Below are 144,179 nucleotides of genomic sequence, written 5' to 3'. Positions count from 1 at the left end.
CCTTTATGGAAATGTCAGTGAAAATGCCACTGGTGCAAAATATCAGCTGTGACCCCGAAGGAACAGCACCCATTCTGCAAGCCATGGTTCCAGCAAGGAACCCCCCCTGGGCCATCTGCAGAGACCCACACACTGCTTTCCTGAGAAATTCAAAGGCTGAAGATAGAGTTAGTCCCTGAGAAGCAGAAAACTGTCTTGCCAAGTTTAGGATAACAGGTTTTCTTGTCTAAAGAAAAACACCTCTGCTTGGTCCTGAGCCCCTCATTCCCTCTGGGATCTGCTTGACCTCCAGTTGTCTCTTTGTGCCTGTCTGGGTGACGGCTCTCCCCGTCCCTGCACAGGGATGCAGCTCTCAGAAACTTCTTGATGCTTGTGCGTCTCTGAGCACCTTGACCCAGGCCCTGGTACCTTCCCTGTCTGGACAATACTGTCAGGAGGGGATTTATCCAAGCAGAAAAAGAATAGGAGATGACACTGAATAAAGTAAACCATCACAAGCTCAGATGCTTCAGTGACGCCTGGGAAAGCCGTCTGGCTTCCCCCAGAGCAGAGGCTGCACTGCTCGTATTTCTGAGCAGAGCACAGGGACGAGTCGGGTTGTTTTCTCTGCGGAGCCATGCTAATCCCTGCCCCTGAGGAGCTCAGCTGCAAGGCAGGCTGCTCCAGGAGGATTTTCCCTCTAGCGAAGGACCACAGGAAGGGATCCCCGTGCTGGTAGGAGATAACTCATCCCTCCAGGCCTGAGTTTGGCAACGTGTTGATGTGATGCTTGTAAAGCCTGTCCCATGCAAGTGCAGCCTCTAGGACCAAAACCTTCCTCTGCATGTGGAAGGCAGGAGACCTCCATCTGCCAAAATGTTCCCAGGCACACGGAGATACACTCTGTGAGCTTCTGCTTAGTGCTACAGCCACAGGGCAAAGCTGCCTCCATCATCAGCACCTGCAGAGGTAAAACCTTTTAGCGGTGACCCTTTGCCTCTCCTAAGTCAGTCAGCAAAGCAGCCTCACAATGCAACAGGAAGGTTTGCAGCCTGGATGCGTGTTCCAAAGGAATCTGGTGAAGCCACATTGTGTCCGGTCTGTTGACTTGGATTGGTAGCTGGGACCAAATTACTGGAAGTATGTCAGGGCTTTGCTGGTAAAAGGCCATGTACTAAAAGGATCAGCAGCCTGTAGCATGTTCCCTGAGCTGTCAAGGTTGGGGAGCCAGGGTTTCATCCTTGGTCTTTGGAAGCAGGAAAAAGCGAACAAGCTTTATTTCACGGAAAGTGCGTCCAAGCAGAAACACCCAGTAATTGTTTAAAAAAGAAAAAAAAAAAAGAAGAAAAATTTTAAAAAAGAAAAAAAAAGAAAAAAGAAAGAAGAATAGAATACAAAATAATAAAAAAAGAACATTAAAAAACCCAAGGAAACAACAACCCATTCTTGGGATGACAAATCCGACCACTACCAAGTAATTCTCCCCCGTTTTTCCAAGGATATGGATTTCATAGAAGCATAAAATAATTTCCATTGAAAGAGATTTCTGGAGGTCCTCTGGACGTCCGGTCTCACCCCTTCTGAAGGCAGGATGAGTAATCAGGTTTGGCATATTGATCATCAAGTGCTATTAGTCACCTTGCTTATGGATGTGGGACAAGGTCCCACTACGGCCAGTGCCCACCCAGCCCTTGCACCGCCTGTCACAGAGTCGTTGGGAAAAGTCCTGCAAGGAGCTTGAATTTCTGGATAGTGATTACGAGACTGAGTCAGAACTCCTCTGGGCTGAGTGATCATAGAGCCAGGGCCCATCTGGTTGCGATTTTAGAAATGGTAGACACTGAAATGACCTCTCACAGGGAAAGGCTGGGAGGCTTCTGACAGGCGAAGGGGTGACAATGCTGTAGCCTGTGAGGCAGATTGACTTCAGTGGTGGGAACCGCTGGTACAGAGAAAAGGTCCCCCTCCTGCCTACCTCCCCTCCCTCCATGCATGGGTGAGCAGTCACCGTAGCTGGCTCTGACATGACCATGATGCCAGCAGAAACACCGGTCTTGAGGTGCCACGCTGAGGTCTATGTTACCTGGTGGCTTTTCTCCCTTTGGGGAAAAATCACCAGTGCTGGAACCACCTTAGAGAGACCAGCATTCCCAGCAGCCAGTGGTTAGCAGCTCCTAGAGCTAGAAGTTCTGATCTGGTAAATGCTGCAATCCTTGGGTTACACAAGCGTATTGTTTTTGGCTGGTGCTGCGCCTCAGAGCATGAGTTTCAGGACAGAGGTTGAACCCAAGTACTGGCAAAAAAAAAAACATTGTAGCAAAGGAAGAGGACAGGGATGAATCAGATGTAGGGGATACCACATCTTATTCCCACATCTGATGGTGGGAGGAGGGGGGAGAGAGGCTGTACCATGACCTGCAAAAGAGTTTGCAGCTTGGTGAGGCTGCTGCTGGGAACAAGCCTTGGAGACTCACCATCTCTCATATCCTCGAATGGAATACAATGACGGAAATGCTATCATCCCCCAGATATCACTCAGCTTTGAACTTTCCCAGGGAGCCATTTTCATGCACTAGCTGCTCACCAATGGACACTTGATTCACTGACTCAGAGGTTATGAATACACAGAGGGAAAGAGAGGTGATGAATGTAATTTAGGATGACACCGAGTGTCCAGGCCCTGGGTCAGAATGACACGGGACCTCTTTGACAGCAAAATGTGGGACTGACATGCAGAAGGTCATTTTCTTCTACAGCCTTAGAGGTCACATCTAATTATGCAAGATTTAACTGACATATCTTTTTTTTTATTGCCTCTTTCCTTTTTCTTTTCTTTTTTTTTTTTTTATGTTTTATCCATGCAGATCATTCAAAGCAGATGCTTTGACCCAGTAAAGCTCCAGGGAAAGTCTACTTGGGATGCTCTGAATGCGTTACCATCCTGATGATCCAAGAGTGCTTGAGTCGGCAATGCTGTCTGGATCAGAGCAGGCTGAGCTATGTTGTATGGAGAACATTTCCTCCTAGAGATGCCCACTGCCAGCCAGACCAGACTGACTTGGACCAGTTTCACTCTTCCCCAGTGCTTGCCAAAGAGCTGGGACAAATCATATTTCAGAGGATCTCTCCAAAGGGCTTCCCCTGGCTGCCCAGCCTGCAATGTGAACCTGTTTTCTCCCTCCTATGTCCTTGCTTCAGCGAGAAGGAATAGCGTTGGTGCTGGTGAGACCTCTGGTGAGGGCTGTTCCACCAGGACCCAGGGCTCTACAAACCTCCCTGGTTGCCGGTTGCTCCCTCATCAAATGCACACAGCAGCCAGAGCATCTCCAGTGATATTTTTCTTATACAGCCTTATTAAGCTGCAAAAAGGGACCCACACTATTAGGATTTACATTAGTGAGGCTTTTCATAGCAACGTGAGCTCTTTACAGCCGCTGTGATTTTTTCTCTCCACCACCAGAAGGGAAGATAGAGTCTTAGATTTCAGTCCAGTCTCCCTGAACCCTCTGCCTTACAGGGGCTGTGAGCATTGTTTTCTCTGTCTGCACAAAATGCCCAAACTACTGTCCATCTATCTACGTATTCTGCTGTCATCTTCCCTGTTACCAAAATCCGTAATGAAACCATCACTCTCTCAACCAGGTTTGTAGTTTAGAAAGACGACATTACTTTATTTACGGCGCTGGGTGCATGGGGGATCTCTCCTCCTATCATGCACACCCATCAGATCTCTCCACATCATATTTATACACATTTTACGACATCATTATAATATTAGTACCTGCTACCTATATTTGATTGGTTAATAATTTACATACAATTACACCATCAAGTTATAGCTACCACGCACGCTCAAGGGAAGGGTCTTCACCTGGGCAAGGGTCTTCTTGACCTATGGGTGTGATTTTTAGTATTATAATGAGGGTCGCTCAGCTTAGGACACTAAGAATTTTCACTTTCCTGACGAGTTGGCTAAAATTCTCAAAACATGTAGATTAGTACCATCCTCAAGGTCCTAATGCTCCACGTGCTTCCCCGAGAATGATACAATACTTGCCTCCCTTGATTAGGAGTTCTTTTCATTAGCTCATGCTTCATAAATTCAATGTGGGAATACATATAAGGCCTTTCAACACTAGTTACTAGTAACATTTCAGGGATATGCTTTTGTAACATCCCTACACAAAAATACCATCATTTAACTAGCATATCCCACACCCTCCAACCAGTACCAGAGTCTCCTGTGTAACTCACTCCGTCTCTCTGAATTTATGTATGTATGTGTATATTTCTGCATACAAAAATGTTACATTTGACCTGTTGATCAAGGATTCTCGGAGACAGACTGATCAATTTGACCAGTTACTATTAAATGCCTTTGATAAGGATCGAGATGAAAGGGGAAGAAACCCCAATAATGAAATTCAAGAGTGGGACAAGGATGTGGATAGAAAAAAAAATAAAGAAAATGCTCTGGAGAGCTCAGTAGCATGGTCAGGAAATGAATACACAAAATCTTCCACTTGGAAAATGAAAGTTAAGACTGCTGGAGAAAGATGATCTGAAACAGCTATTCAGCTCATAAAAGTAACCTGGCAGGCATGCATTTTGAAACTAATGGAGCAGGGTCAGCTAGGATCAAGTTGGGCAGGCAGAGTGCCTTGTCATCCCCCTGAAATCCTGTTTCTCAGGGGTGCACGTGCTGTTCTGAACGGGGAGTGACAGCTAGGACAGGCAGAAAACATTCCCTTGAAGTTGTTTTTCATCGGAAAATTGGATTTCTAACACATGAAAACATTTAGCAAAACAATATTTGCTTTCCCTGACAACCTGGCTGTATTTTTGCCTTTTTTTTTAATAGATGTATAGATTAAAAGGTGAAAAGTGTTGCTTTTAACCTTTTAATGTTATTTCTTGATTCTGATTATAGCTGAAGAATTTAATCTGTTTATTCTGTATTGTGGTCTGTGATTTGTGTTTGGATACAGCCTGCTGCAGGCAGGTATCCTAAAGACTCTCAGATAGGGAGAAACCTCTGGGGTTTGGGTTAATTGTTTTCAAGTCATATTTTATGATGAGTTGAAAGACTCTGCAGACACTTTTGGTGTACCCTTCTACAGAAGGGCAGAGGAGCTGTAAGAAAGAATTTAATAACCTATGCTTCCTGACTTGTACTAATCATTAACAGAGGTATTGGTCACTGCCAAAGACCAGAGACACCAAGATCGCTAGGCCATGAAAGTGTCTCCTTGGAGATGCTTATTTTAACAATGTGGTAAAAGATTCAGAGAGTAATTCAATCCCGCCCCTCTCTAATCTTCCCGCTTTCCTTCCTCCCGTCGTAATACCGGCTTAGATGAGCTAAGCCTATCACTCTTCCCATGACACAGCTAATACCACACTCCCCTTGCCACAGCTACCACAGAAAAACAGCATTTAAGCCTCCTCCGTACCTATCTATTGTTGTGGTTGAGCAGCGTGTCTCCAGTGGGACCAGCCGGCTTCATACAGTGCCATTGGAAAATCAACACTTCATCACGGAAGTGAAGCATTTTATTGCTGCAGCTCAGGGTCAGGAGATACAAACTGAGAGAATGAGAGATGGAAAGAAAAAAAGGAGGGAGGGAATGAGGGAGGGAGGAAAGAAAGAAGCAAAACATATCAGTTATCCAAATGCCACCTTCAAAGAGATCCCATAACTCAGGAATTGCCGTCGATCTGTCTGTCATTTGAAGGCATTACACCAGATTCTCCTCTGGCTCTTCCTGACTTTACCCCTTTTCAGATGGATCCATTACGACCCATTACAAAGGAAAGATTTTTATTTATTTCAGCGCATCACGGCTGTGGACCCAGTTACCCACATTGCAAGCAAATATCACCTGCTCAGCTCCCCACAGTGACAGGCTGCAGTTGCCATACAGGCTACTCTAGAGGACAGAAGATGATTCGTATCAGGACCCAAAGGCCTGAGCTGTGGCAATGCACAGGAGGGTGCAGGCGATGCAGGGAGAGAGCCCCGTGTGCAGCAGCAGTGTGCGGTAGGCAGCCGGGGCACACCGCATTTGGGGGGACAGGGGGCTCCCTTCTGAGCAGAGGGTCATCCTCGACACTCAGTTTCTATCTGGCTAGAGATGGAAGAGCTGACACCACCGCTGCAAAACTGTCCTGGCCTCAGTCACAGCTGAGTTACAAAAAAGTGACAATCCTAGCAGAAAGGGGGACCGTCCCCCTACTCACTGCTTATTTTGCAACTCACAACAAGTTTTTTAAGAGGGGATCGAGGTGTAGAGCATTGGCTTTCAATCTCTTTTTTTGGGACTGAATTTGTGTGTTCTGGAGGGGGGGCAGAGGGGTTCTTCTTAACCAAAAAGATAAACAACAAAACAGCCCAGCCATTCATAGGAAATGCTGAAAAAAGGGCAAGTGTTGACCTGTGTGCTGTTGGAATAATTGACTTTTTTGTTCGAACACCCTCATCTCAGTCTCGCTTCAATTCTTCAAGTCCCAAACCATCTGTTGTCCAAAACCTTAAGGTTAATAAGCATTAAGAGCTCCTCCCCTAAGATTAATAAGAATGAAGAGCTCTCCTTTTCAGGGCTTTTCTCCACCTACAGCACGGTCCTCCGAAGAAAGCCAACGTGTGCAAATTCATCTTCTCCACGCACGTCTCCAAACCCACCGCTCCAAATCCATGCATGCAGAAGGAAAGTAAATAAAATAACATCTCCAGTGGCTGCCAAAAAATTCCACAGTTTCTGAGCAGTTGCAACTGTATTCGTCAGTGAAAAAAAATTTCCTGGAAACCTCACTCAGATGGTGATGGCGGGAGTGGGGGGGCTGGGAGGCGAGGGGAGGAGAGAGTGCGGTCAAGGCCAGGGCAGAAGTTCATGCAGTTGGTGGTTTGCGAAAATGTGTTTTGTTTGTTCTGGATTAGGCTGTGGATTCTTAAAAGAAAACATGTTTTAGTAAGCTAATTTCAAATCAGGAGGGGAAGGAGCAGGGTCAGGGGGAGAACAAATTAGCATCTGGATGTCAGCAGAGTGAAAGGAGGATTCAGACGTGGAGGAAAGTGGGTTATTGAGACTGAGGGCAGCCAAATCTCCTTGGTTATACACCCCCTTAAAAAAATAAATAAAAAATTGCAGTCTCAAACAAGCACACACAGCAACATCACCCCGATGCACACGCAACCCAGGCGGCGGCTCCTGGGGTGGTCAGTGGCTCGTTGGACGGCAGGGGGGATTCTGCCAGGCTGTCGCTGGGACGGTGATCGGTTCACACTCAGCCTGCGTTCAGACACTCCTTGGGATACATGAGCAGCTTCTGCATCTGGCACTTCGGAGATGGCCTCCTGAGAGGCTGTTTCCAGGATCAGATCAGAGCCTAATGGAGGCAGGGTGGAATTGTCCTATAAAACCCTTCTCAGTACGATCACGTCTGTTGCTGTGGGTGAGGAGGGAGGAGGAAATAACTTCCTTCTATTAAATGCATGAAAATACACGTATGGCCCCAAACAACCTTTGTGGCTTCATCCCCCTGTCTGCTTTCTGGCTAGCCCCTAGCTAGCGGTGAGTGGCAGACGTCTGCAGTTTCAGGCACGTGCACAAAGCCATCACTCCTGCTCGGGGAAGAAGAAAGGCGAAGGGGGGATACCTGCAAGCAAATAGAGCTGCTGTGACCAAGAACGTCCAGGGAGGCCTCAATAGCTTACCTGCGGACGAAAGCAGAAAGATCAGCCTGCTTGTGATCTCACAGAGCAGAGGAATCACCTTGAGTTTATCACAATCTGGGCACTATAGCCAGAGACTGGACTTGTCCTGGGAGGACTCTTCCCTTGACGCTGGTGCTTTCCCAGAGCTCTCCCTCGTCCTGTGCAGAAAGGCAGGTAATACTGAGGTTGAACATGTGACTGGGCTGTTCCCCAGCATCACCATCCAGCTGTGGTTGATTCACGCCATGCTCAGGTCCTTCTCCACGGCAAAGAGCAGGCAGATCTGAGCAGAGGACATTGCACGTGATTTGTACAATGGTAGAGCACTGCCCTGAGAACTGAACTCTTCTTTTACCTATTTTATTAATGTTTGTAAATGTTATGGGTTGGCTTTTTTTTTCTTTTTTTTCTTTTTTTTTTCTTTTTTTTTTCTTTTTTTTTTCTTTTTTTTTTTTGACTACTACAAGAAAGACTCTGACTTCTGCAGATGAATATACCTTGTAACAAAAGGAGCAACATAAAGGAGTAGGAGTATTTTTGTTTGTTGATTTTTGGTTTGGCTGTAAAGATCAGTGAGTGAGACTTCTGTGACAGTCAGAGGAGTCTAAATTTAGCGTTCAGTCTGGTCCTGTTGTTTCAGCTATAAATTTACAGTTCTGTTATGAGCACTGAGAAACAGGAGAATTGCACAAGTGCATCAAGTCAGAAGTGGAGCCTTTCACCCCATCTGTGACAGTGAGCAGCACTAGATGTGCAGAGAAAATGTAAGAAACTCACTTTTATGGAGTAATGTCTCTGTAAGGAAAATAATTTTATGCTACTCCTTTTAGAAATCAGCTTTCAGCAGTAAGTTTTGTGTTGCATCCCAAAGGTTACACTGTTTTTGAAACCTTAACTCTGCATAGCCCTGGAAATATCTGTCTGAGTGCTCCATAGCATGGTCAAATCATGATGAAAGCAGAGACTGTCATTAGACACAGATCATAGCTTTTTACCCTTTTTTTGCATATGTTAACATCCGTCATCTTCATTTTCATCTCCTCTGACTGACACCTTCCCAGTGCCCCATTCCTATTCTCCTCCCTTTCATCCAGCTCTCCAGCCTTTTCTCAACACTCTCATCTCTTTTGTTCCTTTCCTGTCAGGGCAAACATGCTTTGATTTCTCCCAAACCTGAACTCTAACCTGACTCTCCCCTTCTGTTCTCCTACACATCTTGTGCAATCCAACATCCAGCTACTGCCCTGCACTGAAACTGTTCCCATTACACTCTTCATCAACCTCTTCCCAGCCAAGCTTCCGGCCCACGCTGGATACATGAATGGCTTGGACCTGCCAGCCCCATCCATGTGGTCACTGGACATTCTCTTCTTTATGCGAACTTGTTACTCTTGATTTCTATTACTCTTGCCCCTTTTTGTTCTACTCCCACCTTTCTAGTCACCTACTTGGTGCCATTCGCAGGATTCTCCGGCTCTCCCCGCTCACTGCCTGTGGGACTGTTACAGGGCTTTGCACATGGTTTCTTTTTCCTCTCTCCATCTTTCTGGGAACCTCATCCACAAACACGCCATCTGTGCGGATGACTCACAAATCCACCTCTGTCTTCCAATACGTCTGTCTTTCTGTCCGGACTGAAATCTTGACCTGTCCTTCTGGCTTTTCCTCATAAACATCTTGCCAGCAGTTCAAATCTAGTCTAGACTGGGCTTTTTTTTTTACAGTTTGTGGGGAAACAAAAAGGAACTTTCAGGCACGATTCACCTCATTCTGATGTAGATACCTCCAATTAGTTGGATTAATCACAGCCTGTGAGTGCCTGTTTCTGACACGTAAGTCTAGATGACAGGTAGGGAAATCCACGCTGTCGACACCTAGGTTTGGATGAAATGAATTCCAGCTGGTGTGATCCAGGTTACAAATCAACCCCTGCAAGGTTGCTCAGATGAATGTGTGACTTTGGGCTTTATGTTGAGGGGCTGGTAGAAACCTGAGGCTGAAAAGTTTGGTAGCGTGCATGGCCACCAAAGACCCTCACAGGGCAGCTACTCCAAGGTCAAATGGGAAAGGACAGAGACCAAGGACTTCACATTCCTCAGGAAGGGATGACTTACTTGTGTGCTGATATTGACTAGCATTAAGAAGTCTCAAGATTTAAGATACCTTTAGTATTGTTTGCAAGGATGCTAACAGATTTTGCAGCCTGTTTTACTCCCAGTACAGTCTCAACAGTGCCAAAGGTGCTGCTCAGGGATTGCACATGGTGTAAGTACCCATGTAAAGTGGATGAGTCCTGCAACCTTATGCATTGTGCTACCTGAGTGCTAGCACTGTCACTGCTGGGGAGATTTTCAGACAATGGCACCTACAGGATCTGTCATTTGCCTTTGGGTAGCATGAATGAGACTTTTCTTGGTTTTCTGTTGTGACTTTGTTGGTTGTCCATTACAATCTCAGTTTGACCTGTGTTTGGGTAGATCAAAGTACTTTTATTCACCTCATAAGCTGGCCTGGGTAAAAGCATGATTTCCAGGTAAGTGTGACTCATGCAAAGATTTCTGTTCCCCTCAGAAGTGACAGTATCCTGTGTGAGAAAGCTCAACTAACATTTAAGTAGCCTGCCAGGGCAGGACAAGATGAGGAGTCATCTAGTCAAGGGATTCAATGCATATTCCCCTGCCAAGCAAAGGCAGAGGTGACCTGTGGCACTTTCTTGCTATATTGTCTGCATTTGCATCTACCTTCCCTCTGGTTCCCTCTTCCCTGTCCAACCCATCTTTCCTCCTCCTTTTCCAAGGTCTTTCCTGGCCAGTGTCCCTGTAGCTTGTGGTGAAACTTCTCACCAACCTCTCAAACCTTTAGCACATGCTGCTACCCGCTTCCAGAAAGACTGCTCCTCAGCATCCTGGTTATGTCCCATCTAAAACTCTTTTGGTGCAGGCCAGCAACAACACGGCTGCTGGGCTGCTAAGAAAACATTTGTTGTGCTGTCATGCTGGCTAAGAGTGAGCAGTTTTTCCTTGGACTTCCAGCTTGTGATCATAAGTAACATGCATGACATTGATGACAAGTGCTGTGGGGAAAAGATAATCTCCTCCTCTGCTCGCACACCACTAAGACCAGAGCTGTCAGGCAGCAGAGGAGAAAGAAGAGGAGGAGGCATATGCCAAAGTGACTGGACCAATGAACAAGTGTCCCTTTCTGCAGGGATATGTGGTGGTAAAACATGTAGAGAAGACAGCAGTCAAATTGCTGGTCCCTCAAGCTAGTTCTCCTGTCACCTAGGTTTCCCAGTCTTGGGGCTGTGGCTCATCATGGGCTTTTTCAGCTTCTTCCATCCAGCCCTGTTGTCCTTGCAGGGCTGGGCTCTGCAGGGTGAAGTGCTTCAGAATAGAAGTAGAAAAAAATTCAGGTGAGAGCTACAGCCCATCCAAATGCAGATCCCTTACAGTCCCTCCCATGTTCACATTCCTTTGGTTTCTCCCCATATCCCACCATTGCCTCCTGGTCTATTACAAGTTAAACACACACAAACCAGCTCAGAGCTCAGTGAAACACTCAGAGCAACAGAATAAGAAAAAGTCTCCATTCAGTCAAGTTTACAGACCAAGGATCAAAGCCTGCCAGTGCAGGCATGGCAGCATCTACACTTTGGGTCTATTTTAGGTTAGAATTTATTCTTGGGCCGAAACCTTCTCGACCAGGGACCTGTTGCACCTTCTACTGGGCAGCTGTTGCAGGAGAGATGTTAACACCACTGGAGAGAATAAAGGGGTTGGGAGTCTCTGGGGGAGAGACATCAGGGAAAGCTGTAGGACTCACACCTTTGTGAAAGGACAGGTTGTGCTATCTGCTGTGTCTTGGTGGTCTTTCCAGCTCAAGTTGCCCCTACTTTGCCCTGGTTTCAGAGCTAGACCTGCAGTCTAAAAGGAGAACTTAATGAAGGATAGGGGTTTGACCTTTTCAAGGTAAAACGGGGCTTCCAGTCTAAAACTGGATACCTCTGAGAGTTAGGCAAGGAGTGCATAGTGCTGCAAATAATATAAGTTGTTAAACTAGCCATGAACGCGGTGACTCTAGTTCTGGATCATTACCCTGCCCTCTGGCAGCAGCAAGGTCTTCGGCTTCTGTAGGAATTTCCACCCTGAAACTGGTGAGAACAGAGCAGCAGTAGCCAAGTCTCTATGCATGAGAGCATGAATTAGGACCTGCTAACTGCCCTGGCCATCGTCATGATGGGAAGGAAATTCCAGCAGCCACCTAGCCCATTTTATGGGTATGCTGAGGAGGTGTTGGGGGAGGCAGGGGAAGGAGGCGGTGGAATTAGAAGCAATCGTTGATAAGATGCTGAAAGGGGAAGAAATGGAGCAAGGAGATGGAGGTTCCACCAGAGTTTTCTTTTTTTTCCCCCCTGGAGGACAAAAAAGCTGGTAGGGGGAGGGGATTTAGAGGAAAAATAAACAAAACCTGGCCTGCATTCAGCTCTTCTGACGGGTGCTAACAGCAAGGAGCTGAATCTGCCACAGATGCATTTAAGCCCTTCCAGCCCATGAATTCTTTTTCCAGAAGTTTCCCAGAGCAAGTAGAACTAGTCCAAGACCCAGAGAGCTCTGACATTTGTCTATAAATCTACGTGTCAGCAGCTTGGGAGTGAAAAGGGGAAAAAAGAAGGGGAAAAAAAAGGAAAAACAAACCATGTAATGAAAGAGGGATGAGCTCAGCGCTTGGAGGAGTGAGACTTGGAGCTGGAGCACGATGTCGCGAGGGGCAGCCGGGGGAGAGGGAGGGACAGGCAGGGCCAGGGGAGGTGGCAGTAGTGCAGTGTGGCTGATGCGCGGATGGGACCGTGCTCCTCTGGCAGGAGAGCCGGCGGGATGATTGATAGGCGTCGAGCACTAATGGTATCGTCTGGAAGGAACAGGATGATTAGTGTAATCTGAGTCCCACTGGGGGAGCAGCCTGTAGGTCACCCCAAGCTGGCCATGTGCCATGGGCGTCTTATATGCCTGAACGTGTCTTCCAAGTGAACTTTCAGAACTTCAGGTTTTGGTATGGCTTTTCTTTTCCTTTTTTCCTTTTTTTTTTTTTTAAATACAACAGAATCTCTGTTTGTGCACGGGTGGAATAATGGATGAGGACTTGAGCAGCTGCTATGGATGCTGTTTAGATTCAGGGGGTGTTTTCTTGAGGGGATGATTGATGGCTTCTTTCAAGACAACCAGGAACATAAGCCTCCCCTCCCCCGGATCCAGAGATGGGCTGCACACATCTAGTGGCTGCTTCATCAGGCAGGATCGAGGTTAAATCCACCCAGATGCAGGCTGTGAAGGCAGATAACCAGTCTAAGAACCTTGTAACCCTCAGTCACACTGTCCCTTGGAGATTAAGGCCTTTCAAGTTGAAGCAGCCAATATGTTTTCGATCAGTCCAGACAGATTTTACAGGAACTGCTTTTGTTCTTGCTTTAAGCCCTCAGATGCTTGTGTTAAGCTTCTTCCAGCTACGCGAGGTCAGGCTGGATTTCCAGGGAAGGAGTTCAAGGAACAGATAGAGAAAGATGGGATCTGCATTGCACGCCAAGAGGAGCACTCTTATCTAGCACTCTTATCTAGTGTTGCAGCAAGACTGGCCAAAGGAGACATCTGATCTGAGGTGCCCTGACTCCAGGGCCCCATCTCTGGAGACATTTAAGGCCAGGCTTGATGAGGCTCTGAGAAATCTGATCTAGTTAAAGATGTCCCTGCTTACTATAGGGGGGTTGGATTAGATGACATTTAAAGATCCCCTCCAACCCAACACATTCTATGATTCTATGACTACAGGCCACTGGTCTTCCAAAGTGCTTTTTCCTAGAGCTGTTATGTGTTCCACTGTCCTCCTGAAAGCTCCCAATAAGTTTGTGGGGAGGTCGCAATTATATTCAAGTTGCTACTGAGGAGTTTTGCAAAGAGCTGCTAAAGCAGCCGCTGTTCTCCATCCCAGACACTTCTCCACGGAGGTGTAAACAGCTCTGGTTCCTCCCAGTCAAAGAGTGCTTTGGCTGGTCAGGGTACACTGCAGCCCAAATGGCCTTCTTGGTAAATGCCTTCCCATGAACCTTCCTTGCCTTCTCAATGTATTTAGGCTGCAACGTCCAGTGTGACAAGGCATGAAAAATATTTTTTTTTGGTGGCTCAAATGGGTCTCTGAGGCATTAACATAGTTTCATGGAAAATATCAATTTGAATAAACCACATCCCCCTTTCTGGCCACATTGGTTTTATTCTCATCTTAGAACCTTAAAGGAGATCCCTGCAACTTGGCTGAAGCATATTGTAGTTCTTATATTTTCCATGTTGTCTAATCACACAGATGATGGGACAGACTACACCCTAACAAGGTTGTAGATTACACCAAACTGGGGGGAACTTGTTTTTAACTGGGACTTGGAACAGATCCTACCAGAGGTCCCTTCCAATTTCATTTATTCTGTGATTTTATGATGGCCCCTTTAAATCTAAAAATACAGCACATCCCTGGACCAGCAGGTGAGAGCTGGGATAAATCATGACCAGTCCATTGAACCCAGCTATGAAATGACGGGAGAGGAGAAGCCAGCTTTATACCATCCTGGGAAGTCTTGCCACCGTGCAGAGGATACAATTTAAAACTATCTCTATTCCAGCACTCTTCTAAATAATCTCTCATGCCTTCTCTCACTCCCTCCACCCCCAGCCCCCACCCCACCCCCCCAGCCCCCTTTTAGACTAAAAAAACCTTTTGCCCTAAGAAAGTCTTGCTTTTCATTTAATGAGAAAGAGGTGTACACTTTGGGACGTGCTGCAGCAGAGCGCCAAAACATCAGTGTACAGGTGGCTTCTGCCATGCATGTTTCCATGGGCATTTACAGACACTCCAGAAAAACGTTAATTCACCTTATTCTTTAAATCTATATGAATCAATTCATACACCACAGGTATATGAAACTACTGGAAGGCTGGAAACAACTTCAAATAGCCGTCAGTCAATTCTTGTGTCTCAGACGTGCCAAGGTTTACCTAAAGCATCTTTGGAAGAAGGTGAGAAGAGAGCAGAGCAAATCAGCAGTATAACGTGCCCCGGTTCCGGCGGGGACAGGGTTAATTTTCCCGGGTATCCCCTGCCACGTGAGCCGTGCCCGCCCGGAGCTGCCGCGGGAGGGGGCGGGAAGTCGCCGCTTGGGGCGGGCTGGGGCGTCCCGGCTGCGGGCGGCGAGCGGCGGGTCCGTAACCGCGTTTGTCTGTTCCTCTGTCCGCGTTGTTGTTGTTGTTTTCTTGTTCCCGTTGCTGCCCTGTTAAACGGCCTTTGTCCCAACCCAAGAGTTTTGCCTTTTTTTTCTTTTTCTTCCGATCCTTCCGTGGAGGCCGGCGCGAGCGGCACGTGGCTCTGTGCTGCCGTCTGAGGCCCAACCACGACAAACGACAGGACGCGGGCAACGGCCAGGCCAGCAGGTGGTTAATGAACATGCCAACACAGCCAAAAAAAACCCGCTCTGGTGCAATCAGGCAGAGCGGTGGCACTGAGGGCAGATCCAGAAGACTTCGCTGGTCCCTGACACCTGGACCAGGACCCATTGACATCCGACGGGGAATTCGCTGCCCCATTCGTACACAGGCACGCCGCACCAGCTCAAAACAGCACAGGTGACCCGGAGCCTGGCAGGGTGAACAAATACACTCATCTTCTAGCCCGGGACAGGGGATTCTTCACGCTGCGGAGTTTGCATCTGTGTTTCTCTCGGGCTTGTTCTCTCGCTGGGACCTGGCTCAAGGCGAGTTGAAGTTCAGATGCTGCAGGGAAGGAAGATAATCGTTACATTTTTAACATAGTAACAATTCCTCGTTTTGCAAACTCAGACACAGCAGCAGCCTCCACGTATCAGGCAGCGTTTATTTAGTAGCAGGAAGCCTGAAATTTGATGCTGTCTCCACAAAAATCCTCAAGTACATTTAACAATAGCCCTTGTTTATGGGCATCAAGCCGTTTGTTTTCCTCCCTATTCCTACAGTGATGCAACCGCCACTGCTGAAGAATTTGCTTTCTAAGCCAGGCGCTGCTTTTCCGTGTGTTTCAGTCCACAGAGTTTTTGGGTTTATTTCCAGACTTACAGGGAGCAGATTCTGGCTTCATTGGCTAAATTTCTTCTACACTATTGGAGGGAGGCTGGCCTCTCCAGGGGGTGATTCATCTTTTCTGGAGTTGGTGTTCAAAGGGGTGCATAAATGTAACCCAAGAACAAGGTTGGGAAGTGAGAACATGGATTTTAGGTCACGTTCCCTGCTACAGATTTCCTGTATGGCCCTTGGCTCTTCACTTAGTCTTATTGAAAGTAACTCAGTGTCTACCCACCATGGGAAATGATGAATCTCTTGAGGGTTCTATTTGCATCTTCAACATGGATGTCATGGTGGTGTGCCCAACCAAGAGGGGGTATCCTTACCTGAGCGCAGGTCATGTTCAGAAGAAGCAGTGAAAGGAGCAGTGTGAGCACATCTGAGAGATTGCCAAAGGGGTGTTTTGGTGGTGGAGTCCTCATTCAGGAAGTGTGGTCCAATGGGCACAGACCTGCTGGACTAGGACTCCAAAGACCTGCTGCTCTAGGCCTGTCCCCTGTCTTGGTGGATAAGAATAGACAAGATGCCCTGTGAGGTTAAAACTGTGATTCAGCTAGCCCATATTCTGGGTGGAGTCAGTGGCTATTTTGGGCCATATTCTGTCATCATCTACCCCTGATCCCCCAGCAACCACAATTGCTGCTCTGGGGATGTGACAGTGTCCATCCCTGCCTAGTCCCTTTAGAATTTACTTGTTCCTTTGTCCATCAATTTGTCTGATCCCATGCTGATCCCATCTGCCTCCTGTGGCAGCCACTTCCAGACATTCACTGCCCTCAGTGCAGAAGTACATTCTTTCGTCTATTTTAAGTATCCACTAGTTTTGTTGACTGCCTTCTAGCTCTTGTATTACAGTATTTGTTGGACAGTTTGGGTTTTGCATTCAGCTGACTGATTTACTTTTTCCGAAGTTTAATTATACCCACTGCAGCATCCTCTTCTCCAAATTGAAGAGTACCAACCTTTTCAGTCTCTCCTTATAGGGCAATTCAAATACCTTTGGGCTGAAGAAAAGGACTTGGGGGTGTTGGTAGACGAGAGGCTCAACATGAGCTGTCAGTGTCCACTAGCAACCCAGAAAGCCAATCGTATCCTGGGCTGCATCTGAAGAAGCGTGGCCAGCGGGTCGAGGGAGGTGATTCTCCCCCTCTACTCCACTCTCACAATACCCCACCTGGAGTACTGTGTCCAATTCTGGAGCCCCTACTACAAGAGAGATACGGACGTGCTGGAACGTGTCCAGAGAAGGGCCACCAGGATGATCGGAGGGATGGAGCACCTCTCCTATAAGGACAGACTGAGAGAGTTGGGGTTGTTCATTCTGAAGAAAAGAAGGCTCCGAGGAGACCTTATAGTGGACTACCAGTATCTTAAGGGGGCCTACAAGAAAGCTGGTGAGGGACTTTATAGGATGTCAGGTAATGGTAGGACTAGAGGGAATGGATTAAAACTAGAGATGGGATGATTCAGACTGGACATTAGGAAGAAGTTCTTCACCATGAGGGTGGTGAGACACTGGAACAGGTTGCCCAGAGAGGTGGTGGAAGCCCCATTCCTGGAAGTTTTTAAGGCCAGGCCGGACAGGGCTCTGAGCAACCTGATCTAGTAGGAGATGTCCCTGCCCAAGGCAGGGGGGTTGGAACTAGATGATCTTTAAGGCCCCTTCCAACCCTAACAATTCTATGATCCTATGAATCTATGAAGTTACGGCAAGCGTTCTGTGCTAAAGTTTTCAGCCTTGGCATCTAGGATTTAATTCTTGCTAGCATCCTTTGGCTGCTGCTTTCAGTAAGATCCCTGCTCTCCAAGAAACTCCAGCGCATTCATGAGCAAATGAAATGAAACAGAATAGCAGCAAACTCCTGTTGGTAGTGCAGGGCCTAGGACACAGAGCTGTGCAGATCTGAATCCACCTCTTGAGAGACAATGGACTCTTACCCTGTCCACCTAAAAATGATATCCTCTGGTTTTTTTCCCAGAAGAGCTGGGACTCCAGTAGCACTTCTGAAGGCTCTCCTGGCTTATTCTTCCAGAGCCAAAACTATCCCCATCATACAACCCTGGTACAGCACTGCCTTATGTTTAAAAGAAAAAAATTGTATCTTTGCAAAGAGCAGGTGTCTTGTGCAGTGTGTGCAATGCAAAATGATGGGAAGAAGACATGAAAGGAGAATTTCACCACTCACTAGGTAAATACGACCTCCCTGTAAAGGACTTCCCTGTACTGTTTTGGCCTCCTTGGTTTGCAACAAAGTGGGCAGCATGGGTAAAACATCACGTAGCTCCAGATTTTGTGAAGTATCTGTATCTGCTCTGTGAGCAATGTGGATCCTGATGCCTCTAGAAGCTGAATGACAGACCTCTCTGACCATGCTTGGAGCCAGGGTCTCTAATCAACAACTTTCTTAGGAGGATTTTCAGTCTTTCTTCGGACTCCGTCATTTGCAGCTGTTCCTAGGAGCTTGATAACAGCCATGGACTGAGGTGATGGTTTGTTACATTAATCAAACTGTCCTTCACTCAGTGTGACATCTTCTGCCTCTCCTACAGGTCCACAGGGCACTTTGAGGAGGAATGTGGTTATAAAATAAATTAAAACTTGCCATCTGTCAACATCAGACAGGAGAAAGAGGAAAGAAAGTATGTGCTATGTATACAGTTCTGTTGTATGAAAAGCTGGATTGGGACACGGAAAAGTGGCTTTTTGAATCTGTCACCTTCATAGCATCACGCTTCCTTTCCATGGCTTTATTTCTGAGCCTTCTATTTCTCTTTAGATGGCAATTCTTCACGGTGTGGATTATTTCTTGCAAACAAACTTGGTGGTATGCTCTATCACAAAACAACAAATAGTGGTAAGCACATATCCTGTATGTTCACAATAATGTGGAATTGTACTCTTGCTCATAAGCCCATCAACTCTACAGATGCCTGATAATATGCCTAAATGAGGCCTTGATCATACCCAGATTGCAGTTAGAGTCAGCACATGAGTCCCTGCACCTGACTGTGCAGATGAAATCACAGGTAGTTGTGATCAGGACCCAGAATGCGCTATATCTTCGCAAAAAAGTTTTGAGGCCCCATGTGGTGCCAGTGCTGTGAATAAATAAAACTTGCCTCTCACTATCCATCCATCCAGCACCTCTCAGCAGCCCAAAATCCCCTTTAAATAGACAGGCAGGAAGGAACGATCCTTTATCTTGCAATGCAGTGAAAGGCAGCATTGTTGGTCCGGATGGTTTCATTACCCCCTTGTGTGCGATTCTGTACACCAGAGCCTATGTTCCGAAAAGTGAAAAATGACCTGTTATATGTGTGCATGCATGCACACACAGCTTCTCTCCACGTCTCTGCAGCAAGGCACCCAAGCAGGCTTGGTTAGTCACATACCTTGTCAAAGGGACAAAGCCCCACTCTGCGGTGCTGCATTTTTTGGATTGGCTCTGTATTCCCTTGTCTCCACCAGACAATTAGGAACAGGCCTCCAGGAGTGCACTGTGCTCTGAGAAACCCAGAAAAGCCTCCGCCAATCCCCCAGTGACCCCGCGACCCGGAGGTAACATCCATACTAAGCTGTTTTTAAGACAAACAGAAGGAAATACTTAGGTGTAAAATTACTTGGCAGAAGCTGACCCGTTTCCTTTTTTGACAGGGGCAAAATAAATAGAATAATCATCCATGATCCTGAAAAACCCAACCACCCACTAAGAGAAAAGGGGGGCTGCACTCTCCTTTTGGATGATACTCTGTGCCCCCCTTGAACAGGAGAGGCAGGACTGCCCTTAACTCTCTTCTACCGTGCAGTCAAATGCCTGAAAGAAGCGATGAGTGGGAGCCAGCCTCTTGCTTCCCCATCACTCTCTTATCAAGACCCTCCTCTCCTCCCTCAAGGGCTCTTCTGCAGGCAGCAGGGCTAAAATTCCAAGGAGAAGGGCTGGGATAGTTTCCAGCTCCCCCAGCATCCTTTGAGGGTTTTTTTAAAGGATTCTGGGCAATTTCAAGTAGCTCTTCCCCCTCCTCTCTTCCCAAATGCCAGTCATGTGGAAGCAGCAGAGACCTGTTGGGGAGGCAATCCAATGAGAAATTTGCCAACATGGCAGCCCCCACCTTGGTTGTCTCAAGGGGGCCCTCCAGCCCATCCATGAACCTACAGCAATGTGAACACAACACAGGTCACAGGGAACGACACAGAGAGAAGCCCTTGGCACCACTCTTTGGTATTTAAGTTCTCGCTCTCTGAGCAATGTAGGAGACTAAGGCCAACACCACCCCCCTCTAAGTTTGTTCTCTAACCAAAGCTCACCTTCTAGACAAGCCTCGTGAGTCAACAGAGGGGGAGAGACATCTCCAGAGGGTTCCTTGCCCATTCTAAGGTTGGTACCTAGGAGAAGCAAGGCAAATTCCCTCCTTAGCCTTCAAAACACCTAAACTTGCAGCAAACTCACTCATGGAGACAGAGAGAATACAAGAAGGTGAGAATAACTGAGGAGCCCAGCAGACTTCACTTGTCTGGGAATTGTTGCCACCAGTTCGTATTTGCTTATGGATTTTGGTTTGTTCTAGATGGAAAACAATCAGCGCTTTATAGCATACAATAATATTACACTAGATATGTTCTGTAATGCAGCTAACATCAGGGCCCACAGGCAGCAGTGGATGCTAAGGCACTGCTGAGCCATACAGTAAGGAAATTTGTGGAAGTCACAGAGGCAGAACCCTTTTGCATCTGCTGAGATGTGGTAAGGGAAGGGCAGCAAAGCACAGAGGTGCACTGCTCGTGGCAAGGAGCACAAAGCCACAAACAGAAAGGAGCATCCCACGCATCTTTTCCAATGTTACTGTTTTGGTTGGGGATGTGTTTTTATAGGCAGATTACCAGTAGAACTGGTAAATCCAGCAACAAGAGAACCCAGTTAAACTTCAGTTACGATAAGGATTGGCTCAAGCAGGGGAAAATCATATCCTAAACTGAAATGATTTCACTGGCCCATAGCCCCATGCAGAGCAAGGCGCAGGCTATCTACACAAACGATGTAACTCTTAATTTACTTGTATTTTTTCCTAACCAATTCTTTTTTTCTTTTTTCCCCCTTACTTTCCCAATACTTGGAGAAAAAGCAATGACAGAAAAAGAAAGAAAAAAAAAACTCACTCACCTTCCCTGCCTAATGCAAATAGGAGAAAATAGATTGTACTGCTGTTTAAGGAAATAATGTATTTTATTATGCAGCAAGAATTCTAACAAAGCCAGTTTTAATAGGTCAGTTAAATCCCAGAGGCTGAAAGTTTAGATGTAATTTAAAAGTATTTGATAAATTAAAAGAAAAGAACAAGTTGATAATTTTCATTTTAATTATTTCTTTAATGAAGCCCTTTTGAGTTTTCTCAGGTGTTGGCACATAACGCTAACAAAAAGAAAAAAGGTATTGAACTGCTCTTATTTCCATCAGTGTGATCGGCTGCTTAGCGCCAAAGAACTCCATCTTCAGCGGTTCACTGTATGAATTGCCTTACTTCTACATCCCATCTTCCCTTTTCATGGTTTTCCATCTGGTGTAAATATGTAGCTTGATGTTTCATCTCTTCTCCCCTCCTCACAAAGGCAAAGGAATAAATATTTGAAAGTCAAATAGAATAATTTTTAACAGAAAGTATCAGGTACATTTTTAACCATGGGTATTGATACTCCCACCATCTAATGGTTCTCCAACCTAGTTTTGAATAAAGACTACAATTGGGAATAGTTTCAGAAAGCTGAGGCGTTGCAGTGTGGATGTCCACAACTGCGTAAGTTACTTTAAACTCCTTTTCAGATTAATGGAGAGACATCTATACCTTTACCAATTGAGAGAACTCAGCCCCAGCAGATTTGCAAGCAGATAACATGAATCGATCTAGGACATAGTACTTTTTGGCTATAAAGGAATCTTAGGCAAACCACTCTAATGTAAATGTTATCATTCAAACAATCTGATATTCAATGCAATTTATCATATATTACCATTTCTCTAAAATGTGATCTTGCTTAGTGAGTTGAGACAGATTCAGATGGAATGTCTCTCTGGTTTGTGTCACAGTGGAGAGTAATCTTAAAATTTAGGACACCTTTTTGCACGCTCTGACAACCCCCAGCCCCTCTGCTGAGCAAGGTTACGGTCCTTTTTTTTTGTCTAACCACCTTAATCTCCAGAAAGCTAGACAGGCGTCAGTCTGGAACAAGTTCACTAGCACACATTTGAGGGTGCACAATGTTGACAGGGATCACACAAAATTTGAGAGACTCATGCCTTTCTAGAGGCAACTGGGACGGCTCTACGGCATTGCAAAGGCAGCTAGCAACTTGCACATAGACAACAAAATTAATCCTTCATATTAAGATGAGGTCTGAAAAACCAACATTTTTAAGACGTTTTGAAGAACGAGGTTGTTGATTCTACAGGGGAAAACCAACAAAAAACATCTGAAGGGCGTAGAAAAAGTTTACTAACATATGAATGTCACTGCAGGGACTGAACTCCAAGTCCCAGTGGTTTTTAAAAATAGATTATCCAAACACCTGTGAGGCCTCTTACACACAGATGATGCTGCCTCCAGAAAGGAGACTATGCCAAGTGACCTCTCAGAGACCTTAACAGACATATTTTTGTGATTCCTACAGCAGGTCTGTGCTCCAACCCTGATGAGATATAAGAATGCCAATGTGATGTCACAGGACAGAGTCTTTGTATTTCTTGGAGTTACTTTGTTAAACTGGAGAAGCACTGACATCAGAAATGAAACAAAAGCTATGCTATAAGGAGACTGGCAAGATTGCAGAGTCGATCACCCAAACAACAGGAATTGCCAAAATTCAGACTGCCTTTCTCTTTCCTGGACTAAATTACCCCTTCTTCTCCTTGGTCATCGGGGACTATGTTTTATTTGCTAAATTGCTTTTCTTTCGTTTCTTTTTCCACCTCTTTTTGAAAGGACGCTGACCCCTCAAGATGCAATATGTCAGCTAATGCATCTTCCACTACCAGAGTGGAAAAGTTGCTTAAGTGCCTTATAGAGTATTAGTTTGTTTATACACCCCAGGACAGTACAACAGCAGAACATTGCTGACTCATATTCACAATGTGACTCATTGTAAACCCCAGATCCTTCTCCTCATGCTGTCCCTAACCAGCCTCCATCCGTCCTTTTTAGGCTGGTTAGCCTCACTTAAGCATGGGCATTTGTGTTTGTGCCCATGGACTCGCAACCTATTTTTCCAGGTTATTTCTCCAGTTTGTGGAGTTTGCTTTGGACTCTCTTCCAGTCTGCTGGCAGGCCCTTTTTTCCCCAACCCTGGCCAATGCCACCTGCACATCTGATACATAAACTCTGTATTTCTTTATGCAGGTCACCAATAGAGATATCAAATTGCCCTGGCTAACACAGCTCTACAGAGTCTTCTGCTTTGGCAGCAAATAAACCCGTGAATGTCTTCTGTGCATGTTTCTGTTACTTCATCCAATGGAGCTGCTGACACTAGTGGATGTCCTCTTCTCTTTGGACCAGCAAGAGAAGGGGATGGGATACTTCGCCAAGGGACGTTTGAATAGTTAGTGAAGCCAGGAAAGGATAACACTGAGTGGCTTTTGCAAGGGAAGTTGTTCCAAGTTAAAACACTCCCTTGTGACCATGATAGCATCCATCACAAGACAACAACAAACCTGTTTCACAGCACTATCAAGCTGTATCTTCAGAAGGCTTCCTAGTCAACTAAGGTGAGCTGTTTTTCTGTGCGTATAGTGAACAGTACATTTTAAGACAAAGACCAACACAGCTTACTGCCTAAATTTCAAGACAAAGCAGTGTTCAGCTTAAAAAACCAACCAACCAACCAAACAAACAAAAACCAAAAAAAAAACCTCACTACACACAGGATCTTGAATTCAAAGCAAATATTCTCCTCCTGTTTTTTTCCTCACAAGTAACTAAACTGTTCGAGCTAAAAAATTTAAAGGAGAACAAAAGCATAGGAAAACCACCACCACCTTCACGCGCTCTCCCAGAAGGGGGAAAATGGGGAGGAAAAAAAAGGACCCAAAATGAAGTAACACCAGTAGGCTAGCATATAGTTAGATTCCCTCATTACTAGTTATACCTAATCTTCTAAAGGCAGAAAACAGAACCTATCCTGAACAAACTGAATAATACATGAGAGAACTAATTCCACCTGGAGAACTGGGTGACTGGGTGCCTACAGCCTGTCCAAGCATAAGTAAGTGGGCTACAGTAATAAATGCACTGAGCTTCCTAGCCAAATCAAATCAGTTTTTCTCCAGGTGGTATACAGGTAATACTCTAAGTAATAACCACTGGGGACAAATTGCCTCATGGTACAAATCAGGCAGTGGTGTAAATGGTGTACACCTAATGATGTAAATGTCTGTGAGCTGCAACTAAGTAAGGGCAGGCTCAGTTCATTCCCTGCCCCCATGTGCATCCTGAGCAGTGTTTGCTCTAATATGAAGCCCATTGAACCAACCAAAATTTTCAGTGGTTTAAGCTGGGGCTTGGGCATAGCTTATGCAGTGGGCACAGCTCTTTGGGATGAGCTAACAAGAGTTAAGCTTAAATTAAGTGCCAGGATGTCCAACCACCCTGGCACATTCTCCCCACTTTATTCATGTTTTCTGCTGCTTTTGCCTGCATTCTAGAAAGGAGAGAAAAAATTTATGTCAGCCTTTTCCCTGTTGCGGATTCTTCCCCAGTGTATCATATGGTTTGTGATGATTTAAGGTCATGGAGTTACCTGCATGCTACTTCCTTTTTCTGCCAGCCGCTGCCTTCCTTCCCCTGCATTCATGTGGGAGGTTGTAGTACTTTTCCCATGATTTTCCATCTTATTTCATTTGTGACCCAACTTTTTTTTTTCAAACCACAGTTTCTTATTGCATAGAGATCTTGCTAGAGTGTTGTACCACAGCTGCCAACTTTCTTTCATGATCTTGTAATTTTGAAAATCAACCAATAGGCAAACCACTTCCAGTAAAGCTCTAAACCATAGAGTATGTTTGTTTCTTGCCAAGAACTGTCTCAATTTTAAGACCCTCAAAGTTTGAGGAGCTATGGTGGTGTCAATGAGAGAGATCACTTTAAATGCCCAACAGTTATCTTAAGTATTGTTGAGGTTCTGCGTGTCTATATTCAAGAGACCAATTCAGACTATGTGCTTTTCATGGCCATGAGACTTGGGAACCATAGAAAGACATATGGGAAATATCCAGAAATATCTACAGGACTTTCATGTCCGGTGTCTCACACCATTGTCATCTGGACAACCTGCTTAACTAGACCTGCTCAACTAGACCTGCTCTGAGCAGCAGGTCGAAGTAGATGGTTTCTGTAGCTTTCTCCCAACCTATGTGGTTCTGTATCTCCTCTATCAGTATGTTATATTTATATGGAGAGGTAGTGTCATCAGTAATTAGGAGAAGTCTATTCTTTCAAACCTTTCAGCATCTGTTCTTTCAAACCTTTCTTCCTTATCTTGAAATCCATCTCCACGATGGCAAGTCCTGCAAATTTCTTTCAACCAAAAATGATAGTGCAGCAGAACATGAGATCTTGGCCAATAACTAGCAGATGCCACCAGCTGCAGAATCTCAGAATTCCCAAATGGGGAAAACTGTTATATAGCCCTGTCTGGGGCTTAGCAAAGAAGGCTGACATCTCCGAGAGTTTCTATGATAAGTGCTGGAAAAGAGCCTGACTTACAAAGTGCAGATCTCATTACAGTTTTACTATGGTTTTGCCATTAGGGGCAGAATAGGTAGGAACGTCTAAACTTGTGGTTGCCTGAAACTTTTCAGTGTAAAGCCCTGTTTTCATCTGCTTACAGCACTGTCAAAAATGAAGTAAAGCACCATGAAATGCAGGGTGTATGCCATAGGCTGGATTTCCCTGGATACTTCAGCCAAAATACTTCAGCCAAAACAGTTTCTGAGAACAAGGCTGGGGGCAGGGGGAGAGGAAGGAATATATTGTTTTACCTATGGTAAGCGATTCTGGAAACCTCCTCCCTTTGGAAAGCTGCAGTGTGCCTTTGACTTTGAACAGGCCCTCAAAATTTAGCAGGGAGCACCCTGCTAAATATCCTTGTTGCAGATGTGTCTTTTGGCACTGATGAAAGAATTTCCCCAGATTTGGTTGAGTTAAAATTGCAGAGCGTGTGTGCACTCAACAAAGCCTTGTAATAGACGTGCAGTTAAATTCTCTGCCCCACCCAGGCTCCCACCATACAGAGCCCGCTCCAATTTAGGCTCTCGAGAGGCTGAACCCTGCCAGAGGTGTGGGTTAGGTGAGTCTAATGTCTCTTTCAACTTAGTCCATTAGAGAGGAGAAAAGCCTCTGACTACCTTTTGACTGATGCTGGGCACAGCCTTCTGCCCCCTCCTGGGACAACTCAGGACAGGAGTCTTTCTTTTTGGCCTCATTTCTCTGGGCAGAGAAGGTAGACCATTTCCTTGCCTTCAGCTGCATTGCTGAGGTGACTACAAAGGTCACTAAGAGCATGTCAAGTGTAAAAGGCTCTTCTATAGCTTTTTCCCTCTTCTTAAGGTAAAGTTCTATGCGGTAGGGCAAGGTTTTTTTGCTTGTATTATGCTTATGTCACTTAGTGTTGACGTTACAGAAGGCTGGCATCTGCAGCAGAGGATGAGGATGTTTGGAATGGTCCTTAATGGACTTTCCTCTGCAGTCTCAGACCTACACAGCTTCTGGTAACAGACAAGTGCATCTGAGACAGCTCCAGTTTTTGTCCCAGGGCTTTAGACAGTCATTGATTTTTGTTGGGTCAGTTTCTGGGACACTTTGAGGATAAAGATTGAAATCTTTAAATTAATGGAGGATTCTCTGAGACGGTGTGGAGGTGAACAGAGTACAAGTGTTACAAGTGTTGCTGTCTGACAGTAACAGATGTTGCCAGGGACGCAAAATGCAAAGGTTTTGCACCAGTTGGCTTGTGTTGCTGTGGGATTTCATTCTGGCTAAGATGTCTCTGGCTACATGGCTCCAGCCATCTGGATGAAGGATCCTCTGGTAACTAACCTGCATTAGTGTGCTGGGTTCATACAGCCTTTGGTAAGAGGTCAGGGAAATGGTAAGCTCGCACAGGGTACACTGGCTTTTGGGTGTACCCTTACATACCTCAACCTATATTTTTTTATACTCAAGAAAAGGAATGAGGGCACGTGTGAGTAACAGTGATTTTTTATTGAAAAAAAATTTCTTTTGTACTAAATGAATTTTTTTCTAACTGGAAAATTTGGAGTGTAGTATGAAGATATCGAAGTGTCTCAGTCTAATCTGGTTTGATGTCCATAGGAACAGCCAAAAATAAATAGCTAATCCATTCATTTCTTTTCATCAACATGTCTCCTAGAAGCAGAGAAGCAGAACCATACCATATTCCTCTTTGAGAATACTGGTACGGGGGGAAAGAATAACAGAACTGGTCATTAGCAAAAAAATGAGTTCACCTATTTCTTGGAAATTATTCCCAAAGAAATACTTAACTCTTACACAATCACACATACACGCATGCATGTGCACACATCTATGGATTTAGCATGACATCTGAGAGCAAGGACTTGCCTTCATTATGTGAAAGAGGGAGAGCGAAATCAAGAATTAAGATCTGGAGAAAGAAATTCAATATGTTCACAGTGAACATGTTCATCTCTGCAGCTGCTGCTTAGTTGCATGCAGGGCTCCAGTTCTGTCTCCACCACTGATCTGGTGGATATCCCATACTACACACGGTTTGCTTAAACTAAACTAAACTAAAACTATGGCTAGGGAGTTATATGCCCTAAGAAATCCCTCAAGGCAGATATGAAGGTGCCTATACTCCTTCCCTTGGATGTGAGACACAGCCAGGAAGTTGGGAACTGCTTGGAATTAGGCACCAGACTCAGGTGAGCTGCACTGACATTTCTTTCAGTTGTAGACTCCCTGCCAGTGATTCCAGCTCCTTTTCCTGTCCATTTTTCCTCCAAGCAGGAGAGTTTCACAATGCACAGTGTCTTGGACGAGTATGCCTATGGTTCAAGTTGACATCAAAGCCTGGAAGAAGGCCAGAATGTCACAGACTTCCCCTTTTTGGACATTTTCCTTTGAATATTGTAGGTGACCCTGCATCTTGTTCCCTCTGTCCACCACCCACCCTCTGAGTCCCATTTCAGCTTTCCCTGGTGATCACTGCTCAGGGAACATGGGACACAGCTTGCATTTGGGAAGTTCAGTTCCAGAGCTCGGCCCCTTATATCTAAACAGCGCTTGGTGTGACTGTCTGGTCCTCTCTGGTTTGGTTCCTCTGTCTGTTAAGGGTACTTGTAGGCAGAAGCATAGAAGTGTCAATTGTAGGTATGGAATAAATGATGAAACTCTACCTTAATGTTGCCATGATGTACCAAAATGGAGCATTTCACCTCTGCAACTGAGAGCAATGGCACGTTGCCTGCAATGGGGGAGGAAAGAATGAGGGTGAGCTCTCTCTCCCCAGCTCTAGTATTTCAGGCTTGGATTTAAAGAGCAGCCAGAGGAAATTTGGCCTTGAGTTCCTGCTGAATTTAGCCATTTTACTGATTTAGGCGCCTCTGACTAAAAAACTAAGAAGGGAAACCCTTGTTTTTGCTGCTTCCAAAAAATATTTGCTGGAGCCCTCTGTTCCATCAGAGACAAGCATGCTGAGATGTCACCAGGAGTTTCCCAGCTTCAGCCAGCGGGCAATGCTCTTTGCTGCTGTGTTTTTCTCTTCACCATGACTCCACCCTGCTGACCTTTAAGCGAAGTAATAGGCTGACAAGAACACTTCCAAAGCAGAGCACTTTTCCGGCTGCCTTACAACTCTTCTCTTTCCCTCTGTCTATCAGACCCAATAAGTATAAGCCTCAAACACCAGCCTCACCGGCATCTGCCAGGATAGATTTCCAAGTTTTTTTATGGGCTTCATAAAGTTGGGATCAGGGGGATTTTTCCACAGGACTTGAGTAGAAAGAAAGACTTTCTCCACCTCTTTTTTTTAACTTCATCATTCATTCTTTCATTTGGGAAACGAGCTCATTCTGAGAATAAAAATAACCCTTGATTTGTGTACTTCTTCCTTAAAACAGAGCGAGACTTGTTGGTGGATCTAATAAAGTTTTTTTTCTCTCTTTCTTTCTCTCATGCACTGTTAGGCTGTAATTTTATCCAGATGCCTTTGCTACTAATAGCCTTTCACTTTGTGTTTTCGTATTTCACACACACACATCTGCCAGGCTATCTTTTCTTGATGTATCTCACATCTTTTCACCTTCTCATGAAGATCCACTCTGAAGATCATTGGACTCTGTCAGCCTCTTCCTTCAGTCTGTACCTTCTCACTTTCATGGCTTATCATTTAATCTTTATTATTCTAACATCTTCCTCTTCTATTTATTTAACATATTTCTGAGCAACTAGTGGCCAGCACCTCAACACTTTACAGGGAGACCAAAGCAAAGAGTTAACGGAAGAGCCAGCCAGCCCAAATAGATGGTCAAGCCAAACCAAGAGAGCTGGTAATGAGGCTATTCCACTACCCTCTCCCAGCCCCAGCTGAAGGAAAAGAGATGCATTGACAATTAAAGCAGAGAAAAAGGCGGTAACAAATTAAGGGAATGAAAAGGATGGAAGTGCCAAAACATGTTGTCACCCAAGGGCCTGTCATGAGGGAGCTAGTTACCCATCAACAGCAGGGGTTGTTAGAGAAGCTGGCCACCAGCTGAGAAAGTCTTGTTCACAACCTGTTCCCAAGTGCCAGGTCTCCGGGACCAGGTCCATCCTTTCTGTTTGTGTTTATACAGCATTGTTGACCTCTGTGGGGTCCTAAGTCCCATGACGGGACTTCTTTGCCATGCTGGTAACACAAATAATCTGGAAACTTAGAGCAGCTCCACTCTGGTCAAGTCCCTCTGTCTGCCGAGCAGGATAAGGAGCTGGTCAGCAGGCCTGGAAGATACCAGTATGGGATTTAGGAACGGCATGTTCATTTTCCCTTTCTGCTTGTGTTGTGTGGGAGAAGTCAACACATTCCTCTGGATCTGGTTCATCATCTGTAAAACAAGGATGCCATTATTTCCTTCATTTGCTTTATTTGGGCCATAGACATTCGTGATATCACAGAGAAGCTAAGGAAAATCCTTGCCCTTCTGGAAAGACAGGGGAAGGCCAGTGGGAAATGGCAGCAGATGTGTTTGCTTGGGCAACTGAATTTCACCTTAAAAGATTGCTTCTCCAGAGGGCAAAGTAGGCTTTGCCGCCAGGTCCTGCTTGATCGGAATTCCTGCAGAGGAGTCAGTGAAGAGGGGAGAACCAGCCCAGCAAGGTCCATCCCAGGGCAATATGTCCTTTTCACAGAAACTGCATCTGACTGGGGCAAGACTGTTCCTTGTTCACCACTCCTTTAGCTGTACATAATCAGAGACTGACGCTAAAGCTTTCGAAATCTAGAATAAAGCCCACTGAAACTAAACACAGCCGAGGCTACAGAAGCCCACTGCAATATAAAAATAATCTTTCTGTGCACACACCTTGCCATACAGCAAGAAATAAGAACTGTGAAAGAACATTTCTATTTGCTCTGGCAAGGATAGATATGTTGGCTACCCAGCACTGTGTGACCCCAACTTCTATGTAATCTCATCCAAGCACTTGCACAATAATTGACCCATGTTGTGATCATTCCATGTACAAATTTGTCCTCTCTGCAGTGCTTTTCAGAGAAACCTGACTTAGGAGCAAACACCTCCAGAGAGTCTGACTGATATTTATGTGTGGGTTTAGTTATTGTTATTGCTCCCTGGTTGAGGGCCCCAACTTTTTCTCCCTTAAGCACAGGCTTCTCAGCCATTTTCTTCTCCAACTGGCTAATCTGCCACCATTTGTTCCTTGACAGTGTGTTTGGACTTTTCTGGGAGGGTGTCATGACGAGATCATAACACTAGTGGAGCACTGGGATCAAAGCTTAAGCAAAGCAGAAGCTGTGAAGGTTCAGGGAAATGTTTGCCCTGGACACAGCAGACTGCCTGCACAGTGAGGGTCTTGGGTGCTCTATCTTTACCTTAGCCATCTTTATAACCCAGCTGTTTTTATTCACCCCTTCAGGGTCAAGGGAAACCTTTCAGTTACCCTGGCTTGTTGGCTTTTCTTTTTTTCAAGACTTAATGAGCAACTTTGTCCCTTAAATTAAATCCCTTTCCTGTTTCAGTTTCCTTACTCTTATGAGCTCAGGCTTCCAGAACATGCTTTAAGCTTCGGTGTTTAATTTGGCCCAGGTCATATTTATTTGAGTGCCAATTAGGGACTAGCTCTGCAGAGCCCTGGGTGGCCTGAATGGCAGAGGAAGGCACCACAGGGTGGTAATATGAGGCCATGCCCACCATGCACTTGGCTGCTTACACCTCCCCTGGAGGTGGTGAAGAGCATGGAAAGAAGGTGAACCAGGTAGGATCAGGAGGAAGAGGGTGTGAGTGCCAACAGCATCTCACTCCAAGTCCTGGATTGCGACAAGAGGCTGTATCTTGAGAAGTATCTGGCAGCTTGTGCCTTTCACTACATTAGCTTGTGTGCCAAAGGGGGAAACCAAAGAAAAATAACTCATACACTGCTTCTGTACCTGAGTTATGCTGGATTTCTCTCTGCCATGGTACACTATAGACAACCTCTGCCTCCTGTTATGTAGAATCACAGAATAATAATATGGTTTAGGTTGGAAGGGACCTTTAAAGGTCATCTTGTTGAACCCTCCTGCAATGAGCAGGGACATCTTCAACTAGATCAGGTTGCTCAGAGCCCCGTCCGAGCTGACCTTGAATGTTTCTGGGGATGGGGCATCTACCACCTCTCTGGGCAACCTGTTCCAGTGTTTCGCCACCCTCACCGTAAAAAATTTCTTCCTTATACCTAGTTTGTGAGGTGACCAGTCTTCAGAAATAAACAGGTTTCCAAAACAATGTCAAACAATGCATGCTGATACAGTGATAAATTAGAGCTAATCTGTAATAACCCACCTCTAAACAAAATGGATGGATCCACCTGTTATCTACCTCGGCTGCAGTGGCCATATCTTGTCCCCTTTTCACCCTAATGTGAGCCACAAAACTGTTCTTGTCCAGTCTTGCCCTATGCTGAGAGAGGACACAGGAGGTACAATCCACGGGGCTTTCACAAAGAACCGTCACAAGATGGAACACAAAAGAGAGGGGGTGAAACTCTTTGCCCTGCTGCAAGAGTTGAAATGGAAATGGAAACGTGACCACTTGTCTCCTCTGCACTCGCAAAATATCTTTCCCGGTGGGGGATCCCTGATGGATCAATGAGCCCTTCCCTCTGTCCTCCCCTCTTTGTTGTGGGTAAGAACCCAGTTCCCCACTTTACTAAGGGGTATGTGCCCACTGAAATTGTCCATCCAGGTCTCAGCAGCACTGCATCCCCCATGTTTAGGAAAAGTGACATTCATTCCCTCCCGCTTCCATCTCCCTCTCAAACCTGCTTTCTCTGCTGACATTAAAAAGCACACACCTGCAAAGTCAAGCCACCTGAGAGCTGGGACAGGAGAACTCCAAGTAAATGCACTGTGGTGTCTCAGTCCATCTCTCTGCAGCTGTCTAGGACAACCAGGAGCTCTTATCAAGTTAAATGATAGAAGCAGGAGCAGAGTGCATCCAAACTCTGGTGGTATGAAGGAGGGGGATGATAAGAAAAAATATAATGCGCCTCATCCCTCCTGCCTTGGGGAGAGAGCAGGAGCAGGCTCCCCCGCCGAGGCTGAGAAGAGGCCGTGCATCGAGAGCGAAGGAAACGCCAGTGGCTAAGCTCCCCGTGCAGGGCTGAGGTGTTAACTACATGGCCTGCCATTTATGAAGGCAGGACAGTACTTACTAGCTTACACTGCAGCCTTGCAGGGGAACGGCTATTCCCAGTCAGAGAGAGACTGGAGCTTAAATTTAGCAACATATTCAGTCTCTGCTAAATCGATGCATTCCTTAAAAGAGCTGGGCCATTCATGCAGCATATTTTCGGTTTACCACATGGCTTCTTGAAGTGATAGCCAATGAGTAATCTGAAAAGGTTCCCACTTCAATCATTTTTAATATTGCACTTTGGTCACTTTGACTTAAACGTGAGCCGTCCCAACCCCATTAAATCTGCCCGTCAACCCCTCTTGCTAAGTAAATGTCAACAACAACATAAAGCGCCTGGGATTCATTTTGCCATTGAATCATGCATGATTGGTGGCAGGTTTTCAATCGGAAAAGCACTGGCTTCCTTTCCCTCCCTCGCTACCCCCCTCCCTGCCTGACTCACTGTTCCAGTCCCTCGTGACCTTTTCTACGCTGGCCTTGTGAAACTGTCAAAGTGCCACCAAAAAACAAACAGGGTTCCAACCCAAGGGGGATCCGGGATGAACCAGAGGGGTGTTGCTGCTAACAGAAATGGGCAAATCATCCTTAAGAGAGAAAGATGAACAACAACCCAAAAAAAGAATATTGATTCAAATTTAATAGTTCTGTTCCCAAAAAAAAAAAAAAAAAAGAAAATTAGACCTAACTCCACAGGCACAGTGGAAAAGCTGGGAAGGATTTTTTTTTTCCCCTGATTTATTCCTTATGTTTCTATTCCCTTGTTCCTTTTTGACCGATATAAAAAAAAAGGAGGGGGGGGGAGTAGGGGGTGGAATAAAAAGGTCGTTCTGAGGACGGCAACTGTCAGTGATAGTGAAGTAAAGGGCCCTACTGAGATGATCCACACGGGTGTCTCCTGTTTCCAGCAACAGATTCTTGATCTTGTAAATCATTCATGCTGCTGCTTCTTCCCTCTCATCCCTTCAAAATCTATCATGGAAAAACAGCATCTGCACCATTCCTGGGGACTGCTTGGGATAAAGCTGGATATTTCTATTTAATGTCATGTCTTTGATGAAAATTGCCTCCAAAATGGAGTTAAACAAGCCAACTGGAGATCTGTATAAGTGCGTGTGAGAGGAGCCATGTGAAGGCGTACACTGAGGCGAGGTGGAAAACGATGCTCTTGCCGTAGGAGATAAGACATGGAAAGGAACAACGTGCCAGATGTTGAGAGCACCAGGAGTGAAGGATGCTTGCAAGGAGGCTCTGGGAAAGGGAGGACCAGTGCATTCTTAGCAAGCAATAACAGCAGGAGAAGGCTGAGGAAGAACAGCCAGAAGAATGAGCAGGAGACTCCTCGGAGAGTGGAAATAGGGCCGCAGGAACCTCTGCTAGCTCCCGGACACCTCTGAGAGGGAGTCCTTGCTGATGGCACAGAGTGTTTGAATGACCTTTGCCTGATAGTTTTATGGTCATGCCAAGAATTTGCAGTGGTCATCAGAAACCTATTGAGCAAGTCAAGGATTGAACCAATGCCTAAGAGATCACACCAACCCCCTATGTAAAAAGTTCTTTTTTTAAATCAGTTTAGCTTAAAAGTCTGAGTTTTGCCTATCCTCCAAGCAAAGTTTGAAGATAACACTTATTTGCACCCCATTCTTTACATCATTCCCTGAGCACCTAGCCATGGCAATGCGTTTTTTTGCTAACGTGATGTGACTATCCACACAAATTAAGGGACTCTTTTTTCCCCAGACCAAGGGAACGTGGGGTACACAGTGTTGTCTGCATATGGCTCTTTCTTGCAGCTACCCAATATTCCCCACAGCGGCTTTCCTGCTCACCAGCAGTAGCTGCTGTGGTTACGCACACTGCGTTGCATGAATTACTATGAGCAAAAGCACTGAGACAGACTTCGAACAATATCCACTGTGGATTAAGTTTGGAATCCTAAAAATAAGGAGATTGTGCCCTCATATGGTCAGATGAGCGATGTTTTCTTTCTGAAATAGATGGAGGTTTCCAGGTCAAGAGTGTTGTTTACACTCATCAGTTGATTGCCCTTAGCAGTGGCTGTTAAACTTTCCCCAAGTTTATTTTACTTCCTTCATCCCAGGACTTAACCCTCCTTTGGTTGGTTTAAAAAGCTTCAAGGAGGCAATTGAAGATAAATAAATAACGCAACTAGTATGAAGTGAAGAGGGTGGGAAGGTTGCATGTAGTTAGCCCCCAAGTAGGACAAGCTATTTTCTGTGCCCACCAAATGGGTTCTGGCCAGGTCATTGCTAGAATGGGAGACCACAGAGGAAAACACTCCTGAGGGCCTTTGGTGGCTTACTGATTTAAAGGCTGACTTAATACCGTAGCTCACCTCCTTCCTTCTTCCATCAGCCTTAATACAATTTTAGAGGAGGCAAAGTTGCTTCTCTCAGCAGAGATGGACAGTGAACCAGGGAGGTCTACTGAGCTATGGTTATTGAATGCCTTTCTATAAAATAGAGAGGTTTAATTGCTTGTGCCCAATCAATCCAATCTGCCCTTTTAATATCTGTCCTTAACTAGTGCATATTTCCCTGTGGCCATAAAACAGCTGTTGGCTTTGTCCCCAGGGGTGGCTGTTTTTTATTGCTAGACAAAATTATTTGTTTCATAAAATCTGTGAATGGGACTTGTGGGGAAGAGAACACATTAAAAAAAAAAAGCCAAGAAAAAACCCTCAAGAGAAGTTATTATAATTGGGGAATGAAGTGAGGGTCCCTACGATATACTTGGGAACCAGCAATATATCTCTCCTGTCTCTGTCCAACTGCAGGAGCCCTTTGATTGCCAAAGGGAAGTAGGTCTGGAGGGAGAAATGTACATCTTCTCACTGCCCTTCCAGCTCTCCAGTCCTTTTGTTGTCGTGACCCAAGAACGGGACCATATTTTTCACACTTTTTACCTGGTGTATGGGAGAGGGGCTCAATGAATAAAGTGGTTGATCCATCCAATCACCCCTCCAAACAGCTGTCTTTACTGTTTCTTCTCCAACATTTGTAGTCCTGTTTTATTCCAGTGTGGCATAGGATCCTCTGTATAAATTTCAGTGTACTGAAAGGATGTTTAGGTATGTCTTTTATATCCCATAAAAGTTGCTGATGGACCCCTGGGAGTACATGGGCCACAAGCTAAAAGTTATGGATTTAACATACTTATTCACAGAAGTTTCCAAAACTGCAGCAGCATTAAAAAAGTTTCATGGAACTTGGTGGAAGAAAGCTAATTTATACTAGCCAAAACTGCTTTCCAAGGTCCTTTCCGTCTGGAGAAATTTGTCAGTCTCTATCATATTTCCTTATCACATGATTGACATTAAGAAGCCTTCCTTGTGAGTCAAGGAGTATGTGGGGGAGAAGAAATTGATTTGGATCAACAAAATTTACAGATGAATTTAAATGAAAACACACTGATCCGTCTGTGACAAATGTCTTTAATAAATGCAATGCAAGCTCCCAATGTTCTAAAGAGCTTTCTTGGCAAGGTGAGGTTGCCATTAAAGCTGGAAGAGAAGGATTTTGTGAATGGGAATTGTACCGCTGCCCTGATCCCCTTTGGCACAAGCCTCCTGGAGGCAAAAGGGAGAGAGACAGAGAGGGAGAGACCTTCAGGAATGATCCGCAGATGGGATAATATTAACAATTGCACCATGAGAGCTGCGTCAGTAGAGATGTCGGATTCCTCTCCAGTGTGTTTAGCAGACCAAAGTTCAAGTGGATGGCAAACAGTTTCTGGGAAATAGGGGGCTGAGAAAGATGGGCCCCTGTCATCTGGGGTGGGCTTAAGGCTGCACTGTAGGCTGGTGGAAGTGCAGGAATTCTGCTGCAGAAAACATGATATTATATCATCGGAATGTGGGGCTGGAAGGGATCTCAATGGGCCACCTCATTCATTTCCCTGCTTTGATGCAAGTTCAGGTATAGCTCAGGCATTCCTGACAGATGTCTCTCTAGCATATGCATGAAAATCCCCAGTAAATTCTCTTTAGGCAATTTAACTCACTGCTTCACAGTCGTTATCCCTAAATGGTTCTGTTTTCTTTTTCACTGTCAAACTTAAACCTGCTTTTCTGTGATTTAAAACCATGACTTCTTAATCTGTCCCCAGTCAACAGGGAAAATAGATTGTTTCTTTCTTTGCAGCTGACTTTTTTGTTTGAATACCATTATCATGTCTTTCCTCAGTCCTCCAAGCTCTACACTAAACACCTGGAGTCTGTAACCTTAGTCCCAATTGTGTTTCCTCCTACATCATATTGTATGTAATCATACTATATAAATAGAATAGAATAGAATAGAATAGAATAGAATAGAATAGAATAGAATAGAATAGAATAGAATAGAATAGAATAGAATAGGGTAGGGTAGGGTAGGGTAGGGTAGGGTAGGGTAGGGTAGGGTAGGGTAGGGTAAGAGTAGAATATTTCGGTTGGAATGGACCTACAACGATCATCTAGTCCAACTGCTTGACAAATTCAGGGCTGACCAAGTTAAAGCATGTTATTAAGGGCATTGTCCAAACGCCTGTTATTCATACATAATTAATCACAGAACTTTCTTTATTGTCATGGCACAACATGGCTCTCAAAATCCCTACCAATGCAATAGGATACTGTTTCAGACTTGGAGATCTTGGTCACTATGGCATTAATAGTAACTAGTAACAAAAAAAATTGTTTAAAAGTAATCCTCAAAACTATACTACTGCAAACCCAATAACTATTCTTCTAATGATTTATACTATTAGACCTCCTTTTGTTTATTGGTTGCTTTTCTATGCAGTTAAAAGGTCGTGTCCTCTGCCTGGCCCTTCAGTCTGAAACTCCAGTTTGGAGATAGCAAGATGACACAAGATGTCAGTTGTGGCAAATAATTTTGGAGTTTTCTGTGCCCATTCTAAAAAGGCACTTATGATATGCTTTTCCTTGCTGTCTTCAGCCATCCAAACGTTGGGGGTCTAATTTACAATACTGTTCCAGGTTCTTTCTCTGGTGGTGACTCCGGAAAATGCTTAATCCACGTGATTTTACACACCAGTTTTAGAGTATAACAAATCACCGTTTGAAAATGCTGATCTCTCTGAATAACTGAAAAGGAAATCTAAATGGATGGTTTGCACTAGCTGCCCAACTTTTAGAAAGGAAACTCAAGCTTCAGGTGTTTCTGAAATGAGGGCTCAAAGTATGATACATAGTTTAATTGGATAGAAGGATGAACAAAGAGACAAGGAAGGAAGAAAATGAAAGAGGGTGGAAAAGACAAAGGGTGGATGAAAGGGAGAGTGAAGGGAAGAGAAGTATATTCTCTCACAAATTTCACAAGAATCTCCTTTGCAAAATGTCTCATTACCAAGGTCATTGATAATGTCCTCTCCTTGCAGAGAGAGCTAGGACAAAAAGCTGTAGACAAGACTGAAAGAAATGGCCGGGGCGGAGGGGAGGGAAGGCAGGACAACACACACAACTAAATTTCACTATTTCACTTTAAGCCTTCTGTGACAATGGCATTCACAAGTGCTTCAAAAGCAGGCTCTGGAGCTGTGAGAATTTCCTATCCAGATATAGAAGACCAAATTAGCTACAAGAGTTGGCCTATAAAAAAGGAGAGACAAAACTCCAGATTCAGCACTATCGGGATCATGGAGTCCGGGGGTGTCTGAAATGCTTTGCCTCCATCTACAGTAGAGGAGCAGTCAGTGTAGGGCCTTAAGTGAGAAAAGACAAATAGGGCCTCAAGTGAGAAAAGACAAAGCTTCTTCAAGTCCCCAGAAAAGCTGATGCATTGATTTAGTATAATTTAGAGAGGCCCAGTGGGGCAAGCAGGCTGAAACACAGATGTTCTTCCAAAGCTGCCTTGAATTGTAGTCAGCATCTGGGGAAAGGGTAAAATGACAGAAATCAGTGGGATGCTGCACTATCCAGATCAAAACCACATGAAAGCAGGAGACTATTTTTCAAAGAGGGAAATTCCAGAAGGGAAACGGAGTATCTGTAGCTGACATCACTCCCCATCAGGCTAAATTGATGGGTGGGAGAAGATATCAGCACCGACTTTAGCATCCCTGCTGCCTGATACACAACCAACCAAATCAGCAGTCCATAGCCCTCAAAGAGGAACCAGTTGTCTGATCCCATTGCATGGAGGAGATCGATGATAGGATATAACAGAGCTTGGGGAAGCACAGTAGCTCTGCCAGCTGAGCACAGCCTAAGGGAGCCATCTACCAACGCTTACAGCTCCTCCGGAATCCTCCCACAGACTTCTGCTACCACAAAATCTGGGAAGACTTGAGTTCATTTTCTTTTTAATATTTTTTTTTTCCCCAACATTCATAATTTTCCAGGGCACAACTTGGTCACATATTTTTCCTGCATCTGTTTCTCAGAGTGCTCTGAGAGTGAGGCAGAGGTCCTTTCTGACCCACACCACACTTCCTCAGGCACAGAGGGACAGCTTGCCTCCTGGAAGTTTCTATTTGCAGGGACTTGGGGAAGAGACAAGGAGGCCGGAGAAGGTTTGTTATATTGCAGACAGAAAGACTTGGAGAGTATGGGAGCAGGCTAAATGGCATTTCTCTCTCCTCTTTTTGGCTTCCTATTGCATCACTGGACTGATAATGCAGATAATATAATCATTTGCAGAGACATGGCAAGTCAAGGCAGAGACATGGTGGGTCAGATGCAGCCTTCAACTTAGGTCCAGATCATCTGTCTTGACATCTAACAGGAACATAGATAACATAAAAGTTCAAGACAACAATTCAGATTGCTTTGCTACATGGGTCACCTGATTATGAAGGCATGCACTTAGTTAACTGATGCAGTAATTTAGGACTGAAAAATTCTGTAGGCACTAATGTACAAGATTTGCACAGCTAGGACCCCGGTCACAGTCAGACACAGTGAGTTGTAGGTCCTTTTGCTTGCTGATTGGAGGCAACATCAGCTCTCTAGGGGACCTAAGAAAAGCTCTGAATCTGTCTCAATCTTAGTATTTTGAGGTCTCAATAGACAGATTAGGAGCTCATAGAAGATCACTTGCATTTGGCCTTCTGTCACTCTCTTCCTTGTTATAATGTGGAGACCTTCACACTTCTTTGCTTCGCTCTAGGCCTGTCTAGACTGCGAGTGCTTTGGACAGGGATTATCTCATATGTACAGCACCTGGCACAGCAGAGCCCTGGAGCTCGCAGCTTCCAGGCTATTCAGAAATAGCTCCATGCTGGGTTCCCTTGCAAAACCAATCTTGGACCAGGCTGATCGGCATTAGGTTCATGCAAGACTCAGAGCCAGCTCTGATTCTGTGGTGAAAGGCACTCAGTCTGCCATGATTCTTAACCCAAACCGAGCATATCTTTGGCAATTGTGGGTCTGAATGTTTGCACTGTTCAACCCTGACTCATCCCATGGAACAAGAGGAGCAGCAGGAGGAGAACCCACAAGCCCCGATGATGGAATAAAGTTTCAAGTTAAAAGGAATAAAGGCTTGTGGAAATCCCTAAGAACCAAACCACACTATCTTCAGCCTCCTACTTTTTAATTGTGTCAAGTCTGGATGGAAGAGAGAGACACCATTGTTGTCACCCAAAGAGATGTTAGGTTTTATTTAGACTGATTTTAATATACTCCTCATCCAAGTGCTTTATATTTCACTTATAAGGAATATAAATCTCCTGTTTGTCTCTTTGTGGTGTGGTGAAACAAACCATTTTAAGGGTTATGGGACAAATCAGAATGACCACTTCGAGAGCTTTACTACTCCTGGTAAAGGACATATCTACATTTGTATGAGGGGAAAAAACGGCCAAGTAGAGATAGATAACTTGTGTGAGTCATAAAGCTCCATAACAGAAAGAGGAGTTTGCATTGAAGTTGAACTATTAACCCCAGCAAAAACCTCCAAAACACTGTTGTGTTGAGGGGGAGAGAGGAGGGGTGTGGGGGCATTTAAAGCAATGTTTTGTCAATACTTTTCTATACTCTGAAGCATCCACAAGCATGGTCTACTGGGAGCTCCTACTTAACAGTGTCCAATATCAATCAAATCTTGGATACTCTCAGGAAATCCCAAATTTAAAAAGAAAAAAAACAAAAACAAAAATGAAAAACAAATTGAACAAACAATTAATAAAATCCTGGTTAGTAGAGGTGGTAGAATATGCACAGGAATAGGGTGTGATGCCAGAGACACACACAGCTAGCACCTCCTGACTTGTGTCTGCACAACATGTTGCCCATGGCCACAGGTTATGGAATTGGGTCTTATGTCATATATCAGTTTCTCTGTCTTCTCGGTGTTCACATTCAGGGTAAAGTTGGGACTCATATTGTGTAGCAGTCTAGAAGTCAAGCAGGATTATGCCATACTTCTATGCATCAAGGCTCCTTCAACACCAGATTTGCAGAAGGAAATCTCCAGAGAGTCTTTATGGATTAAAGAAGAATATATTTGGGAAGAATATTTTTACTAAAAAAAGGAGAAAGATATATATTGCCAGTTAACAGATAATTGCACAAAACAGTACTGGAAGGAACATGAAGATTTGCAACATCTCTCTTCTGCAAAGATTCTACGTATCTAAGCCATCTCTGATAAATGATCAATAAAATTAATCTTAAAAACTTTCACTTTGGGAGATTCCATAGCTTCCTTCAGACATTGGAAACTCCAATATAGCCAATGTTTTATGTCTTAGTGCCTTATCTAGATCTTCCTTTCTGTCATGTAACCCTGACTACTTGCCCTGGTCATCATGGATAGGGAAAAGAGGAAGAAGTGATGACCCTGTTGCAATGGAAGAGTTAGCTTTTCCATCAGAAACTGGCCTGGCAGAATTTTCTGCTGTGGAATTGTGCCAATTTACAATCTGAAGAGAAAGTCTTAGAAAACTTTATTCCACCAAGAAATTCTAGAGTTGAATTTAGCCCATATATAACCGGTCTTCAGCTCTAGCTGAACTTGTGGTAGGCTCTTCTGTCTCTGGAGCCCTTTAGCCGGCATTCTTTTGTGTTTGTTTAATTGACTCATCCTCAGGGAACAAAAGTTCAAACTACAAGTACAAAGGGTTTTGTGAGCAGGAACCGGCTCTGAAAAGCCCACAGAATTAAAATGTGACTTGCTTGCAAAATGTCAGACTCTATGAGGTTCACCCACTTCTAACAGAGTTGTATTCTTCTTGCTATGCCCCTGCACAGGCATTGAGTGAAGTTCCTGGAAGCAGAGCATATCTCCTGGGTAGTACAGTTTTCTCAGTGTTGGATGGATGTCTGCCTGGGTTTTTGAATTTTCCCTGTTTGCTGGTATTCAGGGGCATATCAGCCTCTGGCTCATCTTTGGTTATAGTCCTGATTTTATGTCCCTCAGCTTTCCTCATTTTTTTTTAAATTCCTTCCCATATTTACAGGAAAAGGGATTAAAACCTATTGTGCAGTAATTCCAAACTTCCAAGGGAAAATGCTACTTGATTGAGCATCGAGTTATAACACTACAGGCCTGCAGATGGTGTGTCTCCAGAAAGGATGGAAAATGGGACAGAATTATGGACCACTTGGGTAGGCAACCAATGTCTTTGCTCTAATGGGATTAAAACAGAAGTTTTCAGTACATGCACACCTACCAATCAAGTCAACTGTCTGTGCTGCTAAGAACCATTAAAGTCTTTCATGAGTCTTAGTAACAGCTGCAGGGAAGCTGTTCATTCGCAGGGCATCACACATTTAGGAGGATGATGGGAGTGTTCTTGCACTTGCTCTTGTTTTCGCTCTTGCTCTTGTTGGGGTCTCACAGATTGTGCAAACCCCAAGAACCAAAAGCTTTTGCTTGCCCAGTCACTGCTGCAGTTATCAGCTTCATCAAAGAGGCAAGGTAGTGAATGGACTAACTGAATTGTCTGGCTATGACTGTGTTGCCTTTGGTGCATGCTCCAAGGAGCAAGGAAACCAAGCATCAAGGAGCAATCTGAAACAATGCTGCTCAGAACAAACCTCTTCTAGAGCTGACTTGATGCACCCACCCTGTGCCACACTAAAACCAGACCCTTACTCAGAACACATCCATACTGTTGGCACAGAGTGAGACCCTGGGATGAGTTTTAGCCCTTGGATAGTGCCTGTATTTCTTCTCAGAAGGACCTGAAGAAGGGTGTGAATGGATGTGAATGCACTGCTGACGCTGGGGACATGGAACCTCTGCACACCACCTGAGATGGGCTAGGCTGACAGAGTAGATATTTCCTTTCTTTCCTAGACCAAATGTGAATACCCTTGGAGATAGGAATTTGAGAGAAGAGAGAAATTTGCATCACTGCAATCTGTACTGTCTGTGCACTAGAAGGCAGTCAGACATTTCCACATCTAACCATCTAAGACAACAAAGTCAATTATTAATTCTAATAATTAAATAAATAAATATTAACATAATTAACATTAACGTTAATGTTAACATTAACAATAATAATAATAGTAGTAGTAATAATAATAATAATAATAATAATAATAATAATAATAATGCAATAAATGGAGGCACCTCAGTCCAAATGCAAAAGAGAATATCGCGGTGTACTATCTCACTGGTTGGTACTATCAGTGAATGATTTAACTTGACAGGTCACCCTCTAATAACCTGCTCTCCCATGGCTCTCCAAAAACCATATGTTAAGCAGGAACAACTTCTGGGCCAGTGCTCCTTTAGCTTAAGAAATCTCTGTCGCTTGATTCCTTGCCATGAAACAGAGTTAAATTGGGACCCATGCTGGGGAGCTGCCTAATCAGATCTCTAATAAGGAAGAACTGACCTTGAACCATGTTCCCATTGTGCTGGAACTGCTGTGGCATTGAGAGAAGTAAAATACCCTTTCGCTACCTCCACACCTGTCTCTGAGACCTCATGGTAGGAGGTCTTGTGGTTTCAGGGGGTTCCTGGAATGATCACAAATGCTGTCAGAGATGCACATTGTGAAGCCACCCTTGAGTAACGTGCTAAGAACCCCTGAAGGGACACTTGCTCCTTGGTGACTCTCTTTGACATCAGTTAAGAAGGAGGAAATGATAGATTATTAACTGTGGAATTCCACAAACCAGAGGTCAGTTGTGGTTCAGGCCTTGACGGGCTCTGTATAACATAGGACCAGCTTTCTCGCTTGCTTGCTCACTTCTGATGTACATGTTTACTATTGAAACAAATTATGATGGTTGAACCTTGACCCTTCATTATCCAATGTCTGAATCAGGATCTTGAGGAAAAAACATTAGGACAGTGAAGTCCCTGAAGTCTCCTACCATCCTTAGCTGAAATTATCAAAAAGGGAGAAATTTAAAGGAGGTTAAATTTGTGATATGGCGATTAACCATGTTAAATACAAAGATCTAAAACCTCTTCAGAGAGTCCCTGAGCTACAGAGAATATTCAGGAAAAGCATTGTTGAATGCTTGCCCTGCTTTTATATTCTTTCTTAGGCATCTGCTATGGGCCACCAGTACAGAGAAGATTGAGATGGACCATCAGTCTGACTGGTCCAGTGTTGTTCTTATGACCACTGAAGAATGGAATGAGATTTCCAAATCAGCTTTCAAACAACTGTTGGGAACCATATTCCATTTGCTTCCAGTAGCTGTTGTTTCTTTGTACTGGATGTGCTCCTCTGGTCAGAACAAATGCTGGCTGGTTGTCACTCCGAAAATCCTCTGTAGACCTTCTGATCCCGGGGCTGATGTGTGAAGTGATATGATTAGCAAACATGTAGATTAGATCATGCTCTGATCTCTTTTACACATACAGAAAAAAACCCCACATCTCTTACAATGAGAAAAAAAGGGATAAAGATCAAGGGAAAATAAGGCATGAAAAGGCATTTCATGCAAAAGTCCAATAACGGGAATGTTCCCGACAGCTCACTTGCAGGGCTTTGGTCACACTGATTCTGTATTTCTCTCTTCGGACTGCTCCGTAGCCTTAGAGAATTTATTGGAAAGTATTGTTTCCTGAAATTCCTTTCCTGGTATTCACCCTAAATTAGTTCTTTTCTTAATTGTCTCCCATTATTTTTTCCCTTTCTCTCAGTCCTGATCCACTTCTTCGCTGCTGCCAACTCTTGCAATAGTACCGTAAGTCTTGCAATATTTAGTGTTTTACTGTAATCCCCAGCATCTGGAAGCAAGTGGTTGTGCAAGGATTCCAGCTTTCATTAAAGAAGCCTTTAGCCCTTGGAGTTGCTTAGAGGAGCTTGAAAATATGACCCGAGTGTACTGAAAAGACAAAAAAAAAAAAAAGAAAATAATAATAAGAAATAAATCATCAAAAAAGCCAGACTACAAGGAACTGTATATACAGGAGTGAAAATAAAGATGACATTAATTTCAGGGCAAAGAGTAATTGAAAATTTGAATATTTGAGATTGATGATATTGGTGTTTGAAATCAAGCCTGTAGGGTATGTATATATTCCATTACACAACAGCTGAGTACACAACAAGGAGAAACCAGACTGTTTTCCACATTCACTGAGGACAGAACGAAATGGCACCAAACTAAACTGCATTAGACAGATGAGATATAAGGAAAAACATCTCGTAAGGATAAGAAAGGTTAAGAAATTGGGACACTGGCCTGAGAGAGGGTGGACTTCCCTTCTCAGGAGATTCTTAAGAGTTGGTAGATACACAGCTATCAGAAATGGATTTGGGAGAAGCTTGGATGGAGCAAGATAGGAGCAGAGGAAAGATGGGAGAAGAATGGCTGCATGAGTTCTGAAGGCCACCACCAGCTCTCTGCACTAGGATTTTTTTGGTCTCCCCTCATCTAGCTTCTTCATGTAGTTCTCTAACTTTTCCCTCACCATGATGAACTGCTAGAGACGGGGACATGAGGCAATGTGGTAGGAGTGATATACTTAACTTCCAGGCTCCTTGTAAGGACAAAGTCACATAGCTTGAAGCCTTTATTGCTCACTACTAACAAAGGCAATGAAACCTGACAACAGAAAACAGATTCAATAGGGAAAGCAGTAGCTTCATCCAGGTTCAGGGCAGGGTCTGAAGTCAACATGTAGGTTTATAAAGGCCTGAAAGATTGAACAGGGTCCTGTCTTATTCTGAGAGCATCCAGAAGAAGGTTTTCAGTAGGGAAGTAGGTAGGTACCTGCAGTCTATGTACAGAAACGTTACTGTTGATGTTTACCTTTTTCTGGTGTAACTAAGAATTAGGAGATGGGATAGGGCGGGTCTGTCTATCCCTTCTTTTTTGCAGGACCCTACATCATACAAGTCATTTATAAGTAACACAGGTTGCTTGCCCTTCACTCTGCCCCAACACAGAGGCTTTCCAGGATCTTCCATCACTAGCACTTTAACCATCTGATTTCCAGTCTGACTTCTATCTGTGGCCAGTTTCCCACCCCTTTGTTCCTGTGCCAACACTGGCCTTTAGCTTTAATAGCTGCCTCCCCACTTTGGTGTATTACTCCCAGATGTATTTCTAGTCACCAGTTACATCCCTTCTTAGCCTTTATCTGCTAAGCTAAGCAGGCTGAGCAACTCTATATCCCTCTCATCACACCAGCTCCCTACTCCCTGATTGCCATAGCAGCCTTTTTCTGCACCAGCTTCAGTAACTGTCTCATCAGCATTAGTTATCTTGCTGCAGACCTCAGGAATGAAACCATGATCTTGACTTTCTTCTTTGAATTGGGCTATGTCTTTCCTCTGACCACAGTGGGAGCAGCTGGGTATTCTTCACATCTCAAAAAGGATATTGTAGAAGTCCTAAACAAAAACAAAGTACATCATAAATCAAACACGGGGCTGAAAAGCCTATCATCTTGACAGCGACTTTCATTTGAACAGGGCCCTCAAATGCCACAATCTTAAGAGATGAGTCATGTGATAATAGAGACTTGGATATTGTAATTAATTAGGAGCCTTTTAAGGGATGATACAACTTACCTGGCAGTATCCATCCAAAAATTAAACTACTCTAAACTAGTCATCTGCTGCCCTGAAAAGCCACTGGAAAGAGGCTGGCACGTCCAGAGATTGGGCCAACACTCTGGTTTTCCATAGTATGTTAGGACAGGAGGAATCAAACCCCAAAGAGACAGTCCTCTCTCACTGGCTTTCACAGGAGCCCGGATGATGAGGTGCAACTAGATACCTAATTCTCCAGGGAGCTACCAAGCCTTGAAAAAAACTCTGGCTCAAATCAGAATGGAGAGTTGGAGCCCCAAACTGGCACTGAACGTGAATGACTGCTGTTTAGTAAACCTCTACCGAAACCTGGCACAAAAAAAGCCAGCTGCAGTTGTTACAGTGGTTCATATTGACTCTGGATGGGAGTAGCATCTTGGAAGTTCACAAAACTTTTCATTTGTTTCTGAGTCTGTTTTGTAAGATCAAAACGAGATGGAGTAAAGTAAGCAATAAGTACAAGATTTCACCAGTATGTACTACAGGCACTGACTTAACTAAACTTAAGTTTGTATTCAATTCAATAAAACTGTGTCCTGATCTACGTCTAAGACTCCTTAGGGATATTGTAGTTAAAAAAAATGAATGAAGATGTGTCAAAAATATGGACAAAGTTCTCCTGTATCTTGTAATCTCTAGCTTCTGATTGACATAGGAGGCATTTTGTTATTAATTCATATACTCTGTGTTCCCATAAAAGACAATGGCCACAGAGAAAACTCAACAACAATGATGACAACCCCATAAAATTTGGAGAAAAGATAGGATTGTGCTGTTCTGCTCGCAGGGATTAGAGGGTAAGGGAATTCTCTGGCATTGACTTCATGCCAAGTAGTTCAGGACCTTTTTATCCACCTCATTGGATTATCCACAGGAAGTCTTCTGACTCATTAACTCCATTGAGAAGGTCAAATAGGATTTTCAGCAACCTTAACCTCTCCTCAGCAAGTGGTTACAGGCTGTAGAGATCGCCTTGATTTCTGTCACAGTGCAACAATCTCTGAAAAGACATTATGGAAAACTTTCTATTTTTATTTTATGAGTGATTATCACAAAATGGTCACTGAATATGAGGACACACAGGCCTGTGGATTTTCATGCTGATTTTTCAGGGATATTTTAGGACTGTGATGGCTTTCTCACTTCAAGATCTGATATGAATTTTTCTAGCACAGGGAGTGTCAGGAGCATAGGAAACATGATTAAGATACAGTCATAAGTTTGTAAAGAAAAGCGGGAGAGGTCAGGTTAAGAGAAGCACCTCAAAGAGTAAGAGATTCCCTTAGATCTGAGTAGGTCTAATTCATTTCCTTCATTTAATGAAAATTACTTATCTTGAAGGTGTAAGCTTCTGATTTACACCTAGAGGAAACATGACTGTACTCTTGTTGACTGCTGTGGAGATAGGATCATAACCTACAAAAAAAATGGAGATAGGCACTCAGGCTAAGCTTGAGAATTGGGCTACAGCTGAGAAAGCAGTCTGATGAGACGGGCATGTCTTTGAGTGGTTGAGATTTGTAGAATCTCAGGGCTCTGAGGAGACAGGAGCAGCAGGGTCTACACAAGGAGAAGAAGAGGGCATTAGGAAGGGAGCTCTTATCCATTTGAGCACTGCTGAACTGTCGAACAATGAGGAAATGTCATTAAGCCAACTGCTGCACATGCAGCTTGGCTGCCACGCTGACCGGTCATGGCGGCTTTCTTCTAGGTCACTTGGTACTTCTGAACCACCTGTCAAGGGTGGGTTCAGACCTGGGTCTGGGTCTTTGGACAGGCTTCCTATAGAATACGGTTGTGTGTGAAGGGGTTTTATGGGAGGTCTGACTCTGTGACTGTGGATAGTCCCTGCCCTGTGCTGTGCTATGAGATATGACCAAGCATTGACTGGGAGATGCTGGCCCAAACCCAGACAGCAGCAGACAAAAACTGCGCAGTATGGCCCACTGCTGGCCATTACCTCAGCCAGCACCCAAGCCCTATTTTCTTTATGAGTGTGGCTGTAGCCCATATGTGGGGGGCAGAAAGACACGCGTCCACTCCCCGACACATTTCTATGCAGCTAAACAAACCGAGCGTGAGCATTTTGACTCAGTAACATCTTAAGCAGCTGTGGTTTGTAACTTATTTCTGCGCTGTCTGTTTTGCGTTCGCACCTTGGGAATTAGTGCCTATTTGCTGGTTCAGATCAGACTGGAGAGCTTGAGGTCTGCTATCACTTAATCATATGTTTTGGTATCAGATTCCTGCTAACCTTAAAAAAAACCCATGGAAATTGGGTATGCATTTTATGGTACTTCTGTGCTGTGGAAATCACCTTCTTAGTGCTGTGCTGCAACATAAGGGACGATTCACAGAATGTCCTTTGAACACAGATGACCCTAAAAGATTTTCATTTAAGGGAGCTTGGGAATTGCTTCAGCTCTGCATTCAGCTGGGTCTTTTATGAACTGTGTTTAGTAGTGGCTTATACATAAAGCGAAGTTCATGTAGTGAGTCTCTGCTTACCAAAGGCAAAAAAAGTTTCCTAAGGCCTCTGGGATATAAGCACAGAAGCAGCAAAGAACAAAATAGTGCTTTACCTTAGGAAAGAGCAATGATCACCCTGGTATAGAAACACTGATCCAGTTGTGGTGATGTTTTAGAAGAGAAGTGAGAAAGTGAGTGAGCATGCTAAAAACACTATTAAGGCAATTCAGCTGCAAAAAACCCCCGACCTTCAAAGTCAGAGACGTGTTTGGCATATCAAAAGGAAGGTGGGAAAGGATGTTGCACAAGGAACATCATCATATGAGGTTACATATTCTGTAACCTAGAAGAAAAAGGTAGGAGGAGAAGCAAAACAGGGCAGCTGAGATGGGAAAACTCAGGTGAGAAGTGAGAGCGGTTTGCTGTGGGAGCACTTTTCTGCAGGACAGGGATGGAGTCTCTCTTAGTAACAGCTCATTGAATCTGGATGTCTTTTTGCAGGAGATAGCCGTGCACTAGTTATAAAGATTTATGCAGGGGTATTGGGGTGAAACTGAGAGCTTCTGAAAACAAAGGTCCAAACTAAGTGATCATATTGATCTTTTTTTAACTTATTTCTAAGACTTTTAGTTATACATAGTGCTGGGAGGGTAGCAAATGCTGCATTGCAGAGGTGCTTGAACTTCATGCAAAAGTTAACCAGAGACCAAAGGAGTCAGGCATGTGCTTGTCTCTGGGGGAAGAGATATTTGAAGCAGGAAAAGGTGTATTTAACTGTACTTATTGACAGCCTAATGATCACCGCCCCTCTTCTATTGAGAGATTTATTTATCGCTCCCTAGAGGACTAGGCTGATTGTTCTGACTGACCTTGTATACCTCCAAAATGCAAAGCTGGAGAATTCGGACAATGCAGAGGTTGCAGGAAAACCATGGAGGGAAACATGTCCCAGCGTGCAGCTTCACAAAAGAGGCTGAAGATGCAAGAGCAGCCTTGCCGTGTGAGAGGAGCCATCCCTCTAGCCCAGTCCCCTGTCTCTGGCCAAGAACCTGGGTGCAGGATGGGTTCTTGCAAACGCCTGGACATGCCTCGGGAACTTTGCAGGGGGCTGCCGCAACATCAGGGTGGTTTGCTCAGAAGAAAGACCCATCTTCACAGGAGGTCTCTGCGGTAGCTGTCACACTGTAAATCTGCACTAACTCAGTATTACCCTATGCACAGAACTGAAAAAACAACTAGGTCAAAATGTGCTCAGTGAAGGCCTGTATCCAGCAGCATTTATCAGGACCCCACTTTTACAGAAAAAAACCCAGCAATAAAAGCCTCTGTTGGTTTTTGCATAACAAACCGACAAAATCTATGGCTTGAGCTGGAAGAAAAGGACAAAACCTGCTGCAGATAGAGAGCTGATGTCAGCTGTCATCCTCCTTTAGAAAAGCCCAGGACAATGGCGCTGAATTAGGACAGGCCTGAAAGACATCCCAGTACTGGGAGCTTGGGTGTCCTGCCTGAAAGGGCCAGAGGGCCAGTCATTATCTGCAAAGTGAGGTCTCCTTTGTTAACCCTGTCACCACTCCTCCACCCACACCACTTGGCCCCGTATTCCTGGTGGCCAAGAAAACAAAAACCCCTCCCGCCGCATTGGGAGGAGACCAAGGCAAGAAAAGAAAGCAGAGGGAGGGCTGGGAGAGAGGGGGAGTGAGAGAAACTCATCTTGAATACGCTATCAGATAAGGACTGTTGAAATAAGCCTTTTTTTCCTTTTTTTTTTTTTTTCTTTCCATAGCTCCCTCTGCAAGGAGTAGCAATGGAAGGAAATAGATAATTAAAGGGCCTTTTAAAATGGCCCCACTGTTGTCCCAGGGCTGAGAAGGTGCGCTGGCAGAACAAGTGAAATACCCAGCGAAGCAGACCTTTATCTCTTCCTAATGACTCGAAATGAAAAGGGTCTTTTTCCCCAGGCCCTGGGCTCAGCCTCCTACCCTGGGAAGATTTAATTCTCAAGGCCAGGAGAATAAGTCCTCTTGTCCACTTGCAGGCTGCGGATAAATGGACAGCACTGTTGTGTCTGGGTTTTGTGCCTCCGCCGCCCCAGATGTCCGGGGCTAATGAAAGGGGAGAAGCTGGAGGGACTGATCTCAGACATAAACGTTTCCTCCTTTTACCTGTCCCTCCCTCCCCACCCTATCCTCTGAAGGTTTCTCTCTTTTTTCCTTCTTGCAGGATACAAAGGCGGCCCAAGCTTTCACCCTTTCTGCCCTCGCTCCCTCCTGAAGGATCTTGCTGCGGGCTGACCCCAGGTGCTCCCAAATCCCAAGCGACCTTGGCGTAGCTGAAGCAGGGTAAACCGTGCACTGGACTTTGGTTGGTAGGCTCGAGCTGAACATCAATATAGGTTTGCATCTCATTGCTTAGCTCAGGTCATCAGAAGCATTTCTCTCCATGCCACCAGTTCCCTCCTGCACTCTGGGCAAGTCCTTCTCCTCCTCGACACCCTGTGCCTCAGTTTCCCCTTTCATAGAAGGGATGATGGCCTCTTTCCTGACCATCAAGGAGTGCTTTGATCCACTGAGACAGAGGCAAGGAGTAAAATCTTCCCTTTCAGCCTGCTGAGAGCAGAGACCCGGGAAGAGGATGAGCCATTCCCACCAACAGGGGCAACCAGCTGCTAGACAGCCAGTAGCTCTGTCCCCAGCCATACCTGATGAAGGAGATGTCACCAGTGCTACAGCATGGTGCACAGTGCTGGCTCCACAGTGCAAGGCTCCACACACCTAGAAGCGGATGTGTTTTGTCTGCAAAAGTCTAAGTTTACAGTCTAAATGAAACAACAGAGAGTCCAGAATCACCCAGCTATTTATGAAAGCGTGAATATTTTTTTGTCTCCCTATTCACAGGGGCAGAGTTTTTTACTCCTCTTTTTTAAGATTATTTGCTTATTTTATTGAATACCTGTGTAATTTTTGAAGAAGGACTAGCAGCCAGATTGTCCTGCATTGCACTGCTACCCAATGGCCACGGGAAGACAAGATGGTAGATAAAGAAAGTTCTTCACTTGCTGGCCCAGAACATTTTATAGTGTTATAAATTTTTTGCTGCTGCTCTTCTACTTACTAGCAGTTTACTTCAGCCCAGGCACTGGTCAGGAGCCGATCCCTGAAAGTGTTGGCCAGCTTTAAGGAAATGTGAAAGTGAGTTGTTTGCAATCTTTACTGATGGCTGTTCTCTGGTGCTCTGCGTCAGGTCCTGCAATGGCCTGACAGACACAGCTTAACCGACACTGCGCTGGACTTTGCTTACTAGGCTCGAGCTGAACATCATCCTGAAGTCCATACCATCTGCAAGCACTGACACCTCGTTCCAAGAGACATGCCAGGCAGATGACGGGCTTCATTCTCACTCGGACCCCTTTTCCCTGCTGTATTTTTGAAACTTCCCCCAGTGTTTGTGCCTCATATATGAAGCACACAAACCCATGTTACCCTGTTCTTCCAGCCTCTAATGCACTTTCTTTCCCAGAAAATCATGTTAGAGGAATTATTAGGGACTCTGTTTCTGTTCCTCATCCCATCTCTGTAAGTCTCTGCGTAACTTTCCCTTTCTCTTTGCCTCCAGTTTCTGCTCTGGCATGGGGCAAAATGACAGTCCTACCTGAACCAATTGGGTGTTAGTCTCACAGAAACTCAACCTTTGCCTGGTGCTGCCTTTGACGCTCTTGCAAAGTGCCAGCAGATCCCAGTGGCAGTGTGCAGCACCTCTCCTTGCTCCAAGGTCAATGATGCGAGCGAGGCCAGCACGGCACAGAAGCGCACCCGTGCCTTGCTAATCGAGGGGAAGCTCCTTCCCTGCATGTGAAGAGACTGGGGCAGACAGCGGGAAGGAGAACAGGCAGAGGGTGGGAAAAAAAACTCCTGAATCTTGCCAAACATTTGAGGCAGAGGAAGGAAAGGATGAAGAGAATAAAAGGGCGGTGTTGTCTGAGACTCTAATTAATGTAAAAACACAGTTCGCTTGGGTTCAGACAGATCTTTTTACTGAATGGAGACAGTTTTTATCTGCCCTTTGCAGCTCTGGCTATTCTTCCCCTTGGCGTCTGGTTACCTATTTAGCACACTGGTGTGCACGCACTCACACCTCCCTGGACAGCACACGGAGAGTCCAGCCTGCTGGAGGTAGTGCGGGTTTATTGAAGTGTTGATTCCCCTGATCACAATGTCCAACAATTTCCTGGGTGCCTTCAGAAATCCCCTGCACAGCAGTGTTTAGTTTGTTAACGCATCGTCTGAAAACAGGAAGGGAGAGAGACATAGTAGTTTTGATTTTGCACTCTTGATTTTGTACTCGGTACCCTGAACGCCAGGAGGGCATAAGAGAGTTTAGAATCAGCTTCTAAATGAAGGAAGAGACAATTTTCAGGTTCATTTTTTTTGTAATGGTGGGATTTGTTTGTCCAAGCAGAGCGGTAACACCAGAAGGGTACAGATCTGCACATCACGCATGTTGGTCCCATGCAAATCTGGCAGATAACCCAGAGCATTGAAAACTAGACACCTTCAGGCTTCTGTGTTCAAGGACATGTCTGTAGGAGATGATGAATCACCCCCTCAAATTCCCTTTATTGTACCTCAAAACCAAAGGGATTACAAAGACACTCAGAAGACTCCTCTGATCTCCCCCGGGTTACTTTAACCACACGCCAGGGGTTATTTTCAGCATTGTGTGTGTCCTGTTTGATGGCCAGAATAACATCAAACAGCTTATGTGTATCTAAAACACATGTCCCACTATAGTCTTGGAGCTAGGTCTTTCTGGAGGTTGGTTCAGTATGGCTCCTCCTCTATTACTAGTGAGTCCCTTGTGCCTCCTGGATCGTGAGTGAAGGCCTTGTGTTGCACTCCATACTGCAATTTTACAACTTTTTCCAGGTCCAGGTATTAAATTAAAACTCCTTCAAAATCTGATAGTCCATATCTATTTATCATGGAGCACAGCTGCAAAACACCGTCTGGAAATATCTGTTTTACAGATTATCATTTTTCGCTTGTAAACCCCCACATTCAGCTCAAATTAAGTTACTTGTGTCTCTCTTCTCCTTGCATGACAATTCTTTTGCCATGCCTCCCTTTACTAATGCACCTTCTGGCAAGGACCAGCCATCTTCTCTCTTTGTACCATTTCTACTTATACTCAGAACAGTTGTTCTCAGCTTGCATTTGTCTTTGAAGTTTACTGCTCCTGTTTCACACTAGAAAGAGGGTGCACCTCAGGATGCACCTGCAAACTCCTCAACATCCGTCCAGTTGTTCCAGCTGCTCTAGGCTGAGGGATTTGGGTCTCTTCAGTCTGGAAAAAAGACAGCTGAGGGAGGACCTTATCAACACTTATAATAAAGGGTGGGTGTCAGGAGGATGGAGCCAGGCTCTTTTCAGTGGTGCCCAGCGACAGGACAAGAGGTAATGGGCACAAACTTGAGCATAGGAAGTTCCACCTAAACATGAGGAGGAACTTCTTTACTTTGAGGGTGGCAGAGCACTGGAACAGGCTGCCCAGAGAGGTGGTGGAGTCTCCATCTCTGGAGACATTCAAAACCTGCCTGGAGGCGTTCCTGTGCAACCTGCTGTAGGTGACCCTGCTCTGGCAGGGGGGTTGGACTAAATGATCTCCAGAGGTCCCTTCCAACCCTGCCATTCTGTGATTCTGTGATTACTATTACCATTAAAACAGGTGGTAGCTGATACGCTTTATACTTACTGTGCATAATGAGCAGGAAAGAAAAACAGTGCGTGGGGAATCTTCATGTTGCATGAAAAACTGAACCAGACACCCAAAATCTGCAGGTTCACTACGTGCCTCTCTGTACTTGTTTGGAGCTCAGCAAACATAATAGCCACAACAGCAAATAAGTTGTCTTCTGCAAGGCTAGACAAGGTCAGGAACATTTTAGTGTTATTTTTACTGCAATCAAAATGACTAACAATAAATGGGATGACATCCACACCATTTTTACTTAGATGTAAATAATTGAAACACATGTATAAAAGTTCTGTGTTTTATTTTCTTTCATGCAGAATTTACTCTGCCTTCCAAACACAAAAAAATTATATGTGTGCGCGCGCGCATGTGCATGTGTCTGAATATGCAACAGTCATATTTATATTCTGTGTTTTAGTTATTAAAAACAAACTTTCAGTCGAAACAAAACATGTGCTGGACCAGCCAGTAATTGTTATTTATTTAGCCAGATGTCACCTCTTGGCGAATAGCTATGCACTTTGGGTTTTAGTCATAAAAAAATAATACATTAAAACTGTGGAATGTTCCCCAAAGTGGAAACTCAGGATAGATGGACATTGCTGAGGAAGGGAGGCCAGTCCCTCCCAGTCCACGCTGCTTCACTCGCGCCTTGCTTGCTGGCTCTGTTTCAGACCACCCCAATTTGTTCCCTCAGAGACATGGTTGTGGGGATAACTCAATCCCGTGACCCCACCCCACAGCCTGGAAGGGTGAGACTGCACCCAGCTGGGCTCTGGTCACCCCACACACTGCTCCAAACCTAGCCTAGAAGGCTTTGCATCTTCAAAGAGGCTTGCAACACATACGCTCATGCTATAAACACGTTGTCTTGAGGTATTGCAGCAGAGGAGACATTATTTCCGACACTTTGGAAAAAACACAGAAGATATGATATTCTGCTGGGGGGACTAAGAGGAGAGTAAGGTCCAGTTGCTACTTGATGGAGATGTGTCCAATCTTCTTTTAGAGAGGACCAGAGCTGAGCAGCACAGAGGTCAGTCTGCCTGTGCCCCTTGGTCCGTGGTCGTCTCTTATTTTGCTCTGCACTCATACCTTGAATTCCTGCCCAGCTCTGTTTGTGGATACACAATCCATTTGAACTTCTACATCAAAAGATAAAAAATTCACTTGGCTAATGGAAGGAAGGAAGGAAGGAAGGAAGGAAGGAAGGAAGGAAGGAAGGAAGGAAGGAAGGAAGGAAGGAAGGAAGGAAGGAAGGAAGGAAGGAAGGAAGGAAGGAAGGAAGGAAGGAAGGAAGGAAGGAAGGAAGGAAAGTTGCTTCTCCCTTCTCTGTCCATCCCAAGATACACTCAGTCATCTTTGGGACAAGCCAGAGGGAGCTGGATCTGTCATTTTGGGGTTTTGGGGCCGCATGCATCAGCAGCTGAATACAACTTATTGACTTGACAGTCTGCAGCAAAGAAAAGCTTTGTAAATTATTTTGTTGATGGTGACAACTGGCTTTGAGTTCAATGACACAAGGAGGAGGGAGGAGCGACTTATCAGGAAATATGGGACAAAGCTGTAAGCTTAGCTGCTCTTCCTCCTGCTGCAGGCTGGAAGGGGGGGAAGCCAGGTGTAATTGCACTGGAGTTCAAGCGAGGTTGGCCCTGGGCTTCAGTCAGCACCTGCTTTTCATGGGAATGACAGCCCCTCTGTTCCCGGCACAGAGGGAGCTCAATGAGAGCCTGTAGAGCCAGGCAGCCTGGCACAGACCCAGGCTCCCGTGATATGATAAACACTCTGTCTCTCTACTGCTCGACAGACATCCAAAAGAGAGGGAGGGAAAGAGAGATGCAAACAGGCTGGGAGTAACATGCCATGTGGAGAGGAAGCTTTTCCCCAGGGACTGCGAGATTGCTTCTGTACCAAATGGTATAGAAGCCTGGCCATCAAAAGCCACCTCGCAGAATGTGTTAGCAGTCACAGTCATCCATGCAAGAAAGAATATGTGGATTTGCTACTGAGATGCACCTTTGAATAAGGCGGTAAAAAAAGAAAAGAAGCCTGTCATGGGCAGTTGTGCATTACACCTGACCCTGGGCACCTTGCATCCAGGAGCCTGAAGACATCTATGGAGTTGAAGGCAGCAGAACTATGGGCACAGAAGGAGTATGTGTGTGTGCTCTGTTTGGGGGTGGCTATTGTTTTATGGGAGGACAGAGGGGGTTAAACAGTATGAACTGAATTCACCATGGCACACAGCTAGGAGACCAAAAAGGTTTTGCAGAATCCAGTCTATGTACCGAATCATAGAATCAGAGAACCATATAGGTTGGAAAAGACTTTTAAGACCATCAAGTCAACTATAAACCTAACACTGCCAAGTCCACCACTAAACCATGTCCCTAAGCACCACATCAACACATCTTTTAAATACCTGGGCAGCCTGTTCCAATGCTTGATAAGCCCCCTGGTGAAGAAATTTTTCCTAATATCCAATCTAAACATCCCCTGGTGCAACTTGAGGCCATTTCCTCTTGTCCTATCACTTGTTACTTGGGAAAAGATGCCAACACCCATCTCGCTACAACCTTCTTTCAGATATTTATAGAGAGCAATACGGTCTCCCTATAAAACATGCTGTTGTCAGTCAGGGGTTGCACATCCACTCTGGGTGGAGAATGGCTATGATGTGCAGGTACCTCTTAAATCTGAGAGTTCCTTACAGCTGAGAAAGATGAAAACAGCACAGGGATGTTCAGGACTAGAGTCGAGCTGTCTACAAAGGTCTGATGGGACTGGACCTTTTCCATCCCAACTGTTTTTCAACTCAGAACTGATGATTTGTTTAAACAAAATCTTTATACAAAGTCCCTGCTTTATTTAGCAAATCGGTATCTCAGTGGAAAAAAAAAAATCAATCACAGTGCTAAAAGAACATTGTTTTAGCTAAAACTTCTGTAAAACTGAGGAAAGCTTGATTTGGGGTAGAAATTTTGATGATCTCTTGAGAGTCTGAAATCATGCACAGATCTTATTTGACCCAAAGAAAAAATAATCTCAGAAACTTGCATGTTGAAATTGCCCTTCACATGTGCTATATTGCTCACTCTAGTGTTCTTTCATCAAGTTAAAGAAAAAGCCACATTTAAAAAGCTTGGTGAGTAAGACTTCAACATAGTGATAGGCAAGGTCTTTTCTTCCCATTCTCATTTGTAATGCTACCTTCAAGGACACCTCTTCCAGTCCATTACCTTCATGGCCTGAAGGTCATTGTCTGAAAGTCGTGCTCTGCCTAAATCTGAAATTACAGAAAACTCTTCAACTTTCAGGCCCTGCCTGTTGTTAGATGCACCTAAAGCCTCACTAAGGACCTGCGTTTCTGTTGGACAAAACACCCTAAAACACCCGCATCCTTGTAAAGCTCCTAAAATTCTAACTCCCAAGAAAGCCTTGGTGGGATTCCCAGATTAGGGTCTCAGCAGAATTTCAGATGAGGCTTCAGAGGAAAGATAAGGTGCTCTAACAGTCAAAAAAATTGCAGTTCTTCCTGGTCCCATCCGCACTCTTATGGGAGCTCTGATGCTTACTAAACTCTCAAAAAACTAGTGACCTTTCTTTTCTGGTTTACTTCTCTGCCAATTAAATGAGCCAAAACAGAGGTTCAAAGAGTTCCAGAGTCGATGCAAGGGAAGGAGCAGGACCGTGTGGCAATGAGCCGTTCAGAAGCTGTCAGCTGCTGGATCAGCTCAGCCATCTTATAAAACCACCCCCCCACAACATGTCGCAGGCACACCTACATGGGCTTTCACACGTGTCCTAACCACAAAAATCCTCCCACTCTCTGTATACCTTCAAAGCCTGTAGTTAAGAGCAAAAATGGCTGTGACTCGCCACCACCAGAATAACCCAACCATTGACCTTTAAGATATCCTGGACGGGACTTTCACCACAACAGCTCCTGTTGAAGCTATTTCGCTTTGAATAAAGTATTTCAGTATTCATTGCTGGAAAGATGGGGACTCAGGCACACAAAACGCCGTCGCAGTGAATAGGAGACCAAGTTCTGAGCTAGGCATCGGGGCTCCCTGTTCGGCAGACAGGGAGAGCAGGCATCTGTTCTGCTGCAAATTATGTTAGTCTGCTACTGTGGCATTAAAAAAAGCATCTAAGGGGAGGAGGGAGACAACGTCTGCGAAAGCAGAGCTGGAGGTTATACATGAACTTGGACAGGTCCCAAGGAATTTCACCAGCCTATTAAGGAAGCATTTACATCAACCACAAGTTGCTTAATGTTTACTATGTTAAATAATCCAAATTCCATGGAACTCTTTGTTCTTATGTGTTCAGGGAGAAAAAGTGATACCTATAAGCAGCACTCTCCAAGCTTTAATAGCTTTGGCCCTGTCTGCTCACTGTGTTCTGGTGGCTTTTGTGCAGTTACCCAGCAGAGCATTACTCTTTGCAAAGCGTGCATTCCCAGGGAGACAGGTTGTGCTTATGGGTTGCCAGACCACCGTGCCAGGACCCTCGCGGACCCGCTGAGGTGAGAGTTAAGCCTCTTTGCCTGAGAAGTGATATTATCAGCTCTTTTCTCAGAGAAACCCCATTATGCATGAATAGAGCTGGAGCAGGGAGGGATATAGGCAGAGAGACAATAATGATTCCTTTTCTGAAGCAACATAAAAGAGAGTGAGGACTTCGGCAAGAAACCTGAGGAGTTAAGAGGCAGCACTGAGGTCTCGATGGGGATGGGGTATTCTTCTTCCCCTTGCCGGGCTCTGGAGGTATGTTGGAGTGGTCAGAGCCAGAGAGGAGTTAGTAGCTGCCTGCCTCATAAAGGGATCATTGACTGTGGAAGGTGAGCATGGGGAGGAGGGTTTTCACATTAGATTTGGGCCAGGGCCAGTGGACTTAATCATCTTGGCTCCCAGGCTGGCTCCTGGTAGCTCCAATCCTGCCCTTGTTCACTCAGCCACGTTGGTGTTGGGAAAACACAAGTGAGGTCAGCAGAAACCCTCGTGAATGGAGGGTTTTTTTGCTGCAGGCTGAAGAGAGAGGGGGATTCAGACCCACAGATCTCAGCTGCAGTGGCTGAGTTGGAGGGAAAGCAAAGCTTTTCCTGCTGGCCCAGCATGATGGGATTCAACCCATGAGGCCCTTCATGCTCCTCTCTACTAGGCAGAATGCCCTGCAACAGCCCTCCCATGGATAAATGGGGCTTGGGTACGTTGCAGGATCAGCTGGCTCCAACAGCACTGATGGCGTCTCTCTTCTCCTCCACAGCATCCCACATCCAGTCCCTTGGGTGGTCCCACTGGTTGGAGTTACACAATACCCATATAGACTTACCCTAGTGCTTCTCCAGCACTTGCACCATCATATCTACTGGAGATCTGTTACAGTGCCCAGACATGAGGCTCTGTGTGTCTGTGCTGTCTGCTAGCTGTCCCGTATTTCAGGCTGAGTTCTCAGTGTTACAGAGCCATGCCATGGCCGCAGAGAGCCTTGCATGTTTGCAAAGCGATGGCAAAAAAACCTCTTCAAGTCCTTGGGCTTTTGGATCTGACAAGGTTTTTCCTCTGTTTTTGTGGCAGAGCACATGACAGCCCTTGTGTTGTGGGACTCAAGATAAAATTTACAGCTGTGGTATAAGTGGTTTCAGATTAGTACCCAGTGACTCCACCAAGAAATCTTCACAAGCCAGAGAATAACTGCAGAAACAGCTGCAGAACATGGTGCAGATGGAGGGAAAGTCCCCAAAAGAAATTAAGAAAGACCTGCATTGAGAGAGGAAAGAAAAGAAAGGCTCAGGGAGAAGACAGGTGGCTGAGGAAAGGACAGCAATCCTGCCCCTTGTATGATTTTCACAACTGGATAGCACCTCACAAGCCCCTTCTGTGTTCTTGATTTGGGCTTGCAGGGAGCGGGGAGCTGTAGTTGCACGACCCAAGGGCAGAAGCAAGGATGGTTCAGGGGGTTTGGCGTTAATGCCAGAGCCATGAACATGTAGTAGTGGTGGTGGAGGTTTGGGGAACCTGTCTGCTGCTACAAATACTGAAGTATGCATCAGATCCAAAGATGATGCTGAAATTATAGGAGGTGGAAATTCTGATGGTTCCTCTTTGTGAAAGAGATGGCTGGACACAGAAGCTGAAACTACTGGAGGAAGCAGAAGAAACTGAAGTGTTGGGAACTGGAACTACGGAAGTTGGGCTGCAGGGGCTGGAGTCAAACCTCAGGGAGCTGTGTAGCCTCAGAGTTTGTACCAGAAGAGGGAATGATTCCTGCTGTCAAGGGCAATGATGTGGCTAACAGGAGAAGGGAGGGGGACAATGCGTAGTGGGTAAAGGAGGACGATATCAAGGGAAGGCTTTTCCATGCTGCAAGGCATGTCTTGACCATAGAAAATAAGTCTGGAAAGGATCTTGGACCAGATCCCAAGCCAGAAGCAAATCTAAATTGTCTTTCAGTGGTGTTTGTCTGCTTAGTGACTTCCAGAGATGGAAGTACCATGACTTTTTGTACTGGGAAGTTTTCCTCCCTGCCTACCTTGAAACTCTCTCACTGAAAATTAAGTGTAACACTCTTTCTTATGTACCACAGTCGTGGAGAAGACTTTTATTGATGGAAGCCTAAAAAACAGCACAGTGAGAACAGTGAAAAGTAAATAAACTGCTATGCAGAATCTGCCCCATGCTTAACCTGTGGATCCAGAACAGGTTGCCTGCTTCTGTCATGGAAGAAGAAAACTGAAATCAAGCCCATGTATGCCTACCTCCACTCCAGCACTTTATTTCTGGACATCCCCAAATACAAACAAGCATCAGCATTTGGATTTCACAGTGGGGGAAATGCGCTATAGGAAGGGAAACCATCAGGCCATACATGAAGCCAGGAACAGAATGCAGATTCCATGGCTTTCCTTCCTTAAGAAGCTACAGATGGATTTCTCCACTTCCTAATCAAGATTTTCAAGAATTGCTTATCATAGCCCAAAGAAGTCACTCACTAATACCTGCTTCCAGCCCACAGCTTCTATTCAGCAGCGTTCAAAGTCTCTTTTCACCTGGTAGTCTCGCAACACAAGGCCACCAAGAGTACTTAGGAATAACTGCATTTCTAAATAGTCACCTGTTCTGTATTGTTTTCCCAGAGGGTTAAGTGCTAATAAAAAGTTAATGGCACTTATAAAGAGTTTTCTGTGCAAGAGTATACTTATGAATGGACCCCTGCGTCATACCAGCAGCAAATCTGGGCAACCCAGCGTCCCTGGGAGCAGTCCTCAGCCAGCCTTTCGAGTAGCTCAATGAGTGAGGAGTTGTCCACCTACCTAAAGCTGCACCAGAAATGAAATTCTCAGCCCTTCCCAAACAGCCAGAAGGATGCACCAGGAAGAGGACTGCCTGAAACAGATGGGAAGGGAACCAGAGCCTCAGCCTTGCAGCAGGACTGCCTTGGCTGGGGATCCAGCCCACTGCAGAACCGACCTCCCAGTGCCGCACATGGTGCCCCCTTCGCTTCCCTTCCTTGGTGGTCGCTCTGAGTGCCAGAGGGAACTTTTCCAGCCAGGGAAGCAAGAAACAGGATTGTTTCAAACCTAAAATGTCCTGTGTGGGTGGTGAAAGCTGCATTGTTGTGATACGAAGGTCAGAGAAGGTACCAGGACTTGATGCAAGATCCAAATCAGTCCAATCTACCCTGCACTTTAACAAGTTGCCTCTAAGCTGCTTTCAAGGCCACATGCATTAATCATCAACAGTTTTTTATCTGATGGAGGACGCTTAAAGTTGGCTTTGAGGTGAGGTCCCAGGTGGACCTCTTATACACCTTCCTCAGTGTGTTCTTCCCTGGAATGTCCTGATTTGTGGTGTGATGCAGAACAGAGATGATAACTCCAGGCTCTTTCCAGATATAAACCCCATGTGACAAAATTCTGCTGTCATCTGAAGTATCTATAATGGTGACGTGATGAAATATAAGTTGGGAAACCTCAGATACAGGTGTGGAACAAGTCTACTGGGTGGGAGAGGGACTGGGGTATATATATTTGGAAATCCAGAAAAAGAGCAAAAGGCAGACTTGTTATAGTGCTTATTTACAGACACATGTCCTTGGTCAAAAATAAATAATAATCAAGAAAAGCAATGGAGGAAACATATGATGAAGCATCAGAAAGACAGAACAATGATCTGTGTCAAGAGTTTCCAGGAGATGTCGGCACTTCTTCTAAAACTGTGGGCAGAGCACGCAAGGCCTGCCTGAGTTTCTCTTCCAGCCCATTTGGAGCAGCTTCTCTTGGGCCGGATGCTTCCCAGGCTCCCACGACAAGATCATACACGATGCTTCACTTCCCATCTCATGCCATTGGAATGAAAAGATGAAGCAACGGGCATGCGCTTTGTCACTAAGGTTCGTGAGCGCTGGCCCTCCAGAATGTATTTTGCACATGTGGCAAGGAAAATCTGCACTAATTCCTGTCTTCCTTTTTCTTTTTTTTTTTAAACAACAGCAACAACAAAGGGTCTGTTTATCATTAATTAAGCAGCTATGAGAACTATTTCCTTAGGACAGATTATTGTGTTTCAGTCAGACATCAGGTTACAATTGTCAACTGAAATTAACATTAATTGCCTACATGTTCTTGTTTAATGAGCTATCGGCTTCATTCTGTGCTGTGGTCATCATGGGGTGATTATTGTGAGCCTTGAATTCACGTTATGTTTGAGATAGATACCCACTTCTGCTCTCTGTCTGACAAACTGACAAGTACAGAGACATTAACTCAAATTTGGCTGGGCGTAAACCAGAGTAAATTTTTCTGCTCACAGGAACAGTTTTCTGGTTGAGATTTTCTAAAACTTCTGTCCTCCTCTTCTTCCCTGGTTGTCCAAAGTCAGCAATGCCTCCTTTGCAAAATAGCTAGCAGGATTTTGCCATTTCTGGCAAAAGCATGACCAAGGCAGGGAGATAGAATCAGCTACTCCCCATGAGCATATCTCCTTTGGCACTGCCTAGGATCCTGCACCACAATGGGTGCAAGGGCAAGGCAAGGATCCTTATGAGGATCACCAATCCAGCACCAATTGGCCCACATCTCTGAGACAAGGTGAAATAATGACAAAGATCTAAGATCACCTAGGGTCTAGTGTTTGGTGATGCCTGAATCTTGACCCTTTACTCTCCTCACAGTCCTACAGCTCAGAAATAAGACTGGCTTGCTTGCTTAAGTGGGATTAAACCTTCACTTTCCTCTTTTTGAGGCAGAACCATGACATGGAGAGTAGCAAACCATGCCTGCATCTAGTCTGCCTTTGCTAGATCTGTCTTACTAAGTAAAATAAGTGAGGGCTCATTCCCTGGCCTCAAAGGCAAAGGCAGTGCACAGATCATGTACTAGCTTTGGGATACTCAGTGCCCCTCGCCCTTCCTTGAGAGAGTTACAGAAAGGCACTTTGAGGTGAAACTCTCATAGGATTAAAAAGAAAGGAAGCTCAACTCACCAGAGTTTGCTTTTTTGGTTCTGTCTGACAAGCAGTGTGACAGATATATGATGCAGTCTCTCCTTTTTCATATCATGTCCGGCTTAGATTGCTTCAAGGAGAGTGCACAAGCAGTCCACGGTGTGGAAAGGCGGCATAAATCATGCCCATAAATCAGGAGCCCAGGCTGCCTGTACTGGCAGAGAGAGGGGAGATTGCAGCAGGTGCGTAGATTAGATCCCATATTTTACTGCTCCTATCACCACACCCTCTTCTAACTTAGCAAACAGTTCATGGAGGGAAGAGTAATTTTCTCCCTTGCCCACAACATGCAGTGGAGTTTTCCACAGAATGGCAGGTCCACCCAACAGACCTTCATGTCTGGGAACCAGCTTTTAAATGAAAGGAAAGTGCTACTTGTTCTTCTAACAAGTAAAGAGCTGCAGGCTGAGGGGAAGGTCAACAGGGATCATGGGATCACCCGGTTAGGTGGTTAGGAATGCCTGCCTAACATTTTGTGAAGTCACCCCATTTCTCCTGGCTTCAGGCCCACTAAGTAGGCTGTTGACTAAAATATGACATCCATTCAAGTTTGCTTTTCTCCAGAATTAGGGAATTCAGCACTCCCCTTTGGAGTTTGGTCCAAACATCTTCACTCTCTCTGAGAAAATAATTGTCTTGAATTTCTCTTCTGCAATTTTTTTGTTTGGCTTCTGCAGTTCCTTGACATGCTAATTGCTGCTGGTCAGGATGGTCTGTCATCACCCAAGCTCTGTAGAAACATAACACCTATGTCACAATGCCATCCAAAAACCTTTCTTCTGATCTTGCAATGTTTAGTGGCTAACCCACCTCGGACAGGATTCATCTCACATTAGCTTTAGACATCAGGAGTTAGAAAAGGTGAATCCCAACTTCACTAAAAGACATTTTCCCCAGTTTTCCAACTAATACTCTGTTTCTGGCTCTGCATCTAAAGTTTGTTGGTCTTTTAAATGCACCAAATCCCAGAGTCTGTCTCCCCAGGACTGTGGTCTCTGCTCTGAGCCATTGCTTCATGGCTGGTGCTTTTAAGGATCCCATTAATCTTTGCTGTGAATCAGTTGCAATAGGAGCTCATATTGAGCTGCCAGTCCTTTCTGACCCTTAAATCCTTTAAACAGTTGCTGTTCTCTTGGTCTGTCATTCTCTGGTTGTGGCCTTCCTGCCTGTCTTAAGCTTATAGATGCGCGACTTTGCATCAGCATAGCAGGAAAATGCATTTTATTACCTCAGGCTCCGTGTGATTGCCCAGCTTTCATCATTGCTTGAATTTATCTTTTTATTGCAACTTTAGCTGTTTATTGAAACTTTATCTGTAACTTTTTCAGGGTTACATATATATTTGTAGGTCAACATTAAAAATGTTGAACATCATCGGGCCTATATCTCTGCAAACTTTCTTTCAAAACTCCTTCAGCTCAAAATGATTTTCCAGTTACATACGTTTCCTGAGACCTGTCAGTCATTCTGTCCTTGATACCATAAGTATGGCATTATTGATGTCATTAGTTTAATAAGAACAAAAGTGCAACACTGAGTCAAGCACCTTCAGCCATCAAAGAACATGATGTCTGTAAAGGTACCTCTATCAGCCAAACTTATTTGTTCATCAAAAAACAAAACGGGGGGTTTGTTTACCGAAGTGGTGTCTCAACAAAAAACCTCCAAAAAAAAACCAAACCAAAAAAAACCCTCTAATGGTGGGCAGCTTTTACTTCTACAATGACTGAATCACATATCTGCTTTTCTGTTATTATCTGTATAAACTGTATTGGATTAATGATGTTACAGGTACCCAGCTTATTCCAATTTCTGTCTTGAATGGCCCAAAAGTCACATCCGCCCTGTCGAGACCGCTTGATTCTGTGAGAACATCAGACACATCCTGCATTTTGATATGGACTATGTGCTTTGTCCCCTGTCCTCACCCCCGAATCTCCTCCCTGACTGAGCCTGGAGACAGATCAAGGCCGACAAACGTTAGACTTTGCCTTGGGTTGGACTCTGGAACATGGCTGTCTGAGAGTACAGCTGCATCCTAATTTCCTTCATTCAGGGATATGGCCAAATCCTGTCTGTAGCAGTTTCAGCTCCAGTTGGGAAGTGAAGCACTGGAGGTAAAGCTTGGTCAGAACCTAGAGATGAGTCTCAATGGATCCTTAAAGGATTTTTTTCCTTCATTAAAATTTGGGCGGCTTTATTTTGCAATGGGAATCACTTGTTAGTCTTTTTTCCCATTCCTTCTTTTCTACACAATTCTGATATGCAAGAAGGTCACAGTGCTGTAAAGGGAAAATTAACAAAATCCATAAAATGTTGAAGGATAAAGCAAATTTAGAATACTGAATGCTGAAGTAGTAGTGACATTTCATATGCCTTTTCCGACTGACTGCAATAAAGGAAGGGCAGCTTTCATTCATTCCTGCAGCTGTCAAATAGCCTTTGGATGAGTTTCCCCATCCCAGAGTTCATGGACTTCTCTGAGACATGGCTCTCTCGAAAAGGTTTGGTGTACAAACCAGTTGGGAACAGCTAAGTGGAGACCTCTGAGCATTACACTGCAGTTACCCAGAGTGTCAGAGAAGTTTATCTTGTGTAGATGGAAAAATTTCAGGGTGTTGGCTGTAAAGGCTAAACTAGAGCCGGGATACTCTAACAGAGAGTATTGTCATGACCTGGATTAAAAATCTGAGAGACACAGATCCTAAAAAATACCTTTGTTATGTGTTACACAAGTGCATTTATAAAAGGCAATTTAAAAATAACTATTTCATCTAAACTGACCTTTTCCAAGAAGTTGTATTTTGTCAGGATCAGTTTCTTATGTAAGTCCTAGAGACTAGGATCAAGAATTATACAGGGAAAGAAATACTCTGGCTCAAGCACACATTTCATGTTATCGTGCAAGATTTTGAGGGGGAAGGACACCCAGAGGACTCTTGCTTGTTGTAGGTGATGCAAAGGGATGATCTGCTGTATAGCAGGAGTCCCTTGCCCCACCAGGACAGGTGACAGATAAGCTTCTCTCTATGGGGGTGCGGCCTGGAAATTTTCCAGGTATTCACATAACAGTCAAGGTGAGAGTCATGCTAATGGATCAAGTCACCCCTCTGACTACCTGGGTAGTATTTATATTTAATGGAAACATGCGAGCAGGTCTATTGTCAGATTTAGTTCTCCTGTTTGAAATAGAAGGTTAATTTTCTGGATAGCAGCACATTTCTAAAGGTCCTTACTCTTAATTTCTGGCTGGTATTGTGGACTGCCTACATGGTCTTCATCAAGTAATGTAGAACTTACTGCCCAAAAATATCTGGAATCTGAAATTAGAGCCTTTGTCTTTGAAGATGTGGATCCCAGTGCCTCAATTTTCTCTCAACTGGACATGAAGAGCCTTATCCAATTATTTTTCAAACTGAACACTTCAAAACTTGACAGGGACTGCCTGGGTCATGAAGTCCAGTCACTGCCTACTTCACAAAGCCAACCACATAAAATGCTTCATAAACGGACAGGTGTCCTTCTATTGTTCCTGCATTTCCTGATGAGAGGCTATTCCAGAGTTTCACTGCTGTGGTGATTTGTTCATGGCCAGTCTACCCCAAATGTCCTTTTCTCTTTTAACCTAATAGCCATTCTCTTCCTGAGATTGCTTTCAGCAGTCATGTATAGATTACCTACCTTCTTAGTCCTTGCTTGAAAATTTAAACAAAGCTACTTTTTTCCCTTCTTTTGTGGCCAGATCTCCACTTCTCAGCCTTCCTCCTTACCTGCTCAGCCTTGGTTTTGAACACCGGTCATTAATGCTTTACACATTTTCTAAAGATACCACCAGTGCTTTTTTTCAATAGCACTAAATCCTTCTCTCCAGCAGAAACACTTCTTCTGATGCAAAATTTTCCCCTTGTGTCTCAGATGTTTTAAAATCTTTCCAATAAAGAAGCAGTTCAGTACAGCAAGAGACAAATACAAATTAGACAAGCCATTTTCCCATTGAAGCAAGTGGTAAAACACCTTTTGCCATCACTGAGTTAAAGGTAAATCTAAGAAAATCTGGAAGCTTCTCCCTGCCTGTATTTGAGAACTTGGAGTTGGAGGCCCAACCCGTCATTGTATTGATTAGGATGAGCCAAAACTAATGTTTGTTTTGTGGATCCCCAAACTCCTGCTTTTTCCAAGAAAATGTGGGAAGGAAAAAGAAGAATCTCTTTAAAGTTAGCACGGTAGGAACTGCTGCAAGGGTTGGTTTTTTTCCTTTTTTTTCCTTAGGTGAATTTCAATAAGGTGACCGCCAGTCTTGCAGAAGATGCAGCTGCTGTAAATCCAAGCTCAAAATGTCAGAGTCGTAAACTATTTTGATGAAATGCCATCAAAGAAATCATATTTATTGGGATGATTTGTTGATACTGAATATCCAAACAGTTTGGAGTGCAGTAAAGTTCAGGGGGATGCAGGAATTTATGGCTCTCTGTTGCTGGGGTTGTTAATAACATTTCAGGAGACTAAACAAGAATGTTCCAGGGACGCGGATGGCTCAGGCAGTGGAGGGACAAAGTTTCTTAGTTCTGAAAAAAGCAAAGAGGTCGCTGGTGTGTTTACAGAAACAGATTATAGTCCCATTACATTAGGAAGCTGCCTGGACCTGAGAAGAGAAGTTACTCATCATGGCCTTCATTTTTGGCTTTTTTCAGTTCTTCTAGAAATCTGGTGCCTTGAGGTGGGCCACGATGTTGGGAAATGCAATCCAGCACTCATGTTCTCCAAGCAGATGGAGGGCAGGGACTTGTTACCTGTCCTCCATCTTACTGAGTAACATTTGATTTCATTTCTGAAGGAGTTTGGCCCTTACAGAGCACTGGTTTTCTTGTTGCTCATGTGAACACCCTCCCCATCTTGCTCTCAAGTCTCTTAACTGCTCACAGTCCCAGGGACAAACATTCACTCTGAGTTGCGCAGACCAATTATATTACGTTATATTGAATGCAAGTCATTTTCTTCCCTTAATCCCTTTTATTGACTGACTCTTTGCCCCCTTGCTACAAGAGAATATTTTCTAGATACCTTCCTCCACATCGCTCATTATTTCGTATTCTGCATCCTATTCCCTATCCACTTGGATCAGTGATGTCATTCTGCAGTACTGGCTGCATGTCCATCACGAAGGCCCACTACAGTCTTGGACAGACAATGAGTCATGTCTCAGCAGGGCCTGACGTGGCCTGGAACATGGAGAAAGGAAGCAGGTTTGTCCCAGGGAGGGTTTTCAAGGATGCTCTCTGGAATAAATGCAATTTACTGCCCAACTACTTGAGCCTTTAGTCACAAATTGGCAGCAGTGGGGCATGAAGGTGATGGGAAATCTGAGTCTTACCCCAGTATAAATGGTGTGCACTTCCAAATCTTGGTTTCGTCGCAGTGAGGGACATCTTGAAAGCTTTTGTAGAAGGGAAGACATTTTCCACTCAGCTAGACTATAATTAAGAAGCACCAGCTACCCTTTTTTCTCCTCCTGTCTCCAAGTGCTGGTCACCGATAAACAATAGTTTGGAGAGTAGCTGTTTCCACAGCAGGATCCTAGATTATATTTGATCACAGGTTCTCAGCAAGGGGTGGATTGACCCATTCAACATAATTAACATGTTTGGGAAGAATGTTAAGCTAGTCAAATTTCCCATTAGATATGTTAATCGGTTAAAAAAATGGGTTGTCTAATTAAATTGGATGGTTTGTGAGCTGTGTTGTCTCTCTTCATGGGAAAAACAGAATAATTGTTGTCAGAAAAACAAAAGCTTTCCTCTCAATTTTTGACAGGTTTTTAAGAACAAAAAGCTAAGATTGTACAAGGACAAAGAAAAGACCCAAACATTTTCCAGCCAGCTGTAGTCTTCTTTAGTGGTAGATGAGAACAGGATTTCATAACGCTGATGGGAAAAGATTCCCAAAAGTTTTAATTTTATTTCTTTCCTTCTTTTTTGTTTTCTTTTATTATTTCTTTTTTTATTTTACAGCATGACCTTCTGGGGTGGAAACAGTTGAAAGTCACTCGGTTAGATAAATTCTGAGAAACATCTGCCCTGGAATACTGGTTGCTCTTGTAAAAGGAAAATATTGATTGTGGTTTTGGGGGATTATTTTTTTTTTAATAAATCCAAATAACTGGATATTAAAGGATACTGTAATTATGCAAGTCCAGGCGAGTGAACAGATTATTATTCCAAGAATTTCTAACCAATGCTGCAATCCAGAATCTTATAATTAACGGAAAATTATGTAGCTACTGCAAACTTTGAGAGTACTTATGTGAGTAGGCTTAGTACATTTAAAGTAGGACTTATATACATCAGTCACAATCTGGGAGCGAGAGCCTGAAATTCTTCAGAGCTCAGGAACACCTTTGCTCAGATCTGCGATGGTAGGAGCAAAAGCTGGAGAGGCGTGTAAAGCAGAAATTACAAGCCCGAGGTCACACAGTAGCTTGGAAGAAAATGGAACAAAACACAACTCTGGAGTTTGGATCCGGTATAAACCATCCCTGTTTGGGCTGGATATACATTGCAGCCTATACAGATTGCTTTTGCCATAAAAAAACCAGATGCAGCCAATACTGCCTGGGCTACGGTGTCTTGTTGGTGGGCCTGGTGTTTCTGTCATTCTTCAGGTGGTTCACCTGTGGCTTTCATGGTGGGGTGGCCAGAGCAGGGCTGTGCACACACAAAGGTTGCCTGCATTCTTCACTGGAGGAAACAGCAAGCCCTGGGACCACTGAGGCTATCCCTGTGGGGCTAACCCAGACCCAGTGCTGTCCCAGCACTGCACTGGGACTGCCAGGATCTGTCACCTTCATCTGCCTATGAGCTGCCCCAGGGCCCTCCCACCACCAAGTCACCAGGGTCCCTGTGCGTCCTGGTGCCATCTGAGGATGTTGGTTTCTGGTTCTTAATAATATCAGGACATTTCATCAAGGATTTCAGGGAAAAACATGGTTAAAGATGGGAAAATGCAGTTTGCATGGACAGATAATGGAAATGGTATGCTTGTATGTGGTAAGGGAGAAGGGAAAAGTGAGGTATGTAAGAAGATACTGGTTTCTTCACATTGATACAAAGACATCGACCCAGGAGGAACACTAACAAACGCTCAATGCAGTAGGAATACCAGGACAGAAAAATTGTATAAAATGGAGGGAAAGAAAGGCTGGATGTATTAGAACCTGTTGAACCTGGTTTAGGATGGCAGATCTAGGCTGAAATGTTTATAACAGGATTTTATGGGCCCAAATGTCTTTAGCTCAGTCTTGCAGGGATGCAGAGCTTATATGAACATGCTGTCATGTATGCATGACCGGCTCCGTTATTGTGCTCCAGATCATGTGTTACAAGCCTCCTCCAACCCGGATGCACAAAGCTGTATTAGTGGCAATGATGATGGGACCTGGATGACCTCTGGCTACTGAGAAACTCCCTCCCTGCCTGAAAGTCACCTGGGGAGGACAGCTGTGGATAGCCACAATGCCATTTTTACAAGTTCCCTATTCAGGATCTAACAGCACTTTAATGGAAAATGTCCCTTAGTGATCTATAAATCACTGTTTATCACTCCAGAGGCTCCCACAGCCCCTGAGATAATGCACCAGAGTTATAATATTGATCGATGGATACCTCCTCCCCGCCCTCAACCCTATCAAACAGGCTGCTCTCTTGTGTGTCAGGAATTAAACACTGTGGCATGGAAGACAGAATTTGGAAACTGTCCATTCACAAGATCTCAGCAAGTTGTCCGGTTTTAACCTGATTTTCAGGAGGTAATTTTCTGAGGCGCAATGCTTTTTTTCGCTGCCAGGTCCTAATTGCACACAAACAATAAATAAAGGGCTTTGTTTGGGGCTTTTAACATTTTTATTTTATGAGGTTTTATATGACTTCAGAACTGCTTCAGATGAGACTGTAATCCTTGCTAACAGAGCCAGGAGTGGAATAGCTGTCTTCTGTGAGCATAGACATGGCCCTCAGCTCCAGAATATCAAAGTCTTTCACATATTTATTCTGTGAGGTAGACAAGTACCCACACTCAAAAGGAAACAGCAGCAAAAGAGGATAAGGAACTTCACCAATTTCCCAGAGACTTGTGATGAAAATCATCTCTCATCTAACACTGTGTCTTCAACCACCCACTCCTGAGGATTTGAAAGCCCTTTGCAAACTGGGATGAATTCATCAGTCCCTGGAAGTGGTTTGTTATTTCTGCCCTATTTTAACAGATGGTGGGTGAGTTGAAACGTGGGAAAATGAACTGCCATGGTCAACAGCGCTACAGTAAAGGAGCTGCTGTGTTGCACGGAGCAGGACTATCCAAAACCCGAGTAAACTGTGAGCTCTCCAACCCTCCCACATGGGCATAAACAAGAAAACCAATTTCCTTGGCCTTCCACAGCATGTCTCAACCAAGACCTTGCCCAAGACTCCACATGGTCTGGTGGCTAGTGCGTCTTATATTATGTCATTTTACTACGGGTGGCAAATGAATCTTACATGGTTATATTGTCCATAAGCCTTACTATAGCTTGGAAAGACACTAGTTCCTCTGAGTGTAAACCCTGGTCTGTACCAATCTCTGCATTAAAGCCTGACCTCCACCTTGGTGAAGAGGCTTCCAAGCTTTCTTTTCCAAGATCTCTGATTTTTGCTTTATAGACCATTTCATGTCTAGGTCTCCAGAGGTTGAAAACAAGGGGAAACAAGGATAGAAGAGGGATGGGTTGGAGTGGGGAAAATGCGGATTGGCTCTCAGGTAAATTTCAACCCTCTTAAGCTGTGCTAATGTCTCCTGAGATACATGCCCCTGTATCAAACTGGAGGACACAAAGCTCTCAAAATGTGTCATTGCAGAGTCCTGAGTCAACCAAAGTGGTAGGACAGGGTAGAGTTCCTGATACTGCAATCATCTACTGTTTGGCTAAGGAGATGTCTAAAAAAGCCATGACTTCAGAGCCTCAGATTTTTGAAGATATTGTGGTGGCCTAAAGAGCTAAAAAGTGTGTTGAAATGTTTTACAAATGTGGCAGGCAGGAACTTAGCAAGCACTGCGTTCAATAGGGAGAAAAGGCTTTGCTAGATCTTTCTAATTCCCCTGGGAACACCTGCTGTTGATTTTCCCTGCAGAGTTTCAATTTCTGCATGTGCTCTATGGAATCTCATTGTGGACTTTAACACGGCCCTGCTAGAGACAACCTTTCCCTGATGGATAACCAAATCCCCACCACTGCTCCACCTCAGCAGCCTCCCAGAGTCCATGATACCCTGAAGAAACCTCAGATTTTGCTCCCCTCCTCTCCATTATCACCCTATCCTGCATCCAGCAGTACAGATGACAGGAAGAGGAGCGACTCTGGGCTCTTGAAAAGGGACCAGTTTTATCTGGAAACTGTTCTCTGACATGGGAAAGTGAACCATATCGAATGGGTCACACAGCCATTTGACAAAACAACCCACAGCCAATGAGCGGAAGCAGCTGGCTTGCCAGTGATATATCTCCAAATTGAACTGAGATGCTGTAGCTGTCTTCTAGCCAAAGGTATGTGACCCTTGCTAGATTTGACCCATACCCTTTTCTTCTGATGCAGTTTTTAAGTCCCTGCTAGTCCCTGACTCGTAAATCTCCTTCAAAGGACCCAACATAGACCCCTTGAGGATCTGGATGCCTGATGAGGTCCCACTTCAGCACTGGTCTCGTAGCTGCTTTGCTCACTGGCACGTGGTATTTGGGTTTCTAATCTGCTGTGTGGTTTCTTCCAGTGAAAAAATCACCAAAGCTGGTGGGCATCATTTTGGGAGATCCAGATGGAGCCATTCAGGAGCAACAGCAACCAAACTCCCTCCTGGGAAATGGTCTGGCCATACTGGTGTTGGGCACGTGTGTTTTCCAGGATACCAAGCTTGCAGGGCTGTCAGTCAGCTCCATTTTTAAAGTACTAAATTCACACATAAAATGCTTGGTGTGTTTTGAAGAGAAACCTAATCTGTGCAATTTCTTTGAAAAATTATGGACACTGACATTTTACACCTGTAATTATGATAAAAGCTCTCAGCGCAAGCCTCTGACTGTTTCCAGCAAATAAATCATCTTAACCCCTTGCTTTTAGGAATTTAGGGATCAGCCCTCAGCTATAAATTAGTAGCAAGTGATAATAGCTCTGCTCACAGCTGCCGTCTCATACTTTGGAGATGAAACACACCACGGAGGAAGACGGAGTGGTCACAGAGCGTCCTCCCCCTACTCCATCCATATAGTTCACTAAGAGGAACATAGTTATTCATAAACTATGTCCATGCCTGCAGGCAGTGGGCATCCCCAGTTACTTGTTCCGAGTATTTGATCCACATAGGTACTGTGTGCATTTGCAGACCAGTAAAACACTAATGCCCAGGTCATATTCAGCAGATTGCCTTTGCAGCTGAAATGGAAAAAAACACCTCCGTGCCTTCTGCCTTTTTTCTCTCAGGAAACTTATGAGGGTACTTGGAGTAAATGACACTATGTGTTTTGAGTGCAGACAGATTCCATGTTTAGAGATTCCCAACATTTATTATTAACATTATTATTATTGTTGTTGTTATTATTATTGTTGTTGTTATTATTATTACTACTACTACCACCAACCACAGCAACAGACATTTTTCAAGATCTCTGTGCACCCTTGGACCATTTAAGGTGACTTCTATGGGGCCATCTGGTGAGCCCCACTTATTGTAGTATGTCACTGGGCTCATGTCGGGTGGCTCTGCCAAGGGAAGGTTTCAATCAGAGGAGCAGGACAAATACAGTGAAATGACGGTGCATTTCACATCAGCAGGATGGTGCGGAAACAGGGCAACCACCAAGTGAGGAAGTCCTGGACTCCCTGATGAAGTGTGAGCAGGAGCATGGGAGGTTGAAGTGGACATTGCAAGAAGATGGGATTTTAGTGTTGGGAACTGAGATGCTTTTCATTAGTTCGTGCTGAGCCATTGTCCCTGGAAGCTGAACGGGAGCAGGATGCAATCTCCCTGACTTCACTTGGCCAGACCACAGACACCTCCAGGAGATTCCTTTGTCCTCAGTGATGGAGCAGGCAATGATCTATCCCTTGGATAACACAGAAAACAAATCCTGCATGGTGCTTACCTCTGAGAGAGACGTCTATGCTGTAGGTGTCCACATGTAGTCAGACAAACTCTCCATTGATTAGGCTTCGAGTCCAAGCTGGAGTCCTGTGAAGGAGCCTAGAAAACCAGCTTGAGTGAGCAACCTAATTTTCTAGGATTAAAGCTAGGAAGTTCAATCCCACCTGATGAATAGAGGTCAGGTCTTGACGCTATGGCTTTTGGGGCTGGAAATCCAGAGGTGCCACCCTGTTAAACCCACAGCTCCCAGACCCACAGCACAGTGCTTGTAAGAGACCTTCTGGTCACCTTGGGCGCCAAGCAGAAGGAAGGTGTGGATGTCCTTCCCGGTTTTGGAAGGCGATTGATTTCGTCAATGTCCTCCTCAAATTTGGTAGGTGGGATCCAGTCCCATTTCCCCTTTGGCAATTTTTGCATTTTGCTTTGGGGAGACAGGGTAGTGCGAACTTGAAGCTCCGTATCCCCGCTGAAATGGCGATGCTCGAGCACGCTGGAATAGTAGTGGGGAGAGGAATTCCCTCCTGTGAGTATCTTGAATCAAGAGCCAGGAGAATGAGAACAGATCACATTAAATTGGATGAAAATAGAGCCACGCTAATGATTGAACAGCTTCCTACCCCATGACAATCCTGCATCTTTGCATGACATAAATCTGGTCAAATCATAAGAAAATCCAGTGTTCACAAGGCTGATAACATAAGGGAGAGGAGAAGGAGCTAGAAGACATGTGGGGAGGGGGTGGTAAATGCAGGAGAGGGAGGGAGGATAGCCACACATTTTCCCTGGACCAGGAGAAAGCCCAGTGCACCAGAGTGATGGGGCTCCCATGGAATGTGCTCCTGCCAGGATAATGTGTTTATGCACAATATTCCGAGACATCTGACACCACCAAGCGCTTAATAGTGGGTTAACATAATCCTAGACTCTTTGCGGTCACAGGAGGTGGTGGGAGGAGATGGGGGTACAGCATCACGAGTTACTTTAATCACAGGGAAGTAATCTTTTCCCTGCAAAATAAATGACCCAGGAGGAATATATACTTGATTCATCTCAGAGAGACTTTTTTATTTCATTGTCTTCATGTTATCTTCAGTAAGTGAAGCAACTTTATGTTAAACTTCAGCAAGGCATTGCAGGTAAAAGGCAGATAATCCCACAGAGCTGAAGGAAGAGCGTGAGGTTTAGGGATCAGAGCAAGAGATTCCTCAGCTGGAAGAAGTGAACAGTGCCTCATCGTTAGAGCAGAATACTTGTGTCTAGTTTTTTGATTGTCCCATTGATTTACTGAGTCACTTGAACAAAAATCTCATCCTTTCTTAATCTTACCTGAAATGGCAATGGTTAGACTTTACTCATAATCTCCATGGGAACTGAGCTCATGGCGAAGCAGTATTTCACTTGCTTCCCAAATATGGAATTTTTAATTATTACAGAGTTTCTCATTTCCTTTGGAAAAAAAAAGTAGAATCAAAACAGACAGCAAATTTGTTTTCTTAACAATGTGAAGCACACCTAAAATGTTGATTTTTCATGTTTCTGTTGTCCATGGCTTTGGAACTGTTGTCTGTTAGTGGCAGCTGAACAAGACAGAAGATAGTGGGGAAATAACGCATGGGTTTGTTGTTGGGTTTTTTTCAAAAAAACAATTTCATTAATTTTTTTTACATTTCTCTAAAACCCACCAGATTTGAGGTTTTTTACCTTTTCAAGAGAAAGGGAGTTTTCATCAGAAACCAGTTCCACTCTGGTTTTCATGCTGAATTCCACAGCTGTAGTGATATCATCCCAGTTCATCTCTCTTTCTTGTCCCCAGGAACAGCACCTGAAGGGGGGTGGTCCAGGCACTGGAATACATCACCAGCACCAGGAGGTGCTCCTTGAGGTTATTTTGGCCTGACTTCATATAGTTTTAGTTTGCGTCCTTCTCAGTTTCCATAGCAAGCAAATAATGGAAAAAAACGTTCCAGAGAACAGTTTGGAGCATAACATGGTCCGTGCCACATGTATTTGTGGTCATGGGTCTGCCAGCACCCCAAGGGCACAGCCCAAGGCTTACCCCCACCTTGTGCAGAGGTAGCAACCAAAGACCTGCCACCCCACAGACCTGCATTAGCACCCAACAGCCTTGCAGAACAGGACAGGAATTCAAAAATAAACCAGACCAATCTGGCCTTCAAAGAATGAGGGCAGTGAGTGGAAAAGCTGGAGGACAGCGGTTAGATTGACAGACAGACAGATAGGTCCCCCTTCTCCTATTCTAGCTCTGGCTGAAGGTTTACAGCAGAGGAGGTGTGCTATTATTTTAACATGGCCTATTTGCCAAATTCTAATTACAATCTTCTCTATTGACTCAAGCTAACAAGTTAATTGACTGCTTTTTGTGGCTTTGGTACACCGCAAGCCTAACTGTCCTCTTAGGTAATGCAAGTGTGGGTGTGATAAAGCAGTACAGCCAGCGCTGGGAAAGTTGTTCCAGGGAATATTTGGCTTGAGAGATTTTCACCACCTTTCCTGCCCCTGGATTGGCTGCCAAGTAAGTGTCAATAGCTGTCAAGTCTGGTTGGGAAAGAGAAAACTCCACCAAAATTTAAATAATAAGAATAATAGAAAAAGCCATATTCCCTGCAAGGACGAGCTAGGCAGAACTGGACCCTGTTTGCTGTAATATTTTATAATATTACTTTTTCCCTGAATTCTAAGCTGGCTGCAGATTTCCCTGCCCAAATCTCAGCACTCTGTAAATTGTCCAGTCATCTCAATCACAGTGGCACATACAAGCTGCTGCTGAGGTCAGAGCGCCTTCATGTTGCAGATCAGCTGCTGAAAGGCAGTTTCAGCCTCTGAGAATCTGTGATATAATCTGAAAAAGTAAAGAAGGCTTGATAACAGCATGACCATTTGAGATGCTTTACATATATATATATCTATATGTGGCTCAAAACATGTTTTGAAGGAGGTCACTGTCATCAGGTGGGAAGTGGCAGGGAAGTGGTTTCCCCAGGGGCTCACAGCAAACCAAGGAAACAAGAACGGCCACACTGGGACAAACTAAGGGGTTTGCATAGCTGGGTAGATCTTCTCAGCCTCTGGAATAGTGTAGCCTATTGGAGAAGCATTGTTTACATCAATATGAGTGCACTAAATACCCCAGGACTCATGTCACACACATAAATTCATGTCCCCACCAACAGGGTGGCTGTGATAATTCCTAGTGGGAGCAGACTGTGGTTTTGGATGTCTCCTGACCTCTGCCTGGTATTCTTTTGACGGTGCTTGTTTGCTTGAGCCAAAAACATGCCAGGAAGTATGCTGACAGTTGACGTGTGTGAATAATTGTGGGACAGTGCTCAGAGCAGGACCTGGCCCTCTACAAACACCATCACTGGTCCTTTTGGCCCACCATAAATCCAGCAGACGGCAGTTGTGGGTGGCAGAGGGAGGAATGGGCTGGGGATAAAACTCCTACCTATCATATGCTAATACACTGGTTTATTAATTCAACCACACTGGGGCAGCTGACTTCAAATTCTTAGTTTTGGTTTGCTCGATTTGTACTGAATCAAGCATCCACTTGACTCACTCCTCTGCACACCCGCGACCCCCCAGCGACTCCCCTCCACCACAGGGATTGCCAAGCGCTGGAGCTGTACTGCGGGACTCCCACTTCAGCTCTGCAGATTGAGGAGCTGCAGAGCAACCAGAGAGCCGTTTCACACCCAGAAATGCTCGCCTACAGCAGAGAGGGAGAAAAGCATCCCCTCAGAGGAGGTCCCCCACCTTCCTGCAGCTTCCAGAAACACCCAGGCACGCACACTGAGCACACGCGGCCCCCCATCCCGCTGCCCTTTGGCACGAGGCATCAGGGCTGGAGTCCACAGAGGCATTGCAGACAGAGAGCAGGCTGTTTACAGGGAAACAATTCAGCCTTGTCTTCAGTCACGTTTGACTTCAGCGCACAGGTCTCCGCGCAATGCCTGGAGAAGGTCACGGGGGAGGGCGGGAGACAGAAATATTTTGTGCTCTTCCAGCCAGGCTGGAGCAATTCAGGGATGGTGACCCCTCAAATCTCATTTTTAGCTTTACGAGAAACAGGTCATCAGGAGAGGCAGATTAGCCCCATGGAAGGATGCAGAAGAGAGCTTTAGTCCCAAACAACTCTCTCCACCACTGACTACCTCAGTTTACCCTGTGCAAAGCAACCTTCAAAGCACACGGCAGGAAGAGATGGTAGTTTTGTGAGCCTAAATGCATTCGCTTCTCTCACATGAAAGGGGCCAGAACCTGGGGACTGGTATTAGCTCTGCTAGCTGCTGTTGGCTCTGATTTTCCTCTTGATGTTGTGGAAGCCTAAAAAGTGCTAAGCCCTTCCTTACAGCCAGGTCCCAGGCAGCAGCCTCAGAAATATTTGTTCCCATGGCAGCTGTGAGTCCCTGGGCCTGATCAGGGCTGCAGATGTTTGCACGCCTGGACTGCCGGTTAGAAGAACAGCAGACAGCTGGGAGCAAGGGGTGAGGAGCTCCTGTCCATGCTTTGCAAGTTCCAGCCGAAATTCCCGCAGAAAGCATATTGCATTTGTGGTGGCCACAGAATGTTCACACATGTAGACACCCGTACTCCCAGAGTGCTTTACATACTACATGTGTTAGATGCCTCTTGGGCTAGGTGCACCGAAATTATGGGCATCTGTCAAACACGGCAGCATCCTATTTCTTAGTGTACAGTAGCCAGTTTAACACGCATAGAGGAATTGGAGCGGAAGACTCAATTGTTGAAACTAACAGTTTGCATTTGGCCAGAACTCATGCTAAAGCCACTCCTGTGGTTGAAGCGTGTGACAGGAGATCTCTGATAGCACTGATGTGAACTGCAGTGGTGGATAATGAAAGACCGCAGCCCTCACCTGCAGGCAGGGGGGTCAGGATGGCCTAAAAAAGTAGATATGCCTGTGCCTGGTGCACAGAGGCACAAGAACTGAAAAAGCATCTTACCTAAGTTAATATCAGGGCACAGTATAGAAATCAGGCATGTTTTTTATCCCTGTGAAGCTTAACCTTGCATGAGAGCATCCTTGTGCAGCAGGACCATGGCATGTTTGACACTTTGCCTCTGCTGCTGCCTGGGGTGCAGCACAAGCCAGAAGCTTGCAGTTCCTTCTGCCGTAAACCCAGCTTGAACAAGTGTCCTGCGGAACAGGGGTGTGCACACACCGTGCTGCTCTGTTGCTGGATCCCACTGCACCTACACACACCCCCTGGGGCAGTGTGCCCTCGGGGAGGGCCACCAGCCCTTCAGCAAGCAGGGCAATTAAACGGAAACCACCACTTTTCCTATTCATTGCCTGACTTGACACCAGGGCTGGCAGGAGACAAGATTTCATCCACCCCTTCCTGCCCTTCCCTTTCCCAAGGACCTTTCCAAGCCCTCGTCCAGCTCCTCCTGTGAGATCCCATGGGGTCATTGTGCATTTGCCTGTTCCCCCTTAAAATCCAAAATCCTTTTTTCATCAGGGACTTATGGCTGGAATTACTTAAGTTAATAGAGCAGTTAAATAAGACAGCGCTGGCTGCACTATCCACAGGAAGGGTATGTTTTACTACCCTGGAGACAGAGAATACAGTAGTGGCTTTCAGACCCTCAGACTCTTTCCTTGTATGTGGCTAAGAAAATCAGAGCAAGCCTAGCATGGCCCTATTTCTCTGTCGCAACGCCTTGGCCAGGGGTAGATGCTGCCATTTAGGGACTTCGGTCTCCCTGGCCAGCAGTGACAAAGGCGCATGACAGCTACAATGGCCAGGCAGGAATGTTAGAAATTAGTATGAGCAGACCCCACTGCAAAAACACGTGATCTCTGGAAAGTCACGTTACCCTGTGTCTCTGTTGGTCCCGCATGGAAAGTTGGGGAAAGCGAGAACTCTGCTAAGACAAAACAGATGCTGCTTCTGAGCAGGCTGCTCCTGGGGGGAGAGCCATGGTGTAGAGGCTGTTATACCATGACATTGGAGTGTTTTCAAAAAGAAAAACAAGTATACAGGGTAGTTAGGTGTCAGGGTAGCGGGAAGGCTTCTGCTGGACTGAAGGAATTGTCCAGCAAAATACCTGCTATTTCCCTGCCCGCCTTCCCTTCCCACCTGTCTGCAGACAGGCCTCTTGGGTGCATTTCTCTCCCGGCGAAAGGACAGCAATGATGGCTGGGGCAGGAGGGAGGTATGATGGGCACACTGGGAAGAGAGGAGGCTGGAGCAGGCGACTGGGTATCCATGAAGACACTAGAAAGATCCCTTTGAGCCTACCCCTAACATCACTCCAGGTGCTCTTATCCTTCCCCTCCCCCACAGCCCCATCAGCATCACAGCCAGCCCTTCACCTGTAACAGGACCACTCAGAGAACTGCAGGAATCTGGTGGTTTTTTAGGATCCCCGTGCAAGCCCACGTTCCCAGCCCGTGGCTCTCCATCCCCTTCTAGTGGCCAGTCCACACATCGAGATGCCAGCTCCTCTTCCAGCTCCTTGCCCTGGGTCCTTGGCACAGCCCTGAAGACTGAGCAACCCTCTGTCCTCCCCAGGCCACTCACAGCTCCTCCAGGTGCATTGTGCATCTAAAAAGAGGGGTTTGCTTTTGGCTATAATACTGATATGAGCACAGATACATACGGGTGTGTGCATTTGACCAACCACCCTGGCACTGGGGTTCCCTTCACAAGCAGTGGGACTTGCACAGTGGCTCTTCTCAATCCTCCCTGGGGTCCCTGAAGAAAAGAGGGCTTACAAGGAAATTCGTTTGGTCTTTTCCTAAGCCCTCCCATCTCCATATGTGTAATTTCCTCTTTCTTTCCTTACTTCTGAACATAATCAGAAGTAGTATCGGAGAGTCTACATTTTTTGCCTTTTCGCTTGATTTTCATTTTCACTCAGATTTGTGCCTTAGCAGAGAGAAGCAGAGCTGTCTTCTTGGACAGCAGAGAGCTGGTGCCTCTGCCCAGCAGCTGCTTTGATGATGACACAGATGCCAGGAGACACCAGTTTCTGGGCTGGAGGTTGTGTTGTCATCAGTCCAGCAGGGACTGCTGAGTTCAGGGACCCCGAGTTCAGCCTTTTCCCTGAATTTAACAGGACCCATAATGGTTTCTCCTCTCCCTTTTGTTCACACCTGTGAGGTATAAAAGAATTTTTGAAAAGAACCTTTTTCCCCTTTGACTTTCCATCCAGTAATAAAACCCTATCTCTAGATTCAAATCCTTTGGAAAACAGTGTCACAAAGTGCTGTGGACTCCTCCATTCACATCACATCTGCTTTCTCTAAGGAGTCTGTTTAGATGCTCATCATCCTTGGCCCATGGGAGCCTCTCCTTCAACCCACATCCCTCAGTGGCTCTCAGTGGCCACCTTCAGATATGGTCCAGACTGTCTGTGAGCAGTTAGAGCCAGCTTGGACTTTCATTGTGAGCAGTAGCAGACTGTGGTGGACCAGCTATGGTGACTAAGACAGTGGTTATCAGGGGCTATTAGATGGACCTGACTGGTCAAAGCCCAGAAGAAAGATGCCTGAGAAGCGGCAAGGAAGAGATCTATCAAATCTTGTAAGTCATATAGAAAAGACATAGGAGTTGGGAATTTGCTTTCCCTTTCAATAGGAGAACTGTATCAAATGAAATAAGCAGTTTTCGGGTTCGAGGCATGGAGAAAGAAGCAGTGCTTCTCAAAGTGTGTGGTTAACCTGTGGAAACCTCATGGAAAGACACTGTGCAGGTTAAGCATCTGCATGGATTTAAAACCCAGCTGCAGAAGTTCACAGGAGAAAAGTCCTTCAAGGTCTACTAAATGTAAAGTCCCCTCGCTCAGGAAACACACATCCCAAAAGGCTGGGAAGTATTCTGAGGAGAGCCTCTGTGTACATGCCTTGTTAAGGACAGTATTATCCTTTCAGCAACATCCTGACACACCTCTACCTGCTCATCTGGTTTTTGTCTCAGTCCTGAGTGCAGAGAGGGAGCAGTGCAGGGTCCCAGGGATGCAGGACACCCTGCAACAGCCCAGCCAGGAAGCAATGGGAAGTCTAGCACAAAGCAATCCTGACCACAGACAAAGCCTCTGCGTAATACCGCAGTACAAATTCACTGTTAAATCCCAGGAGCCTATTAGAGAGTACCTTAAATTAGGCAATTCCTTTTCTTCTCTTTTCTTCTATGCTCTTCATCTCAGCTATGATGATAGCACTAAATGGAGCCTCGCACCACATTCGAGTCCCATGATGCAGGGTCTTTGCCAGGGTCTGCCAGGTCTTTGATCAAACCCTTTGCGCTAGATTTAAGTATCTGGCCTGAAACAGGTGGACATCCACTGGAGCACTAGACAGCAGCAGGTCCGCTGAACTTTCAAGACCGTGGGCATTCAAACCTGTGTGGTCAAGGCACAAAAAATAAACTCAAAAAAAGGATGAGGAAAAAAAGAAAGGATCAATACCTTAATAAATACGTATGCTTCCAGTCCTTAGTGTATATAGTACAATGCAGCCCAATTTGCTTTTATATTTATAAGGTGTTGAAGAGCTCCTGATTCCCATCATACTGATAATTCTTAAAATACACAGAAACTACAAGGGAATAATGCAGCATGTCCATATTCCTGCAGGCCAGATGGTTTCAGAGAAATAGAAAGGTCTGTGTGAAGACAAGAAGTTTTGTTCTGGATGGGGTTGGAGTGTCTGAGTTGTGGTTTGGACACTAATAGGGGAAGAAAAATAGAAAATTTTATAAATGCTTGCAAAGAATAAAAGAAAAAAAAAAGCATTGGTTTGATTCAAGTGTTTCAAATGGTTACGATTTCTGTCGCTTTGTAGATTGTGTATTTTAGATGAGGATCTAGGTATCTAATGCCACAAAAGTAAAACATCTTTAAACTAAAATCTAAAATTAAAAAATCATATTTTACAGTTAGCAAATGAAATATTTTGTTCAGAAAACATCAGCAAGGGATGTTTCAGCATGGCCTGATCTTTTCTCAAGATTTTCTTCCAAAATGAAGTGACTGTGAAACATGTCTCTCTGTGCAAAGCACTCCAGTTTCAGCAAACTGCATCCTGATGGAGTCTGCTTCTCTTGCAGTCTCTCCAACACTTTTTTACAAAAAGTGCTTCTACTTTGCCATATCACTCCAACCATGGCATGATGGCTTGTACTACTCCCACTCCAGGCTAAACAAAAGGCTTCATGATATCCCAATTCACTTGAGAAACTAAATCTCAGCTTTCTAGCATAAGGTCTTGGAAGAGACATCAAGTGGATGAAGATGCTTCATCCAGTGACTGGTCCAGGAAAGATGGGGAGGAACTCTTTATCAGGGGGTGTAATGAAAGAACAAGGGGTAATGGTTTTAAAGTGAAAGAGGGGAGAGTTAGATTACATATTAGGAAGAAATTCTCTACTGTGAGAGTGGTGAGGCACTGGAACAGGCTGCCCAGAGAAGTTGTGGATGCCCCATCCCTGGAAGTGTTCAAGGCCAGGCTGGATGGGGCTTTGAGCAACCTGGTCTAGTGGGAGGTGTCCCTGCCCATGACAGGGGGGTTGGAACAAGATGGTCTTTAAGGTCCCTTCCAACCCGAACCATTCTATGATTCTATGATTCTATGATCCTGGCTGACCCAGGGCAAAGCCAAGGCATGAGAGTACACAAGAAGTTTGGCATAAAGTCACACAGACAGACAGCACTTTCTTATACCACACTAGATCAGTCTTTGGGGTTAGAAGAGGTAAAATACAATCCTGGAGGCCATAATCTCCAGAGGCCAAGACCCCAGTGCAATCCCCAGCTGACTGCTGAATGCTGGGAGGTTGTAACCACAGGAGGGATCACTCATGTTTGTCTCAGTCACATACCTTCTTTAAGCATCCGTTGTCAGCCACCACCCAAGACAGGGCATTATTAGATGGGCTGTTGGTCTGGTGGCCATTTGAAGCTGAGCTGAGGCTTTCTTCATTCTCTTCTTTTCCATTTTTTTCTATTTTTTTTTCTCTTTTCTTTAATATTTTCTTTTTTTTTTATTTCCTTCTGTATGTCCGTCCTTCCTTCCTTCCTTCCTTCCTTCCTTCCTTCCTTCCTTCCTTCCTTCCTTCCTTCCTTCCTTCCTTCCTTCCTTCCTTCCTTCCTTCCTTCCTTCCTTCCTTCCTTCCTTCCTTCCTTCCTTCCTTCCTTCCTTCCTTCCTTCCTTCCTTCCTTCCTTCCTTCCTCCTCTCCTCTCCTCTCCTCTCCTCTCTCCTCTCCTCTCCTCTCCAGCATTCCTCACTGCCAGGCCTGTGCTGTTCTCCACACGGGAAATTATGACCACCCTCCCACTGTCTCAGGATCTGGAACAAAATCACTCCCACCATGGAAAAAAACTTGGCCATGCAAAGAAAAGTCCATTTGCACATTACTAATCAGCTTTGACATTGATGTTTATCCTCATGCTTCTCAGAGCAGTCAGGGAAACTGCTTTGCTGAGCCACGTGCAGCAATGCAGTGGTTTTGCTTTTGTGGGAGGTTGCAGCTGTTTCATACTGTCTTATGTTATTACCTAATGTAGGATCTGGCTGCATTGCTTTTGACAGGGCAGAACTCCCAAGATACCTATGGCCCTGATTCAGAAAAGCAGTTAAGCACATATCTAACTACAACATGAGTCAGGGAAGGACATGCATGTGTCCCATTGACGTATGTGGGAATGAAGCATGTGTTTAAGTGCTTTTCTGGCACATGAGAAGGTTATGGATGAGATGATATGACATGGTTTGCTGCACAAGCCAAGATGCTCCTTTCAACCCTATATTCCTGACACATTTCAGACAGGAATTTCCAAATATGGCCTACTACACATAGTTCCCCAAATTACCATGTTTAACCTTTAAATAAATGTGATATGGTTGTTTAAGGATGCTGAGTATGGGAAGATCCTTTTCACTTCAATGTGGCAATGACTGATGGGGCACGTCATCTCTGAAGATTAGGCCGTGTCTGTCCCAGACTGGAATATGGTTATACAAGATCCTTGCTTTTCTCCCACATTGTAAATCAAAGTTTGACTTTGCCTACTGCTCTGAAATTCCCTGGAAGACCCAGGAAACACTGTGCTGCGAAAGAGAATGGAAGGTATCCGAGTTCTTTGCTTTTATTCTTATCAGTTAGAGTTTTATCATTTATCTTTAGTGACAAAGTACTGGAATATGCTGTGCGTTTCAGTTATGTTCTCAGCAGAACAGAAGACGACAGATGCTCATTTATACATAACACCTATAAGACAAGTAGACTGGACTGAGCCAGTGAACTGACAGGGGATTTCCATTGGAGCCCATAAGAAAACATATATTTTAATCTCATGGTCTAGGCTCCTGTTTTGCACATCCTTGTTCAGATCACTTCTCCTGCTCAGGAAACAGTGCTAGATGCTTTGCACCTGGAGAACCGGACCTGTAGGAAGAGAGCCAGAATACAGCCACAAAATCACAGTGTGGGAACAAATATTCAAGGCTGTGGCTGCCTCTCGCTGTATGTGGAACCTTCACAAGGTGGTACTGCTTGGCGTGAGAGGCAGAAACCCATTTTCTTAGATAAGGCTGACATTTGTTCCTTAAAACAATTTAATTCTGTCTGTCTCCAGATTAAAAGAAAAATTTCTCTCCTGGCTAATCCTGGATTGTATTTCTTCCTCCTCTATGGTGGCATAGTGAGCCATGGTAAGAGATCTGCCACTCACAGGCAGTCATTCAGCTTTAGTTGCCAGCGCGTTCAGAACGATGAGCAGTTTTAAAGTAACTAGAGAAAGATGAAGACTTGACAGGAATTGAAGTAGTAGAAATGCATGCTGACATGAAAATGTGAAGGGATAGATGCACTGGCATCAGACAAATTAGCTCAGATAGGTAAATTGCGTATGTGCAAAGTATTTGGACAGAGGAACCTCAAGGTAAGAGAAGAGCAAAGAGTGGCTGCATTGAGCTGGAGCACCTAACCCAGTACCCCATGTCCAACAATGGCCAAGAGCAGGTGATTGAACGGCCCACTAAGTGTCATGTTGTGTCATTTATTATGGGGGTGACATTCTCCCTGGAAGCCCCATTGGGGGCTGGAGGGCACTACATTCACTGCATTTTTCTGCTCTCTGTGCCCAGATGTTCTGCAGAACCCTCGCGGTAATGCTAGCCAGCTTCCACTTTTTACCTTCCCAGTGAATTATGACCCTACGATTTTTTGAAACCTCAGAGTTCACAGGGAGTTTAGTGTCTCCATACGGTGAAATGCCGTGGCAAATGGATTTGGCTCCAGCTGCACTTATCACACAAGGCAGACTCAGTGCTGAGCTGAATCAAGCTACCTTATCAGGACAGGCAGAGAGCAATTTCTTCTGCAAAGAAGAAAGCAGAGCAACACCTAACACCAGTGCCACACTTGGCTTTTTTCTTTTGGAATGATCATAAACCTCTGGCAGATCCCTCAGCTCCTTGCAGCACAATCAGAGCTAACCAGAAAAAAACAGCTCAGTCAATAGGGAAATGTTCCTCAAAGATTTACAAGGCTTCCTGTGGTTTTCGAATGCAGCAATTACATTTTATTCCATCCAGTTTGCACTTTGCTCTCGAGGTGGAAAAGCCACAGGTTTGGGATATCTGTGCGTGCATGTGTGCATGTGCTTGGGAAAGGAAAATGCAGGATGGGTCAGGCATGGGATGGTCTCACACAATCTTCCCAAGAGACTTTGGGGGTCAAATATTTCTGAGATCTGCTTAATCTCAGTGACTCTTCTTTTTAGCGCTTTTGGTTTCAAAGAGATCCCAACTGGTTGACATGTAGTCTCAGATCTCGAGGGTGGTCAGGTACCTGAATCTCTAGTTATTCCGATGGACAGTCCAGAAAATAAATATCTTTGAGCCCCTGGGAATAACTGCTGGCAGAATAAGGGTGTTACTTCCCAGTAGGACAGATGCTTACCCCAGGATGCACTCCTCGGTAATTTGGGCTAGGATGTCATGTCTTGGATATGTTTGATGGGTAGTGTGAGAGTCGGAAATAAAACCACCAAGGTTGGCTTGAGGCATGGACAATGAGGCTGTCAAATGACACTGTTTCTGTATAGTCTTCCTATAGAAGAGCACTGAAAAATTGCTATTTGTCTTCCTGATGAGTTCTTGAACCCCATCTGAGAGGAAAGCCAGGCACAAACTGAGCAGACAACAGAGCTGCACAAAAGCCACTCAAGCTAGAAGCTACCACTACTTGAAGGAAAACTATTCCAGAGAATTAAAAATATCTTCTGCAAATTAAATATAAGATTTTTATTTTTTTTTATTTTTTTTGGTGAGCACACATACATGCGTGTGTCAGTATGAATCAGTATTATTTTACTGTAGTTGATTCAGACCCACAGTTCTGGGTTTGGGACACAGGCAGAGCAAAAAGAAATCCCCTGACCAAGAGTTGCATTTCCCTGTCCACCTTCCTGCCCTGCCTTGTGCATTAGCCTAATCTAAGGAACAAGTTCTGAGTTTTTTTATGTGACAGAGAAGGTCAAAGACAGCAAATGCCTGGCGTGCATTGCTGGAAAGGCATTCCTCAAAAGCTTGGGGTTCAAAATTTCATTAGCACAAATTATTTTAAGTATTTGGAAAGAAAAGCAGATATTGTTTTGTCCAAAAATTAAACCTGAGATTTTTGCATTATCGCATCACTCTAGCAATTGTGATTGTAAAACCCCCATCCCCAAAAGGAAATGTTGTGAGACTATGCAAAAACTGACTTTGCATTGAATTCACTCAGCTCTTCCACTGGCATGTCAGACCTTGCTTTCGTTTTACTTGACATCTTAATTGAAATTTCACTCACCAATGGACAGCACACAGTTGAACTGAAAATGGAGTCACCAAAAAAGTGTAGTGAACCCTTCTCTCTCATAACAGTGGAAATCAACACTGACTTAAGTTGAGTAACAGACAATGATGCTGAATGGTAAAGAATTAAATATTACAGTTGATTTACCCCTCTAGAGACAGACTGGTCCAAAGTCAGGGAGACACGGCCTTCAGATGTACTTGCTTCAGTCATACCTTATACCTGACATTCAGGAGCTGGGACAGGCAGAGATATTGCCCCCAAGGATAGGCTTGTGACTGAGTCAGAGGTTGTTTTAGCAAAATTTAGGTATATAATAGGTACATAATAGCCTGTTTCCAGTTTCAGTCATCCCCACTCCCTCTGCCGTGAGCAGAGACAGGAACACTTGCAGAAAGCCTATGATTCACTGAAGTAGGAGAAACAACTCATCACCAAGGACGCAATGTCTCCTCATTGACCATTGAGGAGCCCAGACAGTGCCTGTAGATTGCACTTGAAGAGCCAAAGGGAGGTGAGATGACCCCCTCCATAGCTGCTCTTCTGACACAAACTCTCAAGCCAAGTCCTTGTTCAACTGCCATCATAGCAGTGGGTAAATGGCTCATTTCTCCAGGCACCCATCTGTCTAAAAGAAGTCATTACGGGTGGCCCATATCCTTCTGTGCCTCAGTTCCCCTTCCTTTCCAGGCGTAGGCTTACTCACACTGTTTCCCCTTAAACAGTACAAGAAGACAAGAGACCAAGCTTTGGCAAAGCACACTGGCGTGGGCTTAACTTACAACGTTCCCCCAAATCTCTTTGAAGTCCGCATGAATTAAGTAACCATCGAGGAACTTCACTGAACCAGCAACTCATTCATTCATTCATGCTAAAAAAGACCTCTGAGAACTGTGGCTGATGTATGCCCTTAAAGCCTGGGGTACTGTTATCCCTAATGCATGTAAGGTGATCGATGGTGGCTCTGGTTACAAACGGTTCAATCAGCCAGCACTGGCCATGAGGTCATGGACCAGAAGCTGGGCAATGGGCTCCTCTGGATCTACCAATAACTGCACCTTCCTCTGGAACTGCAGCGTGCCAGTGGTCTGCAGAGGGCAGGGTAGGGATGTTATCCAAAGGAGGTGAAGCTAATTAATTTCCATTCCCTCAGAAGACACTGCTGCTGGTGTTTCCAAACTCTCCCTGTTCTTTACTTACCCTTTTGGATCTCAAGGGATGCCCCATGACAAATTGGAGTTCTCTGGTGAACCGATTGCTTTTTTTTCCCCCTGCTTTTTTTCGGTGCTAAAGATGAAAGATTTAAAATGCAATAATGTTTTGTCTAAATTCTTGTGGAAATAGCTTATGACCTTTCATAGAGAAATGTGGTTTCAGCTTTCCGGTAAGAGAGCTCCCAGCTAATGATTTAGCTCTATTTTCTAATAAATAGTTGGCAAGAGACGACCACTCTTATACCCTTTGTCATTAGGGACCTATTATTTATGACTCAGAAATGAATCATTAGGCTTGGCAAACAGCAATTTCTTTGTGGCCAATGTATTTTTCCACTCGGTAGCAGAGTATGCTTGTAAATTCTTCCTAAAAATTACCATTAAAGTATCTCCAAACAGACTCTCCCCCACACTGCCATAAATTCTCTCCACTTTGGTGACTATTGGTGGTCTTCCCACCTCAGGAAAAAGGCTTTCTGTTTTGTTCTTAACGCCTTTCACATTTCCTTCCAGCTAATTACACTTTTATTTAATAAGGTAAATGCGTTTTGTTTTCCTTATGGTCTCCCCTTTACAGGATGAAATATTTCCTTCTGACAGAGCCTTCCTGTCTTCCGTGTCCTGGCTAACTCAAGGCCTCTGAGCAATTAGAGTTGGAGAAGACCTTTGCACTTACACTTACTTGGTGGTGTCTGGATGCCAAGGGCTTCAAAAAGTCACTTTCATGGGAAGGTGTGATGACACATGCTCGACACGAATCATCTGAGAAGCAAATTTCCCCAAATTCTGAAAATGTGTAGGAAAAATAGCAAGCCAGTAACTCATTTTCTCTCTCCCTCTCATTCTAAAATCATTATTCACCTAGCTGAGCGACTTCTTCAATCTGTTCCTTTCTTGTACTGCAAGCGTGTCTCAAGGGACGTACAATTGTCCAGCTAATCAGGACAAGGGAATTAAAAACAACGTTGAGGACTATGGTTCAGGCTTTGTTCCAGATGCAAATTTTGCTCACTCATGTCCAAATCTAGGAGACGGTTTCGTACTGAAGACTCAGACTGACTGTAAGTATTTGATCCCAATACCAACTTTTCTGACATTTGGGAAAGTCCAGATCACTGGCGGGGCACGAGGATATGTGAGATTCCTGAGCAGAAAGCAGAAGTCAAGAAATTTTGAGAAAATTCAGGGGGAAAAAGTGCAACTGGAGGCTTGTGAGAGTTGCAACCCTATGCTGACTATCCAAAAAGATGGAATAAACCTTGCATGTTTAGATTCACAGATTTTAACACTGAAGGAACCACTCGACCACTTAATCTGGCCTCCTCCAGAGCAATTTACTCCGTTGTTTGGGATCCCCTTAGTGTCTCTTGCTTATTTGTAACATCAAGCAAAGACTGCTCTTCCTTGGCTATCAAGTAAAATTAAGTTTTGGGGCAAGGGGCAAATGAATATTAATACTTGCTAGTGCAAAATATTAAATAATCACTGGCAATAGTTTTGCTGGCAAACAGCAACAGACCAGCCTAGTTCTAGCCCAAATGGAGAGAGAATAATATTCTTTTCCCAATGAAAACAGCAATTCTTACTTGAAATTGAGAGTTTGGTCAAAAGTTCTCTTCTTATTCATTTTCTTCCATGGAAAGCCTACAGGTAAAACATACACAAGGTACTAGAAAAAATACATTTTAACTGAAGTTTGCTTCTTCGGTTGTTGGGTTGGGTGGTTGTTTTTTTTCCTTTTGGAAATATAACAGCATTTCATTTTCAAGAAGGTGTCTATAAGTCAGTTAGCAGGTCAAGTGAGAAAAGAGAGAATTAAGGAGCAGAGCACTGAAACCTTTGGGGAACAGAAGAAGGAGAAAAAGGCATGGGTGAGCCAAACAAACTTAGGGTGTCTCAGAGAAAAACATAAATTGCAGTATCAGGAAAACTTTTACATGGTATGAAAAATTTAAAAATGGGTTCTGAGAAGTGGAGCTGTAAACATACAAATGCCTTAGATGCCTCCTGGATGTGCTGTAAATAGCTAACAATAACTAATCAACCTTAACATAAGGCAGGAGAAAGGAGAAAAGGTAGCTGAAGATTGCCACTATAATATCTTTGAGCTGGAATATAGAAAAAAACAAAACACAAAAAAAATCAGTTTCTTTCTTAAGTCTGGAATTTTATTTTTAAAATACCACACAGTTTTGGAATCTACTGATTTAAAAAAAAAAAAAAAAAAAAAAAAGATGAAAAATGAGCCTTACAATAAAAATCTGGACAAAAATAACTTATTTTGGTCCAGGACATGTCTGAGCATCTGTCATATGGAGAAGATCACTGTGTTCCCTGTTGGATCAAATCAGAGATCCATCTCATGGCAGCATCTGCTTGCAGAGATGTCCTGACCGGACACTTTAAAGGCAGCTATGAGAAACTTCTCACAGAAAAATTATAGTTTCACCTGCTTACGGAGAACGTACCCATTTATTCCTTCTTCCCTCTCTTCGAATTTTAGTCAGATGCCAGTGTGGTGCTCCAAGTTAAAAAGGATTCTGCTTTCTTTCTAAACTGCTGCCTATTTCTTTTGGTACTTTAACTCTCAATAATTTTGCTCTCCATATAGATGACTAAGTCTCTGTTGATGCTTGCTGAGCTCTTCAGCCACGGAGTAGACTTCAAGAACCTGAAAGGTTTCTCTAGGTTGAGAACGCAATCACCAACCTGAGAACAATAACTTTGTGAACCAGGTCCAACCCCTTCAGAGGAGAACGTGTCCAGAAGAGGTGAGTTTTTGTATTACAAAAGGTATCTCTCTGCCAAACTTGCATATAACATGAAGAGAACACATTCTGAATGTTATTCAAGGTTTGAAAAAGTTTGAATAACCTTTTTTCTGCTTAATATTTTCATTGTACCTCAACGCTTTCCAGTTCAGGCCAACATTGGGAGCATATGTGCCAAAATTCTGAGAATAAAAACAAAAAAAGAAACTAAAATAAACCCCAAAACCCCACCCACAAAAGAACCCTCTTCTCTCCTGGGCATTCTTGGACCAGCTGGATGTTGAAAATACTGGCAATTTCACAGAGAATGAGAACCTACAGACCCAGGAGGTTAAATAAACACCATACAGGTTCTTGTTTGTATGTTTCTTTGCCAAAGTCCAGAAAGGAATACAATGGAAGAGTTCATCTTTCCATTTTTTTCTAGCTATTTATCTAAGTCTAATCCCGCTAAATTGCCCTTGTTCCTGGAAATATGTGATTTTACTACATATTTAGTAAGAGCAAGCATGGATCCAGCTTGTATGGAAAGACCCACCTTATGGACTGTGGTTGCTGATATGGATAGGCATCTTGTCTAAGCCATTTGTCTGGGCCTTTTAGTGAAAAAAGGTCATCTCCAAAGAGTGGTGTTTCTAATTCACATGTCCCCAGATATAGGAGTTGGATGGAGTCAGATGGAGTGAGTCCTGTCACTGTTATCTGTAGATAAATTGGAAATTGCTATGGAGACCATCTTCCTTCACAGAGACACCACTGCCTCAGTTGGTAACTGTGACCTCCAGAGCAGAAAGCCTGACCCAAGACCTCACCAGGATCAAGCTCAGGTTTTCCCTGTTTCTGTCATGAAACACACTGCTTAACATCTGATGGGCTTCCTTGGTGCACCCCAATTCATCCATGGGCATCCAAGGTCCAAAGCAGACATGCACTCCCTCCCTCCCTCCTTGTCATTGGTACATGAATCCATTGTTGTCAGAATAGAGATCATCAGACTCAGCAACCACAGCTGAAGGGCCCATTTCTGCAGGGTATTCTCCTGCCAGATACTGGTGGTGACTCCCACCATGCTGGAGGTCAGCTAACGCCCAGTACATTTGGGTACAATTACATTGGTTTTCTGGTTTGGATGAGGAGTACACTTCAGAAGTGCATCTCCCAGATCTTTTAATTTACCTTTGATTCATTCTGCAAGAAAATCTCAGAGTGCACAAATTTAATTCCTTTTGGGTGAAACTAACCGAAACTGCATGCTATCAGAGCAGACTTACTGTGAGCATCGAAGCCACAGGATCTGATTAAAACCAGTCCAAAGTACTCCCTGCAAACAGAGATGGCATGGCCATAGGGTCCACTACTGTTTGACTCTGCAGAACGCCTGCTGATTTGCTGATCTCTATGACTTGAGTTCTCAGGGTTTCCACATTACCTTCCTACCACACTTGCTTTGCTAAACACAATGGTTTGATTTTGACCACCTGACTGCTAGGACAGAAGGGAGTTAGGGATTAGCCATTTAAAATTGACTTAGCAATATTGGAACTGAAAATTGTCATGCCTGCAACTAAGATAAAACAACAATATGCAGCTAGGTAGATGAATACAGGGATGCCTTAAGTTCTAGAGTATATTACCACTTTTGTGAAAGCTGGAATGAACATATTGAGTTTCCAAAGACAGAGAGAGATGCACACATGGACTTTTCTCCAAGTCATGAGATGTCACTACAGGATTACCTGAGATGTTTTTATTTGAACATTGTCCCCCACCTACACAACTGATGCCTCATTCCCGAGCTTGGTGGCCCACTGGAGATGCTGTGTTCAATCCGCTCAAGTGACCCTTTGCAGTCCCAGGGCATTGTCTTGACTGAGTTGATTAATCAACAAAATATTGAACAGATTAGATCCTTTAAAAGTTACATGTTTTTCATCTGTGCAATCTGCTATATACAGAAAATCTTTGTGCACTCCCGTAAATATAAACCAGGCTAACCTCTCCAAAGCTGCCGGTTGCCTTACTCCTTTGGCACGTGTAAGTGGTATACCAGAAAGCTTGTGGATGTTGAGCCACCTCTAGTCTCCTGGATGCTTTTATTTTACAGGTGGTTGTCATTGCTTCTGGAGAGCTAGACCTTCTTACCTCATCGGTGAATGTGGCACTCAGGCAAGGCGTCCATCAGCCCCACAGTAAATGCAAAGAGAGTTCAGTGCCAGCAGGAGATGGAAATCCCATTTGTGAAGGTCATAGCAAACAGGCCAATACCTTCCTGTGCCAGGCACAAGCAGGACAGCACCTTGGCAGTGACAAGCCACCCCACACTTGTCTTTGAGAGCACCAATTTCATGGTGCCTTGGACAGTACAGGGGCAAGTGTGGCCCAGCATGCTGCTACTGTTTGCTCTTCAAAGACATCCCCTGCTCCTTCAGAAGTAGTGCTGGAGGCAGAAGACCACTTTTTTCCCCCACATCTGACCACGTTCTAGTTTGCATTTCTTTTTCTTCCTATGGCCTTTTTTCTTAATATGGTTTCCCTTGTTATTTTCCACCCATGTTTGTCCTCACCATGAGGAGAAGCACCGCCTCTTCCCTACCCTGAAATGCAAGTAAATTGGACACTCTGTTCCACACAAAGCCCCGGGGGGCAGCGGGACATTATTTTAGTATTGTTTACACTTCTGATCATCAGGCCCAGCAAACGCCCACAGGCTGGAAACCCATCCTAATTATTGTGAGTTGTTTTGTTTTTTTCCCCTGGTGGAAAAAAATCTGTTTGTTATTAATCATCACCAAAACCTTGGTTTTCGGCAGTGCTGAGATGTCTATATTGCATCCAGGGAGTGACAGACATTGTGAGAGGAGGCTGTGTTATGGGGATGCAACTGAGAACCTGGCTCCAAGAGCAATTTAAGTAGCTCAGCTCTTTAAAGTGCCCTGCCACGCTGTTCTCAATAGATAAAGTCACTTTTGGCCATAATGGTCCCAAAGGGGATATTTGCTTCAAACATTCCCACCCTCCAGAAAATTCTCAATTAGCTTCTCCTCATCCTTCCAAAATCCAGTAAAACAAAGACATTATTTATAACATAATATAAACTGGAGACTAAATAATAAAGCATTAATCTAGCCTTTAACGCGTTCAGATTCTGTCATCCTTTCTCGTGTATTCTCATCTACCCATTTATCTATTTATTCATCCATTCTTGTACACACATTATCTGTCATCATTGTCTATTTACCAGTCCAGGTTCACACACAAACACAAATGCACACGCTGTTTATATGTGTCTTGCCAGGCTTTGGAACAGCAATAGACGTGATTTGATTCAGTGTCATCCATCCCCACCGTAAAATATTCAAAAATGCAGATAACCCTGAAAGTTGTTATACGCTGAAAGCACTGACCAGGCTGCCTTCCTGTAGCGCATACGTAAAAAGAGAAGGATGTAGGACCTATTGTTTTAAATGCATCTCTGAATCCTTGTTTGGAGCTACTGCACCAGAAGCTGTTTTTCAAAAGCGGCTGCAAAAATAGTCTGTGCCTCCAGTTGGGTGACTGGGCAGGCAATGAAGGGAGGAAGATGCATTTGGTCTTAGGGACGCACAAAGCCAGCATGAACCTATAGTCCCAAACTGCTGGAGAACCGAGTATTGCTGGTGTGGGAAATGGGCTGTGGAGGTCACTGTGCCAAGCAGTGGGTATAACTGCTATGTGTGACCTTTACTCCACAAAGCAGCGACCACCCTCCAACAGTCAGCATGGTTGCAAATTGGATGTTTACAACCAGGTATAAAATTATTTTTTATGTCCTCTCAAGCTCTTTCCTTCCCTGAGGTGCCCCTAAGAGGACACTGAAGACTGTATCCTAGAAGGAAAAGGGGTCATATTTTCAACCTGCCTCTAGTTGTACCCTCATTTTGGCAGAAATGCAGATAGGAGATGGGAAGATGAGGATGGAGGGCTTGCACTTGTTGTTACCTACATCCACAACCTCCCTTCCCCACAGTTTCTGCAAAAAGCAGATGCCCATGTCCATTCTTGAAACATTAAAACAGCCGTTCTTCCCTGTGGACTACAAGTGACCACTCTCTGGTACGTCCAGCAGACACATCCTATCATCCTAAATGGCCTCCAGCTGAAATATAGTTCTGTCTCTGCAAAAGGGCCCATAGCCGCACAGCTCTGTGCACTAAACCCTGACACATTGCTGGAAAGGTCCCCCTCATGGCTCTTCCAAGAATAACAAACCTTTGCAATGTGCTTTCATATATCATCAACAATTAAGGACAGTAACAATCCAAACAGTCATCTCTCCAGGGATGGAGGGAGGGAAGGAAGACTTATTAGGCCCTCAAAGAAATGTAAACCCAGCACTGTGCTGGCTTTGGAGTTTCTGCCTGGCTTTGAGAGTCTCCGTGCGACCGGGACGCCTGGTCTCAACTGCAGCATGGCTCTTGAGGGGATCAATGGTGCACCCTGAAGCTGCCAAGAACACAGCCTCCTTGAAGAGAGATGCTGAGGCCAGAGTTTGCGGCATTTCGTGCTTCCTCCCCTTCTATTTTTTGGACCTTGGACAGCATTGATCTCCATCCAGCCCATGCTGTGGAGAAGGTGCAGTCTGTGCACTAGACAGCAGCATGGGGCTCTTCAGTGCACCCGCCTATTGGGCTGCTCTTCCCAAAGTGTATGAGCCAGGTTCAGGGTACAAGCAAGGCCATGTCATTTGCAATTACTTATAAGCAGCTAATTGTGCCCCAGGACAGTGGAATGGGTGCAATGATCGTTTTCCCGGGCCTTGCCAGCCCTGCTCTCCTGTGATGTGGTTTAACAGAAACAGGGAGCCTGCTGGGAATGGCTCCATGGTGTTGGCTCTTGGGATCTCCAGGAACAGAGCAGACAGACAGACTCTGATTTTCAGCCACGCCTGAAGATCTGTCGGCTGCAAACAGGGCCATCTGGCTGTTTTTTTGGTGGAATTGCTCCCATGGTTCTCCTGGAACAAGTGTTTCTCCCCCACTGGAGGGGCTGCAGCTTGCTCTCCTCCCAGTCCTAAGGACAGCTTGGCTGCTGCCATGTGTGAAGACATGGGACATCAGAGCCACAGCCTGCGGGGTGTGAGAACAATGTCACACCTCCCCAGCCAAACCGGCCCTTCCATGTGGAAATAAGAGGAGAAAGCTCATAAAAATGGCCTGTCATATCCTCTGCCCCTGCTCCTTCTTCCTTCCCAAGCACCTTGGGAACTGAAGGAAACCTGTCTGATCTACTTGTAAGTCATCAGAGCAAGGGTGGGGGTTGGAAGTGGTTGCTCTGCCATTTCATGTGTCTACCTGAACTCATACACTGGGAAAGGTTTTGCAACATATTCTTAATCTCCAAAGGCAAATGTTGGATTTAGACCTTGAACATGTAGGATACAGCTCTGCTAAGGGCTAAATGCCCATTCAAGCAACCTCCCAGGCCAACCTTTACCCATGTACAAAGATATTACGTACAAAGGTATTATGAAGGTATCACGTACAAAGGTATTATGAAGGTATCATGTACAAAGTTATTGCGCAAAGGTATTATTTTGCTCTTTATTGCACAAACCCTGCCCCAGCCTGTGCTGTTGTGTGCGACGGGACAATACCCATCATGAGCACATTCATCAGCTAGTTCCTTGCCAACAGCAGCTTCCCAGCTCTGCTCCACGACGAACGCTTGAGAAGAACAGCCTCTGCTAACTTTGTGCTTTTTGGCACGGTTTGGCTGACCAAGTGGTTCAATATTAATCACACTTCCTTCTTTGGTCCCTGTTGGACTTCCACGTGAGGCCAGGATCAGGCCCCAGGTTTCTCAAACCTGGCTCCTTGCCTGCCCGCGCTGCTGGGCCAAGGCACGTTCTGAACAGGCCTGGCAGAAAATTTTGGATGGGAAAATTTTCCATTGGCAAACGCTGCGTCAATGAAACCCAAATATTTTGTGGGTGTATCTCAATTTCCATTCAATTCTTGACAAAAATTGTCCAAAACTGCTCCCCCCCCCACCATTGCAACTTTGAATTTCCCTTTTCAACTTTCTCCTTTTCTTTAGGATTGCCAACGCACTTTATCTGATAAGGCAAAGCCCACTGTGTGTAGACATTGCTGCTTTGTATAGTTTTGTTCTGACTTTTAGAAATTGCATTCAGTAACAGCTTTAATATTTCATTGCGGTACTATTTTGATGTAAAGCATTTCTGTCTTGCTGAAATGAGATCTTCAGCATTGTCAAAATGAAGCAATCATATACTATCAAATAGAAATAATCCTGTGATGCTGAAAAGCAACCAGTTGATGCTATTGACAAGAAATATTTTAGTATTTCCAACTAGAGTTCTTTTGGAAATGCCATTTCTCAAGAAGTTTCAGATTTTCGCTTCTGTGTTCCAATTTGGAATAAAAACAGAAGTAGAAATGCTGGCATTTCCCCTGGGAAGCAAATCTGATTTTCCAAAAAGTTTTAGTAATAATCTGGGTTAGAGGGAGACGTTTTAAAACCTGTTATTAAAAATGATTGTTCAGCCAGTAAAAATGGTGTGAAAGGAATGGATTCAAATATAGATTTACAGGTTTTTTATGTTTCCCCTCCGTAACTAACATATCTTTTTATAGATATATTTCACCTTCCTAACAGTCCTTCTTTGTTACAAGTACCAGACATTTTCACTCTTAGATGCTCTGATTAACCTGATCAACTGAACTGCAAGTGATTGTTCTTGAACCTTCATTCAGCCGAGACAATTGCTGCTTTTATTTCAAAACTGAAAAAGAACTTGTGTGTGAAAGCTAGTCTGTTTTTTTAATTTTTATTTTTCAAAATACATCATGAGATTCAATAAGAAGCATTACCTCTTTCTCCAAGCCTTGCATAATTGTTAATCTAAAACAACTGATGCTAGAAAAATGCCTGTTTTTCTCAGCGTGTGCAGAAGTTATGCTGAGGTTGCATCGCTTACAGCTACAGTACCGGTTCGAGACCATGAGAACAGCCGCACCAAGTCAAACTAAAGGTCTTATCCCGTTTCTGACAGTGACCAGCACCAGATACCTAGGAAAAGTGCCTAAGCGAGATTAGAGCAGTCCTCCGGGATTGTACTACCCCAGGCCCTAGGAGTCAACAATTTTGGAATTTACTAAGATTAAATTTACATCTGGACTATCATGCTTAATAACCATGGATGGATTTATCCACCCTAATTTATCTAAGCTCTTTTAAATTCAGTGGACTGGGATATGTTAAAATAATTCAATCTGAATTATAATTCCTGGTTCTTTTTGTTTTAAAAGTTTATGGGGGAAAATATTGCTTGCAGGGAAAAAACTGTCTCATTTTAACTTTTTCGTATTTTAAATGACTTTCTTTTTATCCCTTCTATCACAGTACAGTGAACTGCTTTTTAACCAAACAAGAATGTCTGTATATTCAATTTAGATGGATAACCAATATTTCAATCCTTCTTTGGACTTCCTAATGTTTCATAATTAAGCTGAAAACATCTCTTAGAAGCAGACCTTTTTTGGTCAGAATACCGTTGTTTCTATCTCCCATCAAAATAGCAGAATTTCTTCATTGTGTACATTGTTGTCATGGGGGAATCCATTTTGGAAGAACAGTTTTATAACATGCTGATGCAGCGCACCTATCTCATCCTCTCTCTTCAAGATAGATAATGATGCAGAGAAGACAGCATGGAAAATAGCATGATATTTTGTGGATAAATTGCTCTGTTTGTGTGTGCAGTCATAAGTAGGGGTGAAGATTTGGGTTCCCAATTCCAAAGAGGTCACTCAATGGAGAAGAGACCTGTTAGAAAGGAGAGACATTTAGACTGGAAGAAGCTTCAATGAAGAGATGAAGATAAGGAGCTGGTGAGGGAGATTCTTGATGAGGAAGTGATATCTAATTTGTCATCCCATGAAATCTAAAGCAAAAAAGAACCACAAACTGTAAATTAGATTAAATTATTTTAGCACGTTCCAGGCAGCCTCTGATGTTTTTCTCTCCTGTTCATAAAATCAAGAGCAGTCGCCATAAAATATGGGGACGGCTCTTTATTAACTATATGTGAAAATGAGCACACATAAAGAATCGCTAAGGGAAACTCCTGAGTCCGGGCTAGCAGTCAAGCCTGGACCCTTAAATCTTAATAATCTAAGACATGAGTTCTTCTGGACGGGGATCAGGAGGAATCTAAGCCAATCGTCTTCTTCCTGGCTTGGATCTTAAATGCAGAACCAGCCTTTGCTTGGGGTTCACAAGCTGATCTTCTAGCCTTAAATAAAATAACCCATAAAGTTAACCCTGCAACACATACTTCTGTTGAGAGGGGGAGCAGGGTTAATTGGCACGTTTGTTTGTTTGCTTATTTTTAATACAGACAGCTCCAGTAAGCCAAATTCATCCCAGATGTTACTCAGTTGACCTCAGAGGATTATTTTGCATTGATTTTGATAGAGTCGTGCTGGGGTAATTCATCTGCAGACCTGCCACCTTCCATGAAATGGCTGCCAAGCTTCCTTGCCGCAGGGAATACTCTCTGCCTAGCTGGGCTGCCTGGCCCTTTCCACTGCTGCCTCTTCCCAGAAAGGCGAGTTGTTCAAAGGTTTTCTGAGCCCCTGCCCTCATGGAGTGTCTCTACACCAGCATGGCCCATGGGCTGCACCCCTTCCTATATCTATGCTCCTTCAGCTTCTGCATGGTTCCCACTCAAGGTCACACTCGGGTCTGGAACAAGTCCAGGCTCTCGGGAGAGGCAGAGACTCACATTGTTCAGAATAAAACAGTGATCCTGAGTCCTCCTGTGCCTGGACAGATTATGCCTGAGCACCTCTTCTTCTCCTGCACAGAGGTTAGACTACCTGGTTATGGCTATATTAGTAAGGAAGGTGTAAGTAAGGTAAGGTCTTGTGCACGGGCACATGAGCCTCCAGATACCATTTTTTTTCATGCTCTCTGCCCACCAGCACTTTTCCAGGCATTATCATGCACATCTAAGAGGATAGTAAGAATAGTTCCTAACATAGAGAATCATAGAATCCATAGGTTGGCAAAGACCCTTAAGATCATTGAGTCCAACTGTAAACCCAACACTGCCAAGTCCACCACTAAACCAAGTCCCTAATCACCACCAGGTCTTTTAAATACCTCCAGGGATAGTGACTCAACCACTTCTTTGGGCAGCCTGTTCCAATGCTTGATGGGATGGATGAGGCCACCACCTTTGGAGGAACAAGAGTTCAGCCATGAGGACATAATCCTGGCTAAGCATCTTGGCATTGGAACCAAAGGACCACTCTTAATCTATTTTATTTGTTAGTATACATTTAGCTTTAGGACTGTGGTATAACCAAGCTAACAGCTTGAACAGACGCTTTATGGATCAGAGGCTCAACACAGTTAGGTCTGACCTTGAACTTCGTCTTTCACCTGCAGTGCAAATATCTCCAGCGACCTGTTGGATGAGGAGTCAGTCTGGAAGTCATTCTCATAGAATAAGAGAATGTATCTGTATCTGTAAGGGAGCTAAGAAGGTCTTTCAAAGATGGACAACTATTCCACTAATTTTGGGGTTAGGTGCAGTTGTATCCAGTCTGGGTTCAGATCCAGTTCAAGACGTCACAAAAAAAAAATCCCAAATGTTTGGTTACCAGAACAAACCAGTCAGAACCAACACCCATCAAACTCAAGTCTTAGTTCAAAACAGAGTGTTGAAACTCAAAATTAAAACTATTGTTTTTTGACCGTTTGTTTATTTTCTGACTTTAAAGACAAAAATTTTCCGAGTACTTTTTTGTGTTGTCAAATAAATAAAGTTTTTTTAAGAGCACTTTGTTTTAGTGAAATAAAATAACATCTAATATATCCTCTGTCATACTGTGTGTCTGCAACAAATTGATAAATCTGAGGACTGAAAATGTTCTTTCAGCACACACTTGTGTTGCTGGAACTGCCAGAAGAACTTTTGCTAGTTGACACAGCTCAGGCATGACGTTTTTATTATATTCCCAGTAGATTAATATGTCTTTTTTTTCTTTTTTTTATTTTTTTCATTGAGACATGGCTCATCTGCAAATGAATCAAAACTTGGCCCAGTCTTTTTCTGAGCTTTCCTTCTTTCATATATCTCTTCTTACTTAGAGATCGCATGAACTCTGCAAAGAAGACATTCCAGACCTTCATCTGATCTTTCAACTCTAGACACAGTTAACATTGATTCTGTAACACTGTCTTCTGCTTCTGTGTGAAATATTTCCATCTGCCTGCTGATATTTATGAAAAAGATATACGAAAAAGAGATATTTTGTTTCCTTTGTTTTGCCTTTGACGCATACAATTTTTCAAAGAAAAGCAGAAAAGTTTCACGTTTCCCACTGATACAATAAAAAAAACCCAACAGCATATAAGTTTTTAGCAACCTTCAGTTACTGAAAAGTGTTTGCTTTCATCTGAGTCTTTCCAAACAATTATGACACATTTAATGCATCTTTGTCCCCTTTCTGGCAGCCAAAGCAGATGATTTGAGATGTCCATCAGCAGCAAAATCTCCTGAGCTCCAGGGGTCGTGCCAATGTATCATTAGTAGAGTGCCAGCTCTATCAGAAATAAAGCAAATACCATTAACAGGGAGGGAAATTGCAGTATATGAGAAGGGAAGATGCAGCATTAGCCACATGAATCAAAATGAATTAGTGGCAGGGACAAAGACAGGCACAAGTATATCTTAATGGTCTGTCAATGGAGAGGAGCAGGAGGCAGGGGACATGTTGTGTAGGCAGGTGCTAACTTCTCCTGGATTTTGCCGTGCTGCCTGGAGGCCTCTAAGCAAAATCTCAGTCCTGTGCTAATAGGATTTTTTCCTGTAACTCCAGTGGGAAAAGCCTGTATGTTTTAGGAACACAAGAAAGAAAAAATTATGTACTCCTCTCGATGTCTGTGCTTGGGCTTAAGTGAGCCAACATAAATGCATTTGGGCAACAGAGGGTTTATTGTTCCCATGGCCGTGTTATTTTCTTAAGTGAGTGAATGTGTGTTTTGGAGGGGAAGGTTTTGACAGTGCTTGTTAAAGACATCATATGTTAAAGAGAGTTTAGATGTTACCTCTTTAGTCACCCCACCTGTCACTAGGTCACCCTGCTATTTGTCAAGAGGAAAAATCTTTATTTCCTGGGAAGCAGTCATGAGTTTGAGAAAAATCCTGCAAAACTGCTATTTTATTTTAATAGGGGGAAAAAAAAGAGCTTTAGTTGCTGTTATGTCATCAACTGGACCCTTCCATCCCACAAAATGTCCTGAACTTGCTCAAGACATACAATCCCAGTTGGGCTTTCAAGACATGATCATCTGGTAAAATTTAGGGCAGCTTCCAGTGGTCTGGTTTCAGAGGAACTGCTGTCTGGGTGCAAAAAGAGAAGATGGTGTCTGTACAGACAGAAGGAGAGCTCCTAAATGTTCCTTCCTGGGAGACACAGGACTAGCTACAGCCTCTTTCTCACTATAAACCTGGAGGGTCCATCCTCTACAAAACACCTTGAGATGCTGCCAGCACATGGCAGGAAGACTGGGCAGACAGCGTGAAATTCCCCTCGCAAAAGAGAGATGACCCAAAATTCAGACCACACAAGAATGGGATTTCCATTGTCCTTCATGTTTGTGCCAGCTCCCTTCGAATTCCTCTCAGTGGTGGCTGGACGTGCTGGGATACAGATGTGATTCCTGTAGGCATGGCAGCCTGCCAGCCATGCGCCACTTCAGATACTGCCTGCTCTTCACGTTAACACATCACTTAAGAGATCCACACGTCCTCTGCAAAGAGGGAGGACAGAAGTGCAGAGGGAATGGCGCTGCAGTCACAACCGTCCCCTCCCCTTTGGCGGATGTGCAGCTGCTTCTCCTCCATCGCAAACGATTCCCTTCATCTCTGCAGGAAAGAAAAAATGTTTCAACCTATTTCAAGGTGTCAGCCAAGGAAAATAACATATGACCTGACTCCTAATTCTACTGCACATGAAAGCAAAGGGGCTGCTCTGCCCCATCTGGACTAGGGCGCAGTGCGTACTGTAAAGATGTAAAACATAAACCTGATCTGCCCGGGCCTGGGTCAGAGCCGGTGTTCAGTTATGAGGCAACATTTGTTATCCCAGGAAGCAGGAGGAATTAATGTAAATCACTTGTAAAAATGACATGTTCTTGTAGGGTTTGAACCAAAACAAGTGTCCTACATACCTAGGAATTCAGTGTAATTTGTTAACTATTTCCACCTATTAGAAAAATTCACATCTCTGACACTACAAAGTAAGAACACTCTGGAGAGGGGATGCATACAAGCCTGTGAGCACTTTAGAGATCAAAGGTAGGACACGTATCCCAGGATCTTTCTATCCATCTACCATGGTAGAGTTATGGATCTATCACTTTCCCTGTTCCTACGTGCTTAGTTCCTTGTACACATCAGGGTGATCTCACCTTTTTATTTATTTATTCGCCTGAAAGCCAGGGTTGGTATCAACTTGTAGACTGAGAAACTCAAATTTATAACATGTAAGTTTCCGCAGGCGAGCAGAATATTTGACCTTCCTTTCTGGCCAATGAAGATCAACAGTATGATTCATTTGCCTGAATGCAGATGTCTAATGTTGTTTCAGATTTTCTGGTGTATTCAAGACATCCATATAGGGTTGACAGATACAACATAAGATCAATAAGAGATTTTGACCTTTCTGCAGTGACTGCTACAGGCAGAGAAGGATTTCCTAGGGTGTCTCAAATGGCAATAAATGTTTATGTTTAGCCACTGATTACTGACCATGGTCTGAACTGATGAGATCACCATTGGCTACAGCAGGTGTTTGGACAAGTCACTTAGGTCAAGACTCTTTAATTTGGGTCTCTTAATCTTCATGCAGGATGATACTTTCACACTTAATCTTAATGAGCCATTTAAATGGAAGTGGTATAGAGTATAAGCCTGCAGACAGCCCCATCCACCTCCCCAACACAGCTACCTCTGGATGGGATGAAGCACCTTCTGTAAGTATCAACTTCTTTCCATTGACCAGAGACAGACCCACGGTGATTGGCGCAGACTAGAAACCTGGCTGGAATTAGATGAATTTATATCCAGCTTGGTTAAACTTAGATGAAGCTTCATTGTCCAGCTGCATACCAGCATCTCCAGGCCAGGAAAGACAGCAAGAAGTTAATTATTTTCAACATTTGCTTTGGAATTCGGTGTGAAGAAAATGTCCCTTTTGAAAGAGAATTGTCACAAGAGACCCTTCCAGGAAAATATGCACGCAACAGCAGTGGGACTGATAAGTGTCAGAAATCCCCATCAGTAACATGACATCAGTAGAAAAGACCGTGACAAAATCCTGATAGTGCTATTTCTGAGAGGCAGGGTGTATAACTTAAAAGCATAGGAAAGTAGCCAAGCAACACAGAACAACAGTATTAGCTTAGAAATATCTCCAGAAAGAGATGTCCTGGACAGAATCCAAGGTGAATGCATACAGCTCCCATAAAACTGCCAGATCAGAAAAGGGTAGTTCACTCCTAAGGTCTTGATGAGAATAGAGACAGAAAACAGCAAGGTATCCTGGGACTGCTGTCTGGATAGGACCTTGCAAAACAGAAACGAGTGCACAGCCCGCAAAACAAAACCGAAGTGTGGGATGAAAAATAGAGATAACGCCGCCAGGAGGTGCTCAGTGTGCAGACTGAGGAAGGGGGAAGTCACAAAGCAAAGCCTATCAAGGTATACGGACAGTATATCGGTATACAGATGAGTATACGGAGGAGTTCGGCTTCTGCCCAGGCAGCAAGGTGTGCCCACGGTGAAAGAAAATCACTGACCTTTGCCGTCAGATGCCAGAAATTTCATCATTACGTAGAAATGGCTGCACTGCAGCAACTGAAACTGATCCCAAATTCACACCTCTGATGTCTGCTTTATTGAGACTTCAGGGCTTGACCTTATGGCTCCTGGGGAAAATCAGCGGGGAAAATCAGCAGGGAAAACACAAGGAACATCTCCCCAGCAATTCCTCTCTTCTGCAATGCCAAAATGCAAAGCCATGGGAAGATCCACAGGAATGCGCCGCATTATCACTCTTACCAGCATCGAGAAATATGTTATCAGAAATAGGGAAATTAGCTCAGTGATGATACAGCCAGTCTTTTTTTTTTCTTTTCTTTTTTTTTGAAGAAACAACAAAGTCACAATGGTCTGCATAAAACCACAAGTTCCACTGGCACTTGGAGAAGTCTGGAAGGGAAAGAATACCAGAGTTACTGTACAGTATCATCTGTGCTAAAAGGGGACTGAGCAGCAAGTCCAAGGAATGTGCAGCCAGAAATTCTGAGAAAGAGTCAGGAGGGACGCGACGTGCTATGTGAAAGACAGGAGGAAGCATATTTTGTCAGCTTGAGTAAATCTGCAGGTTGAAGAACTGGTCTGCGTTGCTGCATCTCAGTATCCAAGGTGGTAAAGCAAGGAGACTTTCTTTATTCCTGCCATATCCTTCACTATGTAGGCACATATTTCTTTGAACGGCTAGCAAAGCTAGGTGTACTGTTAGATGTTAATGATGTTTAGATTTGGGGTTTTGTTTCTCCTGAAGTGATTCTGCCAAACTCTACACCCCTGTTCCTGCAAGGAAGCTGCCCCAGATACAACTGCTGCCCAAGCCCTTCGTTCGGGTCACAGACAGCAGCATGCACCTGAGAAAATGTGAAGAATTGATAGTAATTGGTATTTCATGTGCACACCAACCCTGCATTACCCAGGGACCAGGAGAATAGCCCAAAATATGAATATAATTGTCTAATCAGATACTGCCCAAAGTGAATGAAGATAGCCAAGACTTCTGTCTCAAGGAACTGAACTTCCCACAGAGAAACATGTCCCCAGGCAGCACTGGAGAGGCAATGAGGAGACTGGCTGGGCCCACTGGGGTCAGTTTTATCGAAGGGTTAAGACCCACATGCTCCAAGGTACAACGTATGCTCTGAGGAAAGGCAAGGGCTCCATCCGGTCCAGCAGGTGCCAACTTCATATCTTGTCCTAGAAAGTGATTTTTACCTCTGCTGTAACCATATCAAAATTTTGCAAATGCTGCAGAAAAACCTCTTCCCACGTCCACTGCCCCCCCACCAGGTTGGCAAAAAAGTTCTCTTCTCCTTATCAGAACAATTAAAAAAAACAGACAAACAGACAAAAAAAATAAACCAACGGACAGGTTGGTGGGCTGAAAGACACCAAAACCCCTTGAGATTTCATGCCAACATGGAGGAATCATCCCCAGGAAATTCCAATGTGAGGGATCTGTGATGCCAGTGGAAACATCCCAGGAGGTGTAACAAGTGATGGCCATTACTTATGGGAAATTACTGGTAGCTGAGGACCAATCCTGGAAGTGGTTGTGTCCACTCTAGGACACATGTGACACCACACATGTATTTAAATCAAGCAGCCGGCACTCCAGATGGGCTGCAGACATTAAACCTGAATAAACCTTCTCAACGCCGTTTGAAAGCGTTCTTTTCTTGCCTTTTCCTTATCACCTTTTATCATACGAGGACTTGCAGAGAGAGATAGTCTGGGACAGGTGCAATCAGCTCCTGCCCTGTCTGTCCCAGCACCGAGGTCCTCATGCCACTCCTTGGCCACTGATTGACAATGGGGACAAGCTGCCATGCAGAGCTGCAGAGCAGCACAGAGACCCTGGGATCAAGCAATAACCATGCTGAAAGGAAAGTTAACCCTAGCAGACAGCATGACAGCCCTTCTTCCATTACCAGGCTATCGCCACGTTCAAGCAAAGATGGTGTTGCATGTTCCTTTTCCTTTCCTTTATTTTTTTTAAGTGAGGTCACCAGCTGCTCCCCTCCACTCTGACTCGTCCTGCCCTGCACAGACGTTGATGTGGTTGCGGAAATTGAAGGCGTGATAGATGACAGAGTTGAAAGAAAACACAGAGGGCGCTGGGTTTGCCTATTTATAGCAGACAGTTCAGAGCCTGCCACTTAAATATACATTCCTGATAAGTGAATAATCTCTGGCAGGGCATAAAAATAGCTCTGTGGCTCCAACCATAATTACACGGTCGTGGTTCAGTAACCTGGCCTGTATCAAATAGACTACAACTGTCACTGATGGGAAAGGACAGAAGCAGTGAGAAGAAGGAGCACAATTTAAAGTTCAGGATAAAATATAGTGTTTTAAACGCTAAATATATGACTATAAAGTATAAAGCTGTGGGGACTGGGGTCAGGAATGCTGCAAGTCCTCTTGATTTGGGGGCTGAGGAGGGACAGAGAGATGTCGGACACTTCGCATCCCGCTCTGAGGAAGATAACCTGCCTCTCTCCCCACCGAAAATATTGAACCTTCTTGACCTCTCCTTAGCCAGATGGTTTAGGGGCAGTTGGCAGAAGAATCAAGTGCATCTCCTGATAACCTCTGACTGGAAAGAATGGAAGATGTCAAGCCAGGTCAGCCCCAGGGTCCAATCTGCCCAATATCCTGCCTCTAGCAGCTGTAAAATCCTAGTGTTTTTTGAAGATGGTGTAGGATATCCGCAGAAGAGAGATGTGGGAGTATCAACCCTCTGTGTTAATCCCTGTACTTAGAAATTGGTTTAAACCCAGAAACATGTGATGTATTTTTTTTTCTATTCCTTGCAGAATTCTTTTTTAACTATAATACTTTTGCAAAACTCTTGGCCTCATCAACATCCTGTGGTGATGAGATTGACAATTTGATTACAATCTGCTTCTGAACTGGGTTCACCTGTATGCAAATAGAGGTATCTTCTGCTGATGCTGACGTTCTCATATCTCTGCATTCCTGTGGAGAGGAACTGCAGCCTTTCACCAGCATTACAGCAGATCCGGGATGAGATTAGGTCCCCACCTACCATGGGGCAGCTGTACGCTGAAAGGGAAAAAGGGTGGGAGAAGAATGGACTTGCTCATGACTTTCAGTTTCTCCCAGAAGATATACTATGCCTTTTCCCTTTGCAGAAGATATAGAAAGTCCTTGCATGTGTATTATGTCACCATTCCTTGCCCTAAACATCTGTAAGGAATTGTAGAGAGTTGACCTTGCCATATGGCAGAGAGATGTCCAAGGTGAATTCTTTTTCTCCAAGGCACCATAATCCAGAAAACAGAAGCAAGATCTGGTAGCTAACATCAGAAATAGAGGCAGAACTCCTGTGTTCTGGTTAAAGTTGACTAACTGTGGGATTTTCAAAATGGCATGGGATCAATCTCACTAACTGTTTCTGCCTAACAGTTAGGTGTTGGTATGACCTAGCTATCTAAACACCTCTGTCACCACACATAGACGATAATTCAACTCTGTTTTCCCAGACCCCAGAGTTTGGATGGATGGATGGATGCCCATCCAGCCCATGCAGAAAGAGTTGCCTTTTCCTCATTGAGGGAGCCTAGATGACTTAGAATCATTGAAACATTTAGGTTGGAGAAGAACTTTAAGATTATCAAGCCCAACAGTAAACCCAACACTGACAAGTCCACCACTAAACCATGTCTCTAAGCGCCACATCTTTTAAATACCTGCAGGGACGGGGACTCAAGCACTTCCCTGGGCAGCCTGTTACCATGCTTGACAACCCTTTCGTTGAAGAAGACTTGGGCAGGATGGACAGCTGCTCAATGGCTTAAAGTGAAATGAAACAAATCCTTCCCTTGATCGCTTTGGTACGTAAATGTGCTTAGTTCAGAGATAAGTTACTAAATCAGCATGCAACACAACAGGTGAAGAGACAGCTTCACCAAAATGTCAGGCAGGATAGAGCCGTAAGTTTTAAGGTCACCCCAGAGAAGGGAACAGTTATCCTGATTCTTCAGGAAAATAAAGTTTTGGGACTGGTTCATGGTTACATTTTCATTTATGGTTCACAAGCAAACATTTCCTATCAAAATCCTGCCAGCACTCTGGAAGCAGTAATCCTTTCTTCTCAAAACCTGAAAAATGCTTAGAAATATTCCTCATAGCTAATTGAGGAACAGCTAATATCCTTCAGAGCTTCAAAATATCCCTCAAGACATCTTCTCTGCTGTCTGGCCTGGGCTGAACTAGCCCATGGTCCAAAACACTCACAAGGGGAAAAAAAAAACACTTTAGTTTCAGTAGATACCAGGAAAAGAATTAATGTACAACGAAGGGAGGTGACTTGCTCAAAGAAGAGCTAGGATCAGAGAGGAGGTCACTGTGTAGGTAGGTAGATATTTTTGCATTTGGGGCACAGTGCCTCTCCATGCCCCTTTCCTCCTGGGGGGCTCTGAGGAGAAATGCATTATTAATTCATTGAGGAGCTCAGGTACTGTGGCAGTAAACATCATGTAGGAACAATGAAAAAAAAAAAAAAAAAAAAAGAGTTTCAAAGGTCCTTTTATTCTTTTATTTTATTCCCAAGCCAACTGCCACATGAGCAGAACCCTTCCTGACAATGAACGGAGAGAAATGAGGAAAGCCTTTTTTTTTTTCTCTTTCACTGGGGAACTGCCACAGGAGCTGGATGAGCCATGCACACACTGCTTGTTATTACAGTATCTCCCAGCTTCTCATCCGTCACTGCTTGCACGGCACAAACCCGATGAAATGTATTAACCAGCGAAACTCTATAAACTTAAGGAAGGGAAGAGCCAAGCTCTGCTTGGTGCTCTTTCAAACCACAGCATCTGAAGTGGCACAGGGCAACATCTTAGATGTCAGATCATTAGACCACATGGTTTATATTAATCACTTGATTACACAGAAAAGCCTCTTCGCCTGCTTCCAAACTACATTTTAACACAGAGCTTTGCAAAGTCTAGGTTTGAGGAGGTGTCTAGTAGGAGGCAGCTTCTATTTCCTTCCCTAAAGAACTCCAGAGCTAAATCAAATATTCCACATGAACCTTGGTTACAATGTTTGCTATTCTTAGGATTAATTGTGTGACTTACTGTGATCATTGAGATCCTAAATTGCACTGCAGATGGGTAAAGTGCTGCACACTCCCTATGACTGACTGCTAAGCGAGTTCATTGCCTGTTTTGCAATGAAGAGTGAATCTTAAATGTCTCCTTCTTGCCCCATTTAAGCATTTTGTTTTAGAGCACAGCCAACCACAGTTGAGCTCCCATGAAACGTGGCACTTCAGTGGGCTGTTCCTCCATCACCAAGCCTCTCCTTGGAGGCCGTAAGGCAGACCGTGAATATCACAGCTTGGGTCCATTCATGGGTGTCAGGATATGAATTATCCAAATGATGCCAAAGGCTGCTTGTGCCCCTGTCCTCACCCCACATCCAGGCAGAGTAAAGATGCTCTAAAGCAACCATTGCCCACCAGCCCTGGCTGACATCTGAGCAAACCTCAACAACTCTGAGCTCTCCCTGAGGATCTCTGAATGTCATTGTCTCTGCACGGATTGGGTATCCAAAGCTTATGGGACCCTTCTCTGAGGAAAGTGAAGGGATGGTTTCCAACCCTTCTTTCCATCATGGTGCAACAGGGTAGATGGTACCACTCATTTACCATTGTAAAACACTTTGATTGAAAACTACTGTAAGAGAATAACATACTCAAAGAGTTTAAAAATTCAAAGACCTCATTTGACGCTGGGAATCGCTGTCAGAGCCAACACTTGACCAGCCACTCAGTTTATTAAAGGAAAAGCCATTTATACTCTACTCCATCCTGTCTTAAATAAGTACTGCTCCGGTTCTGACATATTACAAAATCTTTACTCACATCCTCATGCCTCGCCCCAAAGACACCACTTGTGCTGTGCATGGACACACGTAGGCATTTGGCATAGACACCTGCCTACCCAGGCGATCAAGCTCCAGCACTGCCACCTCTTGGCAAAGCCCGCAAGATCTAGCTACCACTGGACCCGCCTGGCAAAAAGCTATTTCAAGGGAAGAAGAGAAGAAAAGCACCAATGTTGCAACTGGAAAGAAAGCACTAAACCAATTTTCTCCCGAAGCTGACGATGCAAGCCCCCTGCCCCAGCAACCTGAAGGAAAGACATAATTTCCCCTGTTGCTTTCCTGGCCATCCTCCGTGTCCCCCCCGGCACATGCCAACAGAAATCTCTCCTGCTTGTTAACTCTGGTTCGCCGGCTCCTCTTCAGGGTTGCATCGACGTCGGCACTGGGGAATGTGTTTGTGTTTGTTTTGACTTTTGCCCTGAGCCACCGCAAATCCTCAAGGCCAGATTTCAACTCGACACTCTGTTCTGGGGAAGGCAGCCTGTCATCAAGGCCTTTATTTTGTGGGAGGGGAAGCTTGTACTTAGTGTCAGCCCAGGAGGAGGAGGAGGGAAAGGGGGATGGAGAGGGACAGCTGTTCTTTTTTTGCCTTCCAGTTTGGGGCCCTTTGCTCTGTCCTTGGCCTCCTTCTTTCCAGGTTCCTCCTGGATATGTCTCCTCTCTGCCATCCCTCTGGAGTCCGCTTTAGAGCTGCTGGAGGCTGTGCCCAAGTCCCCCACCTACAGAGGAAACCACAGCGCCATGCCCTGCTCTGCATCCACAAACAGCAGCGTCCCAAGGACAAGATTCTCCTCCAATACCTCTTGCTCTGCTCTGCCAGGGGCAGCCATCAAGAGCAGTGGGTTGATCTGTTTCACATTAAATGGGACTTTGTCCGTATTGATTAGCTTGATTTCTTTTTTTAAGATTATAATTTTTCTTTTCTTACTGCCAAAGCCATTGGAAGATGTTTCAATTTGCCAGTCTTCATGCCAGGCCGGTAGCACGATGTCCATGCAGCCTGACCTGAGGCATGGCCCACATATTCCCACTCCAGGACCCAAGCATCCAACCCAACATAATGGATCTAAAGCATGGCTAGGCTCTGCAAAACAAACACATGCTGCAGCACTAAGCTTTTTTGTCTTCCTCTGAGCTTGCTTAGTCTACAGTAAATAAAAGGTGGGTGGGGGATGAAGGCTTGTTTGCTTTTTCTCCTCCCTTACATCTGATGGCACTGCCTTGACCTGCCAACCAAAACCTGGAGAGACCTCAAAACTGGCATAACCAAGAGGAGATGGCAAAGAAGGGCATCCTTAGTGCCCCAGCTCAGCACCCCGCAACCCCAAGTGTTGCACTCCTCATTTTAGCCAGGCTGTGCAAATCTAACAAAGAACAGAGCTTGGCCTTGGACCTTCTCATTTCTAGTTTTCCAATTTGTATTCAGCAGAGGGCTCTTTAATCTAGCAGACAACAGCTTAACAAGATCGAATGGCTGGAAACCAAAGCCAGACAAATTCAATCTGGAATAAAGCACACTTCTTTCTCTTTCAGTATGATAATTAACTACAGGAACAACTTACCTATGGTTGGTGTGGGTTCTCCCTTTGAAATCAAGATGGGATGTCTTTCTAAAACCCTTTCATGAACTCCCTTGTGAGTTACAGTGCAGGAACTCTGCGGCAGGCAGGGGGATTTACGTGGGAGGTCAGAGATCTTTTTTTGTCTTACATTCGATGAATCTACCGTTTGCTACAGGAGTTGGATCCTTTTCCCCTCTGAAAGGCTGCATTTCAAGTGATTAATGTCCAGCAGGATTCCTTTAGTCTATTAATTCATTTCAGATTTTCTTTTGTCTTTTCTAAGCCTTTTCCTGATAGGTAGTAGGTAGAGGACACCATCACTGACTTCAGTGCCAGTGTGACATCCTTTTCACCACACTGCTTTTTTCCTCCTCTTTTGTCTTGGAGCAACAGTGTTGTATTTCTCTCTTTGAAGAACTAATTATTCCCTGGTCCCTTTTTCTCTTGGACTCTCCAAAGCATCCATCAACATGGAAGTAAGTACTTTGGTTCCTCTTACAAGGGTGCATGCAGTGAGGTATCTGCCATATCTTTCCTACAGATTTCTTTTTGGCAGAACCACCAACTTCCACATAATTCTTAGCCGCAGGATCTCAGTGCCTTTCCTTCTTTATTTTTGCAGAGCAGCTAGGAATTGCTGGTCAGCTGCAGATACGTAAGGACTTCAGCAAGCCCGAAAGAACAAAGCTAATTTTTTATCCTTAGTAATGATATCTATACATTGGTTTGGGGCCGTTCTTTAGTTCCAGCTAAAATCTCCAGCTAAACAAAGTTTCAAAAGAGAGAGAGGTGGGTGCGGATGTGTTTGTAAGACATTTCTACATTGTCTCCATTACCAGTCTTGAACCTGAATTCTTCCAGAGGGTGACTCATACATCCCTGCTGCGGGAAGAAAGCCAAGCCATGGTGTGGGTAAAGCTCTAAGTGCGCCCTGCCCCAGCACCACATGTCCATACTGCTTCTGAGAGGTAACCTGCAGCTCCAGCTGCCAATACTCACAGTATCTAAGAGATTAAAATGTTTAAATACTGGACTCAGGCTGCCTAGAGATCATATCTGCCATTTCGGCAGGGAACTTCCATGCTTTTCTAGGGATGGCCTTGGGCAGTCTCATCTGCCTGGGGTTGGGGTACCTGGCCGTGGCAAGGCTGGTTACAAGGTATGGTCCCACTCCTGGAGATTGCTCTGTCCAGCCACAGAGCTTAAAAACCTCCTGCTAGCAAACCAACCTATTTTTCTAACTCCACAGAGAGGAAAAAATAGCATGGATATTTGTGGGTTCATCAACATTGAATGGTCCACAGCAGGCACCCTCATGCCGCGGTTTTGAGAGAAAACCCATACACTGCTCCCTGTCCTGCCATGGGGCAGGGGCCTGCCTTCTCCACATCCAAGCATGTGTCAGGCAAGAAGACAGCCCAAGAGGCTGCAGCCAGAGTCAAGCACACATATACAGTGCCAGGCTGTGCATACCCAACACCACAGCTCTGCAACAAACTGCAAAACTGGGTTGAGGAGGAGGAGCAGGACACAGAACACAGCTGGATGAGTCTCTTACATCAAGCACATAGAATCATAGAATCACTTAGGTTGGAAAAGACGTTTAAGATCACCAAGTCCAAGCATACACCTAACACTGCCAAGTCCACCAGTAAACCATGTCCCTAAGCACCACATCTACAAGTCTTTTAAACACCTCCAGGGATGATGATCCGACTGAAATTCAGGGAGCTTCAATCCACAACAGAGTTGTGCTGAAGGGCTGAATCCAAAACTAGTAGCAAAAGATTTTAGCCCATTAAGGTCTTTTGCTGTCTCCACTGTGCCTGGCTCTTCCAAATGCCCTCTGTTCCTCTCTGTTCCCCTCCCTAGCCATGCATCTCACCACCGTCATTGACTCAGTAAGCCCCAGCTGAGGATATGCCAAGCAGGTGGGGAGGAGCTGGGGAGCAGCAGAAAAGGGGACCATGCAGGTAGAGAGGTGGGAGCTGCAGTGAGTCCTTGAGTCCCCAGGGCAGGAGGGGAGAAGGAAGCCATTTTACACCATGAGTGATCTCCCCAGGCTGGCCTGAAAGTAGGACAAGCTGTTGGATGGAAGTGGGAATCTCACAGGGTTGGGCCAGCCAGTTGCAAGATGCCTTGAAAACAGCCTTTCCTGGCATGGATTTTAGTGCTTCCAGCCAGAACAGGGAAGCACAGAGACATGAAAAATAGTGGAAGAGGAGAGAAGCAAGTAAATGTCTCAGAGCACCCACAAAGGCAGGTCAGTGTGGGATGAGATGTGGGCTGAAGCACGGGGCCACCACCAAACATCCCCACTACCCTCCTGTCCGTGCCCAAGGGACAACGGGGACGTGCAGACTGTGAGAATCCCAGCGCCTTGCTCAGCAGCAGGGATGGCTCGGCTTTGATGAAGGTGGTTTTGCTGAAAGCCAGCTCTCGACCGCAGGTTTTTAGCTGTTAGGAGCCTTCCTCCTTCCCCTCTGCAACGTTCCCACTTGCATCCTCACATCCTCGGGCCCATGGCGGCTGCCACCCAAACCACAGCCTAATTTGATGTGTCAACATGCCCCGCAGAGGCGCATCCAGCTGATGGAAGAGTTTATAAAAAGAAATGTTCCTACTATAAATGCCTTTGGATGAAATAAAATTGTAAGAGGAGAGGGGATGAGTAGGCCATGCTCTCCTTTTCAGGGAGTGTCTGGCATCTTGCTGCAGAAACCGTTTCAGATTTCCACCCCACCTTCATCCAGCACTTCCAGATCTTTTTAGCCCACACTCCATTGTGGTGGCTAAGAATGGTCCACACCTCACCCTGGGATGTGTCTTCTGGGGATGTAGCATCCTTGGGGCTGCTCAGTAATGGTCAGCAACCAGGATGAAAACATGGGGGTGGAAAATATATACATTTGTAAACACATACACAATACAGATCCCTGCTGGTTTAACACAGTAGCTGGCCCCAGATCCCTGGTCTCCCAGTTGCTTCCTGTACAGACATGCTAACACAAACAGGTCTCTCTCTCTGCCAGCTGGTTCAGACTTAGCACCCTACCAGCAGACAACCCTCAGGCCCCACAGCCTCTCCAGTAGTTGGGCTGTGATCCGTGATGCCAATCCAGTTTCTGGTACCTGCTCCCCTGTGCACACACATGTGCACAGAGGAGAGAGCCCCTCACCCAAGAAACTAGCTAGTAATGGAGTTTAATGAGAAAAAGGGTCAGGAGCAGGTCGTGGCCAGATTTCTACCAGCCCAACACCTGTTTACAGGCAGCCAGCCCTTTTATCTCTCTATTTTCCCCACAGTTGTTCCTCCCCAAACCACCTTGATTCCTCTTACTGCCCACCTTTGGTTTCTCCCCTAAAAGTCATGTTATAACCTAAACTTATCACAGTAAATCTTACGCAATCCTGAAATGCTCTTCTTCTGCATCCCCGTAGTCTGTGAGGTGCTCTGGAGACCACCTCGTCTTGACTTACAGTGAGGGGTGTTACCCCATCCGTGGGGCCAACTGGTCCCCTGGGACAGCCCAAGGGTTGGGCTGGACCTGGGTTCTCCTTTGTATTTGTGTAGATGAGTCCTTATTCACATAATCTAACCCCCACAGCCCCTTCTTTGCCAAGGAAACCCCATTCTCCTGCAGCTTCCAAGGGACCTGTGCCTGGAAATTCAGCCTTCTGCAGGTGAGTGCAAGAGCACGCACACAGCATCAGCATCACATTTCAGCCCACCTCTGCACAGGGACATCTATCGAGCAAACAGATACACTGAAGAAAATCTTCTCTTGACGCTGTCTCCTCTTCCTTGCAATAAAGACCTTGTAACTTCAGCTTTAAAGCTCTCATGCCATTTGGATGCTGCCTTTGCTGCTTAGGTACTTAATCCATCCCCAGTGGCTTCAGTCAATGGGACAAACTGCTATCAATCACAGCTGTCATACAATAGGAGCCTCTGACTACTCGTACCACAGCCAAGTTATGACAGACTCAAGGCACTAAATGTCTTTTTGGCAGGGTAGAGAAGGATTCTTGAAAGGGGGAGCTTGCCTCAGCTTTAATCATCAGGCAGCAAGGGTCAGGGGTGAAGAGAAGTACGCCCGAGCCTTCTGTCTTTGTTCGAGGTACAAACACCAGAGCAGCTTTTGAGACGACCTGGACACCCACAGGCAACCAGGCACAAAGTGCCCGGGGCTCAGCACAGTGCAGTATTTGTGTGCCGTGGGGTTTGCCACCCTTTCACTGAAAAACACGCTTTCTTCCAGGGCCCAGGCGCTGTGCCCTAGAAGCCACTGCGCAGAAAGCGGTTAATATCACCTCAAATGGAATACACCAATTTGCTCGTACTCGGAGCATATTCTTTTTCACTAAAGCCTTTCTGTGGTTTTGGCTGGGCGCCGTCGCCTGCCCCGAGCCCCAGAAGCTGGCAGGACCAGCGCGCACATAGACACACAATTGAAACGTTACCAGCGTGAGGCTGCTGGAGCGGCCCTCGGATGACAGAAAAGCGCTTGTGAATTTATTGGCTAATTAGGAGACAGGCACATTGGAAAGTGATGTGGGAGGTGGCGTCGGTGACTCAATGGGTGGCAGGTTTCCATCTCCCGCTGGACCGTCCTCGCCGTACTAGAGGGCGCTGCGCCGGCAGAGGCGCAAACAGAAAAAGGCATCGTCCCAGCTCAGGCGTTCAGGAGGCTCTGGCACGCCTGTGTTTTGCTTTGTTTTTCTTTCCGAGGGAGATGTGTTAACCTCCTCCTCCTCCTCCTCCTCCTCCTGCAAGTTTTCCTACTGGGGCTAAACGCTCTGCCTTCTGTGCTCCCCCCACCTCTTGCAGCAATTTCCAGTCCGCAGAGCACGTTACAGGCTGCATGGCCACTGTCACCCTGTCCATGGAGGTGATCAAAGCTGGATGTACCTGGTTATGTACCTCCTGCTTTATAACTCGTGTCTGTTCTCAACCCTGAACAACCCAGCTCTACAGGTCAAGAGGCACTTTCTAGTTTATGGATGCTTAAGTAATGTTGGTCTGCAATCAGAAGCCAAAACCATTCTCAGCTCACATTTGCAATTTTTGGTTCAGAGAGGCAGCTGCAGTGCTCGATGGGTGCTGTAGTCCCCCCATGAATCTGATTCCTCAGCCGAGCTACAGCTGTCCAAGAAGCCCCACAGTCACAGCGCTCCTCTGATGTTCTCTGGCAGCTCAGAGATAGGAGACACAGGGCAGCTATGATGCCCACCTTCAAGAAGAAAGAAGAGGGGATGAACCTCTCAATGACAACTCTTAGAAGGCACAGAGATGGCATTTCTGTCTGGGATTGTTCATCTTTCAAATGTTTCGGTTGATTTAGGGTTTTTTTTGTTTGGATCAACACAAATTCAGTTTTAGTTCAAACAGCCCAACCTGGGCTGAAAACATGAAGGATTTTATTTTTTCCTAGAAATGTTCATTTTGCAATTTCAGTTGTTGCTGGTGGTCACTTTGTTGCCAGAAGACTAATTCTGGGCCTGAAATCTGTGCTTCTCACTCTCCAAACACTCCTAGCCATAGGCTGTTAAAAGGAGCAAAGCCATTACAGTGGCAATTCAGCAACCAGCTCCAAGGAAGCTGTGAACAACATAACTTTTCAGTATTAAAGCTGTGAAATTGGCATTGAGAGGAAGGAATGGACTTGCTCATAGTAAATCTCTCCATTAAGCCCTTTCCATGATGCACAAGGCCCTAGGCAAATCCAGGAATTAATTCTCTTGGAGGTATCTCTTTGGCAAGTCTCAATACTGGCCAGAACATGGAGAGAGAAAGTCTGAATTGCTTCTGTTTGCAATTCAAAATATTGTACAGTAAAAGTCCAGGAACATTTCTAACGTTTATTCCCATTTTCAATGTTTATTTAGGCTCTATCTCTACAAACGCAGCCTTCCTGGGAGTCGAGGCAGCACTATGACTCACAAAGGATTGGTAGACAGGAAGGTTTAATGGCCTGACAAAGATCATATTTTGAAGGACAGGGAGGAAAAGGGTCTTCAGTCTGGTAGCAAACGACTGTCCTGGCTATTGGGCTACCAGTCCCTCTCATGGTTGAATAGCATTAATAGACATAAGCCAAATCATTCTTGCTACCTTTAAGAGCTTATTTTCTTTTAAAAATGCTAGGATAGGTCAGACAGGTGAGATATGGCTAGGTGTTATGGTAGAAGCAAGGGAACAGTGCTGTATTCAGTCAGCAACCCCAACTTGCCTCTCAGCCTAGCAGTGACCAAAGAAGCAACTTCCAAGCCTCCTTTCTTAGCTCTGAAAGTCCAGGCAAAAAGAATCACAGGGCAGTTGAGAAAAAAACCAATTATCTATTGTGCTAAGGAAAGAAGGAAGAGATGACTGACACATGACTGGGGAGGCAACTCCCAGGAGCACACAGATCCCACGGGTCTCAGTCCTGCACATTGAAGGGAGGATGTCCTTTTTTGATGTGATACCATGGAATGCTCATGATGAAAACTGGATGCAGGCTCTGGATGTGGTCTAACAAGCATTGTTTAGAGATGGATAATTGCTCTCCTCAAGCTCCTGGCTGTGCTGGTGCCAAAGATTCTGTTGGCCACCTTTGCTGCGAGGGCCTGTTGCCCACCAGGACCCCCAAATGCTGTTCCACAAAGCTGCTCCCCAGGCAGGCAGTCCCTAGCCCCAGATTTCCCTCAGCCCACTCTTTCACAAAGTTTCTGCCCTTACTGGTTCTCCACTGACTAATATGTGAACTTCTATACCACATCTGCTTCCTCAGTTGGTATGTTTATAAACGTAATTTATCACATGTCTCTCGTTCATTCCCTAAAATAGGCCGAAGCCTCATAACTTTGACACTTCAGCCCCAAATCCACTGTGATTACAATCATCCGTGAGTATCAAAGTTCAGAAGAAATGCATAATCAGGCAGAAGGACGTGCACACGAGGCATGACCACCTAAAATTTATTTCTCAAGGAAATCTCACCTAAAACTCAAACAACGTGCAATTCCCTGGAAAGAAAACAACAGAACTATTCTATTCTAGGACACTGGATTTTGGTTAACTGTGGTTTTGAGACATGGTATAGTCTAGAGAAGGATGCATTTGCTTTCAGAGCGTGTCTAGTATGTGTTACTGCTCAGCAAAGGAGACACAGATCTGAAGCATGGGGTATTTTGCAGCTCTTGTTTTTAACGAATTCCTCTCCCTTTGGGCATGTCTCCAACTAGTGTAAACAGCCAATGACTCTATCGCAGATCTACATCAAATGTAGGAGCCTTTGAAGATCTGCTGGTGACAGACTGAGGCTCCATACATCTTGGGGCAGACCTCAGCCACTGCGGGGTCCAAAGATGAGCGCTCAATCTCCCACCGCACATCCATGTAATTCACAGGGTAATGGCTCAGAAGTACTTCTGTTTCTGATTTTTTTTTCTTTCCTGACTGCAAGGAAATTTGTCTCCCAGCCAAGCCATCTTAGACAGCAAGAGTGGCAGAGGCAGGAAAAAGGCGGATTTGGCATCGCGCTTTCGAGACTGTTCATTTTAGGTAGGGCGCAGACATTGGATAACTTTCATGGAGACTCAACATATCATTCAATTTCCTCTTTCTTCCCCCGATTCCAAACACTCCATAGAGAAAGACTGAGAATTCAAGCAATGGCTGATGGGGAAAATGTCTCATTTCAGAAAGTAAAGGGCAAGGACAGCCCTTTTTCCCCTGCCTTGGTACTTTCAGAGCTCTCAGTCTCCCCTAATTATTGCTGATTTAAATTTTACTGAGAGACACACCCTGTGCTGTAAAATACAACCCTCGGGAGGTAGAATAGCAGCCCCTTCCTGACAAGCATCTGGAAGGTAGAAGAGGTTGTGTCAAACTGTGGGCCCTTGAACTGTGCAAGCTGGAATAAATATGCTCAAAAGGATAGTTCTCGGAATGGAAAATCATGGGAAATTAAAGAAAAAAACACTGCTTGGATCTAAATTCTCAGGAAGCTTAAGAGGTTTTCATCAGTACAAATCTGAGTGCTGCGAGATCCTGGGAAAAGTCACCCACCTGGCAAGCCAGGCTTTTTCATTAAATACAATTTGGAAGGGGGAAAACCATCATCTGCAAGGTCATGTAAGGGACTCCTAATTAATGTCGATGGAGAATTTAAGACCATAATGTCTCCCAGCCAAGGCACACGATTTGGTTTCACTTCTGACAACTGCAAACTCATGGAACCTACAGTCAATTATTTCCACTCTACCTTTCCTCAGTGTCTGCATACACAGAAAGTCACTGTTTGCAGAAGACTGGTCTACAAACAGCATCGGGGATTGTTTACACCCCTTCTTATGATCTCTGGAAAGAGACTTAAAGGGTCACTCACTTTGTAAGGTTGCCTTCTTGAGGAAGGCAATGGTAGAAGGAGAGGGGTCTCTGAAAGGTCCAGGATGTGTTTCTGCCCCACTAAAAGCCTCCTTTATGCTTTATGCCCTTGGGCAAGTCACAAAAGGTAGTCCTAGGGAAGGACTTTTTTTTTTTTTTTTTTTATAATGAGGGTGGTGAAACACTGGAACAGGTTGCCCAGAGAGGTTGTAGATCTACCATACCTGGAAACTTTTAAGACCAGCTTGGACAGGGCTCTGAGCAACTTGATCTCATTGAAGATTTCCCTGCTCATTGCAGGGATGTTGGACTAGATGACCTTTAAAGGTCCCTTCTCACCCAAACCATTCTGTGATTCTATTGCCTTGCAAAGAGTGGCACTGCTGAAGAGACAGAGCCTCAAGGGTGACCCCAACCCACCTGCACCCCATCATCTCATGAATGAGGGGAGGAGGATCAGTCCTGAAAAACATAGGAAACAGTGCACCAAGGAGGTGAGTGTAAGCCAGGGGATAAGCAAGCTGAAGAGATTTGTTCAGGAGGAAAAAGAAAAGCATAACCTTCTTGGCTTTGCTGTTATTGGAAGCAGCAGGGGAGGAGTGAATCCAAGATCCAGTTATGAAAAGAGTAGTCGTGAAATCCAGACCCTACAGATATTGTCAAACGACCTCCTCATATAAAACAGAAGCAAAGAGAGGGAAAAAAGGATTTACCTTTATGTGATAAAATACCCTGAAGTGGGCCAGGGTACCGCTTTTTGGGGTGGGGGGGGGTCACAGGTTTCTTGTTGTATGGTGGCACGGCTTCAAGAAGGTGCAGCAAACTTCTTCCCTCCAGTAACTCTGATCCTGGGCATAACACTTCCCTCTGAAACAGAGGTTGGGAAAAGTCATAATCTTTTTCCACCAAATACAAACAAAAGCCAATGCAGAGACATCACCGTTGAAGACTTAACAGTCCTTCATGTCCTTTTGTCCATTTGTCCGAGCACAAAATGGCAACAACCATACCGCTGCAGAGTGCTGTTTCATCCTCCCAAGAGCTTGTGAAATACTTGGATATCATAAGGAATATATAGTTAAAGAATATGACCTGCCTTTTGCAGAAAAAAAAAAATGGGCTTTAAGGACATGACATCTGGGTTGAAGAGACAAGCACCAAGAGGGAGAACAACCACCCTTACAGTAATGTTTGTTTAGGGAAGAACAGGTATAAATCACCCATTAGTCATCTTAGGCAGAGAATTACCAGCAAGTTTCCAGCCAGCGAGACAAGAAGGCTCTGAAGCAATGTTTTAAGTAGGAGAGAAGGGCCAAAATACTCCCAGAGTTGTAACAGAGCTGGACCATTTCACTACCATGTAATCCAGCATCCCTCAACCACAGGGACCCCAGCCCCATTACCCCAGAGGATTTTCAACTCTGATTTACAAGGATGAGACCATGTTTGGAATTGAGACCGATCAATTCTTTGGCCCAGCACCATTCCTTGTTTTAACCTAAGCTTTGTCTGCAATTGGAGTGGAAAGGGCCAAAAGAAGATATTAAACACAGCTGCCCTGGCATGCTTGTCCCAGATGAAAGCCAGTATTGCCGAACAACTCCTCAGCCACCGTGTTTCCAAGTACAGGCACATCCTCTGGCAGGTAGCTGAACTCTGGCATAGCAGACTGACCAGAGCTGTAATATTCTTGAAATGCATTGATTCCTATTATCTAACCATGCATAGAAAGCTTTTCATAAGAAGTCTGGAAAGAAAATAAAAGAAACCCAGAAGCTGAGAATACAGACTCTCACCTTTGACCACATTCTTCCTAAAAGTTTGGAGAAGTTTCAGTCTGTAAATGACGTAGGTGGCAGGTGACCAGTTACAGCAATCATACTTTCACCTTTACAGTCTACAGCAGTAGGAAATTTACAGCAAATATTTCAGCTGAAGCAAAACAGAGGTGATCCTCCACAATTCTTCTCAGTTGCTTCAGAAGACATTGATTTTCAAATGTTTCCTGTATTGTATTTACCTCTAGATTGAAGGCAGCTACATTATCTTCAAATAACTGCTTGCATTTTCTTTGCAAAAACCTAGGAAGAAAATGCAGTGCTTCGCTTGTATCTCAGTAAAACCAGGGTAAAATATTACATGGGCAAAGAAACATTTCATTCTTAATCTCATTACTATTCTGGCATACCAAAGCGTTGCTACACAAGAGATCCCACAATTTCACAAGTAAAACCACCAAATTTTACCATCACTTTTCACCTACATAGGCTAATACGGAATTTTCACAAGGGCTCTGTTCTCTTTTATTTAGAGAAAGCAGAAGGCAGGTTGCTGTTCAGTTTAGCTTTCAGCATTTAAACTAAAACTGAAACAAAACTGAAGGAAAAGTCCCCTCCACACACAGGCTCAGTTGAAACATTATCAGACAGTACAACTAATTGCCATGTGTTGCAAAGGGCAAGAATATAGAGAGAGATCCAAAAAATGAGCTAGATGCTGTATATGAGTGAAAGGAATATCAAGACTGGACGGAAATGCTAATGATGTAGGGTATTTACAGTCTGTTCGAAGAGTTCTGTAAAGAGTCTAAATCTCAGAAGCCATGCTGCAGCATTATTACTAACGTATTAACTTACAAAGTAACCTGCACCAGCCTTGTTGTGAGATTTTCTGTATTGTTACTTGCAGCATTTGCTTTGGACCACCAGTGCAGACAGGACATGCAGTGGAGCCTGGGACTAGTCTACAGCCATCATTCTCCTATGACGGGAAAACTCAGTGATCATCATCTCCAAGGAGCATGTGATGAAGATAGGTCTGGGCTCCCAGGCCCCAGCACTTGCATCCCTGAAAATGTTATTAGTTTTGGCTCGTTAACTTCATATTCATGACTTTCCAAGTCCTCCTACCCACCTTTTCCTCCAGAGACATCCCCACCCTGGCAATGGCTTTTACTGCCACCTGGCCCAGCAAGTGACAGAGTAAGTGAGAATCCAGGAGGGAGGAAACGCTGTAGCCGAAGACACCTCCTCCAACTAGAGTGGACGTTGCTGACCCAAGAATTTGTGAGCATATGCTGAGAGCAGCCAAGGCTGGATGCGCTTGCAGCACTTCCTAGCCCAGCCCAAGGTGCAGAAAAGGGAGGGAAAAATGGAGTTAGAGAGTTAAAAAAGAAAAAAAAGGGTGCATAGAGTGGGAAATAGCTCACTGCTCAGTATGAACAAATACAGTTCGAGTGTGACATGCTGTGAGGAAATTACTTCATGCTCCCATCCCTACAGCATCGTCTCTGTCCCAGCATATGCAACGGGCTGGTCAGCAGCTCCTCCTGAGAATTGCAGATGCTTAATAGATCTTGAGAAACAGCCAGTCCTGGGATGGGGAACAGCATTGAGGGATCCATCTCTCGACACAGAAAGAAGACACCGTTCCACACTATAATGAAGGAGAGGCAGCCAGTGGGAACAAAAAGCTCTCTCTCCTGTATGACACGTTTTGTTAAAGAAAATGCTTTGTTTTTATTCTGTGGTATTCACCTCACCTGACTTCCAACCTCCATGTCAGTCATTCAACCTAAACTCACAGCTTGGGTTCCCTCTGTCAGGAGAGTGGAAGTAATGTATCCCAAGGGTTATTCACCCCATCCCGAGTTGGATGTGCAGGTTGTTTGAGAAAGATGTCCCTCAGAAGTACGGCTCTGTCTCCAGTGATGAGGGCAGTCCATGCAACTGATTCATCCCAATACATCTAACAAATATTACTGCCTCTCCCCTGGCAAAACTTGTCTTTCCTATATCCTTCAGATCATCATAGAAATCCCAGAATATTACTTGTTTAGACTAGACAACTCACAAATATTTAATTTAGATCATGTAGGAAAGATGGAACCCATCAGCAAGACCAGCTTTCATCTCCGCATGAATACTGATAGCTTTTAAAGCTAACAAGGTATTCTGACAAAAAGAAAGGAAACACTAGGTCAGATGTGCTTCTCCACAGTATCTCTAGGACACAAAAGCTAAAAAGACAGTTAAATTGCTACAATTTGACATAATATCTAACAAAAATCAAAAGTCATATGTATACAAGAAAAAAGGACAACAGTTCATCGAAAGAGTTGATTCCAACTTTTCTGATATCAGTACTTTGAGAAATCAATTTCATACAGTATCTATCTAAGACAGAAGTGCATTTTCTGAGAAGAAAGTCTGTCTGTTACAGCATTTCTGAGTAACTCTGGTATGTATAAATCCAGACAAGACATCATCCCCAGCTACACTTCCCTGCATAAAGAGCTCCTTGCCTACTTCTACATGTCAAACCCTTGTCATTATCATTCTGACCATTTCAGCTGAAGCAGTGTTGCACATCCAACACAAAGATCAAAGGCCAAAGGGAAGCTGAAATGTTAATTTTCTTTGCCATTGCCCAGAACATCATATTCTTCCAGGTTGTCCTTGCAGTGGTGGTCTTCCCACTGCATGCTGCGAGCAACATGACTTTTGCCGTTAATGGGGTCTGCGTCACATCCCTGCTTGAAAATCTTCACTGTTTTCTTTTGAGATCACGCACTAAAAACAGGTCAGGACCCCACAGATTTCTCAATACCTCTAGAACTAACAGAGCTGAATCCTATCCTGCGAGTCTATTATTTAAGTTAGTCTGGAACAGATTACGACAACCTTCCCCCAGTTAGTACAAGTTCATCAATGAGCAATATGGCTTTGTTGCAGTTCTGGACCTTCCCCAAACAACAGTTCAGCGTAAGGATCACTTACTCCAAAACATCCCTGGTTTTGATTTTGAGGGGGAAAGGATTGACTGATATTTACAAAACCAAACCAAGCCCATTTTTCCCATTCTGCTTTCCGCAGGCCCAGTGGTTCGGCTAAAATAGCCATCCTTACAATACCCTGCTCTTCTGCTTTTGATCTCAGCTGGAGCCAGGGAACACCAAAGAAGCCACAAAACAGGATGGCGGAGGGAGGAAGGGGGAAGACTGAGCAAGGAAAGTTAATTAAACTTTTCTGAACCACAGAAAATGTTCATGGGATGATCTCATTTTATGGGTCTATAATCTATGTGCCAGTCCCTCGATCATCTTTAAGGGCTGAAATACATCAACGGTTTTGCTTGGAATTTGGCAAAGAAGGGAACAGATCATGAAGTAGTGGGAGAAAGATATCTTTCATGCATTCAGGTTTGTAGAAACTTCAAGGATCAAAGCACCATCCCAAGAGTCGCTCCATCAATGGTCTACTGAGCTACTTCTGACACTGCCAGCAGTCTCCAAGAACAGATACTTCCTTCTTACTAAAACAACCCAGGGCTATTTTAAATATGCTTTTTCTATGGACAAGGTGGCTTTTAAAATTTTCCAGCTTCTCCCTCCATTAGCTGCTATCTAGGTGTCCTGTGTTCCGCATGTCCTTTAAGTCTGGATCTAAAATCACATCAGGGCTTACCCAGTGTTGAGGTGCTTCAGAACAAAGGTTTCAGGTCATACTCATTTTCAGCACCTGCTGAGCACACAATTTTTCTTCGGAAGTCTATGAAGCAGGATGGACTTTCAGGGTTGTAGGATCACTGACCGTTGCTGATGTCAGCTGCCACAGCAAACAGGATTTTTATTAATGCTGCAGCATAAGCTGCAAAAGGTGGTACAGGAGCAGCTACCTCATCTGGAAGGAAAAGCCATGGGACTCACACTGAGTTCTGCAGGAGAGCACAGGGAGAGCCAGAGGAGACACACTAAAGAAGCCACTCCTGGAATTGCATGGTACAGTGATGTATCAAGAGACAACATGGACAAAAATTCAATTAACCATCCCAAATTCAGCTGATCCTTCAGGAGCCATAAATCTAGACCAATTCCATCAACTTCCCATCTATATCACAGCAGATTATTCCCAATTTGGTCTTAGAAATTGTCACTGGGTGCTGAATGAACCCACCCTGAATATCATGCAGCAATATTTGCTTGGAGAGTCTTCTTCAGCTTAGCATGATGTAAAAAAAGCCTCCTAAGGGGAACACCAGCTGTGCATCTTTTCAATGACTGTTTACTGCTTAAGTCCTGAGCCTCATTTCTTGCCTTGCCACTGAGAAAACAAAAAGAGAAAAACGGAAGAAAAAAATGGGTCTTACAAGCCAGCAGCGGCGGCAAGAAAAATGGAAGGGATCGTCATTGATTTTTCACAGTTGTTACTCAAAGGCCAGGATTACAAGTTCACGGGGAGGCCACTGGCAGTAACCCCAGTCTGCAGTTAATGCGTTCCATCCAGAAACTCCTTTGCAAAAGCCATCCAGTTCCTAGGAATCTCAGTGATAAGTTGAAGCTACCCCAGCAGATAATGGAAAAAATATGTTCAAAATACGATGCACCTGTCCGATTACACAAAGGAATTACCAAAAGAAAAGGGATGCAAAATGTATGGGTGCGTAACCACTTACTGGATCAAATCCTCCTAGCCCATAAAAGCTATCTCTCTGACCTTGGCATCATTGGCCTTTCAGGAAAGAATTAGGGTCGTTTCTGTTGTGATTACTTCCCCACCAAGAGCAGTGAGATGCTTTCATCTGGAATGTAGGAGGAGCTGAGATGACAGCTGTTGTGGTTTTTTTCCCCTTCCAGTGGATGGTGCTGAAATCAAAGTTTAGTTTTTCAGTTGCACTCATCACCCAAAAATGTGCATGCTTTGTATTAGAATTATCTCAAACATTTGCACCTGGAAAAGGGGAAAAAAAAAAGCAAAAATAAAAAGAATTTCCAGTGGCCTCATTTGGAAAGTCGCAGAATAAGATTTCCACCAATTGTCTGCAGTAACTCCCTGGTTTAAATAAAAAAAAAATAACCAGAGAACCAAGCACACCTATTGGATCACCCCTTCCATCTCTCAGCTAATGCGGATTCCTGCCCCTAATTATATCGTCCCTTTCAGTATTAAAAGCTGCAGCCAATGTGGCTTACACACACACACCCCACCACCCACCCTTCCCCCCTGAGGACATTTCCAAGCCAAATAGATTTCACTGATGCCCTAAATGATCATCTTCATCTCATCTTATTACCTCACCATTATAACCTCATTAGACCACACTAAGCAATACATTACTCTCCACAGTGTTGACATCTTCACTATTGTTAAACTATTATCATGTCCCAGCTTTAGCTGGGACCTCCTTTCCAGCTAACATTAATCACAGGCCACAGAACAGATGATCCTGTGCGGGATGTTGTACTTTTAAATCTTTCTTCTTAAAAAGAGTCTCACCAGCTCTTTGGTTATCACTGCTTCTCTTAACCCTCTCCAATTTGTCCATGTGTTTCTGGGCACATGTTGCACAGAAGTAAACACAGCAAGTCAAATTTACTGAAGTATTCACCCTGTTTTAGGCCAAAGTGCCAAACCTTTCCTGAAGGTACCAAACCCTCCCCAGGAGGCCAAGGACCCAATGCAACATCTGGTTTCTCTGAACGAGAACCCAGCTCCATTCACCTAGCTTGACTGGACCAAGGTAAGGAGATAAGGCATGTGCCCCAAGGTCATTCAACAAGCCCGCGGTCAGAGGAGCTAATGGGGGACAACGAGTCCAAAAGTGGGACCCATCTGTTCAACTTCTCACTACCTGCTTGACTTAGCTGCAGCTTGCAACTTGCTTGTAGCAAGAGCCCATTCAGATGGGGCAGCAGGCTGAAGGGATGGGGTCTTGGGTGAGACTAATCTAATATGTATTTAGTAATAAGACAGCAAAGGAGGTCATACTGTTTCCATCCTACAATGAGATTTGGACCGGCTGATGGGAATATATGTATACTCATAGGTATATGAGGGTGTACCATGGGTACACAGCCAGCAGGAGAGAAAAAGACTGTATCAGCTACAACCTTAGAAAGATTTATGTAGAAACGGTTATGACCTCTGCTCAGCCAGAAATGTGTATTCACTTTGTTCTGCCAAACACTGCAAGCAGCACAATTTTGCTTTGCTGTCTAAACGTACAATCATCTTTGGCTGGCCCAAAATACTGTGGTCTTCCCAGGTTATTTTCACAGAATCATAGAATGGTTAGAGTTGGAAGAGACCTTAAAGATCATCTAGTTCAACTCCCCCATTATGGGCAGGGGCACCTCCCACGAGACCAGGCTGCTCAAAGCCCCATCCAGCCTGGCCTTGAACACCTCCAGGGATGGGGCAGCCACAACTTCTCTGGGCAACCTGTCCCAGCATCTCACCACCCTCAGAGTAAAGAATTTCTTCCTAATATCTAACCTAAATAATTTACCTTCTTTCAGTTTAAAACTGTTACCCCTTGTCCTAACTCCCTCTCTTTTTTTTTTTTTTTTTTTTTTTTTTTTTAAATCTTAGAAAGCTACTTGCCCATCTCTCATTTCCACCTGAAATAATTCTACTGAGTTCCAAAACAGTATTTTTCCGGATGGATTTAACTCTCACCAGAATTATTACCCAGCTCTGTTCTTCTGAAGCTGTGGTTTTAGGCAACCTTGAAAACATTTAAATATGTAATTATAATAATTTACAATTCCCTCAACTACCCCCTAGACAGCAATTGCTAAACAATAGCTTTTTCCCTTTCTCCTACTATTCCCTAGCCCCTCTGTAAGAGCAGGGGAGAACAGCATACTGCATAGCATAAATCATAATATTTAACAGATTTCTGGACCACAAGTATTGTCAAGACTGCAGAAATATATCATATTAATTACATATAATATCAACTATTGCCTATTAGATAACATTTTATGTTTATACACACTATTTTTTATAGAACCACAAAGAAGACTGAAAGCCAACAGCACTAACGTTAAACTTTTGCCTGAAGAGCACTTTTGCACGCATGTCATTCTGATTGAAAACAAACAACACTACCAGTGAAGTGATTTCTCCCCCACCATAATTGCAATCGGGAAGCGATTATGCCGTATGCACATGCTTCTGCTGTGATCTCAAAAGCGAATCTGCTCTTGATCTAATGTTACTCAATATTTTTACCTCTGATGTAAAAGAAAATATTAAATAATTGCTGTTAAGGATGACACAAAAGGGAGTGAAAAAATATATTTCATTCTTCTCCTGGCATTCTCCACCTAAACAATACAAAAGGATGCCTACCGCCACTTAATATCCAGTACCTGTGGCTAAGGCAGTGGATCCCATTTCCTTCTCACCAGTAACTCTGTTGTGTACACGCGATTTTGAGTCACCCTTTCACACAGCCAACAAACAAGGGAGTATGTGAGATTAACACTAATTGGGCTTGAAGGCACCTCAAGAGGTTCATGGCTGCCCCAAATGGGAAACATGCGTGCCAAACCCCTGTGAACACCTCAGTGTTCAGACCCCAGAGGGCTTAGCTGGGCTTTCTCCTGGAGCCTCTGGCAGGCAGGGAGCGGAACCTGGGTCACGTCAAGCCCTAATTGTCTGCCCCAACCATGGGCTGGCTTTCTCCTCTTACAGGGCTGCAATTCCAGGAGCAAGGAAAGTAGGTCACATTCAGCAAGCACATTCCCTGAGAGTGTGAAATCCCAAGACATGCTTGAGGTCACGGACGATGAGATGGAACCCACAGTCAGCCCGCGGGTGTATACACAAGCAATGAGAAGGAAGATGGCATGTCCTTTACATATGGTATTTATGAGAGCTGACTCGAGAGACCGTCGCATTCTGGTGTCCACATTTCAGAAAGGACATCAGGGGGGAAAAAAAAGAAAAAAAGGAAAATTGGAAATGGTTCAGGAAAGAGCTTTAAGTACGGTCTGAGGTCTGGGAAACCTGCCATAAGTATCTCAAGCTAATAGCTTATCCAGGAGAAGGTTAAGAGGTGGCTTGATCACAGCCCACAAGTACCTGCATAGGGAAGAGATTTTTGATAGCAGACAGCTCTTTAATCAGCCAGCTGATGACTACATAATGAAATCCAAGAGTCAGAAGCCAAAAGGAGGCAAATTCAGGCCTGAAATGAAATGGAAGTTTTCTGACAATGTGGGGAATTAACTGCTGAAACAGTCTACCTCAAGGCACCCTGGGCTTTTGGTTGCTTGGAGCTTTAAATCAAACCAGTTATCTTTCAAAACCCTGGGTGGGATTGACATCACCCGTTTTTCTCTCTGCAACTAGTAAGGAGCAGTCCAGGTATTTGATTTAATGACCACCAGAGAGGGGAAACTCCAGAGGACAGTTTGCCCCCTGCTTTTTTTCTTTTCTTTTTCTTTTTTTTTTAAAGAGGTGTCTATCAGTGTTTTCTCTTCCTACGAGTTGCATTAGTGTAGGGAGATGTCAACATGTCTTACCACCTCTCAGGAGGCAATGGTCAGGTCCTCGCATACCTACGATTTCATCCTGAGAGCTGCTCATCTATCAGTCCTACTCAGCTGTGAGGGCCTTGACCCATCTGCTTCATGGACCAACAGCATGTTTACATTGATCAGTTACCTGGGTTGGACGCTACAACTCCTCTAAGCTTTCCAACTTGCTCTCACTGTGCCTCACTGAAGACAACCTAGAAGAGCTAAAGAACAAGAAGGGACCCCAGCCCTCTGTACGTAAGTACAGGAGCACAACTTCCCTGCTCCAGCACAAAGGCAACCTGAGAAACCTAAATCGCTGCTGCTGGTTCTGGGAATTTCCACATGGTTTGCAGTCCAAACTACATTTACGGGAAAACTCAAGCAGTGGTAGCATCCAGCTCCTCGAGGACTTGAGAGCACACTCCAAGAAGGTGTCAGGGGAAGGCAGGAGCCTCAGTAGTTCGGATCACTTCCAAGCGAGGGCTGAAGCTTGGATACAATCAGCAGCTTAACGAACAGCATAAGCATCCCTTGGGTCAAAACAGCATTCATCTACCGTAGCTGACGGCTCTGCACAGTGGCTGGAGGATTCATTCCTTTAATTAGTATTTGAGAGACACTCAAACACGACAGCACCAAGGGCTGTAACAGCAGACAGATGAACGCTTGGGAGTGTTGGTAAATGGTGTCAAGAGAACAAAATGCTGCCCTTTCCCACTGTGCTTCTGGCTTTGCAAATTTATCCAGAGTAAGACAGCCTCCGCAGGCAGTTTCGTTTGCCTGAGCCTGGGGTTGTTACAAACCAAAATGCAAAGAGAGACTATAAACTTGACTCCCTTTCATCTCCCTCACCCCAAATAAATCTTGGCCATTTACATTTAGTAGGCAGTGAGCTATTAGGAGACAGTAGACTTTCCAAGGCATGTTTCTGAAATGCAACAGCAGACAGAGCAATTGTTGCTTGGGGACTCCTTGGAGTTTTTACAGTTTCCATAGAAAACTCAGGCTGTGAGGGTTTGTGGGCCTTTTTTTTTTTTAAAAAAAAAAAAAAGTTTTCTTTTTAGCTGATTTCCAGTCTGGTGTCTGTTCAGACCTGCCTCCAACATCTCTCCTTCCTTCTTTTTACTGTGCAATAATTTTAAGACGACTGAAGCTCACTGCTTGCTCAAATCTACCTCATTCTCAGAAATTGCATCTGAACCACTTTATCTGGCAACAATTCACAGCTCCAGAGCAGGCACGTGTGCACTGGCCTGATCTTGGCTCACTGGCAGGATGGGACCTGAGCACTCACACCTCTCCCCACTTGCTTATTTACACCCCAGCATTTGTGGTTACAATGAGAGATAGGAGGGAGCTACTGCATCCTGTGGCCGCCTCTGGTTGGGGTGGCTAGAGGATTACTGCAGTACAAACCCATCACGTATTTTCCATACAAGCTTGGAGAAACACCAGAGGATGGAAGGGAACTGAGGGACCGTGCAAGGTTAAAGTAGTCCATATAAGCAACAGCTCCCATGGACTTTAGGAGAGCAAGCCAGACTGGTTTGGAGGCCCTGGGGTGCTTAATGAAGCAATAGTCTTAAGCACCGTCTTGCAAGATGGCCAAATGACTTGGATTCTAGTGAGGTCTCATGGCCACATCCATCAGAAACAGAATCCAGTTCTCCTGCTGCATAATCATCCTATAAAGCTGAAGAGGTGGGATTAAGCCATTCCTCAAACATGTGCAAAACCCAAACACTCCTGGACCGTGGAAATTTTTTTATTTGACTCAGAGTTAAGGGACTGGACCCCAATCCAGTTACAACATTAATAATCTACCAAAGAGCATATCTTTGGAACTCCCCTCTCAGGGCAAAGCCCAGCTCAAGACAGTGAGTCAACTGACCTTTTTGGGTGCTGGATCAGGCCCTGTCTTCTGTCATGCAGGAAGAATTGCTGTCTCATTGCAGAGCGGTAGGTGCCAACACTAGGCAAGAACAGCCTTTGGTTTTGTCATGATCCTGCTGGTGTTGAGCAGAGCCAGCCGGTGTTGTTATTTTCTGCAGATCTCCGATTTCTCAGTTTGCAAGCAGATCTGAGAAACTGGAAAAGAGATTTGCCTCAGGTCAGACCAAAACAGAAATATTTAAAAATTTTCAGCAAACCAAAGAGCCATAAAAATGTCACTGTAGGGTCGAGCACAGCCCATCACCAGACTCAAAATGAAATGTCTTGTTTCCTCCTTGAGCTTATTAAAAGCTTTTATTAAAAATAAAAATGAACATAAATTTTGAAAGAGAACTTTACTTCAAATCCAAAGTTGAAACTTTTTGGTTAAAAAGACTGAAATGAGGCATTTAAATTTTTTTACCCCACTGTTATTTAAAGAGTTGGATGTTTCCATCAGAACAATTTGTCCAAAATCAACACAAATTCCAGAAATGCTTCCTTTGAACCCACTGTGCATTTTTCAGTGAAAAACAAAGTTGTGGCTGAGAAGACCTGCTCGGGTCCAGCTGGGAGGCAGCTCATGATGAGGTTGCTCAGAGTTTCTGCCACAGGCATGACAGCAGAAGGTGGCACACAAGTGTTCCCTAACCCCTGTCAAGCAGGCAGCCAAAATTAACCTGCCAGTGAGCGTAGGCCTGAATTTACACATCACTTGGCTGACTAAAGCAAACCTTTAATTGTCCTCATGAGTCATTTTGCAAGCAAGGTTGTGGGTGCCATAACCTCCACCCTAGAAAAAGGGATCTGTGAGCATCTGGTGCTATTACCACCTCTGGCAGACACAGTTAGGTTTGGGAGAAAACAGATCCATGTCCTATCCTATCTGAAGGTCACCATAACATACATGCAGTCATCTCTGACTAGACTGAGCCATCCTTCCATACTTAAATACTTCCATACTGAGCACAAAGCCAGCTCCATCCTATTAATTTATGTATTTCATGTGTGACCCTGTTCAACAGTGGAGCTTTCAATATGAAAGCCAGGGAGTTACCCACATATCCAGATGATCAGGGGCTGGAGAAGGTAGGAACTTGGGAGTCTATCTCCACCTGATCAGGAGAAAGGCCCGACCGCAGTTGTCCCAGGTGCTGGCTGAAAGTTCTCAAGCGCCACAGGGCTGTTGGCTATTCCACTATGTTCAGCTATTGTCCTGTCAATGTGATTCCCCACGAACCAGGGGAACCCTTTCCATTCAAGATCTGAGCAAAGCTATGATTTTGACAAGAGCAAAAGAAGACAGAGGTTGTTTAAACCAGCTTAACATTTTCTGACAAGGGCAAAACAGATCTTCAGGGAAAAAAAAAAAAATCAAGCGCCTACCACATCAGCCACAGGTTGTAGCCCAGATATGCATGCAAGTTTCCTACACTTTAATTAGTAAAAAAGATTAGAAGTGTGTAGAAGAAGAAGTAGTGTTCTTTATGAACACGCAAGGAAGGAAAAGCGAAATGATCTCCCACAGTTGGAGTAAAGTGTCACTGGAAATTTAGCTCCAACCATTACTTCATTAGTTAGGTGTCTTGTCATAAAGCCGTTTCCAGTGGGACACAGTGCCTAGGACCAAGAGACATGCTGGCAATTGCATAGCCTCCTATCCTCACCTCCTTATTGCTCTGCCCCAGAGTGGGGCACCTAGTGGTTAGCCTAACTTAGAAGGAAAAAGAAGGAAGCCCCAAGCTTCAGTCAAGGACTGACAAAGTCAGAAACAGAAGTTTTGGATGTACCAGTCCCAGAAGAGGACAGCAGGCAAAGGTTGTGCAGGGACAAGGGCATGAAGCAGAAGCAAATCGGTCCACACATTCCCAGCGAGACTTTTGCAGACCCTTGCTAGCTGTCCACTTCCCAGCTGCAAAGCTGAGCTCAGCACAAGGATCTGCTTTCTGAGATCCCAGGAGCCAAAAGCCATCTCCTGACTTACCCACGCCTTGGCCATCAGTTTGTCACACAAAGGCAAGGTAACATCTTGCTGCCATCTGTGGTGACCTCAAGGCAGCGCACACAGGACCTGACTGTAAGATAAGACATACTGTATCAGGCCACTGGCGCATCTAGACCTGTCTCCAACAGCACCCATAAGAAGATCTCCAGGGAACAGCAAGAATAGGGCAAACAGATAAGATAGTTCCCCCGGGTGCTCAGACTACTTTCAACTCAGGAGTCCTGAGACTATAAAGGACTACTAGGGAGATGAACCACACCAGATCTCTCTTTCAGGTACCTGTATGCTCTCATTTGGACCCACAAGGAAGCACCAAAACCACAAGTTTCAATGCACTGGGAGATATAGGAATCTCTCTCATGCCCCTGCTCAAAAGGCAGAGGTTGTGTCCATGAGCAGAGTGTGCAGAAAAGCTGTGGCACATGGTTGCATTAATCGAACTATCCCCTGATATGCCACACAACTGACAGCCCCCTCTCAGGCTGTGGAGTTACGGCAGAGGAGCAACACTGCACCAGTAACACGCAGTCCAGCAACTACTGCCACAGAGAGAAAACTTCGGCTAGACTCAGCTCCGGCCACGATGACTTTCCTGTAGCCATGTCATTGCATTGGCACAGGGAACAAGGAAAATTTTCTCAATCCTCCCCAAAAATACTTGGGAGCAAAACACAATTAATGGGACTTGTGCTCCAAAGTCAGATAGGGACGTTTTAATATCTCTCCTTCTGCCTAGGGGACAGACTAAGTCTCTCTTACAAAGCCAAGCCTGGAGCAAGATGCTAAATCTAAGAAACACTCTGGGTTTTTTCTTTAAGCAAATCCTTTGCAGCAGGATATTGTGAAATCCAGACAGGGGCCACTGTTAAAATGAAATGCCACAAGCACAAAGGATAGTGCTTACAGCAGAAAGCCCGAGCGACTCCATGCATTCTCATACACTATCTATACGCACACATTTTATAATTTTTAAACTACTCTGATTTTCTGCCAGCTGCTGTAAATTTCACCTGGAGAAGGGGATCAAGTCCAGGCCTCATTAGGTTTTTATATTCTTTCTGATTGCTTTTGCAGGCCTCCAAGCCTGTCTCCAAGGGACCCCAGGGTTCAAAGATCAAATAAATTGTCTGGCAGATTTATCAGGTCTCATGGTAGGTAGCCATGTAGTAAACTTCCTTTGCTTTTCTCCCCCTCCCCCTCAATTCAACCGCAGAAAATAAGAGGGACACTAAAAAGAAGATGGTATTGCATCGCCTACTTTGTCACATTTGTGCTTTTAGGTTGCTGAGAGTCTGATGCCTTCTGTGCAGTCTTCGCTGGCAGAAAGCAGTAGCAGCACAGGAGGAGAACAGGCAACAGCAGCATAGTCAAACAAGCCAAAAATACAGAAATAAAGCTGTTAGACTGAACATCAGGGGGAAAAAAAGGGAAAAAAAAAAAAGGCATTTGCAAAACCACCACACTGTCTTTCATGGAGCTTTCCTCTGGGTATGCACCCTGGAGTATTTCTGCAGAGGCTGTTGCAAGCAAGGTGCGAATCAGCCCTGCCAGATGCCTGCAGGCAGCTCTGATCCCAGCAGGTCATTAGCTCAGAGAACTGCTTTTACCCTTGTTACACAGCTTTCAGTCCCGTGCCGGCGACCAGCTGGCCAGGAGGAGTACAGGCAAAACTTCCCCATATCTGCCTCCAAAAGACCATGTATACACGGGGCTTGGGCTTTCCCCCAAAACTGTCCCTCCCTGTTGCACTCCTGTAGCTAAATCAGAGAAGTAAGAAGTTTTCTTCATTCCCAGTTTTCAGTGATTACCTGAAATGAAGAACAGACAAAAATCCTCTTGGGTTCTCTTTGAAGAAATTTCAAGGTATACACCCTAAAAGTGTAAGCCTGCAGCACAGTCATTTCCATTCCTGGGGGGAGGTATGGCCCAAAGGTCCTTGTTAGGAGGAACAAGCCTGAGCTGGAACGTCAGACTGAGAATTTGGGACAATGCAGGGCCCATAGCGTTCCCAGGCAGTGATTAGCAAGAGCAAACGAGGAAAATAAGGGGGGGTTGAGGAGCAGCAGTGGGGTTTTCGTCTGTGACGCTTTGAGGATACAGGAGAGGCAAATCTTGCTGGAGGCAGTCTTAACTTATGAAACCCATGAAGACAGCTGGAAGAACAAGAAAAGGATTAAGGTTGAAAAGCACGTGAGCCTGAAAGCTTACCTTTTTATTTTAGTTTCTTTTTTCAATCTCTGAGTAACCCAGATGGCCACACAGGAACGGGTAGGAGCAACAGCGTTCAGATGTCATCTGGCAGGTGGCAAGGCAGAGGGTGTTGGTCAGGAATACAAACCCTTTCTCACTTAAAAGACCGCCAAGGCAAAGGGGACATGACTCTGAAGACTGTCATTATGGAGAAAGAGCCTCCCTGCCACAGCAGTGCCACCTAGACCACTTCTGTCTAGGTCACCTCCAGGACTTAGCTGTCCTGCCATTAGACAAACTCTATGAGATTTTTGGGTGTCAGGAAAGTCACACCATATCTACACCCTCCTATCACCCTTTCTGCCTAATAGCATCTTATGCCAGCCAGCACGGGGTAATCTATACAGATATCACCCTCAGCACTTCCTCCCCTCTGTTCTTCACCCTAAAGGAGTGATACAGGGTGAGCATCACCTGTTGACATCAGGTAGGGAAGCATACGTCAAGAGGCATGACTTCTGCTCAAGCAAGGGAGCAGGTCCAGTATTTAACATGAGGGTAGGCAGGCTGTAAAAGCAGATGAAAGTCCCTCAGAGTAGATGCGCAAACCTGAACAGCTTACAAGACCCAGGGCTGTGCTTCCCTCTTGCATCAAGCTTTGACCAGTGTCATGACTTCCAGATTTATTGCTCCAGTTCTGGAAAAGGATGAATGCACAGGACCAGAGTTAAGAGACATTGTTGTGCTGCCAACAGAAATCTGTGGGGAGAAAATGCATCCACACATTTTAATTGGATATTGAGAGAGGGGTTCGTACCAGTGGATTCCCAAGCCAGACTGATAGCTCACAACTGGTTAACTCACAAGAAGAGCCAGGAGAGAAAAGCTTTCACACAGTGTTTGAGCCAGGAGCAGAAACGACATGGAGACAAGCATAAACCAGCTGCCCATAATGTGTCACAGGAATACTCCACCCAGGGGGGAGCAGAGAGAACAGGTCATTTCAGCATTAATCGCACCTTCCAAATTTTGGTAGCACTGGGAATCCATTGCTAGTGAGCTCAGCAGCAGGCTTTCCTTTGTGGTTTTTGTTCCAAGGGAGAACAGTCTCAAAGGAGCCACCAAGTCCTCACTCCCTCACCCCACCCCATTTGCCTACTGGCAAGGCAGCCCATACAAATGCGAAGTCCCAAAGCTCCATTGCTGATTGCTTAAAGTCACTCCCTAGTATGGGCCCCATCCCTAGCGCCCCATGCATGCCAGAGTTGTTATATCTGTATGCTGGCTAGTAACGACATCCTGGAAGGACTTTGAATTTCATGAACATCTTGATCCCCAGCAAGCATACCCAGAAGGCAATACCAAAAGACCCTAAAGAAGGGCCACTGCCCCCTCCTCAGGGCTGTCTCCTGCTCGACATTGCGGCCTCAAAGCCCAGTGCCACACCTAGGGGCCTGGTATCCATCTGCTCAGCGCTGCGGGACTAAAGAGTCTCTTGGAAGACCATCAGGGTCACCCTACAACCTCCAGGCCATTGAGACTCTGCCAATTTTGGCCTCAACACTGCATATAGGAGAAGCGTACAGTCACCCAGAGCCAGCTGGACTAAGTTTTGTCTTCTGCTAAGCTCTCAGATGGTAATGCTGAGCCTAGTTAATCAACTGTAGCGTTCCACCCCAGAGTTGGCTTCTCTTAGGGGAAGAGGGAAATGATTTCTATATATAGGTCAGTAAGTGCTCTGGGAATGAAAGATGCTTTATAAAAAGTCCTCCTTCTTAACATACAGCATCAGCTGTGCTTTTCAGGAGGGGTTCAGCGGTGGTTTTTTTTTTTGCTTCAGATGATTTTTCCATGCACCAGCTGATCTGGAGTTATCTAAATGAATTTCCACAGGCATAAAGCTTAATCTGCTCTCATTGCAGACTTCCATATATTTTTAATATGTCAAGCAGTGGAAATTTCTCAGACCGAGTCAAGGGAGCTGTGAGGTTTACTGCTCTGGAAGATCAGAAATAGCTTATCCATCTAACAGACTTACCTATAATAGTAACGCGTAAAAAACCCCCACATTTGAAATGGGATGTTTAAAAACAAGCAGAAGGTATAGAGCAGACAGTCACCTAGATGGATCCATAATGGTATCCATGCAAAATTGGGATTAGAGCAAGCAGAACACTTTCCATGGATTTATTTTTTTTTTTTCCTTTGTATTTTCCCCCGTTTTAGTAGGGACTTGGACTAAAATGCTATCCATTTTGATGAAAACAAAATTCAAGTCCTCAAGTGAAGGCCTTGTTCTCCCAGTAAGTTGGCCATATTTTATCCTTCTGTCGTGGTTTGGCCTCAGACGGCAGCACAGAGCCACGTGCCGCTCGAGCCGGCCTTCCCGATACGGGAAGGATCGGAAGAAAAAAAAGGCAAAACTCTTGGGTTGGGACAAAGGCCGTTTAACAGGGCAGCAACGGGAACAAGAAAACAGCAACAACAACGCGGACAGAGGAACAGACAAACGCGGTTACGGACCCGCCGCTCCCCGCCCGCAGCCGGGACGCCCCAGCCCGCCCCAAGCGGCGACTTCCCGCCCCCTCCCGCGGCAGCTCCGGGCGGGCACGGCTCACGTGGCAGGGGATACCCGGGAAAATTAACCCTGTCCCCGCCGGAACCAGGGCACATACACACTCCGACTGTCTGATGTGCAACCGGATGATGGTTGCTCATCCCCTTGCAATACCACTTGTATTAAACTTTGTGCACAGGCCTGTCAGAGCAACAGCTCCTGCCCGAACAGGCTCCAGGAAGCAGAGCTCCGGGAAAGCTTAAGCGACACACGCGTGCAAGAAATAGGTGTTTCTTCTAGGCTCTCCAGCCCCATCCCACATGGGCTAGGGATGTCAGACCCTATGCTGGGACCCAGGATTTCCCCAAATGCCATCCCCACACTGAGACCATCCGAATAATGTCACTGAATAAGGGTCTAGAGGTATTAAGAGGCCATACCTTACAAGGGGAAGGGGTCGTCTCACATGTCCATTGCTGAACAACATGAGGATGCGTACCACTGCCTCATGAGATGCAAGTGAACAGGGAAGTCCCACAGACTTTCTGCATGCTGCAGACAACAACATGGGGCGCACAGCAAACCATCCGTCCCCTCTTCCAGTGTTGGACCCGAGCCCTGTCAGCAACTGGAAGCATTGCTTTCCAAACAGGAGCAATTCAGGTTTGTAATGACTAAAAGATCCCATGGCAGAGCTCATAAGACAGCAGAGCTCATTCTCTCCCACTTTGAACATCTCAAGTTTGGGTCCTAGAGTGATTCAGCAGATGATACCTCTTGGGCAAATGAATCCTGTCTGGGGTAATGAAAAGAGGCTCCCGTTATGCACTCTTCTACCATGTCTGGTAGCCCGCTTCTGTGGGGACCTCTGCCATCGCGTCAGTGTGCTCCCAGCTTGCAGCAGCTACTCTGTGATGACTACTCTGATGAAGAATAGTTACCCATGACATTAATGGTGAGAGTCCTCTAAAGCCTAATAAAGGGTTACCTTTTTTAAACCTGGAAGAGAAAAATAAAACTTCTCTTCCCTCAAAGCCTGTAAGATGTAGGGCTCGCCTTGTCTAGCCATTGCCATCTAAAGTATAGCTGTCTCCACTTCAGCTTGGAGGTACAATTTTATTTCTTTTAATACTGTTTTTTAAATAGTCAATGGAAAGAAGTGCCTCCAGAGTGAGGCTCATCTCATAAAGAAGAATCCCACCCTAAATCCTTTGGAACCTCTTTTACCTTATGAAATCCTAGTGAAATGGTCTAATTGGCCCAAAAATGATTAGGGAGGGTGACAGAAAGAGACACTGTAATTGCATTAGCCTCACCGGCTGAGGAAACGAGGCTAAGAAAATCCACTACAGAAAACAGAAGGGTGGAGTTTCTCTTCCATGGCCCAGGCCAATTTCAACACATAGAAATCCCACCCATGCTCTTTTGCTCACACAGAAAGCTTGCAGTATGCCTGCTGCCTCTCCAGGAAGGAAAGTGGGTGGAAAAATTACATCACTATTCAGTTTCTTCCCCTGACCCTTTTATTTAAAGACATTTAATGCTAGAAAGTGGAAGAAGCAGCCAGCATTATGGTTACAGACAGCAAGGAGGTGACAGCAGAGGAACTCCATCCAAGCAACATTCAGTTGTTTTGTTATGCCTGCCATAGCAAAGGCCCAGGGGGACCTCATCACAGTTTTCTAGTACCTAAAGGGCAACTACAAAGAGGACAGAGGATCTCTTTTTACAGGGAGCCATATGGAGAGGACAAGGGGTAACGAATACCAATTGCACAGCGAGGGGTTTCATCTTGATATAAGAAATAATTTTTTTTACAGGGAGAACAATCAATCACTGGAACAACATCCCCAGGGATGTGGTGGAGCACCCATCACTGAAGGTTTTCAAGACACAAATGGACATCTGTTCTGTCTTTTCCAGAAAAGGTTGTACCAGATGGTCTTGAGGTCCCTTCCAACCTGGGTATTTCTATGATAACAAAAGTTACTGTCCCTA

Source organism: Larus michahellis, chromosome 5, assembly GCF_964199755.1.
Source record: "Larus michahellis chromosome 5, bLarMic1.1, whole genome shotgun sequence".
NCBI classification, from domain to species: domain Eukaryota; kingdom Metazoa; phylum Chordata; class Aves; order Charadriiformes; family Laridae; genus Larus; species Larus michahellis.
This window is presented reverse-complemented; position numbering follows the sequence as displayed.